The 122,981-nt window shown below is 44.8% G+C and overlaps 2 protein-coding genes across 7 annotated transcripts; both read left to right on the plus strand.

The window, feature by feature from the left end:
• The first annotated feature begins 2,454 nt into the window (after nucleotides 1-2,454).
• On the plus strand, nucleotides 2,455-93,584 carry DDC (dopa decarboxylase). 3 transcript variants are annotated; one of them, XM_084798335.1, is made up of 15 exons: nucleotides 2,455-2,600; nucleotides 21,378-21,586; nucleotides 26,336-26,449; nucleotides 29,945-30,064; nucleotides 37,981-38,115; nucleotides 39,320-39,463; nucleotides 58,965-59,031; nucleotides 67,580-67,674; nucleotides 71,945-72,012; nucleotides 78,134-78,210; nucleotides 82,774-82,793; nucleotides 85,872-85,970; nucleotides 88,930-89,031; nucleotides 92,241-92,458; nucleotides 93,165-93,584. In XM_084798335.1, the coding sequence occupies exons 2-14, from the start codon at nucleotides 21,386-21,388 to the stop codon at nucleotides 92,439-92,441; spliced, it is 1,443 nt and encodes a 480-aa protein (XP_084654461.1). In that variant the 5' UTR covers nucleotides 2,455-2,600; nucleotides 21,378-21,385; the 3' UTR covers nucleotides 92,442-92,458; nucleotides 93,165-93,584. The 3 variants fall into 3 exon arrangements, with proteins under 3 accessions (XP_084654461.1, XP_084654462.1, XP_084654463.1); XM_084798336.1 differs by having other exon boundaries at nucleotides 2,455-2,596; XM_084798337.1 differs by lacking the exon at nucleotides 2,455-2,600 and adding an exon at nucleotides 10,050-10,071.
• Nucleotides 93,585-99,601: 6,017 nt separating this feature from the next.
• Nucleotides 99,602-105,426, plus strand: FIGNL1 (fidgetin like 1). 4 transcript variants are annotated; one of them, XM_084799735.1, is made up of 2 exons: nucleotides 99,602-99,953; nucleotides 103,168-105,426. In XM_084799735.1, exon 2 carries the CDS (start codon nucleotides 103,177-103,179, stop codon nucleotides 105,190-105,192), a length of 2,016 nt encoding a protein of 671 aa, XP_084655861.1. In that variant the 5' UTR covers nucleotides 99,602-99,953; nucleotides 103,168-103,176; the 3' UTR covers nucleotides 105,193-105,426. The 4 variants fall into 4 exon arrangements, with proteins under 4 accessions (XP_084655861.1, XP_084655859.1, XP_084655860.1 ...); XM_084799733.1 differs by lacking the exon at nucleotides 99,602-99,953 and adding an exon at nucleotides 100,185-100,274; XM_084799734.1 differs by lacking the exon at nucleotides 99,602-99,953 and adding an exon at nucleotides 100,383-100,604.
• The last annotated feature ends 17,555 nt before the right edge of the window (nucleotides 105,427-122,981 follow it).

A 122,981-nucleotide genomic window follows, 5' to 3' on the forward strand; every position in this document is an offset into this window, starting at 1 on the left:
ATTGAGTCTACAGAAATTGGGTTCTGTTGTTCTTGGGAGCCTACCACAGATTCTGCTGGTCTATTGGCAACCAGAGATCCTGAGAGAGGAAAGCGCAGTGTCCAGGCCAGGCTCTGATGGTTTATTTCCAAATCCAGGGTCATACAAATGGCCCTGATCAAACCCATGGAACGCTAAACAAAACCAAAGTATCTAAACAGGGAGAGGAGATTCGTAGGGAGGCAAGAGGCTTGTGATAGTGGGAGAGAAATAAGAGAGCGTTAGCTAGGAGAGGAATCACAGTACACATAGGAAACCGGGAAGGGCACAGTAATAGGCACTAATCAAAAAGGAGTGTCCATCCTTACCAAAGTGCCACACAACCCACAACGTTGATGACAAAGGCAAAATATGTGGTAGGAGAGGGTGAAGTTTCTCTCTTCTTTAGCCTCTGCCCTCTGCCCTTGGACGTCAGAGCTTCCGGTTCTAGAACCTTCATTCATATTTAGGCTACCCCAGTGATCTCCTGTTTCCAGCTCCCTGAGAAATGGGGTTACAGGTATGTACAAGCACCCAGCTTGTTATGTGGGTGCTGAGAATATTATTTGCGGGGGGGGGGACCTTTTTTTAAAAAAAGATTTATTATTTGTATGGTGTTCTGCCCACCACAAGAAGGTATCAGATCTCATTACAGGTGTTTGTAAGCCACCCTGTGGTTGCTGGGAACTGAACTCAGGACCTTCGGAAGAGCAGAAGGTGCTCTTAAACCTTCAGCCCTTGGGGGGAAACTTTTTATGTGGTGTGTTCTTATTGCTCCAGCTCTTATTGCTAAAGCTGGGTGCCTCTTATTGCCTCCTGTCATATCTTTTTCCGCTCATAATTTTATTTCCTGTGCAGACACCTCTTCTGATTTGTAAGCTCATATACTGAAAGGCCTACCGGATATTTACTCACAGATAAGAAGAGGATATTGAAAAATTAATTCCCTAACTGAATGCTTAGTATTCTCTGTCTCTCCTGAGCCAAAACTGGTGTCTTCCACCGTTTTCTCTTAGTCTATAGCTACAATCTTCTGCCTTTGGCTTTCATGACCAAGAATTGCATCTCTGTGGTTCCTCCTCCTTCCCCAGAAGCTTCCTAATGTGTGCATATGTGCTCACATGTATACGTATGTGCATGTGTAGCTCAAACCTGTCTATCTTTCCTACCTCAACATTCTTTGCTCACCAGGTCATCCTATAAGTCCCTCCTGGGCTTCTGGGCTTCCCTTCCTTCAGGAAAGCAGAGAGAATTCCTCTCTACCCTCTCTTGCCTCTGGATTCCACACTGGAACTACCGTGAGGCTAAAACATAGGTAAGCAGAGGGGAGTGCCTTCTAGAATATTCCAGTGCTTTCCATCACTGTTGAGAGATGCACAGTAGGTAGGGTGGCTTGCAAGGCCCACAGTGTGTAGCCTTCAGGCTGGAAGGGGTTCAGGGCTCTCAAAGACACTGATTCCCACCAGCTGTTCTCCATTTGCTCTTCTCTGGTTGAGAACTATCATTTCTCAGGCCTCGGGGGAGACTTGAAATGTGGGGCACCCTACAACAGGTCACTGTGTAGCTGCCTTGGCACACTGCTTTTTCCTTTCTTTCCTTTAATAATTCTTGGAGGGACCTGGAGTCTCCTGTCATCCAGATTGTCTCTCAGGTCTCAGATCTGACAGTATGAATCCTTGAGTCCAAGCCCACTCACGCCACTTCTATCCCCACTGTGGAACAGAGACAGCTCCGTCCTCTAGCCTGTGACTACTACCTCTGGTGGCCGCCTTTTTGTCTTCTGGTGGCAGCCATTTTGTCTTCAGCTACCCAGACTGCCTTTTCCCAGTTGCCCATACACAATCTCACACCCGCTCTGTTCTTTGTCCCCAGTGGCCCAAACTGGCGCCCTGCCTTTAAGGCAAGGGCTTAGCTCACTGTGAGCTTTTCCCAGGCGCCTTCTCAGTGACTCTTCCTTGACTCTCCTTTATGCTCCAATGACAGTCAGTCAGCTTTGGATTTCCTGAAGTTAATCAACATCTCCTTCATCATAGTGTCTCCTGTATCACAAGGGGTTGGGAAGGAAGGCAAGCAGGAGGGTTCTGCCCAGTGTCTGGCTCTACAGAGCCCAGGGACACACTGGCAAGTTAAAGGCTCTGAGTAGCAGGAAGGGCCTTCCACAGGACAGCCTTTTCCTGACACAGGGCTTGGCGCTATAGAACCACCTAGTGGGGCTAACAATGTGAAATTGAGGCTGTGTGTGAAGGCATAGGTTATGCAGTAAGAAAGACCCATGCTGTCAGGTCTTGTTCTAAATCAGGCTCATAGGATGAGTACTCTTAGGAGCCCAAAGAAGAGTTACACCCCAACCCCCATGCACACGTGTGCTTTCTCTAGGCTTCCTTGACCTTTATACTAGCAGAAATTAATGTTTAACCAGAATACAGGGCTGAAATGCAAGGACAGAGAAATGCACCCATTCCAAGCTGCAACGAGGGTAGCCTAGCCAAGCACCACTGAGTTGCGTCTCCACCTTCTCAGCCCCCATTGCTGAGTGATCCCAACAGCAGAGTGGACCTGTGACGAATCCGAATCCCAGGCAAGTAAGTGTTATGTGTTGTCAGATTGTAGTTGCTGAAAAGGTACCATTTCTATCGTGATTCTTGGGCTCCATGTTACCGAACGTGTGCTGAAAGGAAGGCTCTCCTGAGATTGGGGGTTACTGATGACAAAACACTTCCTCTTTCGCCGAAGCCTTGGCAAACCCTTCAGTCTCTGCAATGGCATAGCTGGTTGCACACGTGTGCGTACATACATACATACAGGCACTGCTGGAACTCCTCGCATGCCGCGGTGACACGATGACTTGGGCTTGCAGCTCAGTAGCAGGTAAAGGAGAAAAGGCTTCTCCTTCACAAGACCATGTACAAGGGGGCACCGGGCACTTCTTTGCCCTAGGCTTCTTCATCTGGGAAATGGGGGTGTTAGTGAAACCTACTTTGCCAGGTTCCTATGAAGATTAAATTCTCTAATAAACAAGCCATCACATACACAGAAGATGATTCATCAGTATGAAACCTTCCTTACCTGAATAGTGTCTATGGCTCTGTAAAAGCTTCTCTCCTTTCAACTGCCTAAACAGTTTACAATACTGGTTACAGGTCTCAGTGAAAAGTATAATCAGCCACGGGGTGGGTTGTGGTGGAGGTGGTAGTGGTGGTGCAGGCCCTTAATCGCAGCCTGCTCTACAGAGTGATGCCAAGACAGGCCAGGGCTACACAGAGAAATCTTGTCTCAAAAATAAAAATCAATCAATCAATTAATAATTTAAAAAAGAAAAGTAGAAACCAATGGAAAAAAACCATTGGTCTGCATCTGTGTGAGTAAAAACAAGTTCTGCATATGTGGCTTGTACTGGTCTCTATCAAAAACAGGATTTATGGACCTGGAGAGATGACTCGGAGGTTAAGGGCACTTGGCTACTCTTCTGAAGGTCCTAAGTTCAATCCTAGCAACCACCTAGTGGGTCACAACCATCTATAATTAGATCTAGTGCCCTCTTCTGCCTTGCAGGCCGAACAGGATATACATAATAAATAAATTAAAAAATACAAGCGAACAAACAGGATTCATGTTAGGATCCGTTTCTCCAGTGCAAGGTCTAAAAAAGAAAGGTGAAAAAGCTAATGCAGCTGAGACCAGAACTGTAATTACTTTCCCTCCATAGGCCGGCGTGTTCCGTTCTGTCACTCCAGGAAAGACATACTTTGAATCACTTTCTGGGGCCCAGGCACTATACTGGATTCATATGAAAGTTTCTCAGAGTCCCTTAAATATTAAAGTTTTATTCCTTATGGGAAAATCAAAGATGAGAACTCATCAAGAATGTTCACTCTAAAGAGAGAGGACCAGCATTCGAAAGATTTCAACCCCCATCCGACGCCCCCCCCCCTTGGTAGTTCTTCTGTGATGAAATTTTGCTATCTTTGCTACAAAATTGGTGACCAACTGTACTTTGTATTTATACTCTATTAATTTTTTTCCGATACAAGTTCTTCTAGTTAATCACTATAATGTTACTATGTTTCTACTGCATAAAAGCTTTAGGGAAAAAAATGTCACAGAAGCATTAAGAAGGAAGAAATATGTGTTAAAAAAAAAAATCAAGCAGGGCCTGGTGGTGCACACCTTTAATCCCAGCACTTGGGAGGCAGAGGCAGGTGGATCGCTGTGAGTTCCAGGCCAGCCTGGTCTACAAAGTGAGTCTAGGACAGCCAAGGCTACACAGAGAAACCTTGTCTCGAAAAACAAAACAAAACAAAACAAAAGAAAACCAAAAAACAAACAAAAAAATCAAGCTGTCCAAAGCAGAGAGGTGGAACAGGAAAGGCAGACTGTGGGTAGTTGAATGAGATGGAAGTTGAAGGAGTAGAAAGTCCAGAAATGGAGCAAGGGCCCAGCTGAGTTGGAAGTCAAGGACCTGGTGTGAGGTGAATGCATGGGACTGATGCCATCAAGCCAAAGAGCACTAGCATCGTCCTTCAGGCCGGTCTCCCTCATGAGCCTCGGAGGGCTCCTGCTCCCAGACCGGAGACAATACCCTCACAGAACTCTGAGCTACATCAGAAGAGCACTACCGTGGGGGAGCTGGGGGCAGGAAGGAGATTTTCAAGTTTGATTAAAGTTATTTGAGTATTCAACAGTAATTTTAGTGTATTTTAAAATTAAATGACAAACACTCTCCTCCATCAAGGGCATAATACAAAAGAACCAGTCTAGACAGGAAGCTATTGAAGAGGGCCCTTAAAAACTGTGATAAAGATGCTGAAGTGTAGCTCTTCACAGTTGATGGCTTCTGGCAGGTGTGTGTGTGTGTGTGTGTGTGTGTGTGTGTGTGTGTGTGTGTGTATTCAGTTTTCTTTCTTTTTGATATGGAGAAGTTTATTATATGAGAGTGGGGTGAGGAGGAGGAGGGACACCAGAGAGAGAGGCAGAGATGGAGGAAGGGAGAAGAAAGAGGTAAAAGAGCAAAAGCAGACTCAGTTTCTTTGAGACTGGCCATTGTGAGTTTGACCATACTCCAGTGAGTACAAGCTGGGTTTTTATTAAGTTGTTCGTTTGTGTAGCTTGGGCTGTCCTGGACTCACTCTGTAGACTGTAGACCAGGCTGGCCTTGAATTTACAGAGATCTGCCTGCCTCTTCCTCCCTGAGTGCTGGGATTACAGGCATGCCCCACCACACCTGGTTTGCAGATATAATTTAAACAACCACAATAACAACAAAATATTTCTGACCTTTAGCTAGTCAAATCCACAGTTGAGGAACCTATTAGTTTACTGGATATATAAGAAACCTCGAATACAAAAAATAGAATATCCCTGAAATCTAATCCCTTTACTTCATGGCTAAATACAAATGAAAGCAAGCTGGGTGTGGTGGCGCACGCCTTTAATCCCAGCACTTGGGAGGCAGAGGCAGGAGGGTCGCTGTAAGTTCGAGGCCAGCCTGGTCTACAAAGCAAGTCCAGGACAGTCAAGATATCATAGAGAAACCCTGACTGAGAAAAACAAAAAACAAAACAAAACAAAAACAACAACAAACAAATGAAAGAAAGAGGAAGAGGCTGAGGGCTACGATATCCCCATCAAGGGCATGTTTTCAGTGGCCAAGTTTCAAGTAGACCCAACCCTTAAGCTTGTACTGCCTCAAATAACATCACTGATGGTACACATGGTCGGGGGAGGGGTGGCTGGGGCTCAGCCCCATGGCCTCTGGGGACACTCCAGATCCAAAGTACCTGTCATTTGTCACATCAGCAGTTTGGATAAAGAATGATGTAGCGCTTCCTCTCCCTATACAAAAACTGACTAACTTAAGAATTTATTATAAGAATAAGAATGGAAAAAAATTCAATACTGAATCCCCAGTTATAATTACTAGGAAAATGTTAGAGTGTTCCTTTAAAAGTCAATAGGACCAGGCTGCTTGCTAACTGCTTCTAATCAGTATTGCTCAGAAGTAAAGATTTTCAATACCGTTTAGGGGTAAGTGTTTTCAGGGCCAGGCACATACATAATCTATCTTTTATGGCTAGCTGAAAAAAAAAAATCATTTAAGAAATCCTTCTGCCCAGGCATTCTGGTGCCTGCCTTTAATCCCAGCACTTGGGAGGCAGAAGCAGGGGGATCACCAGCCTACAAAGCGAGTCCAGGACAGGCAAGGCTAACATAGAGAGACCCTGTCTCGGGTGAAAAAAAAGAAAAAAGAAGTCCTTCTGCTCCAACAGCATGAAAGACAAGCTCCTTGGTTTCTTTTAAAAGCTTGCCCCTACTGGTCAGGATGGAGTGAGGAAAGCATCTAGCTTCATGTCCTTCCAAGTGGAGCACAGTTGTTGCAGCGTCCAGCACCTCCCCCTTTCCATTTTGGTCTGCAATGTGCACCTGTCAATTTTCCACACTCAGAGCCTCCGCCCGCCCCCCCTCCTTCCCGCCCCCCCCCCACCTCTAGAATCTCTATTCTATTTAACTACCTAGGATTCTATTTGTACCCAGCAGACCTCATCTCATGGCACATAGCCCCATTTGTAACCTCAGAGGAAGCTTGCGGGTGTCCGTGCCCTCACCCCACCCCACCCCACCCCACCCCACCCCACCCCACCCCACCCCACCCCACTGCAATCCTGCTCTTCCTTCTCAGAACCCCACTTGGCCTTCCTTGGCCTTCTGCTTTTCCATTTCTGTTTCGGAGTCCGAGGCATGTGTTGGATTTTTATTACAAGTGGCACTGATCTGTTCACCTGTTACAGAAGGATTCAAGTATTTATAACCCTGGTTGTTTTTACTCAGCACTGGTTTGTTTTCCATTGAGTCTCATCTTCCCGTGTGGTGTGTGTCTCCCCCGTAACGCTGCAGAGCTTCTGCTGGCTTTGATAGAAGCACTTGGTTTGCTTCTGTTGTCTGAGTCACTATGGTGCAAAAAATCCACCCCTCCCAGGCGTTGAGAGCAGATCCCAGGGCAAGACCTGGGGCCTGCTGGCATCACCCCCTATACCTCAGCGGCTTCTCCTGCCGCCTCAGGTCTTTTCCTTTCTGCTCTTAAATAAATCTTACATCTATATTCTCTCTAAGTCTTGCCCATCCAACGTGCAATTTACTCCCTGAGAAATGCCGGCGTGAATTTCTACACAGGAGCCTGAGACATGCCCACCGTCTGTTTCAACGCTGGGAGGGCCCTCTTGCCCTCAGAGCACCAAGAGCCGCCCCTGTGTTGTCTGGGAGTTCCAGGCCTCTTCCCAGGCTATGCCATCACCTATCTTATTTTGTTGACTGATTTGTTCAGAATAGGAACACTTTACATAACGCTAGCATAACGTTTCCAAACATGGATGCATTGTGTAGTATTTAAATTAGGTTAAATTGTCTCCTCAAATGTCTATCTGCACCTGTGTGATTCTCAGTATGTACCTAGCTGTTTCCCCCATCTTTAAGTTAGTGCTGAGGAGAAAGAGGTTGTGAGACTCAGAGAACCTATGTAAAAGAGGCTGAAACAGAAGCTTTTAGATACACATTGCTCTTGGAGAAAATCTTCATTAAACAGAGGATTGTACTTGCTTTGCCCAAGAACCTCATCTCCAGAGGCTTGTGCCTGGGTGCCCTGGATCCTTTTTTCCCCCCAAGACAGGGTTTCTCTGTGTAGTCTTGGCTGTCCTGGACTCTCTCTGTAGACCAGGCTGGCCTAGAACTCACAGCAATCCCCCTGCCTCTGCCTCCTGAGTGCTGGGATTAAAGGCATGCGCCACCACCCCGAGCCCCCTGGATCCTTATATATAGCCAGTTTTCACCAGGGCCCTGCTCTGGGTAGAGCTGTGCACTCTTCCCGTGGGTCTGATCTTCCTAAAATCCAGGGTGTGTAGTCATCCTTCCTGTCCCCACGCTCCTGACTGGTCCTCCCTGACCAAGGACTGCTCTTCTTTATGAGAACATGGAAAACAGCAAGGCTGAGCCAGAGAGGCATCCGTCTGAGGATATCTGTCCAGTTTGGTGCCAGCCTTTCCCACCTCACTGTGGCTTTCTCCAGTAGTCTAGGTAACTTGGAGGTGGGTTATAGCGTCAGCCTTCAACCCATTCAGCTAGGCTTCCCTGGCGATAATGCGGGTACTGCAGAGCTCCATCTGTGCAGATGGACCTAATCTCCTTACGTCCTCCATTGTGCTCATGGCTTCTATCTGAACCGGTAGTGGAGCTGCCTGTGCTGAGGAACAGGGTCCCTCGTCCGTGGCCAGCAACCATGTGCCGGCTCCCTCTGCCACACCACCCTCACCTCCTGTACATTCCGCTGTCCTGGAAGTCACTGCTTCTGTCCCAAAGGTGCCTGTGAAGAGATCCTGCTGGGGCCATATCATAGACGGTCAGCTATCCCTGGAGAATCCCTGACTCTGGGCTGTACAAAGACTCTGAACATGGTGTGTGTGTGTGTGTGTGTGTGTGTGTGTGTGTGTGTGTGTGTTATATGCAACATGTATGTGTATATGTCCATGTATGCAAATGCCTACATACTGTACGTTTTATGAATGCATATGCCTGAGCACAGTGATTGTATTGTAACATACATTTGAATTGCTGTATGTACACAAATGCATGCACATTTGTGTATATTTGTGTGTATGTGCTCTCTGTGCATGTGTGTGCCTTTCTTCGTGTGTATGCCTCTCTATGTGTGTATGCTTTCTGTACAGAGTGTTCTCTGCTTGTATATGTGTGTCCTCTGTGCATGGGTTGGTACCTTCTATGCATGTGTGTGTGCTATCTATACATGTGTGCATTGTGTGTGCTATCTGTGCATGTAGATGTGTTCTCTGTTAATGTGTGTGTGCACTCTGCATGTGTGTGTCATCTCTTTGTGTGTGTGTGTGTCTAATATACCAGTGAGAACCCTCTATACATAGGTGTGTACTAGTTGTTTGTTCTCTGTGTGTGTGCCTGCTCTCTCTGCATGTGTGTATACTCTGTTAATGTTTGTGTGCACTTTGTGTATAAGTATGCCCTCTATAAACATGTGGGTACCATGTATGCATATGTGTGTATATTCTCTGTACATATGCTTGCTCTCTTTCTCTTTATTTACATATTCTGTATGTATGTGTGGTCTATCCACATATTCTGTATGTATGTGTGGTCTATCCACATGTGTTTCTATGCATGTGTGTGTTCTCTCTGTCCATGTGTGCATTCTCTGTCCATGGGTGCTCATTCTCTGCACATGTGTGCATTCTCTGTATGTGTGTGTTCTCTGTGCACATGTGTATTCTCTGTGCATGTGTGTGTGTTCTCTGTACACATGTGCCTGTGGTTCTGATAGAGGCTTCTGCATAGTGCTGCTGATGATAGGCCTTCTTCCACCTTTCCTTATCTGCATGGCCCAGGCCTCTGTTCTAGATTCACATGGTGATGTGAACCCTTTAAAAAGAAAACAAAATCAGACCTTTAAGCCACACCGATTAGCAAGATGTATGATCTGTCTCTTCTCATTCCTACCCAGCGGGCAGAAGCACACAGAGCCCGACATAGTTTGGATGGTGATTGGCCAAAGGAACCAGTACTGTACTTTGACACAATTGAGTGGGATTTAGGTTCGTCACTCCTAGTCCCTCGCCGCCCCTGAGTCAGGCAGCATTCCAGTGGTCCCCGTGGATGGAACAGGTCCTGAGCCAGGCTTCTCCCCTAGAATGGAGGTTAAGGGGTTGAGCTGCCAGAAGTCTCCAGGAACACTGGTTTCTAGGCTGGGTCCCACACAGTGACAGGGAGCCCAGGACCCACCTCTTCTGGGTCTCTCTCCAGGTCCCATTGTTCCCTCTCTGGCCTGCTGGGCTCCATCCTGTGATGCAGAGGGCACACAGGGAAGGGGAGCAGCAGAGGCTCTGGGTAAATAATGCAGAGAAAGCTGCTGATTGGCTTCGGGAGGCGGACACTTTGTCTACATAAATGGCAATCGCATCCTCTGTGCCTTTTAACTGTCACCAAGGAGAGAGAGAGAGAGCAAGAGAGCGAATAGAGAGGAGGCGACTCCAGCTGCCTGTGAGTACAGCTCTTTGTCTACATGGCTCAGGGTCAGACCCCAGTATCCACCCTGGGGCTGGAGTGGGTATCAGTGATTGATTTTGGTTATGATGTCTTTCTAGGGACAGAGCGACTGGTGGCTGAGAAGGCTGGTCATCTAGCGTGCACAGGTGGCAGGGCTGTTCACGAAAAATTAGGTACCAGCCTCTGCCTGCTTATTTTGAATAATTGCTATATAAGTCCAGCAGAGAATTTGGGACTCCTGGTGGCTTTTTAACCTTGTTATTTGAACGATTGCCACAACATAACAAAGTGAGTGGTCTGACTTTCAGGAGACTGTACCTGGGACAAAGAAAGTGAGGAGGCAGCTCTGGGGCCCACAGACCGACCTGGGTGTGCTTTGCAGGTGAAGGAAAACTAACAACATCATCTCACAAGTTTTAGCGATCTCTTTCCTGAAGGACCGGGTTCACAATGGATGCTCAGTATCTGGGAGCTCTGTTGTAAATGAACAAGGCAACCCCAAGTGGAAAGGTGCTCTCACTCTGCCCTCAGCATCCTCTTAGCTCCAGTTTCCAAGGCAACTTTAGTCAAGTGACCTAGGTTTTTCCTCTTGGTTGCCTGTTTTTCCTCAAAGGCTTCCAGTTCTGCTCCTCATACACAATTTCTTGTTTGGAAACACTGTTTCCCTCCAAAACAGGATCAAAGCAGAGGTGACAATCTCAGGAAAGCTGGCCCTCCATCAAGACTTTCAGGGATGCCAGAGAGAAAACAGACTTAGCCCAGAGTCACCCCAAGCTCAGCAAGAATGCAAAAATCCCGGATCAGAATATCCCAGGACAATGAAGGACTAGCAGGGATGGGATATCTGGATGTCTGCAAAGAGATAAGACCTTGTCATCTGTGACAGCATCCTATCCTCTTCCCTGGGCACATAGTATGTGGACCTCCACCCAGAGGTTGTGCTAGTAAGTTAAGAAAATGGCAGTCTCCTTTAAACCGTCACATATACAAAGAAATGTCCAGGGACCTAATTGCATTTGTTTTCTGCTTTTGGGGCTATTTGTTGCTTATCATGAAGAGTTTTTTTACCCGGAACTTTTGCAGAGTTAAGTTTGAGAAAGTCTCAAAGAAATGATGCTCACCCGTACTATAGAGCATTTACAAAGTTCTCTTCGCATTCATAGACATCTTGGCAAGGAAGACCCTCAAAGGGCACAGATATGCGTCGCAGGCAGGTAGAGCAGATTCACAGGGCAGGTTAAAATCCCACTGACTGAGTGACTTGAGGTGGGAAGGAACTGCGCTTGCCTTTTGGCTGGGATAGGCCCGGGTGTACATACCACTTTAGATTTATGTACGTATACAAAAACCGACTGCTGGCCCTGCTTTCTTCTCTTCTGAAGAGGAGATAATGTCACTGCTCTGCAGAACTGATGTGCAAATGGAGGGGACAGAGGACAGCAGAGCTAGCCCAGCCTGTTCCCATGGAGATGCACCCAGGAGGGTGGGCAGCATGGTGGTTCAGTTCTCTTGCTAAAGCTACTCTTCTGTTCTCCCATGTATGAGAAACAGCAGGACCCTGGTGGCATAGGCAGAACCTCTCTGCAGCCGCGCTTGGGGTTGCGGGTAGCATCGTCATCAGTCCTGGCAGAAGACCTTATTGAGGGCCCATCTGTGACTTGTAGGCTCCAGAGACAGGGTAGGATGCTCAGACCAATGGCTGATTGAGAAGAGGCTGGCTTCCAAAGGGGAGCGAGGACTATGGCCATCTACACACTTGCTGGCTGTGTGACTTTGGTATAGCAGTCATAATGGTCCTCACCTTACAGGGCTGTGGGGTGTTAAATAAGATCCCATGGATACCGTGTGCTTAGCAGAAGGTTAGGAAAGAACAGTCTGTTTGGTTTCTTGGACAATAGAATGTGACGACCAAATGTCAGAGTATTCTCAGAATTGAATGTGGAAGAGCCTGAAACACAGGGTTCTTAGCAACACTGTAACCGCCTGGAAACTGTGCAATAAAGGGATAACGAGGAATCGAGAAGTCACTGTTTACCACTGACCTTGTTCGTGAGAGAAAATTAAGAGTACCAGAAGTGGGTACCAAAGGGCACCAAATAAACTCACAATGCCAGGTGTCTGTGTTTGCAAAGACAATAAGCCAATATGAGACTATTACCAAGAGGCAGCCGCTGGAACACAGCCTGAGGAGCCTCCAGCCTATCGGAAAGGCAAGTGGCCCGCGAGCTTTTGTAAACTCTTGATGTGACTTCAAGAACAGAAGCAAAAAGGGAACAAATTGAGGGGGAAAGCATAGAATGAGGCAAGAGCATTTTTTTTCTGAAACAAACAAACAAACAAGCAACCCTTAGGGTGATATATAATAAAATATAGGAACAAAAGAGAATGTTTTAAGTTAAAATCACCTGATGTTTCTTTGCTAAACCTTCCAAAGTAGCCAATATGAATAAGAGATCTTAATGCTTTGAAATCTGTGGCACTACAGCTTTTCCAGAATAAATCGGGCATTATACAAAAGGAATAGTGCACCCCACACGCCTGTTCTGTGCCTTGGGGGAATTCACATCATTCAGGGTCAGCCTTGACAGTGTTAGCTGCCCTGGGATGCTGCAGCCATTCCATCTGACCCTTGGCAGTACCACTGGGTTTTGTTGTTATTGTTGTTTTGTTTTGCTTTGTTTCATTTTGTTTTTGTTTTTTGTTTTTTGTTTTTTTAAGTATCTAGTTATTTAATATGTATACAGTGCTCTGCCTGCATGGCAGAAGAGGGCATTAGATCACATTACAGATGGTTGTGAGCCACCATGTGGTTGCTGGGAATTGAACTCAGGACCTCTGGAAGAATAACCTCTGAGCCATCTCTCTAGCCCTCGTTTTGTTTTTTCTACACAGGGTTTCTCTGTGTAGCCTTGGCTGTCCTGGACTCACTTAGTAGACTAGGCTGGCTTTGAACTCACAATGATCTGCCTGCCTCTGCCTCCAAGCGCTGGGATTCAAGGCATGTACCATGCTGGGTGGCAGTACCATTTTTAAAAGCAGATGCTCACTGGCTAGTGGAGGATAAATGGGAGTACAGTAACTTAAGGTCCCAGTTTTGAGGAAGGTGAACTGGTTATGTCTTTTTTTTTTTTTTTTGCACATAGGCATATGGAGAAAGACAAATAAAATATAAAATAAAAAAGTGATGTCTTGATCCCAAATAGTCTCTTCTTTCTTTTAAAGTCACAAATGTTATGAGTGTTTCCAGTTTTCTATAACTTGGGTCACAGTATGGTGACAGAGGTGTGATTAGAAATAGCATTCCCCCCAGGAGAACAGGGCTGAAAATCATTACTTAAACTCCATGCATTGTCAGCCAAGAAAATACTTAGATGCAGCACAGTTATGAAACAGGAAATGAGCAAGAGACAGTGGTCCCCTTCTCGTCTGCAGACAAGCAAGGATAGGGGGATGATAGGCTGTGAGCATCTTGTGGCCTCATTATAGTTCTGGGTGGAGTTTGGGATGGTAGATATCTCACAGACTGGGAATAGACTTCAAAGGACTGTGGCTTCTATTCCTCTAAGTTCCTATGTTTGAGTTTTACCAGCGGACATGGTGGTATTAGAAAGTAAGGCCTTGTGAGGTGCTTTGGTCAAAAAAATACAGTCTGGAAGATGAGTAATGGCATCCTTGTAGGAATCCTAGGGAGAACCCTGTTTCTTCCATTAAGGACACTCCAAGAGAAATCAGCAGTGTGAGCCTGGGCTAGGCACCTCACCAGAAAACAAATGTGGTTTCAGAGTCCTAGCTTCTGCAATGGCACAAGTGGACTAAGCCTGAGGGCCTGGCTGTGGTCCTATCTCAACAGGTGCTATCCCAGCCCCACGACCTTCTTCTGTTCCGGCTTCCCTTTGTGGTGAGCACGGCCTCTCACCAACTAAGGTGCCTGGGAAGCTGCTATGCTGTGTGCCCTAGGAAGCATTTGGGAAGCATGGCTGTGCCTGAGGCTCGGCAAATGGTTGGGTTTCAAGTCCTGATGCTGCTTTAGGCTACTCTTCTGGAGGCTGTCAAGCAATGGGCGCTTGCAACATCTGTTAAGATGCTCAGAGTTAGTCCAGTGATAGATAGCAGGAGGCAGACTGCCTGAATTTGGCGGAAACGTGACCTTGCTAGCAGTCAGCCTTTCCGTGCTTCATCCTTCTTATTTGTTAAGAGTCCTGGCAGGTATGCTGGGGTTCAGCAAAGTGTCCGCCAAACATCCACGTATTACACTGCACCCCAGAGTGGTGCAATTGGCAGGTGACGAGACTCTAGTGGGAGGTCTTTAGGTCACTGAGATCATGCCCATGAAGCAGACTGTGGGACCCTGGTTTCTTACCTCTTTTCTTGCATCATCAGTGGCCAGAAACCCAAGCCACCCAAATCAGACACGAGCACAGACTTGAGCTCTAAGCTCTGGCTCCGTATCCCCTGGCTCTGACTTTTAGAAAATCTGTGGTGAGTGCAGCAGCCTGCTTCTCAAGACTGAAAAAGGAAATGGTGGCTGTAGAACGGCAGAGTTTCCCCTCTATAAAGGGAAGTTTGTGAGTCTTAGGGCAGAATCGCAAGTAAGAATGTGAAAGAGTGGCCTCTAAAGCCAAACAGTGAGGTGCTTTTGCTCAGGACATTTTCTGTTTACTTAAAACACTAGAATAATTTGCTTCCTGTGTATAATAGAATAGGATGTGGTCTGTAAGCTTGGGAAGCAGAAGCAGGAAGATTAGGAGCACAAGGCCATCCTGAGCTACATAGTGAGTCTCAGTCTAGCCTGGGGTGAAGAAGGGAAAGAGAAAAGAGGAGAGGAGAGGAAAGGAAAAGAGAAGAGGGGGAGGGGAGGAGAGGAGAAGAAGGGGGAGGGGAGGAAAGGAGAGGGGGAAGAGGGGAGAAGAGGAGAGGAAAAGAGAAGAGGAGGGGAGGAGAGGAGAGGGGAGGGCCCCACACTCCCACCTTCCCCTGCACAATACTTCCCTGATAACTAATAAAAGTTTTTACTGAGTGTGGACTCTGCTGCAGGCACTCAGCATGTAGCCTCTTTTCATCCTGCCGATGGCGCTCCTGGGGGTGCTTTCATGCCTGTTTGCCTTTGCAGAAGTTGACAGGAAACCTTAGAAAGGTTGAAGGTTGAAGGCTCCATGGTAACTAAAGAAGCACCCTTGACCTTGGGTCGCCTGACACTGGCACATACCAAGGCTGCTCTTGAGCCGACCCTAACTGTTCCTGTGGTTCACAGCCACCAGCAGAAAAATGCTCGCAGAAAGTTTATTTAAAAAACCTTCCAAGGCTACACAGAGAGACCCTGTCTTGAAAAAACAAAAACGACAAAACAAAACAAAAACAATAACAACAACAACAAAACACCTTTCGTTTAGCCAGCATCTTTCAAGTCTAAAAAGGCTCAGGGGACTCTGGAGTTTGTGTTGTTGTTGAGGTGAGGCATCAGATAGTCGTTGTTCAATTAGTAGAGATTTCTCATGGCTAGAAACTTTTTTTTTATGGTTTTGGATCGAAGCATGGAAAATGTGAACTGCTAGGCAGGACTATGAATGTGCGCTCAGAACTGTCCTTCCCTCAGCACACAGAAACTCACACCCTGGAACACACCACGGTGAGCTTCAGGTCTGCAAGCAAAATTCTTCACCAAGGTCCCATGGGAGTAGAGTTCTTAAAGCACCCCCTCCCCTACTGAACTAGTAAGAATATCAGAGGGGGCCTGGATGGGGCTCTGGAAAATGACTGTGGAGAAAGAGTGAAATCTCATAAAGTGGCCAGACGTGGTGGTGCACACCTTTAATCCCAGCACTCAAGAGGCAGAGGCAGGCGGATCTCTGTGAGTTTGAGGCCAGCCTGGTCTACAAAGTGAGTCCAGGACAGCCAAGGCGACACAGAGAAACCCTGTCTCAAAAATATAAAATAAAATAAAACAAAACAAAATCCACACACACCCCAAGACAAACAAAACAAAACAAAACAAAAAACCAAAGCAAAACAAAGGAAGGAAGGAAGGAGGAAATTGTAAGACATGACATGGCAGAGAGTAGATAGAAACTGTAGCCTGGGCATGGTGAAAAACATCCCGATCACAGAGCACATGAGGCTGTGGTTGTGGGCATCGCTACAGTAGCTATGACTCTACCAGAGATGTGATAACCTGGTGTCTGAGTTGTCATAAAAGCAGAATAAGATCCAACATAGACTAGAACAGAAATAAAATAGTTAGAAGGCCAAACTGATTTATTCATTTATTTATTCATTCCTTCTCAGTTACCAGAGGACCACAGTGGAAGAGTAAGTTACAAAAACACCAGTAACATCAGGGAGGAGGCTTGAGAGAGTTCAGGGGAGTTTGTATCTTCCTGAGGCCCCTGGGTATGGAGCCGTGTTGACTGTCGCTGACGATAATAAAACATCCAGGGAGGTGCCTGGCTTACAGCACATGCATCAACTATGACAGGGGCTGCATGCAGAAATCCATGTGGCGCAGCTGCTGCCGAGACATATCGGGTTGTGTCAACACAAACCCTTTCAGGGGTCTGGAGAAGTGTAGGGCCGTCGCCCTTATCACAGTCTACATCTTCCAGCTAATATTTGCCCAACGTGGAGCCATGAATATCAGACAGCTCCAGAGGAGCACAAGAGTCTCCTGAGGCTTTGCTCTAAGTACCTTCTGCAAAGGTTTCAGTGGGAAATAATCTTCAAATAAATGACAGGACGGTTTGAAAAGAATAACCAGGCATTAGATTACAGTTTGACTACGGCTATTTCCTTTCATAGCGAGTTGGCACATGCCTGTTTGTTTTTCTCCCTGGCACATCCTGCTTTGTCCATAAAACTATCTCATTCCCAGTTGAAAGACACCATTGGTGCTCTCGGAGGCTGCGGGTCTCTCTCTCAGTTTGGTAGAGCTTCTCTTTTAGAGACTTCAGCTTCCTACAACATGTGACCTTCCCTTGGAAGGACAAAAAGAGACTGAAAAAAAAAAGTTACTTTTACACATATATGACTTAAAGTTGTTTCACAAATGGCACTGGTCTCAAAAATATGGAGATGATAGAATGTTATAAATAAAAGGATGTTGTAGGATTAAAAAAAAGTTACTTCTGAAGGAATAGAAATCACATACAAGATCTAAATCATAAAGGAGAATTTGTGAGATTTTGCCGTATAAAAATCAAATCTCTTATAAGAGCTCTTTATTCTTACTCCTATAAGTCAGAATAAAATCATCCCAAATAAGATCAGGCAAAATGAGGGAAATGTCACAAAACACATCTTAGATTTGAAGGTAGAAGCTTTTATAAGTTAGAATCCTTGCAATGAAAATTTTTAATTGCTAATATCCAAGTGGAAAAATTTTGACAAATATGTAATTCATAAATGAAGAAATCCAAACGTCAAAGAAACACCAGACCAATATTTGATTTCAATAGTCAAAGTTAAAAGAGCCACTCATGCTTACGAGACGGGTAAAGTTTAAGATTAACCCAGTGACTGTACAGCACTCCTCATTAAAAGAGTAACCTGATAAAAATGTGTGCTCAGAGAAATTTGGCAGTCTAATTTAAAAACACTAGAGCCAAATATCTCTAGGAAAAAAAAATCCGTCCTAACGAAATGATACAAAAATTAAATGCTTTCCACTATTAGAATTTTTTTTAATGCAAAACAAAAACACGCAGAAAAGATAAGAGCTTTGCTTTAAGAATTATAATGAAAAGTTACTAAAGCAATCGTCTGTTATTCACGAGGTGATAACAGTTCAAGACCTACAGGGGCTACCTGAAAAAAAACAAAGGGCAGAAATGCATCCTGTGAAGACGAGTATTTAGTAAGTGAGACCCAGAAAGAAGTTAACCATAGCTAATAGGCCGCAGAGCAGGCACTGCATCAGTTCAAGGCTCACTTGGACAGAAGAACAGCTGTGCTGTGACTACTAACAGGCAGGTAGTACACACAGTGGGGAACCCCGGTACCCCGAGGGATGATTCATGTACTGAGTGACACGGAGCAGGAAGGCACAGACGTCATCGTGCCGCTCAAAATGGTACACAACTTAAAAAAAAAATTACAAGTCGTATATTTTTCCATTTAATGTTTCTGGGTTTTGCAGTTGACTGCAAGTAACTGAAACCTCAGAAGATTAAAATCTACACAACGGGAGCTACTATAAATGGCAGTTCCTGAGTGGCCAGTCCCACCGTTCAAACCTATTTGTACGCATTTATTTAATACTCACAATAAAAATCATTGTGCTAGTATTATCATTATCTTGATTTTTTTTTTTCAGTTAAGAAAAGACGAGGGTTTGTATGGTAGCAAATTCACGGAGCGTGTTGGTGTATGCGCCGTGTCAGGGTCTGTCAGTGTAGGTCATCTCTTGACCCTGAGTCCCAGCCTTGGGGATTTCACACACACACACACACACACACACACACACACACACACACACACACACACACACACACCTTCCCACTAATAGAGGGAGAAGTAGGTAATGACGGCGATATTCAGCAAATGAGGTACACTGTCTGCCTATAGCCAGCTCACAGTGTGTGGTAATGCCATCAGGAGAAGGCATGTGACAGAAACTCGTTTATCAGTATGGCTTCCCTTCTGTTGCTGGTTTAGCACTCACTGTTGCTATAATTCATATCTTATCTTATGCATCATCATTGTCTTCCAAGCACTCAGTGGCTGAAATATGCACCCGAATGCACTGAAATGGGGGCTGGGTCATCTATAAATCGTGCCTGGGTGAAAACACAGGAGGAAGGAAAAGTCCTGATCAGGCATGTTGTCCCTGAATACCAGCTACCTCCTAACCTAGCATTTGTCACCTTAAGCCTAGTTTGACAAAGAAGCCATGCAAAGCCTATTGGGCATTTATTGCTATTATTTAATTGTGTAGCATCTCAGCTCTTTTCCGCCCTTGGTATCTGATCCAGCATGCCAGCTCCCAACCCTGAGCCTAACTGCCGTGTCCTCAGTCATTTTTCTTACCCACTGGGTTTACCACCTCCAGTCATGGCCGTCCTCTGTTGTAATTTGGTTGGAATGAGAGACACCTAGGAAATCGATAAAGCACATTTCTTGGTGCTTCTGGGAATGCGTTACCAGTGAACTTAGAAGAAGATTAGCCTTGAATCTGAGCATCACCGGTAGGCTGGGTCAGATGAATCCAAAGGCGGAAGGAGAGAGCCCCATTGCTCTGCCCTTGGCAGGCACCCGGTTTTGCTGCTGCCTTGACCTGTGGACATTGGACTTCAGCTTCTTCAGCCTGTCTATAAATACCAGCACCCAGTGACTCCCCGAGCCACCTTCAGGGCCCGTGACTTCTGGCTCAGACTGCATCCTTGGGTCGTTCTTGTCCTGAGGCTTCCGGTATCTTGGGCATAAGTGGCAACTGGTTTCTAGTCCTCTAGCTTGTGGAAATGAACAGCCCCTGAGCATGTGAGTCAATCCAATCAACTGCCTTTTGTAGTTAGAAGTATATGTATAGGGTGGGCTTCACTCCTCTGAAGAGCTCTAGGTAATCCCCTTTGGCTACAATTCCCCATCTGTCCTTGGCATCTCAAAGTTGAGGTCAAACTCCTTCCCCTATGCAATACTCTTGAATAAAAAGTCCGTCTTCCCACTTTAAAAAAAAAGTGTGTGATGAATCATTTCTAATGCATTTAACATCACAAAAATCTGTCCAAGCCTCCCCCCCTCCCATCCCAGACAAAGGCGAGCATGGAGAAGTGCTGGGAACGCGACATGAAGGTCAGCCCCATTGCTAATCACAATGGATTTGCCTCATCCCCAGTACTTATTCTGATGGAAAATCCATCTTCAATTACAAAGCTCTGGACTAAGGGAGGGATTTAGAAATGTATCCTTTGTTTAAGCATTCAATTGTCTCTTGTGAATTTAGGAACACTTTAGGAAAGATACATGTTACAATTGGGGATGATAGGATTCTAGGGGGTTGTCCATCTTTCTTGTTTTGCAAATACAGCTGATTGTTGTTTATTTATTTATTTGTTTATTTATTTATTTATTTTTACTATACATAAGTTGCAGAAATTTAGATTCTCTGGCATGCTAACTTGTATCCGAATTCTCAATTAAGGCTCACTATGCCTTTGTGACCAAGTGCTCAGCCAGGAAACTCTGTGAATCATCAAACGCATACACACTCCTCTGAGGCTGAGCAAGGCACAGTACCCTGCCTGTGTTTCAGTTCTAGTGATGTAAATCAAGAGTCCTTTTTTTCCCCAATCTGTTTTGACCTCGTCCTTTATGTTGCTTTTTTGTTTGTTTTATTGGTTGGTTGGTTTTGGGTTTGGGTTTTTTTTGTTGTTGTTCTTTTGGCGATTTTTACTGTTTGAAATGACCCTTCAAATGCACCGCAAAAAGGTTGTCTCATGACCTTCATCCCAAGCATGCTGCGGTAAGCCCCGTGGGGAAAATAACTTTGTTGGCTTCACTCAGGTTGTTGCAGTGTTGAAGGAAAGTAACTAACATGAACTCTGAGAGCAGCTCCTGTGTGTGACGTGGGTACAGTAAAGAAAGCACCACCGTGACAAGCAGATTGTAGGGAAAGGAGCATGTGATCAGAAGATAGGATTCCAGGAAAAGCCATCTCTAGCTTTGGCCAGGGCTGTGCTGTCCTGGGCTCTGGGCTGAGCTCCCATAGATCATGGTTATGTTCTGACCTGTTCCTCAGGGGTTGGCACTACCATCTTTATCTCTCAGCTGAAAGATGGGGCCCAAAGTGCAAGGCTCTCTTTCAAATGGTTAACACAGGGTGCAGGCAGAATGTGGACCAGTGTTTGTCATTACAGCTGGAAGAATGTAAGAATGTGTATTTCTTGCATTTTACTGAAAATGCGTTTTTTAAAGAAATGAAGGTGCTGTGGCCGGGCGTGGTGGCGCACGCCTGTATTCCCAGCACTCGGGAGGCAGAGACGGGGCAGATCGCTCTGAGTTCGATCGAGGCCAGCCTGGTCTACAAAGCGAGTCCAGGAAAGCCAAGGCTACACAGAGAGACCAAACCAAAAAAAACAAACAAAAAAAAAAAGGTGCTGATGTACCTTCTGCTGAGTGTTCTATGGGGTGTGGGATGGGCATTGTGCTGCACTGTGTGGATCCAGTGGCATGTCTGTCTCATCCAGACAGGGAAGAAGGCAAAGGATGCTGAGTTGGAGATGAGGTGCTCTTGAAAATGTAGAGTCACTGCTCCCTGGACTTGCCCCAGAGGTGTAATGCTTTGTTGGGATTTCTATTTCCTCCATGGACAGTTCTCAACATGGATTCAAGTGAATTCCGGAGGAGAGGGAAGGAGATGGTGGATTATATAGCTGACTATCTGGAAGGCATTGAAAGACGTCCAGTGTACCCTGATGTGGAGCCTGGCTACCTTCGGTCCCTGATCCCCACCACTGCTCCCCAGGAACCAGAAGCATATGAGGACATAATCAGAGACATTGAGAAGATAATCATGCCAGGGGTGAGTATGTACTTGAGGTCAGATGACAGCAGGGCTTATGCTAATGTGTCACCTCCTGGAAATTACACTTCTGATGTCATGGGGTAACTGCCACAGGTAAGCAGAAGAGAAACTCCTATTGCAGTTTTGGTTCCAGCTTAGACGACTGAGGTTTGGAGAGTTTAGGTGCTTCACAAAGTTCTCATGGGGGTAGTAAATGATAAATCCAAACTACATGCCCTCCAAAGGCAGTGCAAGGGGTTTCTCCCAAAGTCTCCAAGACTCAGCACTCACTCCACCATCCTTAGTTCCTAGAGTGTTATCTTGTGATGGCAAAGGGAAAAAAAAAAAAAGCTCCTGATGGTTGATTGCAAATGATCAAATTAATTATCCTAAATAAAGGTACTTGTACCATTTTGCTCTCTGCCAAAGGGTAACTTTCATGTGCAGAGGGAATGTTTTCTTCATTTTGTTTGGGCATCAGCAGTGTGCACAGGCTCTGCCCAAAGGCACAGAATAGCTAAACTGTCCCTGATAGTCAGAGGGATTAAAGGGCTGCAGTGAACCTCAGTCCTACTTTATTCACCAAGCAGTTTACCTAAAAGCCTACCCCTTACCATGTCTCCAAACAAATGGGTCTGACTCTGATCCCCAAATCATGTGTAAAGCCTGGGTCTGGTGCTGGTAAAACTGGCAGATTGCCCACCTCACCACCAGCACTTAGGTACTTGTGGGTGTAAGGAGAATAAGAAACAAGCATGTGTTATGCAGAGCTGGGGGTGAGGGGGGGGTGGCAGTCCGAGATAGTGGGTACCCGCTTTTGTTTTCAGATAGAATACAGAGGCTCTGGGGGGAGGCGTGTAGTCAGCCAAAGTCGCAGGCTTCAGAGTAAGCTCCTCAGTTCCAGAACAGCTCTCACAGCCCTTGTCAAGTTTCATCTTCAGGAGATTTCCCCCTGGCATTTGTTCTTTGAGCAAAACTCAAAATTCTGGCTCTAGCCTGCCAGTTGAGCAAATAAACTAAGCCGGTCAGCATAAAGCCAGTGCAGGGAGGCACAGGCAAATGTCAGGCAGAGCAGGAGTACAGGGCCTGCAGTGCTGGAAATATGTAAACACTTCCTGCAGGAGTCTACACACTATAGGAGTATTTACTGTGCAGAGCAAAAGTGGGAGATGCAGAGGTTCTGGGAGTGAGCCCCCTGGGTGACAGATCCAGGCAGCCCTGCTAGCCCTGTGGTTGGGTAGAAGTTAGATCAAGAGCCTGGGCTGTGCAGAGCCAGTGTGGGACCATCCAGTCCACATGCCCTGTGACTATTCACAGAGAGTAAGGCAGAGGAGTGCCCTTTCCAGTCTAGAGTCACCCCGGCCTTTCCCAAGACTTGAGTAGTGAAGAGAGACAGAGCTGCAGACAGTGTGGAGCCTCCAGGTACCTGAAAGAAACTGAGGCCCTGGGCCCCAGCTGTGCCCTCTGGCCCTGTACATTTGTGCAGGCTTTGGCCTCTTCCTCTATGGGCCTTTGCAATTACACTTCATAAAGGCATTTCCGCAAAGACAAGCGCGTTACCGCTACAGATGTTTTGGTTTTTATCTGAACATTCTTTTTTTTTTTTTTTCTTTCTTTCTAAAGCCCCATGGGCCCCAGTCCTGCTCTGTTGAACACATCACTCAGCCTGTGAAGTTCTCCAGAGCCTCAGAGACCCACTGTCAGCCTCCCTCCCCCTCTCCCTCCCTTCCTCCCCCTTTCCTCCCCCCCCCCTTCCTGTTCTTGCTAACCCTGATTTTCTTTCACTCTCACTTTTTCCCTCTGGCTCTATCCCACTCCCAGGCCTGGAGACAGACAGACGTGCAACAAGCCTTGCTGGAATCTTCCAGTTTTTTAATGAGCCTTCCTAGTTGGCTATCTTCATAATCGGGGCTTGCTCCTGGCACATAAATGCCTAATATGTGGTTTTACTGAGAAAAAGACATGTTTATATCTTTGCAAAGGCTATGAAAGAAAAAAAAAACCAGCAACGTGCTAATCAGCTTTCTAACTCTGTAACAGATGGCTGGAGCAATAGACTTTACACAAGAATAAGGTTCACTTCACCTTAAAGTTTTGGAGGTTCAACTCCAGGACTCACTGATCTTACTGCTCTTAGCCTGGGGTGAGCCACTGCCCCATGGCAGAAGTGTAAGGCAAAGGAAAACCTACTCGCCTCGTGGCTGGAAAGCAATGCAGAGAAAGACAAAGGGGCCACCGTCGTTTCAGTCTTTTTTGAGGGCAAATCACCAAAGAAAGGCCTCTCACTGCCTCCTCACAGAGCTCTGGGGGAGTCTTAAGAGCCACACCACAGCAAGGTGTTATACCAAAGCACGCAGACCTGGTGGCTGCAGCGTTTGTCAAGTTTTTGGAGGTCGGGTTTGGATGAGGGCTTTCTAAGTTACAGAGAGCGGCTTTGTAGGCTGCAGTGCTTAGAGAGCTAGCTCTCTGCTCTCCCCCTCCTCCCCCACCACACTTAACCTCTTCCTGCTAATAGCTCCTTCTCTGCCTGACACCCAACGCCCCTCACATCCTGCAGACCCTTACTTTCATCTTCAGTTCAATGTTTACATGGAGTGATTTGAGCTCCCAGCTTCGATAACAACAGGATCTAGGCCCCTCTTGCTCGCAGGGATCGTCTTTCCTTATACACTGGTGAAGAATGAATGCTTGCTTTCTGTCTTTGCTGGCAGTTCACTTTGTGAAATCTCTTCCCCCGGACAGGCATATCGTTTTAAAAAATTAAACATATTCTTTTTTTTTTTTTTTAAAGATATCAACTTAAGGCTGTGCATAGTGGCCTCATCACAGAAAATTGTACTCTGTCCAGAGGGTAGTTTCCTTGCGAATATTCTTTACAGAGGAAGGAACATCCTGATTTCAGAGATCTTAAAACCCCACAGAGTTTTGTCTTATAATCTACGACAATGAAAAGTTTACTTGAGTAGAGTCTGGAGGAAGAAGTCTGAGATGGCCTAACCTGGCTAACAATACAGAAAGAAACCAAGCTCCTTGATTTAGGGAATCAGAAGTGGACCGTTTTCCCAGAATCTTTTGTTTTTGTTTTTCAAGGCAGGGTTTCTCTGTGTGGCCTTGGCTGTCCTACACTCGCTTTTGTAGACCAGGCTGGGCTCGAACTCACAGCGATCTGCCTGCCTCTGCCTCCTGAGTGCTGGGATTAATCTTTTGTTCAGAACCATGTAGTATTCTGAACTTTGGAGAAAGAAATATTTCCTTAGCCTGCTACAAATCACTACACAATAGATAGCTTTCAACATCTCAGAAGCAGAATTATTATTATTTTTTGTTGTTGTTTAATGAAATTCTGGGGGTGGGATGAGGTTGGTGTCCAAACTTGCCAAGTAGGTAGTGTCGGCGCCCTCCGTGCATTCTGGAATTGTTAGTCTCTGATCAGTCTGTTAGCTCCTTATACACACCCGGATCCCACCATGCAAGCCCCACTCTCATGATCTAAGCACTCGCCAGGGTCCTGCCTCCCAATACTGCCATTTGGGGCTAGTGTTTCAGCATGTGCAAGGAAAATATTCTGCCCATGAACCCATGGTCCACATGTCCTCACCACAGCCCTGGTTTCCATCGTCCCTGGAATTCCCTAAATCACTACCTCAGTGCGTTTCCTCCCCACCAACCTGAGCTTTTCCTCTGTACCTAACTCAGGGATGACACAGAGTAGGTGTTTGCTCCCTGTGCGCTGGAGGAGGCAGGGGGGACAGCAGCCATTATGGGAAACAGGGGTAACAGCTCTTTTTTCAATAATAATAATAATTTGAGCTGGGCATGGTGGTGCACGCCTTTAATCCCAGCACTCGGGAGGCAGAGGCAGGCGGATCTCTGTGAGTTCGAGGCCAGCCTGGTCTACAAAGCAAGTTCCGGACAGCCAAGGCTACACAGAGAAACTCTGTCTCAAAAAAGCCAAGCCAAAGCAAAACATTTATTTAATTTTATTTTATGTGCATTAGTGTCAGGGTAAGCGTGTCAGATCCCTTGGAACTGGAAATAGAGACAGTTGTGAGCTGCCGTGTGGGTGCTGGGAATTGAATCCGGGTGCTTTGGAAGCGCAGACAGTGTTCTTAACCACTGAGCCATCTTTCCAGCCCCATAACAGCTCTTCTTCTTCTTCTTCTTCTTCTTCTTCTTCTTCTTCTTCTTCTTCTTCTTCTTCTTCTTCTTCTTCTTCCTCCTCCTCCTCCTCCTCCTCCTCCTCCTCCTCCTCCTCGTCCTCCTCCTTCTTCTTCAGGGTGCTGGTTGTTGGAGGGAGCAGCCTGTACAAGCCAGTGGGAAGAGATCCTACTAAACAAATCTTTAAAAACAAGAAAAATTGGCCACTAAGAACAAAACACACTAAGGCAACTGAACTTACTAGGGTAGTTTTAGGAAAACCGAGCTTTTCACTCTAGGATCACAGTTGCCCGATGGAGCATCCAGAGCACCCAGCAAGAACCTGACGCAGCCTTGTTATGATCCCCACCTAGGGAGTTCATGTGTTATGACAGATTATAATAATTTCTCATATTACCTTATGAAGCCAGAATTTCTTGGCTAGCAAAGACATTCAAACATAGAACAGGACAGAACACTCTAGTGACAATGAGGTGAGAGTACAGTGATTGGATTTGAGAACCTCTGTCCCAGTTGCCTTCTGCACGCATCCTGGAGGAAGAACTCCCAGCCTCGTTCAGCGCAGTCTGACCCCCTTTTGCCCTGGAGTAACTGTCTACCTCCCCACAGGTGACACACTGGCACAGTCCCTATTTCTTTGCTTACTTCCCCACGGCTAGTTCCTACCCAGCCATGATCGCAGACATGTTGTGCGGGGCTATCGGCTGCATTGGCTTCTCCTGGGTGAGTATCTCCAAGAGGCTGTGGTGGGGTTGCATGGGGAGGGGATTCCTCTGCACACAGGTATTGTTTTTTAAAATTATCTGTATTGCCGGGCGTGGTGGTGCACGCCTTTAATCCCAGCACTCGGGAGGCAGAGGCAGGCGGATCGCTGCGAGTTCGAGGCCAGCCTGGTCTACAAAGTGAGTCCAGGACAGCCAAGGCTACACAGAGAGACTCTGTCTCGAAAAACCAAAAAAAAAAAAAAAAAAAAATCTGTATTACCTGTAGGCCCGGCTAGCAATCAATCAAGACACAGACATTTGTTATATTTTAAAATAGCCTTATTTTACCTGGGGCAGGGCAGATATCTTATCCTCTAAACTACCTCCCATAGTGTGGCAGGCATGGGATCCCTGCCTCAATCCCATGTCATCTGCTTCCAATAACTTCTATCAAGTTACCTCCCATCCATAATCCCAAATACTTGTTGGTGTTCTTCATCTGGATTCTCCATCCACGCCGCCAGCCCTGTGCTTCTCCTCCAACTAACCCACGGCGGCCTTCCTCTCTTCACTTTAGGTCTCTCCTTTCTCCTGGTGGCGATCCTTCTTCTTCCCAGAATTCCTCTCTCTCTCTCTCTCCTTGCCCCACGGATCTCCTGCCCTGCCCAGGTGGGATGTCACCTGTAGGTAGTAGGGCCCCCGCTTTGCAGAAATTCCGAATGGAAAGTAGGAGTGGGAGGAAGGAGAAAGATAGAGGAGAAGAGGAAGGAGGGAGGAAAAAGGAAAGAAAGGAAGTGGGGGGGAAAGAGAGGGGAGGGAAGAGAGGGAGAGAGGAGGGGAGGAGAAGGAAAGGAAGGGAAGGGAAGAGAAGAGAAGAGAAGAGAAGAGAAGAGAAGAGAAGAGAAGAGAAGAGAAGAGGATTCTGCACAGGGCTGTTTGGCTTTTTGTTTGTTTGTTTGTTTGTTTGTTTGAATAAGATTCAATTTGAATCAAAATCCCAGTTCAAGGCAGTGAAGCTTCTGCATCCCAAGGCTGGATTCTGCGTTCCCCGAAGACCAGAAGATTGCTGTGCACCCCGAAGTCTGAGAATGCTACCAGCCCTGTCTCATTCCATCTGCCCCGCCCCCCCCCTCCAACCAGGCTACTACTGCCCGGTCTGTCTGATGGGCAAATATACAGAGGAAAAGCACTGAAAATAGTCTTGTCCCTGCCTGCCTGCAGGTCATTCATCCCTCCCTGTGTGAGGTCTCTTTCTACATGGAGTAAAGAGTTAGACACGTCCCTCCTCTGAAAGCATCTGGCCTAGGTCTCCTTGTTCTCTGTGCCCCAACTGTGTGCTTCAGGAGAGATTTGATGCAGGTGCCATCGACTCTCAGGTTCTGGGCCTGCTCACACCATGAAGAGTTAACCAAATCTTAGAATTGTCTTTGACTCTCTAGATAGCGAGTGTATCTCCCTTGTCCGTGCGTTGGAGCCAAATGGTGTTGACTAGCGTTGAGTGAGGGTCTAGGATATAGAAGGGCAAACGGCTTCTGAATTCTAAGCAGCCAGCAGAGCTCAGCTGAGCTCTCTGCTTCACAACATGGCACCTGCTTTTCTTCAAGCTGGGATCCTCAGGAGCTGGGCAAGCAGGAGTGACAGCTCGTGGGAAGGCCTAACTGTTCTCATTGCTTTTCTGTCAGGCACTTGAGACTTCCTTCCTCTGGGAACAGATCTGGCCTAGGCTGAGTGACATTATAGTGGCAGGTTTCATTGGGGGTAGTTCTACTGTTCCTACATCTGGAGACCCAGCATCAACCTCTGCTTTTCTAGAATGATCTTGAGTGAGGAAATGCCTGCTTTCCTGACCCAAAGACTGTGTTGCTTGGTAGCTGTGGTTCATAACACAGAATGCTAGCTCCTGTGCCTGGGATTAGGATTAGCCTAGCTACAGTAGAACTCACCAGGATGGGGATGACCATCTGACCAGCAGGGAGAAGGTCTTTGTTCCTCTTGCTACCAGTACATCATGCCAGAATCTATAAAAGCACCCTCGTCACCATGTTGTGGCCTTTAGGTAGAGATCCAAATGAAAACGGAGGCTCAAGTCACCTTTGCCTGGACCCAAGAGAACCCAGCCACCTACTGTGTGCAAGGAAAAGAGAGAGGCCAGACACCAAGTTACCTGGGGAATGAAAAGACTACATAAGATGAGTGGCTTGTCTGGTGTTGCCTAGCAGAAGGAAAGAACGAATGCCCATGTCCTTGACGCCATCCTGCACTCTAAAATTCACCCATGGCCGTAGAGGAAGGTCTACCAGTGGGCCTTTCTATATTGTTCTGTTATATGTTGAAGCACATAGTGCACACGCAGGCAGGCATCTCGGACTAGGTTCCTAAGGGTGTCGTTCTCCGTACAGCAATCTGGATGAAAGAAGGTATATCTGAGGCCAAGTTTAAGCATTTGAGGCCAATCTGAGACTAAGAGATTTTAAGGGCTATTGCTTCAGGGTTAATGCCTAGAGAATTGTGTGTGTGTGTGTGTGTGTGTGTGTGTGTGTGTGTGTGTGTGTGTGTGCATGTGTGTGTGTGTGTGTGTGTGTGTGTGTGTGTGTGTGTTTTAGGGCTGGGGAGGTTGGTGTACCCAGGGACTGTTCTCAATTTACACCCAGTGATCTAGCATGGAGAGATGATGGAGTTGGTGAGGTTAGTTAAAAGGGGCCCATAGAGACCTACTAACCATGGATCCCTGGGTCATATCTGGAAAAAAAAAAAGCTGAGGAAGAGCAGAGAAATGTCCCTCTTGTAAAGCTCTGTCAATGCTGCCAAGCCCAGGCCTTGCTTCCAGGCTTCCTGGCAGCCCCAACCCCTGAAGTTTCTCGGGGTCTCTGAGGAATGAGAACACAGCATTGTCTCAATCCGTTTTCTGGGGGCGGGGGGGGAACAAAATATCGTACACTGAATCTGTTATGAACATTAGAAGTCAGCTTGAGGGTGTGAAGAGCGTGCTCCTGGCATCTGGCAGCAAAGCCTGCTGTGTGTGACTGCAGCAGGCAGCGGGCAGCGGGCATGCATGAAACGCACAAGAAGCTGGGGTGAACTTCCTTGTGTCTATCTAATCCACTCCCGAGGTGACCCACTTTGCATCGGTTCATGACCAAGGAACCACCCAGCCTGGTTGACTCAGCCTGTGTGGCTGGCTCCCCCACCTCCTAATACTCTCGTGGTGGGTTCAGGTTTCAACGCGAATGTGGGAAGGACACACTCCAATCACAGCAACCAAACGAGGGGCTGGTTCCCCACCAACGGTGGATCTGGGGAACAAAAAAAAATGTGAACTTTTTGTTAAGTTGATCAAATGAAAGTCACCAAAGAAACAACGCTTTTCCGTGTCTCCCCTTTCTGTGCAGAGGCCAGCTGCCCTGTGGCCCTGTGGCCCTGTGGCCCTGTGGCCCTGTGGCCCTGTGGCCCTGTGGCCCTGTGGCCCTGGGGCGTGCCTTAGCTCCTTCACTTTCTCCCCCAACCCCCATTGCAGGCTGCAAGCCCAGCCTGCACAGAGCTGGAGACAGTGATGATGGATTGGCTGGGGAAGATGCTGGAGCTGCCAGAGGCCTTTTTGGCTGGAAGAGCTGGCGAAGGGGGAGGAGTGATCCAGGTAAGGTGGGGGGAAAGCAGGGAAGGCAGTCTTTGGGTGGGGGGGGGGGGAGTGTGGGCTCTGCAAAGGACCACAGCTGCAAACAGAAAATGGTGCCCATGTCACTTCTTGCGGTGCCCTTAGGTTTCTTCCAGAGGACAGGAAAGCTGGGAAAGCCTGGTCTCGGGGTAGCTGGGATCTGGTCCTGTTTCCCATGAGCTCTAGGCAAGCACTCATTTCCAGGAGCCCTTCTGGTAGACAGAACACTCGCCATGGCACGGGCACATGCTGGGGTATCCAGTGCTGGCCACCATGCTTAAGCACTTTCCAGATGTTTACTTCTCACTGCACCGTGAATTAGGAGCTCTATGTGACAACCGGGCAAACTGAGGCACAAACAGCTGACAATGTAACCCTCAGCTTCTGGCTCGGAAGTTATCGACCTTGTGTCTTTGTATTCTAGAACCTAAGATCTTGCTGTCACCATAGGATCCTGTCTTTACCACAAGTGACAGCTGTGGCCATGCTTCACTGCCTGTATGTGCTACTTGGCTGTATGTGCTAGTTGTCTGTGAGCCAGCAGCTTACCTAAGGCTTTTACTATGTCTATGCATACATTTGATTCGTTCTCCGTGTTCATCGTGAACAACTGCAGAGCTTACATGAGGGCACACAACAGATGCAAATGACAGCCGTGGTGAGTTTCCCATCCCACCAGGATATTCAGCATGAATGATTGGAATTTACGCCTTTTTTTTTTTTTTAAAAGACAGGGTTTGACTATGTAGTCCTGGCCTGGAACTCACTATGTAGAGCAGGCTGGCCTTGAGCTCGGAGATCCATTCGCTCTGCCTTCCAAGTGCTGGGATTCAAAGAATGTCCCACTATGCCCCGGCAAATGTGAGCCTTTAAAAAACATTTTGTAACACAGCCGATCAACTACATTAACTACATCAACTCATCACCCCTCTTTATGTTATTCTTCTCATGTCAAGTTCATGGTTGTAACACTGAGAAAGTAGTACTAACTAGAATAAAGAATTTTTTTTAAATGTATATGTACTGTTTCCTCAGAAGCCCAGAGACTATGATAAATCAGTGATAGCTGCGCATATTTTATGGGTGAGAACATTGGGGCTGACATGAGAATGTCTTTGTGGAAGATCACATGCCTGGTGTGGCCAAACTAAACCAGGAAGCAAGGCCCTCAGTCTGTAGTCCTGAGACCTTTCAAAAAGACCCAGCATTTTAGCCTCCAGTGTATGGTCTTTTTTCTTAAGGGTGCTACAGGCAGTTTAGTGGCTTCAAATTCATTTCTTATCCTATGGTTCTGTAAGTTGGACCTAGGTTTTAATGAGCTAAAAATCAAGACTGTCATCTTAGAAGCCCAAGGGGAAAAATCCATTTTCCCCACCTCCTCAAGTTTTCTAAAGCCTTCTGGAATGCCTTGGCTTGCAACTCCCATCTTCACCTCCCAGAGCAGCTGTGTTCCATCTTGCTGACCTTTCTTTCACTGTCATGATCTGACTGCAGATGTGAAATCCGGTCTCCACTTTTAAGGACCCTGTGATAGGACTGGGTCCGCTCCGATAATCCAAGGCAATCTTTCCAAGTCAAGGTTCTTAATGTAATCACATTAACAAAGTCCCCCCCCCCCCTCCCCTGGAAGGTAAACAACCTCCGTCTGGGAAAGAGGCCTGGCATCTCGGCGGTGTGGGAGATAGGGTCTGTGTTGCACGTAGTCTGCAGAAGAGCTGGGAAAGGACCGCCTCTCACTGTGGGTTCCTAGCCACCCCCCTCCCTGCCTGCAGAAAGTCAAACTCAGCAGGGCTCCAGTGGGGCTTAGGGATGTAAATTCTTGTTCCTTCTAATGCAGAGATATGTAGGCGGGCCAGCAAGGGTCTTGGCTCAAACCAAATTCTTTACATTCTTGGACTGTGTCACTTTGTCACATCGAAGTCACTTTAAATTAGGGAGCTGATAAAAAAATGAACTATTAGAATTTGGGGGGCTGTAATAACAACACTCGAGGGGTGGGAGCAGGAAAATCAGACTTTCATGGTCATCTGCACTGAGTTCACACCAGCTGTGGCCACATTGAGTCTCTATTATGTATGTATGCGTGCATATGTGTGTGCATCCATATATTATCATATATATATAATATATATGATATATACCAAATATATTGGTATTTCCTATAATATGCTATTAAATATATGTAATAAGTAAATGTGCATATCTGTTGTACTGTGTAATTGAGACATGAATGGCTGTTGTGAACTGGACTTCTAAAAGAATGACGTAGGGAAGTCCCAATGTAATTTCACCGTTTCCTTCTTTTCAGAGGTTGTGTGACACAGCCAAACCTCCTCGGCTAATGTCACAAAAATGGTGCCATTTCCAGTTTGAGAAGGGGGCTGCCACACATGTCCCCAACATGCACAGTCAGAGCTGTCTCCTCTAGGTGAAGCCCTGGTGCCTTTCCAGGCTCCGATGCTGAAATCCTGATTTTCCTGGGCCACCCTTGCGGTCCTTGACAAGGACTATCAAGTCTGAGTGTGCGGAGAGACGGCAGCCAGTCAGGGTTGCAGAGGCCAGCCGAGCTGTCTTCAGAGGCATGGTCTGGAATGATGGTCTACTTATTTCTGGGCAAGTGTCTCACTCTTCACAGTAGGCCTGACCCTAGAGTAGAATTTTCACCATACCTTAGCATTTGGTAAGCCCTGTGGCCTCATGCTCTCTATCTCCCTTGGGACATTTCGTCGGTCCTGAGTTAGTGAGGATGCCATCTCAACATTTTTCAGGTGCTTGAGTTTCCATGGACTCATTACCTTATTCATAATTCCTCTCTCTCTCTCTCTCTCTCTCTCTCTCTCTCTGAATAGTTTCTCTTTTTCTTTTTTTTTTAAATTTATTTATTTTTATTTTATGTGCATGTATGTCCGTGGGTATCAGATTTTGGAGTTACAGACAGTTGCGAGCTGCCATGTGGGTGCTGGGAATTGAACCCAGGTCCTCTGGGAGAACAGTTAGTGCTCCCAACCCCTGAGCCATCTCTCCAGCCCACTTTCTTTCTTTCTTTTTGGTCATTTCCCCATCTATATTTTCAGTGAATTGCTCATGGTTTTCTGTGTATCGTTGTTATTTTCCACATTGGCAATTTACTATCATCCTCTATGTCAATTTTGACTATACTTTTAAAAATTGTTGTGCTCTCTGTGTTTACGGATAATGGGCACTCACTGTAAATTGGGAAAATGCAGTAGCAATTTTAGAACATAATTCTCTCTAGGTGTTGTTGTTGTTTTTGTTGTTGCTGTTGTTTTTGAGGCAGAGTTTCACTGTGTAGCCTTGGTTGTCCTGGGACTTGCTCTGTACACCAGGCTCCGTAGAGATCTGCCCGCCTCTGCCTGCCAAGTGCTGGGATTACAGGTGTGGCCATCAGGCCCAGTTTACTTAAATTAGTAAACAAAACAATGATCTTCATTATGGCACTTTCTTTTTCTGTTTTGTTGCTGCTATTGTTGTTTGTTTGTTTTTATCTGAGACAGGGTTTCTCTCTGTAGCCTTGGCTGTCCTGGACTCCCTTTGTAGACCAGGTTGCCCTCAAACTCACAGAGACCCACGTGCCTCTGCCTCCCAAGTGCTGGGATTACAGGCATGTGCAATTTCTTATGATGTGCCACAACTTATGTAAATAAGGCCTAAGATATCCACACTATGCTTGATTTTCAGTTTTGTGTGTAAGGACAAGGACACTAGCCTTCTAAGACCATCGGCTTCCTCCATGTGACACATCAACACTCCAACAAGCCTAGAACAGAGCCATGAACAGCAGCACTTCTGAGCCACTGGGCATACAATTTGAGTCTTTAGTATGGAGAGATGAATCTTCTAGTTTGTGCAATCAGTTTTCATCCTCAAAATACGTATAAAGATTTGTTGTATTGTCACTCATAGTTTTCAGGGCAAAGACATAGAGTCTCTGACAAGTCCAGTGGTAGAAACTAAAGGCAGCATCTAAAAACGGAGTTGCATATTATCAGCAGCTTGCCCAGGCTCTTTGCTTGGGAGAGTGTCGGGAGGTTTGAATGTTACCACAGGCTAAACCATCTTTTCAGTAAATGCAACCTCATTTTCAGAAGCCCCAGGCCCAGGTTAGGACTAATTCTGGCATCTCTCAGCCCAGGCTTCAACAAAGCCCTTGTGAGCTCAACCCACTTTGGGTTGGTGGAAAGCAGACTTCCTTGTGTTTGCTGCTTGGGAGCTGGCTGGCCCTTTTCAGCCCATGAGGCTGATGGTAATTTGTGAGGCCAGTGACAAGCCTGCAAGGCAGCCTGCCTTATCGATCCCCTCAGAGCTGTAATCACAGCTTAGCATCGGCTGCAGCTCAGCAGTGGGTGTCTGAGCCGAAAAGGCACACCATCATTGTGAGGCCGGACAAATGACACCTGCAAGATGGGTCTCTTAATTGGGTTTGGAAGCTCTTGTAAAAGAAAAGCTGCCAATTTCTTACCCTGTGTGAGGTGACATTTGTAAAACCTGGAAGATGAAAGGACCTCTCGGCCCTTGGGCATCAGCAGCCTTGAGCGTCGTCGACTCTCCTAAAAGGTCCCTCCCACCTCAGAGCACCATGGCAACCTTTGTCTGCCTGAAGCAAAGGCATCAGGGCGCCACACAAAGACGTGGGGGAAACCGGTTCCAGGTAAAGGAAGGTGCAAGTGTGTGGGCCTAGGGGGATGCAACTCAGGTCTGTTCAATCTCCCTGTTTCTCAGCCACGGAGCACAATGGTCGGCTTGGGCTCTGTCACTGCTCTCTCTCTCTTCTTCCCTCGGCAAAATACCACTTTCAGAAAGGAAAAGAAAACCCCTCACTGAGACGTTCAAATTTCCCCAAACCGGATCTTGCAATAGCATGTTGAGACCCAATGTTCTAAAGTGATTTTTTTTTTTACACTGAACTGTGTTACTATTTCTTAAATTATTTTTTGTTGACGAAAGAAAGAATGTTCTCTCAGAACATGGACAGTGCCTAAGAAGCTCATAGTGAGCTTGGCGTGGCATGGCCTCTCAGTAGCATTAATTCACAAAGCAGTCCAAGGCTCTGAAGAGAGGGTGGACTTTTTTTTTTCTATCTACTTTGTTCTCATTTTGTCTTTGAAACAGGGTCGCACTATGTAGCTCTAGCTGTCCTGGAATTCACTATGTAGACCAGGCTGGCCTCAAACACACAGATATCAGCCTGTCTCTGCCTCCCGAGTGCAGGGATTAAAGGTGTGTGACACTACAATCACTATCTACTTTTTAATAGATTGTGAAAAACAAACTGTGGCCAGGGAGGGGGGTGAAATAAGCCAAGAGGGAAAGTTAATGGGATGCACAGAAGTGGGAGATGCAGTGTCTGCCTTCAGAGACTTGAATTTTCCTGAAAAAAGCTGCCAGTCTTGTGGGCCAGGCTTCTTTGACGTGGTCTGAGACCAGGCAGAATGAGTGTGAAAGTACAGCCGGCATGAAACGTGTGACTCACTCAGATGCTCGGTGAAGACCGTGGTGTGTTTTTTTTTTGAACTCATGCATCACAGCTACGGAAATGGGAACATGTGTACCTAGTTTGAAAGCTCATCACATCCCTCAGGGAATAGGAGTTGATTGAAAAGAATAAATAGGTGCAGTGGATGGAAAAATCAAAGTGCAAGATCATGATTGATAAGGGAGGTAAAATATTAATAAGAAAAAAATTGCATATCTACACAACATACTGTATATTTATCTGAAAAAACTCCACGGTCTTCAAAGCTTTCAGGGTCAGCAAATGTTTGGTGGGTTTCTCCTGGGATTTGTCTACCAGGGGAGTTGAGCACAAAAACTAGAAAGTACCAAGAAAGACCAAATGGAGCTTTGCTTTTAACAATACCGCAAATCAGGGAGATGAAAAACTTTGAAACTAGGATTATTTTACAAATTAAATGGGATAAACTCAGTAGGCACTAAACCCTCTTCTCTCAGTCTCAAGTTCAACAGATGAACTGTGTACAATTCTTTTGTTTTTTTGTTTGTTTGTTTGTTTTTGTTTTTGTTTTTTTGAGACAGGGTTTCTCTTGTAGACCTGACTGTCCCGGACTCACTTTGTAGACCAGGCTGGCCTCAAACTCACAGAGATCCTCCTGCCTCTGCCTCCCAAGGGCTGAGATTAAAGGTGTGCCCCCTCACCCCTGGCTGGATTGTATACAATTCTTAAATGGTTGAGATTTCTTGTACTGGTTCACTAGGCCTGTACCAAGAAAGCACAGAGCAAAGATGGCTGACACAGCACATTCATTGCTCCTGAGTCCTGCAGGCTTGCAGGCTAAAGGGCAAGACCTAGGTGTCAGCAGGATTGCTTTTCCCAAGGATGACTCTTGAATTACTTATTACTGTCTTCTCACTCCTGTCTTCTCATTGTCTCTCTCCCCTATGTATCTCATGTCTGCCAGCTATTTTCTCTCTTCCTTCCTTTCTTTGTTTTCTAAATTTATTTTTGTTTGCTTGTTTTGTTGCTGTTGTTCGTTTGGTTGGTTGGTTTTTTATTTTTCGAGACAGGGTTTCTCTGTGTCACTCAGACTGTCCTGGACTTGCTTTGTAGACCAGGCTGGCCTCGAACTCACAGAGATCTGCCTGCCTCTGCCTCCTGAGTGCTGGGATTACAGGCGTGTGTCACCACGCCCGGCCCTTGTTTTTGCTTTTCAAGACAGGGCTTCTCTGCATAGTTCTGGCTGTCCTGGAACTCGATCTGTAGATCAGACTAGCCTTGGACTCATAGAGATCCCCCTGCCTCTGCTTCCCAAATTGTGGGATTAAAGGTGTGCACCACCATACAGGGCTGACAGCTAATTTCTTTCTTTCTGATTTTTTGGGGGGAGCAGTTGTTTGTTTGTTTTTTGTTTTTTGTTCTTAGAAACAGGGTTCCTCTGTGTAGCCTTGACTGTCTTGGACTAGGTTTATAAACCAGACTGGCCTCAAACTCACAGAGATCTGCCTGCCTCTGACGCCTGAGTGCTGAGATTAAAGGCGTGTGCCTACCACGACTGGCTGACTAATTTCTTATTCTCAGGATACAGGTCAGATTGGATTAGGGTCTATCCTAAAGATTTAATTTTTACTTAAAAGCCCCCTCTGTCTTTCCCTCTCTCCTTACTGCTAAATCCTTACTTTCTTCCTTCTTTTCTTATGGGTGTTTTGAGACTCTCTCATACTGTAGCCCTAGCTGGGTTGGTGCCGGTTATATACGCAGGTTGGCCTTGAACTCACAGTTATCCTCCGGCCTCAGCCTCCTTAGTGCTAAGACTGCAAGCACGTACATCATGTAGCATACACCAGGCTTGGCTTTAAAGGTCTTATTTCTCTAAATGTAGGACAGTCTGAGGTGCAGGGGTCTAGGGGTTCAGTGCGTGGATTGCAGGGAACGAGTGAGCACAATTCAGCCTGTTACATTAAGGAGTGGGAGAAACCTTCCAAGTTAACCTCTGTGTGTCAAGGAAAATGCATTCCTATGTTATAAGCAAATACAAATTGTTCTGTTCACATGCATAGGAACACAGAGCAGGGATTGGGCAGGTTGCCCTGGATCAGTCTCTTCCTCTGATGGAAGTGGAGACAGTATGTCCCAGACCAGGCCTAAGGAACCCATGAGAGAACACCTGCAGGGTCTTGTATATGCTACAGGATCAGAATGTCAGCTCACTGGGACATAATATGGATAAAGCAATGTCAAACTAATTACAAGAGCTAAACCAGCCTCTGCAGATGTTAGATGCAAAAAAATAAGTGAATTTTGCAATTTCTGGCTCAACTTTTAAAGGAAACTATGGACACAAATAATATGTCTTCCAACAGTTTAGACTGGGACTCCTTTGCAGCATCTCAGATTTCATTTGGCCTTTTTCTCTCGGATTCAGGGAAGTGCCAGCGAAGCCACCTTGGTGGCCCTACTGGCTGCCCGGACTAAAGTGATCCGCCAGCTGCAGGCAGCCTCCCCAGAGTTAACACAAGCTGCTATCATGGAAAAGCTGGTCGCTTACATGTCGGATCAGGTGAGCGTGTTGGGGTGGGCGTTGGCCCAACACCCACCCCGACCCCCATCCTCCTCCACCCTAGAGTTGAATCCAAGAACAGTTAGTTAGTATCACATCAAATCCAAAAGCTGTTCCCCAGGGATCTTGAGAGGAGAAACTTCGTATTCTATCATGGGAGCTTGATAGATCTAGTCAGAAATAAAATACACATGCTGGGAGCCCCCACAACTGGCTGGTTACCATTTTTTGTAGTGTGGAATTGCACCGTGCCCCTGTGGCCTGCCTTTAAAGCTCCACTGTGGAAAAATTGGAAGTGAGGCTCTAACCTGATGCCAAATCCCAGCTTTGTAAATCATGTACATTCTCAAAGCCTTTTTTTTTGTTGTTTTTTTATTACCAGAAGGGATAAAAGCACCAGGCTTGCTGTGACCACTCAGGCCTGCTTGTGGCTTGAGAGGCCTGGCTTGGAGTTCATTATGATGCTCATAAAATCCTACAGATAGAAGCAAACAGAAACTTGGTAGTTTTAGCTCACTTACTTTATTTACTTGACTTTTTGATCAACTGTTTTTGTTGTGCCTTTTTCTTCATTTTATCTTGTTAGTTGTATGTGTATATATAATATACATTATGCACACACTGTATACAATACAAAACCAAAAAATATTAAAAATATATCATATATACATTTTTTACAATGTGTCTATAATATATATTATATACACTTTTTATTGCTGTTGTTTTGAAACAGGATTTCTATGTGTAGTCCTGCTGTCCTGGAATTCTGTAGACCAAGCTGACCTCAAACTCAAAGATCTGCCTACCTCTGCTTCCCAAGTGCTGGGATTAAAGGTGTGCACCACCACCACCACCACCCCCCCCCCATAGTATTATTTTATTGTATAGCCCTGCTTGTCACCTTTGGTGTGAATATTGCTATATATTTAAATCTACCTGTATTTAAAATCACATAGATGATTAAAAAGTTAATCAGTGTAGAGCCAACACTTCACTCTGGTAGTCTTTGGTTCATTAGGCTGGAAAGCAATATTCCAGCATAGAACCATGCCCAAGAAAGAGATGCTTTCCTGGGAGAGAAGCAATCAACTCTGTCTCCTTTGCGGGACATCTAGAGGCTAGATCAAGTGCTCTGCAGAGCCAGTGCCTCAGCCGTCACGGGAGCACAGCCTCACAGACTCAGTCCTACCCATTCTCCTTGCAGGCACACTCCTCTGTAGAAAGAGCTGGATTAATTGGTGGAATAGAAGTAAAAGCAATCCCTTCGGATGACAACTTTTCCATGAGAGCTTCTGCCCTTCAGGAGGCCCTGGAGAAAGACAAGGCTGCTGGTCTGATTCCATTCTTTGTAAGTTCAAAGCTGGATGGAGATGGCACTGTCGGATCCTCTGAGCCTGGGGTAGAGTTTGAGGTGTGTGTGTGTGTGTGTGTGTGTGTGTGTGTGTGTGTGTGTGTGTGTGCGCGCGCGCGCGCGCCCGAGCGCGCGTTCTAGAGAAAGGTAGTTATTGTGTTCACTTGTTGGAGTGATTTGAATGAGAATGTCCTTCGTAGTGCTAGCCATTTGAACACTTTGTCCCCAGTAGGTGGCGCTATATGGGGGGGGCCTTACATGGTATAGACTTTCACTAGGAGTGAGCTTTGAGGGGGAAAAAAAGAGTCTTGCATCATTTTCAGCTCACTCCTGCCTCACACTTGAGGGTCAAGATATGAGTTCTTGGGCTGGAGAGATAGCTCAGAGTTTAAGAGCATTGTCTGTTCTTCCAAAGGTCCTGAGTTCAATTCCCAGCAAGCACATGGTGGTGGCTCACAACCATCTACAATGAGATCTGGTGCCCTCTTCTGGCATGCAGGCACACATGCAGGCAGAATACTACATAAATAATAAATTAAAAATTTTTTAAATAGATTTATTTATTTATTTAGTATCTATACAGAGTTCTGCCTGCATGTGCACCTGCAGGCCTAAGGAGGGCATCAGATCACATTATAGATGGTTATGAGCCACCATGTGGTTGCTGGGAATTGAACTCACGACTTCTGGAAGAGCAGTCAGTGCTCTTAACCGCTGAGCCATCTCTCCAGCCCAATAAATAAAAATTTAAAAAGAAAAGATGAGTTCTTATGTTGCTGCCCCTACCACCATGCTTATTCTGCTGTCATGCAGTCCCTGCAGTATGGACACTAACTTTCTCCAACTGGAAGCTCAGATAACACTCTACCTTCTTTGGCTTGGTCCTGGTGTTCTATCAAAGCAACAGAGAAGTAACTGAGTTACATGCATACCCACACGTGAGCTCATCGCATTCCAAAGGAAACAGCCCAGGTCAAAATCAGTGGAGTGCAAGAGAAAACAACCCAGCACGAATATAAGAAAGAGGCTTCCAAAGAGGAAGAGGGGATGTGTCAAGGGCAGTAAGGGAACAGGGTGTGAGAGTAACTAGATTGTGTTATATACATGTATAAAATTGCCAAAGAATAAAAGTATATTTGAAAAATAATAACTACAGGCTTTGCTGCCAAGGTTTGTTGCTCTCAGCAGATCCTAAAAAGATTCGTCTGTGGGAGGCTTGTGAGCAAGCAGTGAATTTCCCTCCAAGGTAAAATATCTTACCTAGCCAAATGGCACGCTGGCTCCTTTGTGCCTAGCAATGCGTTCTAGTGGGGGATGCACCTGGAGTCTGGGAATTGTCATGTTTCTGACATAGCCAGAGCAGTATGTTGTGCCTGGGACTAATATGTCATGTTTGAAGCAATCGGAGTGTCATGACTATGGCTCTGTGGGTATGTGTCTGGCTACGTTGTGTTACCAAGGGAGCTTTAGGAATGCTGACTCCAAGCCCTTTTCCTGAATAATTTTGGAAGCATGACTATGGGTGGAACCAGGCATATTTAACAGCAATATTCTATTGTGTGTGCATCTGGGTTTGAGAAAGAGTTTCAGAAGGATCTCTCTCTCTTTTTTTTTTTTTTTTTCTTCCCTTTTGTTCTTCAGTGCTGGGATAGAACCCAGGGCTTATAGGGGTAGCCTTAACCCCTTGTGTAAGTGTGCCTGCATCCAAACCCTTCTACTATTGTTATTTTTTAGTAAACATCTAGGACAATAGCTTTCCATATAGCTTTTAAAAACACCCCCAGGGCCAAGCTATCCCTCCCTCAGCCCCCACTTCATACTATATCCCCATCTCTCTCCCGATGTCATCTCTCCTGCCTCATCATTCTCCACCCACCTTCACACCACGTGGATTCTATGATCTTCTCACTCTTAAGATCTTTATTTCTGCCTCTCCCTCTCTTCAGTCCCTTTCTACTTTCCTGATTTCTGCTCCAAGGTAAGCACACAAATCTAAAGCCTGCTGCTAGGAGCCACATATGAGAGTTAAAATGTGGTGTTAGTCTTTCTAGGTCTGGGTTACCTGACTCCCTTGCCTGCAAATTTTGTTTTTCTTTAAGCAGGAATAAAACTCGACTGTGTGTATAAACCGCATATTCATTATCCATTTGTCAGCTGGTAGACGGCAGATTCTACTTCCCTGCTATTGTGAGTAGAGCAGCAATGAACATGGATGGGAAATTATCTCTGTAGTAGGATAAAGAGAGTCCTTTGGGTATATTCCCTGGAATAGTACAGCTAGGTCACACGGTAGCTCTACTTCTCTTTTTCTTAGGAAAGTTCACACTGATTTCCATGGTGGTTGTACCAGTTTGTACTTCAACCAACAGTGAACAGTGCCCCCACTTTCTCACATCCTCAAAGGCATTTCTTCTCATCTGTGTTCTTGGTCTTGGCCATTGTGACTGGGGTAAGGTGAAATACCAAAGCAGTTTTAATTTGCTTGTCCCTGATGGCTAGGCTACTCTTAGACATTTGTGTTTCTTCATTTGAGAACCCTCTGGTGTTTAGGCAGTTATTAACAGGTTTGTTTGTTTTCCTGATGTTTAGTTTTTAGTTTTTGTTTTTTAGTCCCTTGTATATTCTAGACACTGATCCTCTCTCAGATGCATAGCTGGAAAATATTTTTTTTTTCTCATTCTCTATGCTGCCCTTAAACTTCCACTGTAGCATAAGAATCTTTTTAATTTCATGCTATTCGGCTTATTGACTGTTGGCCTTGTCTCCTGTACAGCTGGGGTCCTAGAGAGAAGGTGGTATCTGAGTCTATGTCCTGAACTGTGCCTTTTGTTATCACATCTAGATGTTTTGGGTACAGCATTGAGGTATTTGATGCATTTAGAATCGATCTTTTTGCAGAGTTCAAAATAAGGATCAAATTTCTAGGTAAGATGACACCTCCAGCCACCTCATTTTTTTTTTTTTTTTTTTTTGGCAAAGATTATAAAGACAAAACCCACCCTAGAGAAAAAAACAACATCTTCAACAAATGGTGTTGGAAACCCTGGAGTTCTCACTTCTTGATGAAGGGCTGCTTGCTGCTAGGAAACGCTCTCTTCCTCCTTAGCAGTATGTGTTTACCTGGGAGCACCCCAAGTCAACAGCTCATGACTGTTGTTCCTTTTAAAGTGTGTTTTTAAACCAACCCACTGTAATAATTGATACACAATTTCTCCATGTAAACACAAACTAGCTACTGCTGATTTTAAATGTTATCTACCATTTTGGTATTTATTTTCTGTTTGGACTACTTTTTTTTTTCTATAGATTTGTGACTTTTTATTATTTATATATTCTCTCACTCTCTTCATTTTTATCTTGTTTTATATATATATATATATATATATATATATATATATATATATATATATCATATCTCCCCACCACCTTTTGTGTGATTATTACTATGTATATAAATCTACAGCCAGATGTGGTGGCGCATGCCTCTGATCCCAGCACTTGGGAAGCAGAGGCAGGTGGATCTCTGTGAGCTCCAGGCCAGCCTGCTCTACAAAAGTGAGTCCAGGACAGCCAGGGCTGCACAGAGAAATGCTATCTCGAAACAAACAAACAAACACTGAAAGGTTTTTGTTCTGAAACCATCTGTTTCCTGTGGTCCCTTCCTTTACTCTCACCTTCTTGTCTCCCATAAGCCTCACAATCTGCTTTGCGTTCTAAGTTTCAGTAATGTCGAGGATGTAAAAGAAATGTGATGATGTAATATGTGAAAAGCTGAGATCAGCATCTTTTCACTCGATTTCATGCCTTTGCGATGCATCCAGGTATCACTCGTTCCTTTTTGCTGCTCTACCACAGATTTGGTGCCCAACTGTGCAGCTCATAACTTGTTCATCCACCACCTACTGAAAAGCACTTGGGTTTCTCCCATTTTCCCTCGACTGCAAATAAAGCATCTGCGAACATTAATGCATAGATATTTGGGTAAAGAAATCGTTCCATTTCTTTGGAACACGTTTTGAAAGAAATTAACAAAATATTTTCTACACTGTCTTGTGAGTCCACTATTTAGCTTGAAATTTTCAGTGCTATGTGCCAGGCGTGGTAGGACATGCCTGTAATCCCAGCACTCAGGAGGCAGAGGCAGCGGATCTCTGTGAGTTCAAGGCCAGCCTGGTCTACAAAGTGAGTCCAGGGCAGCTAAGGCTACACAGAGAAATCCTGTATTGAAAAACAACAACAACAACAAAAAAAAAAAAAGAGAGAGAGAGAAAAGTTCAGAGTTTTGTTGTTGTTGTTGTTGTTGTTTGGGTTTCTTTGTTTCCTCATAAGCATTTGGTGTTGTCATTATTTTTATTTTCTTTCTATGGATAAGAGTGTAATGATTTCTCCTAGAGACATGATAATCAATTCTCTGGTGACTAACAATATTGAATGTCCTTTCATGTGGATATTCATCAGTCATAATTTTTTAGTAAAATAGGAATCATTTCTTTTCTCCATGTTCTAAGTGCTGGATTGATTTTTTAAAGATTTATTTTTTAAGAGAGTATGTATATGTGTCTGTATGGGTGCGTGTATATGTGTTCATGTGTGTACATGAGTGTATAGTGTATGTGTGTGCGTGCAAGCGTGCATGCATGTACACACGTGTGTATGTGTGTGTGTTCGTATGTGTGTGTATGTGTGTATGTGTGGGGTATGTGCAGGTGCCCTCAGAGTTCAGAAGAAGAGGCTGCATTCCTTTGGAGCTGCCGTTAGTCACAGGCAGCTGTGAGGGCTGGTGGTGGGGAGCCCATAATGGGTACTGGGAACTGAAATTGGATCGTCTGCAAAAACAGCGTGTGCTCTTAGCCACCAAGCTATCTTTCCAGCCCTTGAACTGATTTTTAACATTTTTTTTCCTTTTCAGTTATTTATTTATTTACTTCCTTTTTTGGTTTTTCAAGACAGGGTCTCTCTGTGTTAGGCTTGGCTGTCCTGAACTACACAGCGATCTGCCTGCCTCTGCCTCCCGAGTGCTGGGGATTAAAGGCAGAAGGGGACACCAGATCTCATTATAGATGATTGTGAGCCACCATGTGGTTGCTGGGAATTGAACTCAGGACCTCTGGAAGAGCAGACAGTGCTCTTAACCACTGAGCCATCTCTCCAGCCCAACTTTTTCCTTTTTAAATACAATGTTCTTATCAATTCCCTGAGCAATTTGTACTAATGCATTTTGATAATATTCACTTCCAATTTATCTCCCTAATTCATTTCAAATTTCCCCACACCTCCCTACCCACTCCCAAACCTATGCCTTTTTCCCGCCTTTTAAAATAACCCACTGAGTTTACTGTGTTGCCCAGATACTCATGGGTGTGAGAGGACCCACTGGAGCACAGCTGACATACCAGGGCCACACCCTTAAAGAAAACGCACTCTCCCTCCCCAGAAGCCGTCAGTAGAAAGCCTGGGTTGGTTTGTTTTGATTTTTTGTTTATTTGCTTGTTTGTTTTTTAAGTAACAGATTGATTCTGTTAGAGCAGTTTTAAGTTGCTGCTGTCATAGAATACCTAACAAAAATAATTCAAGAAGGAAGAAATTACTCTGGCTCCTGGCTTAAGGAACACAGCCTATCAGATGGCAGCAGGGGCTGCCTAGAGGGTAGTTGGAGTGTGAGGCAGCTGTTCAATCACATCAGCCGTCAAAAAGCAAAGAGCTCAGGCTCGAAGGGAGCTGGCCAAGAACCCATAAGGCCTGCCCCACAGTGCCCCACCTCCCCTAGCCGGGCCCCATGCCCCCAAATGTTCTACAACATTCTAAAGCTGCACCACCACCTGTGCAAGTGTTGAAATGCTTAAGCCTGTGAGGGACATTCCACATTCAAGCCGCAGCACAGGTTCACAGAGGAAAAATAGAACAGAAAGTTTCCATGTTGACCTACGCATTTCCCAAATGTCTCCTCACGGTCTGTGGCTTGTTATGTCCTCTGAACTTGGGCTTTTTTGTCTGTGGTGAGACAGATATCTGATTTCAGTGAAGTACAATTTATCCATTCCTTCCATGGACCAGACCTTTGGCATTATATATAAAAGTTTATTAGCCAGTCCAGTGGGAGGTACCTTTCCCTTCCTGGCATAGCGCGAAGTACTGTTAAAAACAAAGCAAGCAAACAAACAAAACCCAACAACATTAGTGCTAGTGACAAAGTCTTTACATACTGTTTGTGATGTTCATTTTCTGATATATAACCAAACACACAGAAAATGACATGGGTTGACTCCCTAATTCACAGCCTTTGGCTCTCCCTTCTTGACATAACAGAACTGTCAGCCAAGGAGTCAGCTCCCCTTATGCCAGCGCCAGCCATTGAGAATAGTTCACAGACACCCCGAGAAAGCTAAAGACAGGCAGAGTTGATTGCCCCAACTCCTAAAGGTATAGCTTTCAGCCAGAGCTGTTTGAAATCCTTCATGCCAGCCTTTTTGCTATCACAAGCTTCCACAAGAGCTACATAACCTTGCAACCATTCCCACATAAGCCACAAGGAAACCACGCCCATGTTGGCCTAGCAAAGACACTGCTGTGGCCGGTGGTAACTGATCCAAATAGAAGTCTGAATGGTGTGATTGGTGCTCAGAGGCAAGACTGTATTGGTCCAAAATAAATGGCAGTTTCTGCCTAAAAGCCTCTTTTCAGGCAGTACCCAGGGTTCCCAGGCTCACGGAGTGTATCCGCTTGGCTGTACTCTACTGTGCTGCCTTCCCTGGTGTTGCAACCCTGGGCCTAATAAAAGGATTTTCTTCAGTTGGTCTTTTCCTTTTTCCTGGTGAGGCTGAGCAAAAGAAAGAGCAGAGCAGCAGGGATGGGAAGGGCGCAGCGGACAGAATGGCAGCGGCGACAGCTGAGCGGTTGGCAGGCTGGGCTGTGAAAGAGGCAAGGCAGCTGCTGGACAGCTGAGGAAGAGTCACAGGAACGGCTTGAGAGCGGCAGCGAGAGAGGGTGGACAGCTGAGCCCGAAGAACGATAAAAAAGACCATAAGGTGTCAGAAAAAGAAAAACTGCAGGCCCTGGTTGCCAGAGGAATTCCAGAGAGCTGTCAGATCTTTAAGACCAAGGGTCTCAGACGCCCCAGGGCTAGCACGTTAACACTGGCCAGAGTTTGGGGTTCAGGAATTCCAACATCCTTGGCCTACACATGATCTGTGACACTGGTTGCTGTCAAGAGCTGAGAAATCCTTAGACTCCTGCTGCCCACAAACTTCAACCTTAATTACAACCACGGGCTGAAAAATTCCAGCTTTCTAGGCTTACACAAGAGCTATAGCACGTACAGGGCTTAGAGTCCCAATATTAAAGGCATGCATGAAGATTGTAACACGAGAAGGTACCACCTGCTGTTGCTCCCACCTGCTTACTGCCATCACTCACTGCTGCAAAACACCAAGGGAAACAAAAGCGCCCAGTACTTGAAGGTTGTCTCCTTGGCTACACATTATTTCTGTATAAACAGAACAAAAGGACTCCAGCCAACTGACTCAACACCATGACCAGATAGATTTTCTTCAGGGTTACATTCTGGGAGCTTTGTAGTTTTCTGCATTATACTTAAATCTATAATCTATTTTCAGCTGATTTTGTGAAAAGGACTGAAATGTGTTTAGGGCTCTCTCGGAGGGCGTGCGCATGCGTGTGTTGTGATGGGCCATTGTTCCAGAGTCGGCTGTGGAAAGACAACACTTCCTCCATTAAACAACCTCTCCTCCTTTGTCAAAGCTTGGCTTAGATGTGTAGACCTATTTCTAGTCCGCTGGTCTGGCTTTTTCTTTCTTTTTCTAAGACCGACCACACTGTCTTGGTTATTGCAGGTTTACAGTAAGTTGGCTAAGTTTAAAATCAGTTCTGTTTCCCTTTAGGTTTCTTGCCTCTTGATCATAAACTTTAATTGTTAATAAATATCTGCCATGAGACTCATGGCTATTATCAAGTGGAGGAAGTTTTACATAATCTGAATTTGCTAAAAGGTCATATATAATGATATGATTTTTTTTCTTTTTGTTTTGTTTTGTTTTGTTTTGTTTTTCAAGACAGAATTTCTCTGTGTAGCCTTGGCTGTCTTGGACTCACTTTTGTAGACCAGGCTGGCCTCGAACTTATAGTGATCCCCCTGCCTCTGCCTCTGGAGTGCTGGAATTAAAGGTGTGTGCCACTACCCCCGGCTGATTTCTTTTCTTTTTCCAGATGATATTTATTTATTTATTTATTTATGCAGTAAAGCACACTCGGTTGTGGTATATAATTAATTCTTTTTTTTTTCCTGTTGGATTCATTTTGCTAATATTTTACTAAAGATTCTTACATCTATATTTATAACAGATACTTGGCTACCATATCCTTTCCTGAAGTTCCTGTCTACTTTGGGTATTATGGTGACATTAGTATCATAGATGAGCTATGTATTTCTTGTTTCTTTCTGAAACGTTCAGTGGCATAACGGAGAACCCCAGTTGGGCATGGCGCTTACTGACCACTGACACAATTTCAATAGATGCACCTTTACTGAGATTACTTATTTATCTTTATGTGAGACTCTCTCAAAAAAAAAAATCTATGCATTCCATTTGGGTCTTTAAATTTGTAGACATTAAGCCCATGATATTTCTGATTATTCCTTTAATGTCAATGAGATCAGAATCCATAATATTTTGTGTTATCTTTTCAGTGCCTATGAGATCAACAGTGGTGGTTCCAGTATTGATTGTGATGTTAATAATTTGTGTCTTTGCTGTTTTGTCTTAGATAATCTGGATAGAGGTCTATCACATTTATTTATCTTTTCAAAGAATCAACTTTTTACAATTCTCCATTTCGTTGATTTATTGATATTTCTTTTTATTTTCTGCGGTTTTTTTTTTTTACTAGTTTTCTAAAGTGATCACTTAGGTTATAGATTAGACTTGCCTCCTACTCTAATTATGCATTCAATGCTATAAATCTCTTTCTAAGCACTTCTACTGTCCCGATAAATTATCTTGAGATGTAGTGTCATTTTCTATGATTTGAAGTACTTTTTAGTATTTCTTGGAAATTTCCCTTTGACATTTAGAAATGCATTTTATGATTATTCGGAGATTGGGGTATAATCTAGCTATCTTTTAGTTACTGATTTCTAGTTAAATTCCACTGTAATTTAAGAATTTATCTTGTATCGTGTCTATTCTTTCAAATTTATTGAGACTCATTTTATGGCCCTGAATATGGCTTGTGTTAGTCAGTGCTTCCTGTAAACATGCAAAGAAGATGCATTCTGTGATCGTTATGTGTAGGATTTTACAGATTTTATTAGACCCAATAATTAATGATACATCTCAATTCAAGAATGTCTTTGTCAAATTTCTGTCTCTTGGCCGTCTCCTTCCCTGGTAGAAGAGTGTTAAGAATCTTTAACTCTGAGAGTTAGTTCATCTCTTTCTACAGCTTTATCAGTCTTTAACTTGTATATTTTGATGAAGGATGCATGTCAGTAACGGCTGCTCTTTTCTTGCAGAACTGACCCCCTCAGTATTAGGAAAAGTTATTTTCTGTTGCTATGTTGTCCCTGCTGTTCTCTCTGTGAATTTTTAGCGTTGCTTCAATTTGGGTAAAACACACATAGTAGAAAGTACAGTACTCACTTTCAAATGTGTGGTTCAGTGCTTGTTTATTAGCTCATTAGACCTGACGTTTCTGTTGTGTGTCACTGCCACACCGTCACAAGTCTGAAACGTCTGAGGTTACACCACTGTATACCAGGGGCCATCTGGGTGTGTGTTATGAAATATGAGCTTTCAGAATAATCATTGCTATTGTTTTACTCTACAAGCTAAACTTACAATTTTTGTTTGCAATTCTGTGCATGTACTTACTAAACTAATGCATGTTCAAATGATTAGTTCATGTGGAATTATTACACTTGCCAATGCATAAAACTCCTCTTCTCTCACGAGATTGAAATGTTGTACCTATTAAATAGTAATTTTTCTTCGGTCAAGCCCCTGGAAATCTCTCTCACATTCTATGTGCCTGTGAACTCCACTGATTCAGGTACCACTTTTCATGAACGATACTTTTCACTTAGCATAAGATCTTCAGCACTTTTCCATGTTGTAACATATACCAAGAGTTTGGTTTTTTTTCTTTCTTTCTTTTTTGTCTGTGTGTGGTATACATGTGTACATGTGCATGCATGTATGTATTATATACATGCAGTAGTATGTGCACATATCCTTGTGTGCGTACATGCTCATAATAGCTGTCAATGTTGCCTATCTTCCTCAATTGCTCTCCATCTTTTTGAGATAGGATCTCTTGCTGATTGAAGCTAGGTTGCCTCACCAATGAGCTCCTGGGATCCCTCTGTTTTCACCTCCTCCCCAAGCACTGAGATTTCAGTCACATGCTGTCTCGCCCAGTTTTTTATTTGGATGCTGAGGATCAAACTCATGCTAGCATGGCAGATATTTTACCCACTGGGCAATTTCCTTGGCCCTTCTATTCTTCCTACAGCTGGTTGATATGAAGAACCTTGCTTCTTTACTTGCTAATTTCTTTCTGTATGATGTGTAATATGCCCAGACCTAGTGATCTTTCTGTTGCTGTGATAAGCACTGACCAAGTGCAACTAGCACAGGAAAGGGTTTATTTAACTTATACAACACAATCATAGTCCATCGGGAAAGGAAGTCAAGGGCGGGGCTGGAGAGATGACTCAGTGGTTATGAGCACAGGTTGCAGGGGCTGGTGGTGGTGCACGCCTTCAATCCTAACACCTGGGAGGCAGAGACAGGCGGAGCTCTATGAGTTGGAGGCCAGCCTGGTCTACAGCGTGAATTCCAGGATAGCCAGGGCTACACAGAGAAACCTTGTCTCAAAAAACGCTAAAAAAAAAAAAAGGGGGGGGGTTGGTGCTGGATAAATGGATCAGTGGTTAAGAACACTGACTGCTCTTCCAGAGGACGGGGGTTCAAGTCCCAGCACCCACATGGCAGCTCACAACGGCCTGTAACTTCAAGATCTGAAACTCTCACACACACATACATGAAGGCAAACCACAAGTGCACATTAAATAAAAATAAATTATAGCAGGGCATGGTGGCTCACGCCTTTAATCCCAGCACTCGGGAGGCAGAGGCAGGCGGATCGTTGTGAGTTCAAGGCCAGCCTGGTGTACAAAGGCAGTCCAGGACAGCCAAGGCTACACAAAGAAACTGTGCCTCAAAAAAATAAAATAAAATAAAACATATATATATATTATAAAACAAACAAACAGACAAAGAATACAGGTTTCTTTTCCTGAGGACGCAGTTCAATTCCTAGTACCCACTTCAGGCAGATCACAGGAAATCAGACACTTCTTATGATCTCTGATACACACATATCCGCATATCTATGTATAATTGAATATTAAAAGTCTTCAAATATGGCTCTGTGCCTATGAAGGAAAGTCAGGGTAGAAACTCAAGTCAGAAACCCGGAGGCAGGGACTGGAGCAGAGGTCACGGAATGATCCGCCTTACTGGCTTGCTCTCATGACTTGCTCGATTTTCTTATACAATCCAGACCATCTGCCCAGAGGTAAGATTTCCCACAGTGAGCTTGGCCCTCTCACATCACACATTAATCAAGAAAATGCCCCCACAGAATTGCTTACAGGCCAATTTGATGGAAGCATTTTCTCAATTGAGGTTCCCTATTCCCATAGGACTCTAGCTTGTGTCAAGTTGACAAAAAACTAACCAGCACACTCTCAAATTTCCTGCATTGCTGTGCTCAGTTTAATTTTTTTTGTAATGAAATGTTTACATTCAATATATACATTGGGCTTGTGGAAAATGTACAGAAATGAGAGGTTTATGCATATAGTTGTATCTCGCTATCCACAGGATATTGTTTCCAGGATGCCTGGGGATGCTCAAGTGCCTTATATGAAAGCCCACTGTATTTGCATATAACCTTGGTACCTTCCTACATATTTTAAGTGTTTCTGCTGTCTTGAGCAATGTCTACATATCATTTCATTTTATTAATGGATTCAGCACATGGTACTCCATGCCCAGCAGATTAAAGTATTTCTTTTGGAACCTTCTGAAATTTTTTCCTTATATTTAAATTTTTTTACTTCCGCTTCCCCCTCACTCATCTCCCAAATCCTCCCAGCTCCCCACCCTTCCAGTGCCACACATTCTTTTACTCTCTCTCTCTTAAGAAAACAAATAGGTAAATAAAAAAGACAAATAAGAATAAGATGAGCTGAACTGACAGACAAAAGAAGGAAAGAGGATCAAAGAAAGATCACAAGAAATGAGAAAGAGAGAGACTCAGACCACACACACACACACACTCACAGACACACACTCACACACACACACAGACACACACAGAGAGAGAGAGACAGAGACAGAGAGAGAGACAGAGAGAGAGAGAGAGACTCAGACCACACACACACACACTCACACACACACAGAGAGAGAAAGAGAGAGAGAGACTCAGACCACACACACACACTCACACACACACACAGACACACACAGACACACACAGAGAGACTCAGACCACACACACACCTTAAATACAGAAGCCATAATATGCAAGCAAAAGGCCAGTAAGGTTAAAAAAAAAAAAAAGCAATATGAGAAAAAAGAAGAAGAAGAAAAAAAAAACCCTAAAAATACTTTTGAGTTAATTTTGTGTTGACCATCTCCTGCCGGGCACGGGTATATACCCAGAGAGACTCCCTTGGACAAATTAGTTTTTCCTTTGCAAGCAGTTAGTAATTGCCCAGGGATGGGAGTTACTTCCCCACCTCAGTTCTGGGACCCTGTCTGGTTTGGACCTGTGCAGGCCCTGTGCAAGCTGCCAGGGTCTCCGTCAGTTCATATGTATATCAGTCCTGCTGTCCCTGTTGTTTTGGTATCATTCGTTTCCAACCCCCCACCCCACCCCACCCCATCCCCCACCCCCACCCCACCCCACACCTCACCCCACACCCCACCCCACCCCACCCTCACCCCACCCCAAGCCCACCCCCAGCCCACCCCCAGCCCCCGCTCTTACAGTCTTTTTGTCTTCCCTTCCATATTGCTCCCTGAGCCCTGAGGGGAGAGGTTTGATGAATAGCCCCCTTTTAGGACTGAGTGTTCCAAAGTCTCTCACTCTCTTCACACTGTCCAATTGTGGGCCCGGGCATTAGTTCCCATCCACTGCAGGAGGAAGCTTCTCTGACGATGGCTGAGCAAGACAGGGATCTATGAGTACAGCAGAATGTCATTAGGAGCCATTTTATTACTGTGTTTCTATAGCAGAACAGTAGTATTTGGTTTTCCCCTAGGTCCATGGCCTATTTAGTTTCAGATTCTTCGCCACCCACGCAGTCTGAAGCGTGGGTTCTGTCTTGTGGAGTGTGATTTTTTTTTCCCCCTAGTATTTTGATTTGAGGTTGTTGGAGCCCAACCTCAAATCAAACCTCACATACAGAGGGTCAACTGTATTCATGTGCTCAATTGAAGAAACCAGCTGAAGAGAAACACTGGGACTCGAGTGAACACTGCACAGTCCTTTGAAATAAAGTCGTGTTTTATTTTTCTTTCAGGCAGAGAGAGAGAGAGAGAGAGAGAGAGAGAGAGAGAGAGAGAGAGAGAGAGAAACACTATTGCATTTTTTTCAAATTGTGTTTTAAAGACACAAACCATAAAAAAAAAATATTAGAGAATATTGTTGCTGTTTTGCAGACCGAAGCCACAGACATCACCAGTCCTATGCATTGGCACAAAGGGAAGTGTCGCAGTTCATTCGTGCATTCATATTTTTAACAGCAGATGCCTGTATCTCAGTATACTTTGTACCAACTCTGAGGATATCTGACCAGCCTCAGTCTAATTCCTCTTGGAAAGGCTTCTTGTGGCAAAGATACAGATATGCCTAGTCTTTGCACCATTTCATGATAGCTACATATACAGACAAGAGTAGAAGATGCAATCAGCTTTGGAGAGGATCAATAATGCCTGTTGCTAAGCAACAGAATAGCAACTATATCCTAGAGGCTGGACAGGCAGGGACTTGTGGTGCATTGCATTTTTTTTTTTTTTTTTTTTGTTAAGGGAATGAGGGCTGATAACATCCATCAATGTGGGGGGGAAAAACACTGGTATTTGAGACAGTGCAAATGGTTTGTTATTTCAAAGTGCAGCTTGGGGCTATTCAACTGGGATACACCCTTCTGCCCCAGATGGGAAAGGGGTAGTAGCTGGTCTTAGTTCCCGAATGCTCCTTAGTGGTCATAAGTATTTGGATGTGTTCATATGGCCACATGCACCCGCCTGGAATGTGAAGGGGTGAAGCCTTCAGGATATGCTAAGAATTGCAGACCCCTCGAGCTGGAGAGCTATTACTGAGAATAAGAGGCGTACATCTCAGAGTTTGACCAAGAAAGCTGACTCTGTCTTGAGTCCAATAATAAAGTTTCTGTCTTTCTATTTTCTCCATGATAGTTTGCTTCTCCAATAAGCCAATTTAATAACATCGGCAAAGGGCAATGCCTGCCAGGCATGTACGTGAGGAGAAAGGGCTGGTGTGGTAGGGACAGCAGGGGAGGAGGTCACAGGCTCTGTCACTAGCAGGAAGGCCGCAGGCTCTCAAGATAGAGGCTTGCTCTGGCTCCTGCCCCCTCCTGCTGCACAAATGTGATTAGGGCTCTGCAGAGCACACTGAAATCAGGTTAGCTCACTGAGTGATGCTGAGCCGGGGTAATCAGAGCCTGGAGCAGAGCAGGTGCTAGCTTTAATATGGCTTCTGAGAATTAGGACAGGCTGGCTTGTAGCTCCGTGGCACGTGGAGCCATTAGAACACTGTCCATGCAGCCTGCCCCCTGTCCCCCCCCCCCCACTGCCCCTTGCTTCACCATCTGAGGTCCTACTGTCTCCCCACAACACCTCTGCAGCCAGAAAGGACTAGGGCCTATGGCAAGCACTCAGGACTGCTGTCCTCCAGAGGTGTAGCCATTGGTGTCTCGGTTCAGCTGTCCCTGCCCATGTGCTTTTGGATAATTACTTACTCTGCCACCTTTCTTAAGTCGAGTACGAAGCAGGGAGTGTGAGCCTCTCTAGCTAGGGTCATTGCGATGAGTTACCCAGGAAGCAGTTAGCAACCAGCCTTGCAACAACAAAGTGTTAAAGCCAGCCACTCATCTTTATTCTCTATCAAGGCTCCTTGCCGAACACAGCAGAATGTTACTGTTTGTGCACAGTTGTTTCAAGCTCATTATAAAGAAATCAATAATTGTCTGGAAATTTAAGAATGAACATTTATGTTCGGCCGCAAGCTCATCTCAGGCGATAAGCAGTAATCATATTTGACAGAAACCATTCTCCATAGTCCGTGGCACCCAGCGATAGATAAAAGCTGTTTTTAACAAGCAAATGTTTAACATGTATGAATTTAACAGCAGAAATTATTGTTCCTGGGCCAATTAGTGTTTAGATGAGAAAATGAGGAGACGCTGAAGCAATTGCTGCACTGCAGACATGTCATTTCTAAGAGACACAAAACTGAGAAAATCGTGCAGTATTAATGTCTCGAATCAATCTGTCTTTACTGAAATGGTGTAATTTTACCCCAAGTAACATAGACAAAGCATTTTAAGAGTCTTATGATGAAGCAGCCCGTTAGCCAGGTACCTAAAGCAAAGCATTTTTATATTCAGTTAAATGTCAAGATGAAATTACAGATATCAGAGAAAAAAATCACTGAGGCCCTGAGGCCCACTGCGTGACTCATCTTGTGCAAATGAGGCAAGTGTGGAGAATGTTGAATGCGTCAAGTAAAGAAACCGGGTTGAGATTCAGAGGAGTCTGAAGCTCCAGAAAAGCCTGGAAGCAGGGAACCTGGAACGACCACTAGTTCCTTTCGCACTGGGCAAGGCCTGTGTCTACTATGTTACCTTGTGAGTGAGAAAGATGGAGGCCAGCAAGCAACCCAGCAGTGTGTCTCCCAAGGTAGTGCAAGTGAGCTTCAGACCTAGGGATTTTATCCCACCTCACCCCACCACCACACACACAGTTGGTTTTTGTTTTTTTGAGACGGGCTCTTCTTTTTTGAGAATATATTGCGCCCTGGAAATCAAAGCCAGGCCATCAGGCTGATGGCAAGAAGCTTTACCTGCTGAGCCAACTTGCATGCCCTAAGATGATCTTTCTGCATAGTCCAAACTGACCTCAAATCTGAGGTCCTGCTGCCTCCACTGCTAAAAGCTAGAACAGCAGCCCTCCTGTAAACCCCCTGCCCTGCCACCAGTATTCCTGACCCTCAGTGTCTGCTTTTCTAATGCTCAGACATCCTTGAACAAAGATGTCCCAAGAAGGCCTACCGAATAAAAAGACAAATCCACCATTCTTCTGCCTCTGAGGATCTTGCTTCAGGGTGCTGTCTCCCTGTCATACTCGCCTTTGGAGCAACCAGGTACCAAATAATTATAGGCAGTCTGAGCATCTAAAATTAGTCAAAGGAGCCTGTTTGCCTGCCTTGCCTGTAATGTCCCATGAGCACCAAGAGAAAGGCTCCTGCTTACAGGCCTGTGCTCATATACAACAGTCCTAGAGCTTCTGCATATGGTGCCCCTCATGGTGTGTACCCCTTGGCATGACATGGTCCTCTTCTTGGGACCTATGAATAGGATCACAAGCTGTGTTCAGTGGGTACCTCCATGAGCTACTGAGTCACCACACCTGCATAATCACAAAGCCTGTATTTACATTTTGCCTCTGCTGGGCCTAAGGACAGTCCTGTGAGCAGAAGACCTTTGTGGATATAGGTGGTATTGCACAGAACTGTCAGAGCCCTGCCAGCACCTGCTTGGCCATCATCTCCTACAAATGGGTCCCTGGTAAAAAGCACTATGTATGACAAACAGTGCCAAGTACCTCCACCAACCCAGGCTTCTATGTGAGCAGCAGGGCCCAGGCAGCCAGGTGAGACACCCACAGATGCCAGGTTCTGGCAAGAGGGCTATAATCTCACTTCGGGGTGAGTTTGGCTTTCAGGGAAAATATAGGTGGTCATCTGTGAAATGGAGCCAGAATGGCCCTTGGGGACATGCCTGAGTTTCTGACCTGCCCAACCTAACACTTGGGACCTGTAGCGTAGTTAACATTCTTGGAGGAGGGCTGGGGAGGACTTGACACAAGGGTCAAGACATTGATCAAAGAATGTTGGGTGACACAATTTCTGGGGAGACTTGAACAATCATGCATCCTTTGACATTCGACATACGCTTGACACAAGAGTGTATGAAATTACATGTTTCTATCAAGCCCGAGGAGAAAGTTCATGACCTCAACTGCACGATCTCTGTGAATCAGACTGGTCCTGGGCTGTCATAAACAGGGTGTTTGTTTGTTTTTTCCTAATCACCTGGAGAGTATCAGTTCAGCAAATACATTGCAGCATCAATTCCACGTCCAGCAAAGTACAAATTCCCATCAATATAAAGACTTGATTTCTAGAACATTGTGGGTCTGGGGGAAGCAACTGTCATGTGAGTGGACAGCATGGGTAAGAGCATCGTAAGGCACCAAGGATTTCCCACCTCATGACCCACAATACTCTATGCTTTCAAAGCCTGCCTTTCAGTATCATTGCCAGCACCAGTGGAACTTTCTCATAGACCTTTTAAAGACTGAAGCAAAGCTTTGGTAGGAGTGTCATTCTGGATAATTAGATTCACAGAGTAAGGGCACTGAGGCATGCTCTTGAACAATGTCCTGGTGTGGCTTGACTGGCCCTAGCTATATCTCTACAAGAGCCACTCTACACACACACACACACACACACACACACACACACACACACACACACTCCATCAAACTTGGGGGAAAATGTCTAAATTCTTTATTCTATGGAAACTATGTTCTCTCTCCAACAGATGGACCTGATGAAGTAGCATTATAGGAATAATATTCATGAGACTAAATTCCGTTTTCTCTACCCAAGGCACAATTCTCTGAAAATCTTTTGTAGGTCAAATATGGGTGATCATTCATGAAAGCCAACACTTCCTAGTCTTACACTCAGAGTTCAGAGTTGTGTGTATTTGTAGTGTGTGTGTGTGTATGTGTGTGATGTGCTTGTGGTATATGTTCACATGTATATGTTTACATGTACATCCATATATATGTATGTAGAAGACAGGAAGACATGGTGTCTGTATTGTGATATTTACCATAGTTTAAAAAAGAAAATCTCTCTCTCTCTCTCTCTCTCTCTCTCTCTCTCTCTCTCTCTCTCTCTCTCTCTCTCTCTCTCTCTCTCACACACACACACACACACACACAGCCAGATGTGGTGGCACACACCTTTAATCCTAGGACTAAGGAGGCAGATGCAGGCAGATCTCTTTGAGTTCGAGGTGAGCCTAGTCTACAGAGTGAATCCAGGAGAGCCAAGGCTACACAGTGTCTTGTAAAACACAAAATCAAAACAAAAAACCAAAAAACCAAAACCCACACACATTATATATATATATATATATATATATATATATATATATATATATATATATCATATACTCTCTCTATATATGCTTTATATAGAGTAATATATGTGTGTGTGTATATATATATATATATATATATATATATATATAGAGAGAGAGAGAGAGAGAGAGAGAGAGGGAGAGAGAGAGAGGGAGAGAGCGCACGTGCACGCACGCATGCACACCATATGTATGCCTGGTGGCATGGAGGTTAGAAGGGATCACTGAATCCTCTGAAACTGGAGTTGTGTACAATTGTGAGCAACCATGAGGGTTCTGGAAACCAGATCTGTGGGTCTTTTATTAGAGCAGCAATTTCTCTTAACTGTTGAGCCATCTCTCCAGCCCCTGCATCACTCTCTTAGGCGGGGTCTCTCACTGAATCTGAAGTTCATTCTTTGGCTAAGCCAATTGACCAGGAAGTCCCCAGCACCCCCACTGCCTGCCCCTCCAATCCTGGGGTTACAAGCATGTGAAGCCATGCCTAGGCCTTATGTAGGAGCTGGGGATTTGAACTCAGGTTCTTTTGCTTTCACAGAAAGCATTTTTACTCCCTGAGCCATCTCCTCAGCCCACAGTTCAGACTTCCATTCATAGGTTTGTGCTCTTTATCTGCTATGATACTTTTGTTTGTTTTTTCAAGACAGCGTTTCTCTGTGTAGCCTTGACTGTCCTCGACTCGCTTTGTAGACCAGGCTGGGCTGGAACTAACAGCGATCTGCCTGCCTCTGCCTCCCGAGTGCTGGGATTACAGGCATGAGCCACCATGCCCGGCCCTCGGCTATGATACTTTAACCAAAAGATTAAACACCCATTCGTGGGTTTCTATCTCCTTGTAAATATTTACTGGCATTGTACCTGGGCTAGCCAGTGGCAACCACTTTTGAAGACAGGCTGGGTTACAACAATGGCAGCACAGGGGATAAAATGGTGTTTGTTTTTTTCCCCTTCTAGGTGGTTGTTACACTGGGAACCACATCTTGCTGCTCTTTTGACAATCTCCTAGAAGTGGGCCCCATTTGTAAGTATCTGGCTCAGTTTTCTTTTTGAACAGTATTCTTGCCAACCTTTCATTTTGAGTGGTGTTCATCATCATTAATTCTAATCGTTTGCAGCTGGGTGTAGCAGGGCATGCCTTTAATCTCAGCACTTGGGAGGCAGAGGCAGGCGGATTGCTGTGAATTTGAGGCCAGCCTGGTCTACAAAGTGAGTCCAGGACAGCCAAGGCTACACAGAGAAACCCTGTCTCGAAAAAACAAAAACAAACAAACAAACAAAATCTAATCATTTGCAAGCCTTCTCTCATGCTTACAATAATGTAAATTCATTGGCTTAAATTCCACAAACTTAGAGTATGATCTAATTAAACAATGGCTAAACTTAACAACACCAACATACTTTTTGAAAGGCAAAGTGTCCAAGCACTTCATGCTAATATAGTATTTAGGATACAGTGACAATATTAAGGAAACTAAGCTCTTCAACATTTGGAGCAATTAGCCCCACATGAAGGTCCTGTGTGTGCATGACATACACTCGGCATAGTTGGTACTTGAATCCAGTCTTTTGTCACCCTGTCTTTAAAGTATTTTTAAAGCCAGGTGGTGGAGGAGGGCAGAAGCAGGCAGATCTCTATGAGTTTGAGGCCAGCCTGGTCTAAAGAATGATACCAGGACAGCGAGGGCTATAAGGCTACACACAAAGAAACCCTGTCTTGAAAAACTAAAAACTTTTTTTAAAGAAAAAAAATTATTGTTAGCCAGAAAATATTGGCACATGCTTTATACCAGCACCTGGGAGGCAGAGGCAAGCCAATCTCTGAGTTTAAGGCTAGCCTGGTCTACAGAGTAAGTTCCAGGACAGACAGAGATACAGAGAAACCATGTCTCAAAAAAAAAAAAAAAAAGAAAGAAAGAAAGAAAAAAGAAAGGAAGGAAGGGAGGAAGGGAGGTAGGAAAGAAGGAAGGAAGGAAAAAATAGAGCCTGGTGTGGTGACGCACACCTGTGATCCCAGCACCTGAGAGGCAGAGGCAGGTGGATCTCTGTGAGTTTGAGGCTAACCTGGTCTACAAAGAGAGTCCTGGATAGCCACAGCAGGGCTATTACACAGAGAAATGCCATCTCGAAACCCCCCCCCCCAAAAAAAGAAAGGAAGAAGGAAGGAAGAAAGGAAGGAAGGAAGGAGGAATGAAAGAAAAAACAAAAGAAGTTTTGATTTGCTGTGTGACGTTTTCATTAAGGATTAAAAACTAGTTAGGATGGCATACACTAAATCCTAGGTGTGTCCAGGCATACTCCACAGTGCTTTCCTGATGACCACCTCATGGAAAGATGAATTTCTCAGACTTGCCCATTACTAAGCAGCACATAGCTGCTAGTATTGATTTAGCAAGTCAATACTTTTTTTTTTTTTTTTTTTTTTTGGTTTTTCGAGACAGTTTCTCTGTGTACCCTTGGCTGTCCTAGACTCCCTTTGTAGACCAGGCTGGCCTTGAACTCACATCAGTCTGCCTGTCTCTGCCTCCCCAGTGCTGGAATTAAAGGCGGGTGCTACCACGCCCAGCTGTAAATCAATACGTTCAAGCTAAATTTCTCCAAAGACTACTCCTTTCAGATCATTTCCTGGCCTTATGAGCACCTCTTTCCTCCTTTGATCAGAACATTTTGTCTTTCTCACTGAGACTAGAATTTTTGTGTTCGTTGCAAAATGAATTCATGCCTGCGTTTCTGAAGTTTCACCTTTAATGCGAGCTCTGGGAACTCAGCAGGCCTTGGAACTGTTTCTAAGGCACCACGGATATATCAGCCCATGAAACTCACTCACCCTTCTCTGTCCCTCAGGGATGCGAAGGCTCGGGTGGAGCTGCCCCTAGCAAACTTTCTGACCTCAGTCCTTTGACTTGTGCCAGACATCACGCCACCTGCGTGGCATTTGGCTTCATTGTCACTCTGCGTGGGCCAAGCGCGGTTTCCCACCTCTCCTAAACCCTGATTTGCTTGTGGTCTCTTCCCAGGAAGAGTTCTTCTCCCCTGGGTCATTGTTCCCTGGCTAGAGGGGGAAACAATGGTAAAGGCAGCGCTGCAGGCACGCTGGTGTGTGTGTAAGGGGTGGAGTGGAGTCGGGAGGGGGACTGGCCATGACCTTAAGCAGCAGAGAAGCTTATAGCTTACAGCTGTGTGTCTTAAATTCTGACCTTCATTTTCCCCTATCTGAAAATTGGAAAGAAAAACGGTTCTCATAATGGTAAAACAGTATTTCCTTCACAGTGCAGCTCAGGGGAGTTCACGCGGACAATGGGCTGTAGGAAAGGCATGTACTGCTTGTAGTACATGCTTGTCCTGCCAGGACCGTGAGGCTAATCAAGTGTGAGAAGTGGAGTGGACACAGCCTTGCCATTCACTCCGGATTTGGCCCCACCTGTTAGGAGCTATGGCACAGCTGTGATTATTACTGGCTGAATTCAGCCCCCCACACAGCAGGCTGAGAACACACTGAACTAGCTGGCCATCCCCAGCTATGGCTGTACTGTGGGCCTTGTTAGCTGCAGACCTTCATAAGCTCAGCCAAGCAAGACGAAGTCCTCTGACTCAGATGTCAGGCCAAGGACTGAATGTTCTGGCCAACAGCCGGCTGATGTCATTCCCCAGGGCTATCGGATTTAAAGCACTGAAGTCTTCTGCCAGATAGAGCCGACATGGCTGCTATCCCTGAACTCAATCTGGCTCCCCACAGGAGCAGGAAGATGACAACCAGCAGGTGGCCCCTGCCATTAATGCCCAGGGCGCTGGATGGTTAGAGCTTTGGCTGCCCTGCTGTCCTGGAGCTCCCTCTGTCAGGCAGTTCTGGTGCTGTGGGCAGAACCTGAACTGGGCTTTGCTGTTGGGGTTCAAGCCCAAAGATTGCTCTTGGGACAATGTTGGGTGGTACTGACAGGCCAACATCAACCCCTTTCACACAATGACCAGTGTTCATACTTGAAGGCATTATTATTAACCTGTGATAGTATCTTAGAGTTAAGCCTTTGTAACCCACTGTCTCTACACTGGTGGCTTCTATTTAGCTATTGTCAATTAGCACGCCTCATTGCTGAGTAATGTGCTCTGAGCTGGCCTTATCCTATTGATTAAAATGATCTCTTTTCTTTACTCACCATCACTCGTCTTCCAGGTCCTGCTTCAGGAAACTTGGGTTCCGTTTAGTGTCTTTGAAAATGGTGCAGCAGAGAGGATGGTGACATTAGTCCACCTGGACGGACCAGTTGCCATGTTGGCAGTTTTTTAAGGAGAGGATTAGTTATAGCCAATGGGTAGATGGCAGCCTTAGGTACCCACGTGGGGACATGGAGGAAGGGGTCTGGCTGAGCAAGGTAGGCTGTCACAGGGAGTAGGGAGGGGAGGAATGTAGCCTGCCTTAGCTTCATCCTGGGGCCCAGAGGGCCTGTAAGATGGTTGTGCTACCAAGGCCTGGCTTCTGGATGATGGGATGGCCACTCAGAAAATAGGTTGGAGGAGGAGGAGGAGGAGGAGGCCAATGGCAGCAGATGCGAATGGTGGTGTGTCCTCAGTGCTAGTATGCTTGGCTCTTGTGTGTTCATGCTGTAATCACATAATTCCTACATGTGTACATGTGCAAGAGAGCCTGTATGTTGGGGCTGGTGTTACCCAAGCATGTAAGATGCAGAGCACAGGGGAATTCTCAACACCATGTCCCACCCCCACAGGACCAAGAGAAGTTGATATGCTTCTAGGGCGCGTTTGTGAGTTATCTTTTGTTGGAGTTTGGGGCTAATCCAAGTTGAAGAGGATAGTGTCCATAAGGCAGTCCTTAGGCTATAGCTTCAGGACTCCTCAAACTCCTTTAGATCCTATAAGTGGCTAGAAGACTCAACACTTACTGAGAACTATCTCACAGAGGTGGTTGAAGACAGAAATTGAAATCAGCCGAGTAGAAACATGGGACAGTCTTGAAGTGTGAGCACATAGGGCTTCTAGGAGACTCGGAGGAGTCATGACGGTATGAACTGAGCACTCTAGTTATAATGTGTAGCCATGTGCACTGAGTAATGACATTTCCCTAGCAGGAAAGCTTTCCTACCCTCTTCTCCCACCCACCCCCTCCTCCATCTCCGCTCAAGACAGGTTTCTCTGTGGTGGCTATCCTGGAACTTGATCTGTAGACCAGGCTGACCTTGAACTCAAAGAGATCTGCCTGCCTCTGCCTCCCAAGTGTAGGGTTAAAAGGTGTTCACTACCACTGCCCAGGTTTCTCCTAACCCTTTACTGGTTTTGTGTGGATCTGGTTCTACTCAAACCCTCCTGGAAGCCCAGCTTGCACCTTTAGAGATCAACTCCTCCAGAAGTCAAAACTGTTAATGGTGCCAGGTGTGGTGGCACACGCCTGTAATCCCAACGCTTGGGAGGCAGATGCAGGTGAATTGATGTTAGATCGAGGCCAGCTTGGTCTACAAAGTATGTCCAGGACAGCCAAGGCTACACAGAGAAACCTTGTCTCGAAAAACAACAACAACAAAACCAAACAAACCAAAAAACTATTAATGCCATCACCCAGTGTCCCCATCACAAATCATAGAATCAGACTGTCTGGGCCAAAACTCCAGGCAAAAAAAAAAAAAAAAAAAAAAAAAAAAAAGAGGTCTGTAGGGTCATCTCTCAGAAAACAGAGTAGATGCTAGATTTTTTTGCAGGTAAAGTTGATTCTTCAGTAGAGACTATTGGGTGCTCCCTAGGTCTTTTCATACATACTGAACCAGGCTTATAGGTGAAGGGGCCTGAAGCATTCTAGAGTGGCCTTAGCGTTCCCCATTTAGCTGCTGAGACTCACTGAAACATCTTTTCATGTGGGTGCTATGACGCAAGCTCTGAGACACTTAAGGGTGAAGCTGAGCGGCCTGCTCTCTTTTCAAGGTTTCTCTGACTTATCCAGCATGCCTTTCTCACAAGAGTGGAGGACATAGGAGGAGCGACAGAGGTGTGTGAGAGAAAGAGACGCCTAAATGCCTTTCTAGACCCTTCCCTCCCCCATGCCATGGTATGAGTGTTTCTTCCTGTCGGCCCATCAGACTCTCCGTCTTGCCTTATCTCACTCCTTCATGCAACATCCTGAACTGAACATAAACAGTGGGGCATCTATGGGACTTTGTTCGTGGACCTCAGCCAAAAAAGCAAATTCTATAGGCAGAGGTCTATGTGGGACCCAAGAAGCACCCACAGAAAACACAGAATCATCTTGTTTTAGTCTGTTTGGGGTGCTCCACAAAACACCACAGACCTCAGGGATTGTAAAACCACAGGAATTACATTGCTTGTGTGTGGAAATCTAGGATCAAGGCACCAGTCAATTTAATGCCTGGAGAGAGCTCATGTACTGGCTAATAAGCGGCACATTCTGTGAGTGCTCACACGGTAGATGATACAGGCAGTCTCTCTGGTGTCTCTTTTATACGGGTGTTAATGGAACTCCACCATGATGATCTGGTCACTTCCCAAAGGTAATGCCCTTACCCTGGAGGCTAGGATTTAACAGATATTCAAATTACAGCATGTCTTGTTTTACAAAGGAGTGTAGAGTTCACCAGGCCTCGGAGCTAATCTGAATGATGGCTGTGGACTCCATCCATCATGATCCTGTTGCTCCTCAGGGAGAAGTCTTGTGTTATCCTAAGGCTTTGTCTCTTGCTGCACCCAACTGGGGTCATGTGAGCACCTGGTGAGACTGATACCTTTGCCCTTGCTTCAGATGACTTGGGTTTCTTCTTGTGCCTTAGTTTCTGACAGTGTCCTGACATAGTGGTATCCACTAATTCATAATTCATCCGGCCTTGATTTGCTGTGAGTCTTAGTTTTGGAATGGCTTTTACATCTTTTGTCAGCAGAGTTCAGAATGACTCATTCTTCCTCACAGCGCGCGCACACGCACACACACACATGCACACACACACATCAATGACCATCATGTATGAAAAAAATCAGTGGTGGATCCACCATTATGTATAAATTCAGCTCACCAGGATCTTCCCCTGTGCGGGGATAGCTGCTAGCTATCCTCTTCATAGCCTTGTGGCTATATTTGGTGTTTGGGCTATTTCTCGTGGTGTATTTTTACTAGATAGACCTACGAAAAAAGCATTACTCACCTCAGACAAGAAACCAAATTAAAGACCAAATTAACAATTCCACAAAAGTCCAACTTAGTGAAACATTGACTTTATTGGGGTTATTTATAGGAGTTTGGGTGAGAGGTTGCCCAAAGGAACATGGATAATTCAAAGGTAGTTACATCACTGAAAAGCCAAGCCCAGCCTGGCTGACCTCACAGAAGCTGCACCTGGAGCTCTCAGCTTAACCTGAAGGCAGTTCTGCTGACCGGTCTCCTTTCCTTTTCTTTTCTTTTTCTTTTTTGTTGTTGTTGTTGTTCTTGTTCTTGTTTATTTTTTTTGAGACAGGGTTTCCCTGTGTGGCCTTAACTGTCCTGGACTCGCTTTGTAGACCAGGCTGGCCTCGAACTCACAGCGATCTGCCTGCCTCTGCCTTCCGAGTGCTGGGATTAAAGGCGTGCGCCACCACCACCCAGCTCGGTCTCCTTTTCTTAGCAGCTCTTACTGTTTATATAGCTTCAGCCTGGTAGGAGGAGGCATCTTAGAAATTCCAGGAACTTCCTGAGATATATGAGTTTGTTTACTTCCTGAGTCTTAAGAGGCCCCCCTCTGGCATGGAATGTTTCAATTTGTACATTACTACACAACACATGAAAAAAAAAATTTTTTTTTGAGACAGGGTTTTATTGTGTGACAGCATTGGCTATAGACCAGGCTGGTCTCAAACTCAGAGATTTGCTTGCCTCTGCCTCCTGAGTGCTTGGATTGAAGGAATGTGCCACTATGTCCTGCTAGAAAATTAATGATTTTTTTCACTGACTCCTAAGTGATAGGATAGGCAACTCATAATTATTATCTAATGTATACTCAAAGATTTTTGTACCATCCTCTCCTTCGTTTGCCTATGAGAGAATAAAGCTTAGGCTAGGTGGCTAAGGGACGTTATCAGCAGAGCAGTGAGCTCAGAGATGCACATAATGAGGGTGTATGCGTGCAGAGGAGGCTTTCTCATCCCCAAACAAAGCAAAATGAGAACTCTCTCATTAAGGCTGTTATGTGTGGTGGGAGTGGAAGCTAGTGTTGATTGTCACCTTGATAGGGTCTGGAATCCTGAAGAAGATAAGCTTCCAGGCACACCAGTCCCCTCATTTAGATTAGGTTAGCCTCTGGCCAGACCTTGGGAAGATTATGTGGATTAAGTTAATTGAGGTGAAAATACCCACCCTAAAAGTAGTAACCCAGTTCTCTGGGATAGAGTCCTGTGCTGCATCAAAAGTAGAAAGCTGGCTGAGGCTGACAAGAAGTCATCCTTTTCTGCTGCTTGGTCATAGATTGAGCAGGATGACCCACTTTAGGCTCCCGCTGTCAGGTCTACTCTACCTTGAACTGTGAGCCAAGTGAACCCGCTCACCCTTAAGTTACCTTTCTTAGGGTATTTTATCAAAGCAACAGGAAAAGTGACTAGGTCAATTAGGGAACACAAATCATTTATGGCAGGAGCCAAGGGTAGTTTAAGATAAATTACCTAAGTTTGTGATGGACATGGGGGAGGCAGAGCAACATTAGTGTAGGTATTTGCAAGGTTCTCTAGAGGAACGGAAGCAACAGAAATGTATACGTGCATATCCTATACACACACATCTAGAGATCCATATGTTATACAAATGGGATGCATTAGATTGTCTGCAATATCTGCCTTTAGGTAGAGACACGGGGAGCTCAGTCACTGCTCAGCCTAGGAAGGCCCAGTCTAGTGCTGAAGGCTTCGAGATACCTGCAAAGTTTCTGGTACTGAGTCCATCGTGGAAGGCTGAGAAAGCCGGAGTGCAACATTAGCCGGGAACAGCGTTAACAATAAATGCAGTTGACCAGGAGACAGTATCTGAGGCCGGAAGGTGACAGTGCTATTTCTGGGACCTCTTTATATGTGACCTACACATTGGAAGGCGCCGCCTGCTTTCAGTGTGGCCTTCCCTCCTCAGCTAATGCTTCCTAGAAATGTCCTCCCGTACATGGCAAGAGCTTTGTCTTTCTGGGTGATTCCAAATCTGGCCAAATTGACAACCAAGATCTTCAGTGTATGGATTATGCCCTACTTTCCGTAAAGGATGTTTCTCAAAGGGAGATTTGAGCGGGGGGGTTAGCAAACCCAATGAGGGAGTACACTCAAGGCGGGTGGAGTGACGGGCATGGAAAACAGAAGAGAATTAGGTAAACACAGTAGGGGTGGCATGTGCTGGCCTCAGCACTATGCTGACTGGTTGCTTGTTTTTCCTCCACTTTCTAAGCACGCTCTGGGCAGCTGACATATTGGAAAGCCAGCAGCTGGTATCTCTGCCCTCAGTTTTAAAGCCTCCTAATGGGAGGCCTTTTGGAGATCCAGCTGTTTGCTCCACAAATACAACTGATAGAGGGGTATTCAGGCGAGAACTCACCATTTGCTTCTGTTGGTAGGCAACCAGGAGGGCGTGTGGTTGCACATTGATGCTGCGTATGCGGGCAGTGCCTTTATCTGTCCTGAGTTCCGGCATCTCCTGAACGGTGTGGAGGTAAGCAAGCTGTTCAAGAAGGTCTTTGTTTTGTTTTTTTTTTTACCTTTTGCCCTGAGAATCAAGCCCACAGGCCTCCTGTGTACATGGCAAATAGTTTCCACTGAGCAGCACTGCTACCCCAAGGTCATTTAAAAAGCAAAAACAAGGTTGCTAGAGAGATGGTTCAGTGGTTAAGAGCGCCATCTGCTCTTCACAGAGATCCTGAGTTCAATTCCTAGCAACCACCTGGTGGCTCACAACCATCTATAATGGGATCTGATGCCCTCTTCCGTAAATAAAGCACTCATACAATAAATAAAATAAATAAATCTTAAAAAAAAACTTTTAATAAGAAAGCAAAAACAAAAGCAAACCCAATGTGTTATCAGTGAATTCTCCTTTTGTAAGGCTTCGACGCCCCACACTGGGCAGCGGTGGCTCACACCTTTAACTCCAAGCAGAGGCCAGCCTGGTCTACGGAGTGAGTTCCGGACAGCCAAGACTACAGAGAGAAACCCTATCTCAAAAACAAAACAATAAACAACGCAAACAAATAAAACTGGACACCCCAACTTATAGTGCTTTGGTTTGTTCCAGCAAACTACTTTCTAGCCAGTTGCAGTGGTTACTAGGAGTTACACCTCCTCCGGGAGCTGGAGAACGGAGCAGCAAATAAATGTGCATGCCGTTCTCACAGAGGACCTGGGTTTGAGTTCCAAAATCTACTCCCATAACGGCAACTCCAGGAGATCAGATGCCTCTGGTCTGTGCACACCTGCACTCCGCACATGTACATAGACACCAAGTGCCCCCGCCCCCACACACATAATTTTTAAAAATGAAAGCTAACTTAATAAAAGAAATTACAGTTCCTCAGGACAGGGGCCGAGGGCATTCCAGTCATGCAGTCTGTCTTCTGAAGCACTCCCGAGGCTGACAGCTATTTTCCAGTTGCTACAAATCCTGGGCAGAGCTGTGCATCCTAGGTTTAGACTCTACGTATAAATCTATGGAGAGAAAAAAAAAAATTTACGAGTAAAATAAAGTTTCTACGCATTCCAGTCAGACAATAATTTAAAATGTCAACCTGCGATTCCCTACAATCTGGCTCAATGTGTTGTTCACAGTGTTCCTATGCACCTGAGTGAGATTGGCCAATATTCCATAGAAAGTCACCAATGCATTTTTAAGTGTCCCACGAACTCTTCCAAGAACTGAAAAATGTATCCTGCTCTACCAAATGAAACTTTCTTTTTTCTTTTTTTATTTCGTTTTTATTTTATTTTAATTTATTTATTTATTTATTTGAAACACTTCCTTGAGAAGTTAACAATCAAAACAGTTAGCCAGGACTTTACTCTCTGCAGAGCAAAGAACACAAACCAGTACGGACTCAACCCGGAATCCTCCGGAAGATGTCCTGCCCATCGGTCCAGACTCAGGCAGAATTCCACTGTTGGGCTGTCTATAGGATAGGTAGGTTTTTCCAGCGGACGACGAGCAGACTCATGTGCTCAAGGGCCCCAAGAGGCCTCCTATAGAAGTCTGTCCAAGGAAAGGAGACGCTAAATGAGGGGAGTCCATCTTCAGCCAAGAAAGGATTGCTTTCTTGGAAGAGGGTTCTTGAGCTTTCACCTTGGAAGGGAAGCAGGATCGGCTTGCAGGCTTCGCCATTCCAGATTGGAATCACCATGCACCATTGGGCAGGTCAGGTACTGTCTAGTCGCATCATAAAATGGATTTTCCCAGCGATGAATCCTTTGCGCGGTTAGCTGAAGGGATGGCTGCGTTAATCATCCGTGGGTTTAAGAAGAGTGTGGTACATAGGGAGACTGAGCGCGCATTAGATGCTTTCATTATTTTTCACCGGGGCTTAAAGAAGCTCCTTCTAAACCTCTTTCTGCTTGCATGTGAGGCTTGCCAATCGATTTTCTAATTACTATTTTGAATTCTCATACGAGCGGAATAGCAGAGAGGCGAATGTCAAAGGTGTGGCATACAAACAGTCTCATCTTTGATGAGAACAGTCCCCCTCCGTGCTGATGAGCAAATGCCATGGTGGCACCTGTCTCCGCAAGCATCACTTTTTCTCTTAGGCAGTCTGTGTTTGCTTACTGAGTGTTTCATAGAGGCTAGACTTGCATCCATCCTAGGAGGTAGAAAGAGGTCAAAATCACTAAGTACTGGGGCTGTGTGAACATCTGGAAAATTCTGATTCTGATGATGCCAAACCCCTTTACTAGTTTTGTGGGTGTTTGCGTCTAAGAAATGAACACTGAGCTTGATGGTATGCGGACATTTCTAATTCAAACCCTAACGTCCAAAACGCTCCAGAATCGGAAGCTTTCCAATCCCTGATATATGCTAAAGTGGTAAATTTCCATATCATGAAGCTCTGTCTCACACGTAGAAAATTTAAAAACACTGAGTAAAATGACCTTCAAGCTGTATCTTGGAATACTTACACTTCATGTTTAGGTTTGGGTCCTATGGCTAATCTATTTCACCCTGTATATGTAAACACTTTTAAGTATAAGGAAGCATTTCAGATAAGAGACACTCAACCCATTTTCCTTTAAGGGAAGAAGGGCCACGCGTCTCCTGTGCCTCTTCCCCCCCCCGCCCCCCCCGCCGCCCCCCCCAGAGTCGGGCCTAGGCTAGAGGCTGCTGAGTTCAGGTATCCGGTTTAAGAATTTCCTGATGAACCAATGCTCTTCTTTGGCCTGAACTGACAACTCAAAAGTTTCACCTTTCACAGAGGGGTGCCGGACAGTGAGACCACCACAGCGATGGGCACCGCGGCTAGATCCTATCAACAGCAGACAGCATTCACAGCGCTCATAGGGACCTGGAATCACTGCAATTTTTCCTCCATTAGCGGTACCGCTCTCTCCTTGCCTGGCTGAGGGCTTGGCCGCTCCGTGGTCAGATAAGCGGCCGCAATATCCTGCTGTGGCCCGACCCTTGCAGATAAGGGCCGTCCTCTCTGTCAGCGGGAGGAAGATATCACTGTACCGTAATGAAAGAAGTTTAAACAGATCAGCCCCAGCGGAGGGAACTAATAAAATCCCTAGCAAACAATGCTCCTCTTTAACCTTTTGTTTCCTTTTATCAACAAATGAAACTTGCTGTAATTTCCTGTCTCCTTCTCAAAATTACTTTTTCTGAAACCTGGGAGGAAATGAGTCCGCACCTCCAGCTTGGGTCCATATGGAAGCGTGCTCTGCCTGGCCCCCATGGCTATCGCTGACACCAGTCAGGCCCCTTAGAGCTTTGCTACCTCCTTAGCGAGGGTCCCTGGAATTAAACAAAGAGGAGCAACCGCAAAGCCTTGGGAAGTTTGAAAACTGTCCCGTTAGGAGATCGGGCTAGACTGAGCTTCGCCTCTCTCTAAATTGAGCTCTGAGGCCAAATCCCCGCCGTTCAAATGGACGCGTTGCCACTCATCAGTCACGTGGGAAGCTGGGGCCGGCGTTTGGAAAATGGCAGAAAGCAGCCTTTGTGAGACTCTGGCTTTCTGAGAGCCTTCTAGCAGCTGTTGGGAGGAACCTATTTTTCTCCTTGAAAACAGGGTCTGCCAAGCTGCAGTTGTTACCTGTGACCCTCCAGGCAAAAAACCCGTAACTGTCAGGAACGGACTGAACTTAGACTTCATCTTTAAAACGGAGGGAGGAAAACCCTTAGGTACAGGGAAAGCGTTCTCATTTTGTGCTATGCTGGCCAAAGAACCTTCAGTTAAATTTTAAAAAGGAATTTCTAATCACTGTAGATTAATTATGAGATTTTTTTTCTCTTTCCTGTCATCAAATTTCTCATATTCTAAGAAATTTGCCTCCTTAGGAAGTTTGAAGGAATGGTGTTCATAAAGTATTTGCAGGCCCGATCTGCCTAATTCTGGACACAGTACTTATCAGTTGAATATTCTAGATTTCTAGGGCTCGCAGCACTCGCTTGGGGACTCTCGTGTGATGTTACCACGTAGGATGTGAACTCTTAGAATACACAAGGTCAGGGGCAGGAGGTCCCCCTCAGTCACAGTCATAGGGAAGGGGAATGGGGGAAAGTGGAGGGAGGGAGGAATGGGAGGATGCATGGGATGGGATAGCAAATGAGATGTAATATGAATTATTTTATTTTTCAATAAAAATGTGTTAAAAAACAAACAAAAAAGAATAAAGATCAGGTCATGCTGCCAAAAAATAATAATAATAATACACAAGGTCTTGCTTTCTCCCTAAAGAGCTGTGGCTGCACTGCTTTCATTTTTATTGTTCTTATTCCCTTATAGTTTGCAGATTCCTTCAACTTTAATCCCCACAAGTGGCTTCTGGTGAATTTTGACTGCTCTGCCATGTGGTAAGTTTCTTTGTTGCTCAGATCCTGGTAGCCTGTGGTGACCCCTTGTCTCTGCAGAGACAGAGGCCTACCTGCCAGGACACATCCAGGGCCCTCATGAGAGCAGAGGCAGCACAGCTAATTTACACTTAGCTCACCACTCGCTTCCCTTTCAAAGCCACTGCTGGGATGCTTGCTCAATCTCACTCTGGTTGTAAACTTTTATCTAGACTGTTATTGTTGCAACCGATTAGCTTGAGGGGAGAGAACCTGGAGACAGGAGACCTGTCACTTGACTTATCTGTAGTGAGCAGACTCCAAATCCCAGGAAACTTCACTACTTACATTTAATTGTTGCTTCTGTGTATTTATTCTCAGATTTATCATCAAGCCTCTCAGACTAACTCTGACTTTAAACAATCCAAATGCTTTAAAGTACTTGCTGAGAATAAATAAAAGTATGATGTCTTTAAATTTTTTTTTTCTGGAAATTCTTAGTAACAATGTAGTAAATCACTTTGGCTATAAGTTTAAAAATTGAGTAATGGTGTACCACATCAAGATGTTTTAGGAAATAATGCCTGGGAGCAGTGCAGAAACAATAGAAATTTGTTTCTTTAGAATACAAAACAAAACAAAAAACAAATCAAAATCAGCAGGAGGCGTAGTGGCACCCACCTTGAATCCAAGCACTCAGGAGGCCAGAGGCAGGCAGATAGCTGTGAGTTCGAGGCCAGCCTGGCCTACAAAGTGAGTCTAGGACAGCCAAGGCTACACAGAGAAATCCTGTCTTGAAAAACCAAAAACAAACAAACAAACAAACAAACAAAATCAAAGTGGGAAACTGATTAATCAGGAGAAAGGTTCGGTTTGAACGTTGTACAGTATGTAAGCTTAGTGGTCTCAATATGCTTACTTGGCAAAATCACTCAGTGTATAATGTAATGAAACAGATGATACTTCACCTTAAAACAGAAACATCGCCCTCCATCAATTTAGGTAAGGTCAAATCCCCAGTTTACCAAATAATCAGTGTGTTGTTTTAGTAGCTTATCTGCAATCCTTTAGTTGGTTGTAAAATCAAATTCTTCTTCTTTTTTTTTTTGTCACAATATTTTAAATAACATTTTACAATTTTTATGTATTTGTATAGGGGTGTGTGTGTGTGTGTGTGTGTGTGTGTGTGTGTGTGTGTGTGTAGAGGCATGCACAAAGCCTTGGAATGTGTGTTGAAGTCAGAGGGCAACACTCAGGAGTTGGCCATTTCCTGCCAGCTTGTGTGAGCCCAGGACTGAACTTAAGCTGCCAGGCCTGTGTGCAGGACACTCTACCCTCTGAGCTTTCTGCCTTCTGTTACTATAACAAAACTGAAAAGAACCAAGAGGTTGGGGTCCGAGTAGACTTGGTACATCACCTTAGGGTTCACTTCCTCATAGACAATTCCTTCTTACGGTGTCCACACCTAGTGGAAGGGGGGAGGGACCTCTCTAGGGTCTTTTATGAGAGCCCTTCGGTAAGTCTCTTAACTAAGATTGCACCCACCGTGACCTCAAAACCTAGGAGACCCCAACACCTAGTCACTTCAGGATTTGGGTTCAATGTTCAGATAGCAGATAAAAAGAAACTTCAGAGCTCATTTGAGTCTGAGCGTTATGAAATTAAGACAAGAACCGAGCCGGGCGTGGTGGCGCACGCCTTTAATCCCAGCACTCAGGAGGCAGAGGCAGGCGGATCGCTGTGAGTTCGAGGCCAGCCTGGTCTACAAAGTGAGTCCAGGACAGCCAAGGGTTACACAGAGAGACTCTGTCTTGAAAAAAAAAAAAAAAAAAAAAAGACAAGAACCAACTTATTTTATATTCTAGTGGTCTTAGGCATGGAGTGCCAGGGAATAAGATAAAAACCAAGGTAAGCTAAGAAACTAGATAAAATAGTGGGTGGTAGTCCACGAAGAGTAGGTGATGGCGGCTTCAGTGTCTGTGATGAGGAGGCTTGGGGAAGAGATGAGCAGAGAGATTTGGGCGAGGGATGAACAGAGGGCCTGGGAGCTGAGGCGAGGAGGAAAAAGTGGTCAGGACACCATGAATTGGTTCTTTCATTCACTGACAGGTTATTTATGATAGGGAGGTCAGGAGAAGGCCCTTTGGGGAAGTGACATTTGACCAGACATCTGAATAGGGAGAGAGAAACAGGCAAGGAGTGAGAAAGTGTGTGCAAAGGCCCTGAGGTCGAATGGACACAATGCCCAGCTCTGATTTGGTTTGAAAGAGTTGCAGATTTTTCTGTTGGAAGATGGGCTCTGAATTGGTTTTCAAATAAGCTACTGCATTTAAAAATTGGTGGTTTTATATAACATGTGCTTCTTTTCAAAAATGTTATTCTCATAGTCAGAACGGGTTAGAGCTGAGTAGCCCTGGGCTGGGCCCGTGCTTTCCAGTTCAACATAGCGACGAGGCAGCTACCCAGTCAAGGCTCACAGAAAACACAAGCTTCACAGTTGTTCACAGCATACCTTTTTTTTTTTTTTTTTTTTGAAGAAGGGCTGTGTCAGGTTAGATGACAACAGACTTTTTTTTGCCAAGAAGCAGCACACAAACTAAGTTCTCAGGCTGTGTGGACAGAGTTTGTGTACTTTTCCCTGGTCCTTACTAGAAGTGACAACAGACTTGACATAAACATCCTTATGTCAGACATTTACTGCAGTTCTGGAGCTCTTCATAAAAATTTCACCTTCTAAGCGAATGCCTGCCACTTCTGCAGCACTTCACAGTTTATCTCACCCTCAATAGCTCTGCAGGGTCAGGAATTGCTTGCCTGTTTTACGGGCAAGGAAGCCAGAGCTTAAGGCTTAATCCAGCACTACGTGGAGGCTTGCACCTATGGCCTCTGCTACTCAGGAAGTTGAGATAAGAGGTTTACTTCAGGCCAGGAGTTTGAGACCAGCTTGTGCAACAAACAAAATTCCTTCAGAAAGAGAGATAGAGAGATAGGTCGAGAGAGCTGGGGGCAGAGCAGGGAGGGATTTTTCTCTTGTGAGAAAGGGTACACAGAGATCCTTATCAGGGCGGGTGGACTGTTGTCTTAAAGCGCAGGCCTGATTAAAGAGTAAGACAGACTCCTGCACTTTGTCATACCGACTAAGAGCAGATACAGGATGCGGCACGTATCTGACACACCCATGCACAGTTGTGCTCAGGGAAGCCAGTGGGATCATTCATCACAGGCACAGACGCTGTGCTGAAGCAGGGGCTGTGTTTTGGTGAAGAGGGGCCGACATTAGGCAGCCATTCTGTTTCAACTTTCACTCAAACAGTTATTGACTGTGTTTTCTCTCTGAACACTACAAAAGGCCCTGAATTTTAGCCCAGAAAGTACAGCCTAAAGGCAAAAGGTCACTAGTTAGACACAACATCCCCATCCGGTCTTTCCCTGCCCAGCTGCCTTCACGGAGGGGTTCTGAGGAGCATGCTGGGGGCGGGGGCGAGGGGGGGCGGGGCGGGGAGGGGGAGGGTAGAGGGGTCCGTCTGAGTGTTTGCAGAGAGCTTTAAGGGAAGATGGCGCCTTGTAAGGTGTTGTTGACCCGGAGTCAGTCAAAGTATGAAATCCGAGGACTTTTTCTATGGTCTTTTGCGCTGTCCTGAACATCTACCCGCTAAACAAGAAGAAATCTTTTGTTAGCCCTGATATCATGGCAGTAGTGTGATCTGCTCTGTCAAAATAGAGCACAGGCTGTAAACACGATCTGTAAACAGATCTGTAAACACGAGAGGTCCGAGGTGGCTAAGCCTCAGACCCTGCAAAATGTGGCCCAAACCCACAGTCCCAGGTTAATAATTTTTTACAGATATGTTTTAAGATCTCACTAAAAAAACAAAACAAAACAAAACATATATTTTTAAAATTTGTTTGGTTTGGGAGTGCTTTCGTTTGTTTTGCTTTGCTTTGTGCTTTGTTTTGTAACCTTTAAAATAGAAGTGCCTCTCATTTGTTTAATGAAATTTCGCCAACAGTTTGCCCATAATATTACATAAACACTCTGGTTGGCTTCTTATTAATTAATTAATTAATTTATTTTTACTGGTTGACTTCTTTAAATATTGAAATGGACATGATAATGCAAGTTTCTGAAACTGGCAGTCACTGTAAGCATAGTAAATAGTTTCTTCATGAATTCATTATTTTGTTCATAAGCCTTTTACTGTTCGTTTGGTACTTTGACTCCTTCGTATGGAAGTGAGTATGAAATGGTCCGTTCAGAGCTTAACATCTCTTTACTGTTAGAGCGGCAGAGAAGACCGACAAAGCCAGACACTAGTCACTGTTCTGTCTGGTTAGATAAATGATGTCAGGAAAGATGGAAGAAACAAAACAAAAGAAGGGCTGGGATGTAGCTCAGCGTTAGCTTCTCCCATGGCACATTCAAGGTCCTGGAGTCATTTCTCAGCACCACAAATAAGGAAGTAAGTAATAAGCGCACACTGATCAGTCCTGGATGACAGTAAAAGGCTATGGCTGCAGACACACTGGGGCTGGGAAAAACAGTGAGAGGAGTAGGAGCAAGAATGCCCACAACTCGGCATGCAAAAACTGACTTAAGAATAAACAGAAAACCCCAGAACTCATACCCCTCTGCCTGTAAAATATTCAAAATCAGCCCTTCTGCTGTCAGTCGTGGGAGGTGTCAATCCAGCACAAATGTAGTTCACATGGAAGAGCCAGTGTTGTTTATGTCACGTTAATTTCAGCTTCATCCCCAAAACCAGATGAGAAATCCACAAAATTAAAAATTTGAAGCCGGGCATGGTGGCGCACGCCTTTAATCCCAGCACTCGGGAGGCAGAGGCAGGCGGATCGCTGTGAGTTCGAGGCCAGCCTGGTCTACAAAGTGAGTCCAGGGCAGCCAAGGCTACACAGAGAAACCCTGTCTCAAAAAACTTAAATAAATAAATAAATAAATAAAAATAAAAATTTGAATTATAAGTCAATACATCTCTTGTGTGATTCCTTGGCCCCAATCTGCTAAGGTACTCACTCTCCCTCTGCAAAAACATTTTCAGTAAAACCCAGTGATGTTTAGCAAAATAGTATAATGGTCCAGAATGTGTGTATTCCAGATATGTGTGTTAGAATGCTAAGAAAAAAAAAGTAATTTGCCATGTTAAAGAAAAAGGAGAAACGATTATCACATCTGGTTCAGAAAAGGCATTAGGGTAAAAGAATCCTTCCTGCTGGACAAAACCAAAGGCATGTTCCACTGCGCCTGGCCCTAAGTTTATATATATGTATATATATATATATTTTTTTTAAAAGACTTATTTTCTTACTTAATGTGTGTGTGTGTGTGTGTGTGTGTGTGTGTGTGTGTGTGTGTGTGTGTGTTTATGCCTGTGTACCACTTGCATGTAGTGTCCAACACAAGGCCTCTGGGTAAAAAGTATCCATCAATGATCAGAAATGCAAATGAAGATCACAGTGGTAGGCTGGTAGTGTAGCTTGCTTAGCATGAACGACGTCCTGGGTTTGATTGTCAGTAGCAGAAAAACAACAACAACAACAACAAATTGTGAAACCACAAAAGCCCAGTATAGTGCTGTCCGGTCAGCAAGATGTTTTCTGTTCTTAGAGTCAGAGCTTGGACCTGGGCAGCCCTAACAAGCCGGGCTTGCTCCCCTACCCTCAATAGCTGATGAGGAGGCATAATAATGATTAAAAAAAAAAAATCAACAACAGAACGATTTCTCCCGTGGGCCACAAGTAAAGAGGCCCAGTGACACTTCCACCCACATTTTCTGGGTTAAGGACATGGAAATCGGGTTTAAATAAAGACCCAGGGCTATGCATAACTAAGCGTTCCTGGTCAGTGTGTGGTCTAGCCCTTCACTGCCCTGCTTCCACTGTCTCAAAAAAAAAAAAAATGGTCTGACAAGTCTTCAGAACTGCATGAAGCCCGTTTCTGGGAGACAAGTTATCCTCTGGCTGGCCCTAGCTTCTAGCTTTTTCCTTTTCCCAGCATGAGAGATTCCAGGGGAAATTCCAATCCGAGTTCTTAAACGCCTGATAGCCAAAGGGAGGGGTCCGAATGTCTTTAGGATATCTTTATTCCTGCTGGAATTTACAAGCCCTATCTTTTGTTCTCTCAAATCAGGGTGAAACAGAGAAACGACTTAACTGGCGCCTTTAAAATGGACCCTGTTTATCTGAAGCACAGTCATCAAGACTCTGGTGAGCTTAAGCAGGCTGCTCAGGGATCATTTTCTTCAGTGCTGTGCTGGCAATGCTAAAGAAGTTCATAGCAGCTTTCTTGGGACTGGAGGGGTTCTCTTGCTCCCCTGGCTTACTCTCAGAACTCCTCCTATGCTGTGCTGAGTTGGGGGTGGGGGTGGGGGCAGTGGTTGAATTCCTCCAGCAGAGGCTCTGGCTTACCCCCCTCCCCCCCGGAAGCTTCAAGGGCCTGAGTTACACGGGACAGGAGGAGTGCAGCCATCAGCCTCAGTGCAAGTACAGGCATGTCTCCCAAGAAAGAAAACACTTAAAGTAGTGACTGTGCTGATGTCTTTCCTAAAAAGGAATGCCACAACATCCATCAATACCATGAAGAAAGGGGGAAGAAAAAAAAAAAGAGCAAGCTGGGCAGAGAAAAGAAATGAAGAGAAAAATGTGTGTCAAGAAAACTTACGTAGGGCTGGTGCCCCAGTGCACACTTCTGCATTTGGGGGGTGGGGGCGGGGGCGGGGGATCTGTGTCCTGTGCCCGAAGCGGTACCTTAAAAGAATTAGGGAGGCTCGGTGTCTGCAGAGACTGCCGAGGAAGAGAACGAGGCAGTGAACAGTACTGTGAGGACACACAGACTTCTCTCAGAAGCCATAGCAGGAAGCCCACAGTAACAGGGGTGGCCTCTAATTTCACTATGTGCTTCCCAGAGACCATGGCGGAAAGCAGACACAAAGAGGTGTTTGAGCCATGGTGACTGTAAGTCAGCCTCTTGACAACAGTGAGATGCCTGAGGCAATTAACTCATGTTTCTAGAGGCTCAAGTCAAAGATGGGGCAGCCCCATAGATTCGAGCCTTTGTTGAGGGAAGCACGTCACGGTGGGAGCATGTAGTAAAACAAGTGCTCACATTGTGGCGTATTTATTTCGTAAGTCAGAGGAGGGTAGGAAAAGGGGAGAGAAAAACTGATGGGCTGTCATAATTCGTTTTGAATGCACATCTCCTGGGACCTAAGAGCATCCCAATGGGCCCCACTTCTTAAGGGTCCAAAACTCCTCCTCCTCGTACTCCTTTTTTCTTTTGTGGGGGTTTTCAAGTAGAGTTCAGGGTTTCTCTGTAGCTGTCCTGGAGTTTGCCTTGTAGATCAGGCTGGCCTTGAACTCACAGAGATCCGACAGCCTCTGCTTCCTGAGTGCTGGGATTAAAACAAACAAACAAACAAACAAACAAATGTCTATTACCGCCACCTGGCTGCTGAGAACATCTTTACAGCCACTGTCTACAGAAATTATAGCAGTGGCTTTCCCAGGTACAGAGAGATACACGGGAAATTCTGCCAGTGTCTCCTCATCGAATCCTGGTGTACAACGCAGCTGACTTCTTCTTACAAAACATAAAACGCCCCATCCTGTGTGTCTGTTATCCTTCTTTTTTTGTAGGCCACAGCTCCCAGTACAAAATCCCGAGTCAGTGTAGACTGGAGACTGAGGGCACCAAGAGAGCAGAAATCCCTGACAAGTATTTCTACTCAACTACGTAGCCAAGGATTGGTGACGTCATGCTTCTGGTCCTCTTGCCTTTACCCCTTAGGGCTGGAGTTACAGAAATGAATCACCACGCCTACTTTATGATTCTGGGTATCAAATCCAGGCTTTTGTGCACGCTAGGCAAGCACTCCACCAACTGAGCCTGTATCCCCAGCCTGAGTTTTTTTTTTTTTTAAACATAACAAAAAATGCTGGCTTCTGCTGATGAACGGGGGAAATGATTGCTCTCATTAAGTAGGCTTTTCAGACCTAATCTGTGTTAATAAAGATCTGTCTTGCAAAGTAGAAAAGAGTCAGTGCTAAACCAGATTTCCTAATTCAACGTTCCAAATGCAAATATTTCTGTATTAATTACTTTGCTGTTGCTATGATAAAAATACCATGAACAAAAGCAACTTAGAAAAGTGCTTATTTGGGTCTGGAGAGATGGCTCAGGGGTTAAGAGTACTGACTGCTCTTCCAAAGGACCTGGGCTAAATTCCTAGCACCCACATGGCAGCCCACAACTGTCTATAACTCCAAGATTGGACACTTTCACACATACATGCAGGCAAAACACCAATGTATATAAAATAAAAAAAATATTAAAAAAAAATCCAAAAGTGCTTATTCCCAGCTGGGTGTGGTGGCGCATACCTTTAATCCCAGAGCTCAGGAGGCAGAGACAGGCAAATCTCTGTGAGTTTGAGGCCAGCTTAGTCTATCAAGAGAGTACAGGACAGCCACCACTCTGTGTAACAGAGGCACCCTATCTCAAAAACAAAACAAAACAAAGCAAAGCAAAGCAAAACAAAACAAAACAAAAATGCTTATTTGGCTTACAGTTCTAGGGGGATAGAGTCTACTATGGTGGAAATGGCAGGACCACATACTGAGCTAGACAGGAACGGGAAACTAGCTGGTCACATATTCATCAACACACGGGAAGCAGAGGGAGTGAGAGCAGGAAGTGGGGTAAGGCTATAAAAAGCCCACCCCCCCCCCCACCCCACCCCCGCCCAGTGACAAAATTCCTCCAGCCAGGCTCTGTGTCCCAAAGTCTCCAGAACCAATTAGGGACTGAATGTCCAAAAATATATGAGCCAGTGGGAGACATTTGTTAAATTATTAAACCACAATCATCAATATATTGTATTTCTCACAGTTTTAAATATTGTCTGATTTTATTGCTTTAATGTTCCATTTGCTAGTTACCGCCACCAAAATAAATTCTGAAGGTTTATAGATGTAGTAGGCTTTAAGGCATAATAAGTAGTCCACGGTGTGTAAACAGCTGTAATCATAGGACCTTGCTGGTTTTGCTTCTGCCGGCACTAAGTGATGGTACAAGGAGCTTGGGTGTTGAGGCCCAGTCTTCACTCACCCCTACGCAACAGACTCACCAAGAAGCAGATTTTCACTCACGCTACCCTCTAGCTCTAGAACTGGCTGTGTCTAAGTACTTTTCTTTAAAGGGTCCAGCTGTACCCTTCCACCGTGTCTCCTGCACTGAGGAAATGTTTTAATTCTGTGCTGTCCACATGGCCGCCACTAACCCACAGAAGGTAGATGACACTTAAAAGATGGCTCATCTGGCAGAACTGCGTTTTCAATTTCCTTTAGTTTTCACACAACGGTTTTGATTAAAGCAGCTGAACGTGGCTAGAGGTACTGTATCAGATGGCCCGGGCACAGACACTCGAAGGGGGAGATGTCATCCATTCATTTTCACTTATGAGTCATGTAGTTATTACCAGCTACCTTGGGCCTTTGTGAGTCACTGCCAGGCTATTTTTGTCCCTGTGCCACTGCCATCGGGTTTGTTTAAGGGCTCCATTGCTGACGAGAGTCTCCAAAGAAAAGCTCATAGTGTGGGATGGGAACTGAGGACCCTGTATAACTGTATGCTCTGTCTCAGAGTTTCTCAAAAGGTTGAGATTGATAGCTACGTGTGTCCCCACCATTGCTACTCTTATTGAGAAGAGACCTAGGCCAAGTGTGGTGGCTCTTGTCTTTAATCCCAGCGCTCTGGAGGCAGAGGCAGGTGGATCTCTGTGAGTTAAAAGCCAGCCTGGTCTACAAAGCGAGTCCAAGATAGCCTTGGCTGTTGCACAGAGAAACCCTGTCTCAAAAAGGAGAAAAAAAAAAAAAAAAGAGAAACAGACAGAAAAAGACAAACGAACAAATGAACAAATGAAAGAAAGAAGGAAAAAGAAAAGACTTAGATTTTCCTGAGGCCCAATAGAAGTCAAGTAATGACGTCAGATGTCCTGATAATAGAATCTGAACTCTGCTGTGCAGTGCATGCTGGGTATTTTAGGCTGTCCCAGCTGAAACGACCATGCTCCAATAGCTATTGCCTAGAATGTAGGGACCCATACAAGCTGCAACATGCTTTGTGTGGCCTGTGCTTATGGAAGAGCGTTCCAAGGTGCCTGACTCCTTACTGTGCCCAGTTGCACAGCAGGGTTGGAGCCAACCTCAGTGCTCTCCCGTAGTCTCTCCAGGGCATTCTACAAACTGTTCTGCAGCTCTTCACCTGGCTTTCTTCCTCATGCTGCCCTGGGATCTAGGGCTCTAGGCACCAGAGGACACCAGAGTGCAAAACAGCCTTTTCAAAACCAATGTAAGGGGCACTGGGTCCAGGATGAGGAATTTGACTCAGGGTTATTCATAGAGCAGCTGCTTGGTGTCAGATGCCAGCCAACGTCCTTGAACACAGAGATGAAAACTACACACACACACACACACACACACACACACACACACACACACACAAACACACACCCCGCTTATTATTTGAATCATTCTTTGTATCACCCACTCCATTAATAATTCCGCCTTCCAGATGTGTCCTGAGCACCCTGCTTTCAGGGACTCCCTTGAATCTTGTTACCTTGAATGAGCCACATGGAACACATAACCTCAGTCAGGCCTTGGGTACTTTCATGTCTGCCCCAGAAATCATCATTTCTAACGTACGCCCGAAGGAAGGAAAGATTCCTCTTGCTAACGGCCTCTCTGTCTTTGTCTTTGTCTTTTCCCCAGGACTCATCACTGACTACAGGGTAAGTGAGTGGTTTTTTTTGTCCACTGAAGTGCCAAGGGCTCCCTACTGTGCTGCTGCCGCCCCCCGCACTCCCCACTCCTGAGCAGGAGTCCACAAGAGTCCACCTTGTAAATGTGCTCGAATGGACATATTTAGGTGGCTTTGCGGTAAACAGCTCTGCCAAATCCCTCGGAGGTCTCAGTTTGGTAGGCACAGGCCTTCTAAGACAAGTGGAAGATTTAACTTCAGCTCCTGCACGGATCAGGCTCCACAGCCCACATGGCCCTCTTTCTGCCTTCTGCTGTGTGCTTGGGGCAGCGTCCTGGGGAGTGCAAGAACAGAGTCAGGGAAGAGCCAGCTTCGTGGACAGGAGACTGACTGTCTTGGCAGACATTGCTCGACTCGCTTTACTTCTCCCCCCCCCCTTTTTTTTTTAACTCGCCACAAATGTTTTCTGGATTTTGAAAACACCAGGTTGTCCCAGCTTTACTCTGGAAAGGAATTTGGAACCGCAAGTAATGCTGGGAGGCTTCTTCCAAGAATAGAAGCCAAGCCGGCCGGGAACATGAAGGGGCCCACTGCATCTGCTGTTTCTCGGCCTCAAGAAATGATCTGGCTGATTTGCTGGGTGGGGAGGCGGGTGTGCATGGCGAGCACAGGACACTATCAAAGCCTCTTGTCCAAAGTAGTGTGTCTAAATTCTTGGGGCAGTATGTCAGCCGCTGATAATAGTACCCTTCCCTCCTCTGGTGACAGCTGTAGTCTGGCAGGTGCAGGTTATCAGGAAATCGTCCTTATAGCTCCTCCAGGACAGAATTTCAGTGAAGTTTGTACCATAGGGAAAAGCCAGGACATGTGCAGATATGGGAACGGCCAGGAGAACAAGCCGTTATCTCATCCAGTTTTGTACGCACAAACCCTACTGAGGTTCCAAGTCACTTTTTAGAAAACATTACTTAAGGGATAATATGAGAATAATATTAAAAGTAGTTTGAGAATAAGATCACTTACAATCTTGTCATCCTGATATTGCTGTGGTCTTTGGCTCCATACTGCTTTTGGTGGGGGGTACCCTGCTGTACTTTTGAGAAGGAGTTTTTTTGTTCACGGGACCTTGGCAAATGTGTAAGCAACTGCCAACAGAACTTTGATTATTTTAAGTTAACTTGGCGTGGGGTCGGCTCTTCCCTTCCTTTCCCACCAATGGTATGTAAGCTGTGCAGAAGCAAAATTTAAAGAATAAACCCCACAAACCAGGCATGGTGGCGCACGCCTTTAATCCCAGCACTCGGGAGGCAGAGGCAGGCGGATCGCTGTGAGTTCAAGGCCAGCCTGGTCTACAAAGTGAGTCCAGGATAGCTAAGGTTACACAGAGAACCCCTGTCTCAAAAAAAAAAAAAAAAAGAAAGAAAGAAAGAAAACAACAACAACAACAGCAACAACAACAAAAAAACACACACAAAAAATCCCAAAAAACAAAACAAAGCAACAACAACAACAACAACAACAAAAAAACCACACACAAAACAAAACACAAAAACCCTGTCTCAAAAACAAAACAAAACAAAACAAAACAAAAAAACCCGTCTCAAAAAAACAAAAAACAAAAAAGAGAAAACAAAACAAAACAAAAACCCTGTCTCAAAAAACCAAAAAAAACCCCCAAAAACAAAAACAAAAAAAACCAAACCAAACCAAACAAACAAACAAAAAACACAAAACAAAAAAAACCCTGTCCCAAAAAATTAACAAAAAAAATTTTTTTAAATAAAAAAAGAAAAGAAAAAAGAATAAGCCCCACAAACTTTGCACAACCTATGGCCTCCTTGTCCCGTTTTGATTTTATACACTTGGCCGACTGCATAATAACTCAGGAAAACCAGGACTCTTCATAAAGAAATAGTTCAGCAGTCGGCAGTTAAACTAGGGAGTAAAGTCAGATACGATGGTGCACACCTTTAATCCCAGCACTCAGAGTCTGAGGCCAGTCTAGCCTACCAAGTGAATCCACGCCAGCCAGAGCTACATAAGGAGACTCTGTCTCCAACAAGAAGGAGTCATACCATGGGCATATATGAAGAAAAACAGCATATAAGTTTACTGTCGTCCCAACTTGGGAGAGATTTTTGTAACTTGCCTCCCGATTCAGGGAGGAACAACTGTATTTAAAAATAATCTTTATTTTCCAAGAACCAGCACTGAGCTCAGGCTAATTCTTACTTGTGTGTCTGGTGGCAGACAAGAGTGGAATTTGGGGTGCTCTTTCTAACTGCAGAACACTGGTCTCACAGCCAGCAGGGAGCCGCGTGTGCCTCTCTCTCTCTCTCCACAGGAATGGAGCCCAGGGTCTAGCAAAGAAGTAACGAGCTCCCCTCCCCCAGCATGCCCTTTATAAGCTCAAGTCAAGAATTTCAAAGAAAGCCAGGAAGTACTGCTAGGCCGGTCTCCCGACAGGCCTGTGTCTCATCCGTGTCCTTTCCTGCGTGCTTTTATTGCATTTCCAACCATCATCCATCACCATCAAGAAGAATGTGAGGAGCCAGTGTGAACAGCCTGTCAGCTGACCGTCTGGGAAAGTTAGGAGAAGCAGAAGGAGGCTCCTTTGGTAAAAAGGGTATTAGGGGTCACTCGCCAGAGGTCAGTGAAACAAAGGCACTGATACTGTTTCAGAGTGCAGTTTCAGTGCATCCAGGCAGAGAAAGGCCGACACATAAGGGGTTCAGCACCCCCCCTCTCTCTGCCTGCATGACCTCCTGCCCCCACGGAAGCTGCCTGGGGCAGGACCACATCTTTCCTATTTCTTCCCGGCGTACCTCCTCTGGTGTGTACTCAGCAGACATCTGTCTAGTGAAAATAGTAAACTTCAGTGCCTCTCAATCAGTGTTTCTTCTGTCTTCATGCCCAAGAGATGTGAAGACAGCGTCTCACTTTCCTCTCCCTCAACTCACACACCAAGTTCTTTGCCATCCCGGCAGGGAAATGGGTACTCTCTAGGAAACTGGCTGCTTCCAGAAGAAACCGTCCAACTGAGAAGTTGAAAAGGAGCCTGGCTGCTAACATGCGCCTCACTGACATTTTTCTTTATATTTTGTTTCAGCACTGGCAGATCCCACTGGGGCGGAGATTTCGATCTTTGAAAATGTGGTTTGTTTTTAGAATGTACGGAGTCAAGGGGCTGCAGGCTTACATTCGCAAGGTGACTGCCTTCTTTCTTTATCCGAGTCATATTCTAATGGTGTTCGGAAAAATCAGAAATGAGTTCGGGTGTAAGCACGTTGCCCAACAGTGGGGACGAGTTCTGAAAACATCACGAGGCACTGCCATAAACATCCGAATTTTCATATACAAGCTGAGAAAGACAGAAAGTCCGAGAAGGGACAGCAGAATATTTATTCTACTATTGTTTGAAATAGCATTTTAAGCGTAATGTTCGAGTCAGGCTGTGGTTTGTGTCTTTACGATTAGGGCACCGATAAACTGGTCTGATGTGTCTTCTAAGACACTTTCATTAGAATAGAGGTTATCCGAAAAACAAAACAAAACAACCCCCCCCCAAATAACACAGAGAGACCCTGTCTCAAACAAAACAAAACAAAACAAAACAAAGAATATAGGTTATCCGCCAGGCACGGTGGTGCATGCCTGTAACGCAGCACTTGGGGAGACAGAGGCAGCCGGATCTCTGGGATCTCTGCAAGTTCAGCCTGTTCTACAAAGCATGTCCAGGACAGCTACACAGAGAAGCCCTGTCTCAAAAAAAAAAAAAGAAAAGAAAAAAAGAAAAACAAAAAGACTATAGGTTGTCAGCTACAGGAAGTAGGTTAAAGCCTCGTGTAAATTTCTTTGTTTCCTTATATCCACTCAACAGCAAATTTGACTGAGCCATACTAATAGTAAGATATAATGCCCCCAACACACACACACACACACACACACACACACACACACACACACACACACACATTGCCAAACTAAGAGAACCTTTGAGTTGGTTGGAATAGATACTGTCTAGTCCCATGCGTCTCAAGGAGGCTTCCAGGGCACTGTGTAACTTCTGTTTCAATAAGCCATGCAGGCTGTGTGGTGGTGGCCTTTAATTCCAACACTCTGGAGGCAGAGGCAAGCTGATCTGCGAGTTTCAGGACAGCCAAGACTACACAGAGAAACCCTGTCTTGGAGGAGGGAGGGTGGAGGGGGGGAAGGAAAAAGAAAAAGCTATGTAGATCACTAGGATGTGCTTTGCATTCAGTACTTTGAGGAGCCACTGATCGGTTCCAAGCCCTACTACCCTACTTTTTTGTTGTTGTTTTTTTTTTCAACAGCTGGGGAAGCTGAGTCCTGAGTATGAGCCAGGGCTTGTCTACTCATTTAGTCAGATGCAGAGCTGAGTCCTTTCTAAGCCACAGCATCATCCTGATGAGGCAAGCATGCCTGCGGTTTCCAGCCTGTGGTGGTGACAGCTTTCCCCTTAAGTCCTGGTACCCACTGCATCACCAGATGTGCAGCCAAAGGCGGGGCTGAAAGTCTCGGCCCGTCTTGTCTTCTATGACAAAGATGCAGAGCGTGACATTTTGTTTGTAGAGTACTTGTCACATGCTACAAATTGGCATCTGTCCAGATCACAAACCTGTTGTAAGGAAATGTACGTAAACATCAAGCCTAGTGAGACAGCTACACAGGGGAAAGAACTAGAAACTGAGAGTGTGTAGATTTCTAAGATAGTCCCTGATCCAACTGCAAAACGGATAAGGAGGGTGAGTCAACTCGGTGTAATAAGAAGGAAATCCTGCAGTGGTTTACTAGTCGGAGGGGTTGGAGACTTTCAGTTCAGGACAGCTTGCTGTGATTAGGGTATGCTAGGCTAAAGATATACCAGGGGTCTTTCTGGAAAGGCCCCAATCCTGCCTTAACGGGAGACTGTTGGAGTGGTCAAAACGGCTGTTCCTAGGTTTCAGCTAATTGCAGATCACTTTAGTCCTGAGTCTTTAGTGCCCCCTGGTGGGGTGACTAGGAACAGTTGCTTCAGTGGCATTTCAGTCTCAAAAAGCTTTGTGCTTTCAGCTCCTCTTAAGCATGGAGCCTGGGGCAGCTAGTGCTGGGTGCCAGGAGGTTCCAATTAGCTAAGTGTGCACTTGGACAGTGATCGAGTGTGTTCTCCGCAGATCATATGTGCTTTTAATCAGCTTTTGAGTTCTATCAGCATCTAGAGATTAAATAATGTGTTCAATGTAATCACATAGCTTTTTTTTTTTTTAATTATTTTATTATTTTGGAGACAGGGTCTCACTATGTCGTCTTGGTTAGCCTGGGGCTCAGTACATAAGATCGGGTTGGCCTCGGACACATGGAGGTCTGCCTGCCTCAGGCTCTCTGGTGCTGGGATTAAAGGCATGCACCACCATGACAGAGGTTCACACAGCCATATGTGTGCTGTAGCAGGTAAAGGTGATTCCACTCTATTGCTGGGAGTAGGGCTGGGACCACTGCCCCACCTACTACAGAAGCGCCACTCCAGTGTTTGCCAGCCTATGTGAATCCCAGCCGAGCCAAGGCCTGAACACAAGGCCTTGGGAATGACACTTGTTTTCACCGGGCCTCAGTTTTCCTAGCTGCAAACGAGTCAAGCTGTATCACAATATTTTAGGCTATCATGAAGAGGTCAGGGTAGCTTTTCTTTCCTCTAGAATCTTCCACTACTTCTTTACAATGCTTATTAGAGAATTATAATAAGAGAAAGGAGGGATAAATCATAGACCTATGAGCTGGGTGTGGTGGCATGTACTTTTAACCCCCAGCACCCAGGGAGGCAGAGGCAGGCAGTTCTCTGAGTTTGACGCCAGCCTGGTCTACAAAGTCCAGGACAGCCAAGGCTACTCAGAGAAACCCTGTCTTGAAAAACAAAACCAAAACAAACAATAGATTCATGGACAGAAAAAAAAATGAGTGCTTTTTTTTTTAAAAGTAAACTGTAATCTAGGTAGTATGTGGCCGTTAAGTATCCTCTTAACCTGTGTGGGAAATGCTGGTGAGGGGGAACAGGCCTAGCTCAGGGCATGTGAGTGGGTAGTAAATGCAGTCTTATAGGGTGCTGGGTGGCCAGGGTTAGGCTTCAGTTGTGACGAGAAAGACAGCAAGTTTCCCTTCTCTTTTTCCAGCATGTGAAGCTGTCCCATGAGTTTGAGTCTCTGGTACGCCAGGACCCTCGCTTTGAGATCTGCGCGGAAGTCATTCTTGGCTTGGTCTGCTTCCGGCTAAAGGTACGTTATGTCAGTTTCAGCCATCTTTGGTTTTCGTTGAGTGAGATAAAGTAATTCTTCATGCCATCCACACGCAAAGTTGTGTGCCAGTTGCCAAGGGCTACAGAACATGACCTGTGGTGCTCAGCAGGCGGTGCTGGCTGGCTGACTGGCCCAGTAGACTCTCCTCTGTGGACTTGTTGCCCAGTTCCCTCCGATGTGATTGGATGCTTTTCCTCTTGACTCAACGCCAAGGGTCCATCCAATACCCTCTGGAACTGTCATTCTGCTGAGCTGTCTGTGGCCTCAGTAACCAGGTCACCTGTGGACACACAGCATCAGCACATCTGGGGACTGGTTAGATAAACACACCCCACTGTCCCAATCATCTGGCTATATATGCTTCGGCAAGATTCCTGCACAGAGGGGGCACCTGGGCTCTGTGTTCACTTCGTGAGGGAAGCCTGCCCAGATCGGCAAGGGAGTAAGCTATCTTTGCAGAGACTTACACAACCATGTTACTCAAAAGGCCCCCTGCTCATCACTGCCTTATAAATGAAACCAGATGCTCTGGCCATTACGAAGATGGCTTTTAATAGGCCAAGAGTTTTATGTTTTGTTTTCTTCCTCCTTGCCTTCTTCTTCTCCTTTTTACAGTACTGGGATGGAACCCAGAGCTTCACACATGCTGGACAAGTCAGCGCTATGCTACATCCGCAACTCTGCCTCCTTTTTTTGTATCCCCTCTTTTTAAAAAAGGAAAAATATTAAGAGACGGGGACCTCAAGATGTTACCCAGGCTGACCTGAAACTTGTGATCTTCCCAAGTAGCTGGGCGTGCAGATGCATGCCACTACACTTGACTGGAAGTTTCTGAATCAGTTCTGAAGGCCTCTGCCAGGAGGCCTCTTTGCCCAAGCCTAGACAGCAGCCCTAAGAAGGAGTAATCTGGTGAACATCATTTTCACGGTGCTGTACTTCTGTGTACCATGTCCTTCCCTCATCTTCATTCTCAGAGCTTTGAGATGAGATCCAAGCCTGGGACATTCTAGAAGCAGCAAGCACTAGTGTTGTGACTTGAGATTGAGAGAGGAGCCCCAAGCTTTCTGCCAGCATAAAATGTAATGTCTAGGAGAGATGTGTAGAACAAGCAAGAGAGCGGGCCACATGTACCCCGCGTGGGATGTCTCAGGGATACATATTGCTGGGGCTTGGTGTGTGGCAGGTCTACCAACATTGGTGTTGGCGTTGTGTTGACTTTTCTGTCCCCCAAGTATTTGTTTTCATTGTTGTAGGGTGGGGCTGTAAGAATAGTTTAACTTTTTGTAGGGTGCTTATATTTTAATTTTGATAGTTTTACTAAAATGTAATTCACTTTGGCCTTTAGCTTGTCCATGTTAGTGGTTGTTGGTGTCGCTATAGAGTGGTGAGGCAGTCACCATAATATAATCTGAGGACACATTTGCCTTCCCTAAAGACCTCTGTATACTATTGCCTTTTGTGATTGTCTGTTCTACTCTTGACATGATGCTGTCAAAGCTAACACTATCAGTGGATTTGTATAACTTAAAATTATGCCACACACACTTTGCCTCAGTTTTGTCCCTTCTCACATGCCTGGTAGTATGCACAGGCTCACACGCAGAATCCGCCATACTCTTTGGCTAAGAGGCCTTTTCTTCTGGGAACCGGAAGCACATCAGCCAAACACTATTCCTTAAGTTTTTTGTTTGTAACTACACAATGTGATTCCTCCCCTTGACCTCCTTTTCTCCAGTCTAATTTTTCAATTTTCTTTATCCTTGATGGCTTCCACAGCACATATTGTGGCTGATTACTTATTGAGACGGGATCTCATGTAGCCCAGGCTACACTTAAACTACCTATATCACCCCAGACTATCTTGAAAGGATTTCTTCATCTTCCTTTCTCAAGAGGTGAGGTTGCAGATGTGCACCACTCTGCTAGCTTAAAGTAGCACTACACAAAATTTGTTTTTGTGGCACTGGGGACCAAAACCAGGGTCTCACAGGAGCCAGGCAACTGCTCTACTGTTAAGCACTATTTCTGGCCCTGTGGACCTTTATTGGACATAAAATATGTGGCATTACAATGGCATAGTTGCTTCTTTTTCCCTCTCCCTGGCCAGATTCCTTTAATCTTTTGTCTTTTTCTTTTCTTTTCTTTCCTTCTTACTTTCTTTTCTTTTCTTCCTTCCTTTCTTTCTTTTTGGTTTTTCGAGACAATGTTTCTCTGTGTATCCTTGGCTGTCTGGATTCACTTTGTAGACCAGGCTGGCCTCAAACTCACAGAGGTTCGCCTGTAGTTCTTTCATTGTGCACTTAAGACTTTCTTAGGTGTCACACTTGGACCCAAAGCTAGAGGCATGTGAATCTGTCCGAGGCTAGGAGCATTTTTCAGTCCCCAGCAGGTGTTCAGCTACCATGGTCCAGGCAGTAGGGATAGTGCCCCTCCTGTGAATCCTTCTACCTCTTGACTCTTAAAGTCCAGAACAAATGGTACTGCCCTGCAACAGTCTTATTGCTAGAGTGATGCCCCAAACCAGCCCCCTTCTGTCTTTTGCTAGACTGACAGGCTTAGCAGATGGGCAGCGACTTCATGACAGTTCATACAGAAGCATGAAGGGATAGACAGGGAACACCTACTAGCCTCTCTCCTTGGGGCCCAGCTGGAAAGTGAAGGTTTCTGTATGGTGTTTGATAAGGCCCTCTTATCACTGGCCAGTCCCTGGGAGTGGAGGGCACAGGCCTCTCTGTCCCCAGCTATCTGACAATTCTCTTTTTAGAGAGGCTGTATAGAGCTCATCCATGTTCCTGCACTTACAAATGTCCTTTCCAGGGTCTTACGACAGCTTTGACTGTGGTGTTCCAATATCTCTGTTGTCATGACATCCTGTGGGCTCCAAACGTATCTAAAGCTGCTGCTCTGGTGGACCAGAGACATTGTTTATACTCATCTATTTGTTGACAGTGCCTCCAGGGACCTTCATCTTTCACAAACAAACTCAGAGGATAAGAAGGCCAACTTCTGATAATACCGATCATGGAGAAATGCTACCATAGGGAGAAGTGATCTTATAAGTTCTTTTAGCCTTGTTAGTTATTTCATCCAACTTTTTGGCATCGTACATATAAATGGAAAGTAAAGATAGTTTCTTTGCTGGCTACCATCTCTGCGTGTTACCAGACTTTGTGTTATAATTCCCCCAGGGCTCCAACCAGCTGAATGAAACTCTCTTACAAAGAATAAACAGTGCCAAAGTAATCCACTTGGTTCCGTGTCGTCTCCGAGACAAGTTTGTACTTCGCTTTGCTGTGTGCTCTCGCACTGTGGAGTCTGCCCACGTGCAGCTGGCCTGGGAGCACATCAGAGAGCTGGCAAGCAGTGTGCTGAGAGCAGCGAAGGAGTGAAAGCAGAGCTGCCTCAGGTAAGCCGTGCCAGGAACATCCTGTCTTCCCCCGCATGTCAGGATTCCAGCTCAGTCCCGGCGTAGCCACTCAGTGCAATGTGGCTGGGCTCCACTGTAAAGCGGAGGGGAGAACTGTAACTTATTCACTCAGGAGAAGCAGAAGGAATGCCACGTGTAAGGATTCTACAGACGAACTTGTGTTCGTTTCTGTGGGAATATACATTCATAATGTATGCATCTCGCTCTATACTTTCCCTTCAGATTTCCCCCCAACAGAACTGACCAAAGCAAAATATCAGAATATACTTTAGATGCCTAAAGACAACAAATGAGACTTTCATGTGACTGTCAGGCGAGAACAGAACTGTAAGGGTAAAGGAAGGGCAGGCTTCCAGGTTGCTTACACAGAGGAGAACTTTACAGACAGCACAGCAAACGATCATAAAATTTGTCGTTAGAGATGTCAGATTTGCAACATAAACTCTTGAGTTAAAACTATTGTATTGTTTCACTGCAGAAATAGCATAGTCCTTCTCTGTAGTCAATTTAGAAGTACACAAACTTCTTGTGTTTTTTTATTTTATTTTCATTTCTGTGGTGCTGGGAATTGAACAAGGATCTTGGGCCTTCTAGGCATGTGTACCATCACTGAACTACATTATCAACCCTCTTTATTATTTTTTTTGTTAGCCCCCAAGTTTATGATATTTTCTTTTCTATGTAGAGATCAAAAGTTGAAAAGAAGCATACCTGAAAACCGGAGTGAGAGAAAAATAACCATCACCCTGTCTTCGTGGAATCACAGTTATATGTGGCGTCATGTGTGTCTCCAAAATTAACCAGAAACTTGAGATTTACTTTTTGGTGACTTATCAATGAAGTAGTTTCTGTATTATCCATGGAAAAATATTTTCCGTGTGGAAAGCTAATGTCAATGGCTCCAGCTTTTGTTTTTTATGTGGCTATGATTTTTGCTGATAATAAGATGTCTCTGTTACACAGAGAAACCCTGTCCCAAAAAACAAAAACAAAACAATTTTTTTTTCCAGCCCAGTGTTTGGTCTTACCTTCGATTGTAACTATGGCTGTTAACTTGTCCTCTGTGTGGCTAAATGCTTAATAAACAATCAGTGTGCAACACTAACTGTATTGAGTAAGCATCTTGTTTTACAATGTATCACACTCATTCTTGTGAACTTAACTAACATCTTCAAACATTTAGTGTCCTGTGTATAGCAAAGGCCTGATGTATGTCTCTCAATGTTCAGTCATTAACAACATTCAAGTTCTGCTTAGATCTCAGGAGTTCAATTTCTAGGTATTTACTCAAATAATCTCTGATCTTTATATGGAAGCATTCTGATTTTTTAAAAATGTAGGGTTTTTTTTGGTAAATTTATTTGTGTGTGTATGTGTGTGTGTGTTTAGTGCTCAAGAAGGCCAGAGGAGGCCATAAAATCCCCTAGAGCTAGAGCTACAGGTAAGGCTCCAAGATGACTCACTATTGCTAATGACAGGATCCCCGTCTTTTTCTGCAGAAAGAGTTGCTTCGTTCAGCATGGTCTTTAAAATAACTGGCAAGATGGATAAGACCTGAGAATGAGGCAAGTGGTTGGGTGGCATGTAGCATGTGGCATGTAGCATGTGGCATGTGGCACAGGACACATTGTATGAATGGGAGGCAGGGATTATCTGAAAAAAACTGGGGTATTTCTAAAACTGTCTGACTTTTTAGGGAACAGAGTCTAAGACCTCAGCTTCTGGTCAGACCCATGAAGGATACAGTCCTGTCTAACTGTGGTTCATTTTTAGCTTATCCACTGTCTTATTAATGTTTCTACTGCTGTGATAAAATACCACAAACGAAAGCAACTTGAGGAAGAAGGGGTTGACTTGGCTCACACTTCTACACCACATCCCATCAGCGAAAGAAGCCAACAAAGTAACTCAAGGCAGGAACTGATGAAGAGGGCGTGGAGTCATGTTGCTTACTGCTTTGCTGTTTGCTCTCCTATCGTAGTGAGGCCCACCAGCCCAGGCCTGACACTGCCTGCAGTGAGCGCTATCTTCACATATCAATGTTCAGTCAAGAAAATGTCCCACAGGGCCATCTGGCGAGAGCATCTTCTCAATTGAGGTTTCCTCTTCCCAAATGACTCTAGCTTGTATCAAGTTGATACCAGCACATTCATCTACTGGCCTTTATTCAACATGGTGCTCAGACACCAAAACACTCAGCCCTAGAAACAGGAAGAAGCGATTCCTCCCAGTTAACCAAGTCATACAGGAGCATTTACTCCATGCCAGGTACTGTTGCACATATTTAAAAACATCAACTCAGTACTCATCTTACAATTCCATGAGGTAAGCTGTACTACTGCCCCTCCCCTTTATAGATGAGAAACTGAGGCACTGGGAGGTTTAATGTCACGTTTCAATGTCCCAGAGATAACTGCACCTGAGCTAGGGATGGTATCCAGACAGTTGGGCTCTAAAATACACCTTTTCTCCAAGTAAACTGTGTGGCCTCCTGTGCCATGACTCCCCAGGACTAACTGTAGAGGAATGTTAATTCAGAACACGGCTGTTCTGGCAAGAGATCACATCCAAAGACCTTCTAGGTCTGTCTGATCTGGCTGGAATAGGAATACAACCTTTAATCCAGGAGACAGAGGTAAACAGATCTGAGTTCAAGGCCAAGCTGGTATAGAGCAAGTGTCAGGTAACGAAAAGCTTAGATCCAGGTGTGGTGGTACATGCCTTTAATCCCAAAAGAAGAAAAATCAGTTTGCAGAAGCAAGCACCCATGTTTGAAAGTGATGTCTAATTGAGTGGCCAATCAGAAGATTTGGCAGAATAGGATAAATCCAACTCTCAGGAGAAAAGAGAGAAAAGGGAAGCTATGTAAGGGGCAATACAAAGAGGAGAGGAGGCAACTTTACCAGGACAGTAATGAAGAGATGGGTGGCAGTGAGAGATAACTCAGTTGGAGATGGAATGAGCCAGAAAATGAGAAGAAGTCAGAAGATTAGAGCAGATCGCTGAGTTAGTTTGAGGCCAAGCAGGCAATTCCAGGCTGAGAGAGAAGCCAGATTAAATAAGTCAGCTGAGAGGTGAGTTTAAACCAGAACCAGCCAGCCCAGAGTTCAGAAAGAACAAGTAAGGGTGAGCTTTTTAAGCTGTAAGTCTCTGAGGCTGCAAAATTCTAGGCCTAGAGTAGATTGTACAGAGGTTAGAAGCTTCCAGTAGTAGGCCTAGGTTAGCAGAAGGAGCCAGTAAACTTCCGAGACAACAAATGAAACAGGGAATAAAAGTTAACTTTCACACAAAAGTTTACAACTAACCTTGTGCTGCTTAGGTTTTTGTGTTGGTTTTTGTTTGTTTTGTTTGTTTGTTTTGCTTGTTTGTCAAGTTGACACAAAACTATAGTTATCCGGGAGGAGGAGACCTCAGTTGAGAAATTCCTCCTTCAGATTGCCTGTGTACAAGCGTGTGCTGCATATCCCTGATTAATGATGGATGTGGGAAGGCCCAGGCAGCCCTGTGTATGTGTGGGGGAGGGGTGCACGGTTGCACAAGTGATCTTAGTTGTATAAAAAAAAAAAACCCAACCTGATGCTGGGCATGGTAGCACACCCCTTTAATCCCAGCACTCCGAGGCCGAGGCAGGTGGCAGGTTTATCTCCTTGAGTTCTAGGCCAGCCTGGTCTACAAAGCAAGTTCAGGACAGCTGGTGCTACACAGAGAAACCCTGTCTCGAAGAAACCAACAAAACAAAACAAAAAGCCTGAGTAAGACATGAAAGTAAGTCAGTGAGCAGTGTTTCTTCATTCCTCTGTTTTAGTTCCTGCCTCCATATTCTTGCTTGGAGTTCCTGACTAGACTTTCCTTGATGATGAACCATATATTGTAAGATGAAATAAAGTCTTCCCTCCCCAAGTTTTCTGATCATGGTAATTATCACAACAGAAAGTAAATTTTTTTCTGAAGATAAGTGTCAGTGGGGACATTTGGTGCTTATGGGACAAGCTCCATTTTTATCTGTCTGGGTAAATCTTGCCTCTGATCTCAACTATATGCTATCCACATAGAATTCAGCATGCCAAAGCCAGGCACAGAGGAGTCACACGCCTTTAATCCTAGCACTTGGGAGGCAGAGGCTGGCAGATCCCAGGCTTCACGGCCACCCTATTCTACAAAGCAAGTTCCAGAGAGTCAGGCTACACAGAGAAACCCTGTCTTAAAAAACAAAAAAACAAAGGAAAAAAAAAATAATTCAGATCGAGACTATTCCATGGTCAACGTGTAGCACTTTTATTTAAATCTATGTCCACTGCAGAGCACACTGCCCTCTGGTGGCACTAGGAGAAGATGTTGCATGTATGGCCTACAGTTTTTGCTGGTTACAGGCACTTTGTCTTGGTGTTGAGAAAGCTGTCAACTTATCTGGACACAGCAGAAAGGCGACAAAAGACTTATCCTGGAACACCTCTTGTCTAGAATGTAGCAAAGAGCAGCCTTCCAGGAACCGGAGATCCAAGTCAGGCTGACCACACCATGCAGAAAAGCCTGAGAGAGAAGGATAGGGAGACCTCACCAGGTGGCAGCTCGTCATCTTGAGGGTAACGTGGGAAAGGGATCTAGGACAAGACCCCAAGGTTAGGCAGGACTGAACTTCAATTAGGGAATCCGATAGATGGTATAAACTGGAGAATGGTCTTACTGATAACCCTACTCAGAAAGTCTACATTTGAAGAAACATGGTCCTTACCTCAAAGCATTTTGGCCTAACGATTACTTCATTATTTATTTTTTACGAATAATATAAATTCCCAAATATTAATAGTTTTCCTTATCTTGATATCAAAATTGGCTTCCTGAACACCTCTCTATGTGTGCCATAACATGCCCTGGTAAAAAGTAATGGGAAAAATAATAGAGTAAGTTGCTTACATAAAATGGTAATTTTTGGAAAGGCCATTTTAAAGATACTTGTGTGGTTCTCAAAAGCAGACGTACAATAAAGTCACAGGAAGAATGATGGTATGGCCCCTTTAGTCAGCTCAGATTGGAAGCAGAAGGATCCACAAATGACCAATTTTTCCTAAACACAGGAAATTCACAGCAGCCAGAGTCCAAACTATCTCAGCTTGATTAAGCCCCTCTGTTCTAGCCTCCTCACAAGACAAATGACCTGAAGTAAGCTGATAGCAACTTGTCAGCTCTTTCCAACGGTCTTGTTTCCCTGCTTTACAAAACGAGGCATCCTTCTGCTTCTGTGCAGTACAAGCTCTCATCCTGTTTTGTGGGAGTGGAGGTTGCCCCATCCATGAATAGAAGGCTAATTAGAACTTTATCAGACTTGTTAAGATTCTGCCTCTGGTTGTAGAGGAGAGCCTCACGTAATGAAAATGTTTCATTAGAGCTGTGCATTCCGTTCGTGTTAGGCTGCCACAGACTGTGTATCCAAGGAATGGCTGGATACATCTCCAGCCCTCATTGGGCCTCTTTCATCAAGGCACCTTTCAGTTGGAGGTGGAGGGACGCTGCAATCAGCAGATATCCAACCTGCTCACAGTTTCTCAGAGAAAGAGCCATGTTTAATTTCCCCTCATCTTCTTTCCTATCTCTATAACAATCTACTTTCACACTGCCTGCTTCACACATACCCCACACACACCCCCGCCCTCCCCCGGCTCCCTGCACTCCCCTACCCCTAGATGGAGTTTCTCTAGGTAGCCTTGGCTGTCCTGGACTCACTTGGTAGACCAGGTTGGCCTCAAACTCTCTGCCTCCCCAAGTGCTGGGATTTCAGGCATGTTCCACCATGCCTGATTATAAACTTATTTTTATTTGCTTGTTTGTTTTTCTTTGTTTTCGAGACAGAGTCTCTCTGTGTTAGCCTTGGCTGTCCTGGACTCACTTTGTAGACCAGGCTGGCCTTGAAGTCACAGCGATCCGCCTGCCTCTGCCTCCTGAGTGCTGGGACTAAAGGCATGCGCCACCACGCCCATCTCATACTTATTTTTTAAAATGTTCATTAGTGTGTGTATGTGTGTGTGTGTGATGGCTAGAAAAGGCACACGCACCAAGAGGTCCAAGGAAAACTGTGTGGAGTCAGTTTTCTTCTTTCACTTTTTCCTGCGTTCTGGAAATCAAACTAAGGCCACTTAGTGCACAGTAAGCACCTTTACTTGAGACATCTTGCTTAGCCACCAAATACCTTTTTCCTAGGAAAGGATGCATATTATTTGGGACCATTTTATTTTTCTGCTCAAAACAAATTAGCTAACTGAACTGTATTTAGGCATTTGTCTACCAAGCAATTTGTTTTCTCAGTCAGCAAGATTACTACTTGCATAGTTTGAGCCTTTAATTCGTCCACACTACCTACATATTGGGTTGTTGTGATTCTAACAAAGCCAACTTTTAAGAGACAGACACCAGGGAATCATGTTGCCTTTTGCAGGGCTCCTGGTTTTGAAGATAAAAGAATTAAAAACAAACAAACAAACAAAACAGACTCAGTGGGAAACTGAAAGACAATTTTGAGTTTAGGGGAAAAAATAAGACAAGCAACATCTCAGCAGCCGCTGGGAGGAGGGGGGCATGGATGAGAGGGAAAGCGAAGGCCATGCTTTTGGAGTTAAAGGTCAGAAAAGCAAGCAGGCTCAACAAAGCATGCCTGTGCATGGCTGCATGTGGTAAGGGTCTTCGGACTGAGTGAAAATGCCCAGAACCTTAGGGCAAGCGGGGTTAGGGTTTCTGGTCAGTATCTGAAGGAGACATAATGAAGGAAAGAAAAGGTAAAAATTTCCAGTGAAACCAGGCAGGCTTAGCAATGAGAGTTTTAGACAAAGAAACCAGGAGAGAGGAGGGGAAAAAGCACACTTCCCCCTCCCCCTACTCTCTGACAACCAGCTCCCGACTCCTTGGAGCCTGACCAAGTGGCTTGTTATGCCCTATACAAACAATTAAGAGCCTAACCCTTAGTGACCTCTCCCTAAATTGCAAGATGTCTTAGCTGGTAATAGGGAGATGGGAGGTGGGGGCCAAAGCTGTAATTTATGACGGGGTGGGGGGAAAGGTCCATCAGTGACTTCCAAGCTTGTCAGTATGTGTTTAGCTATGTACGATTAGTAACAAAAAAAGCTATTTAGTTCTTATTGGACCCTCGCCAGCTACAGCTTTAGTAATCTCGGTTTTACGTCTATCTAATGCTGGCTGTGGCCCTTACCAAATCTTCCCTGAACTTCGAGACTTATTCTTATTTGATGTCTGGTGACGAACTGGTTAGGGCTCAAGGAGTGGCGACCAAAAGGCGCCTCCTCTCCGCCCGTCCCGGGTCGTTTCCGCCCTCCCAGGGGAGTCCTGCTCTCAGCAATCCCGCGCCTTTTCTTTTTTCTCTTTTCTCTCTCTCTCTCTCACTGCCTCTGTCTATTCCTATTTTGCCTAGCTCGGCAAAAAGAACAAATTAAGCCTGAAGCGGACCAGAAGCCACTGGAGTGCTTAGGTAAAACCGTCGCCACAGCGCGGGATGGGCCTCCCTCACACTACGCGGGCGGGAAGCCCGAATTCCCGCGTCGGGGCCTAGGCGGCGACCCCCAAACCTTCCGAGCCCCCGCCCTCCTCCATCCCCCCCTCCTCCATCCCCCCCCCTCCGACCCCGCCCCCCGCCATGCTGCCTGCCGCGCGCGCTCCTCGGGCCACCCCCCCTCACCCATACACGCATGCGCGGCGCGGGCCGAGTACGTCATGCCGCGCACGTCACGCCGCGCAGGCGCACTCCGAAGGGCGCGCTTTTCGGTGGCTGCAGGCCCGACAGGGAGCGCAGGTGGGCGCCGGCAGGGCGGCTGGTCTCCGCTAGGGCTGCGGGCTGAGGCTGCGGTCGCCACGCTGGCTTTGTTTTGTTTTGTATTTTTGGGGGGGTTGATTTTCAACTCGGGTTGTCGGACAGGGTGGTCCTGGGAAGCCCGGGGCGAGGCAGTCGCTCTGTGCGGCGGCGGCGGCGGCTGAGAGACGCGGGCCGTTGGGCGTGACGGTTTGGGGTCAGCTCGGTCGCCTCTACCTCACGCTAGGACCCTAGGGAAGACTGGAGCTGGTGTGCCACCTAAATGTAGTCATTCTGAGCACCGTGCTTTCGGCCACGGCAGTGCTAACACAGGTGGAATTCTCTAATCTGAAAATCCGAAATGCCCCAACATGTGAGGTCCAACAGAAATCACAAGGGGAGATTTCCTCATCATGAACCTTTATAAAAAAAATTTTTTTTTCATTCCTGTTCAGAAAATATAAAGTTAACCTTCTGGTTATGTGTCTAAGATATATATATATATATATATATATAGATATAGATATATAGATAGATATATAGATAGATATATATATATATAGCATATGTGAGTCGTGTTTGGAATGGAGACCTCTCCCTGATACGTGTTAATAAGCAGGAAATCGGACACACTTGTGACCCCAAGCATTTGGGATAGGATACTTTTCACTTGTGATTAAGTAGCTGGTTCTGGGCCATGCACAGTCATTATTGGCCTGAGGGAACCTTCTGAAGGGAAGAAATAATACCTTTTCTGATGCTTTCAATTATTACAAAAACCTGTCAGCTAAATAATGTTACGCGCGCGTGTGTGCGCACGCAGCTGAAAACTGACATAGCATAAGAGATATACTCAAAGTTACTGCTCAGAGAGTATATCATTCACCCGGAATTCGTGGCCTGGCAAATGGCTTAGTGGGCAAAAGCTGTTGGGCCTGAAGACCGGTGGTCTAGGATTCCTGGGAACTGGTGTGGTGAAAAGAGAAAATCCAGTTCCTGCAAATTGCCCTTAGACCTAAACCCACAACCCTCCCAGTGGATGCATTGATTAAAACAAAACTTTTATATCCAGTATCTGAAGGAGGAGGGCCTTACGGCTTCAGACCCTGTGCTCTTACATGCCTATGCTACTTTGCCACTAGTAAATTCCTGTCCTATAAAGGTCGAAAGTGATGTCTGATATGTAGTAGGCACTCCACTTTTAATCATTATTTTAATGGATACCATAGTCCAGGTATTGAAGAAAATCTAAATGCAATGAAAAGTAGTTTTTGCTTGCAGAAAGCCAACTGTCTAGTTTGGATGACAAGTAACATTATTAATCAGAAGATTAACAAAGAAGATTGAAATGTAACTGATGCCTGTACTCATTAACCATAATATAGATTCTTATCAAGACCACAAAGGTTGAAATGACTTGGCAGACAAGTCAGTACCTGTATCATTGAACAGTGGTGACAAAGTTTTTGGTTGTCTGTATTTGTAGCTGTAGGATATGACTGAGTAGAAAGGAAGTAAAACTTGGGAGATGAATAAAAAGCTGGTGGTGAAAGGGGACAAATTTTTTGAGCATGACTAGAATTGGTGACTTTAGTCGATAGACTGAAATGAAGCTGTAAAGATACTGTGAACGTTTGTGGTTGATATTTTTCAAGTCACTTTCGGTTTTTTATTTCTGGTGTTGTACAATGGAGACTAAAATAGGGTTAAAGCAGATGAAAGCAGAGCTACTTGTCTCAGAACTGTTGATCTAGTTTCAATTTAAGTTACAGTTTCAGTAGATGTTAGGTTTCCTATTATTAGAAGAAGCAAAGGCTTTTGAACACCCTACCTGTAATGTGGTAAGTTCTTTGCACAGCATTGTCGGAGATAAAAAGTTAGTTTAAGCCTGGTGGTGGTGGTTATATCCCTTTAGTTCCAGCACTCTGGAGGCAGAGACAGGTGACTCTGGTTTACAGATTGAGTTCAGGATAGCCAGGGCTTGAGGATGTAAACGGGCTTATGAGACTATCTTGAGAAAAATCTGAAGTAAAAGTCTTTTACTAGTAGACTACTTGTAAATGAAGGACCCATCTTTCATAGGATTTCATTGGCTGCTGAGATTTTTTTTCCCCTGTTGGAAGCAGCAGCCTATAAATATCTGTTGAGTCCATTTCGTCTCTGGTGTAGGTTAAGTCTGAAGTTTCTTTGTTGATTTTGTTTGGATGACCTATCTCATAAAAGTGGGGTATTGAACCACTGGTTATTTTTAAATTTGTGCATATTCTTGTATGTGTGCACATGAGTGTTATAGAGGCCACTTGTTGATATTGAATGTCTTCTGTCACTCATCACAAATCCTGTCTTTAAGTTGATTACAAAAGCTTTTGGGAGAGTCTCATGTATCCCAGATTGGCTTTAAACTTAACATATAGTTGAGAGTGATGTCCTTGGACTTCTCCTGCTGGATCCACCGCCCAAGTGCTAGGATTATAGGCATGCATAGTTAGACCTAGTGTGTGTGCTGGGGATCAAACACAAGGAATCAGGCATGGTAAGAAGCACTCCACCAACTACGTCATATTTCCCAAGCCCTTTCCTTGTTACTGTTAAATCCTTTGTTTAACCCCATGCGTAGTTCCTCTGTAGGAAAATTACCTTATAGCTAAAACATTTTACCATCAAAGAAATCATTATTTGGTGGTCCTTAAGCTTGAGAACTGCATCAGTATATCTTTGTGTCATGAGTACTTGAAATATATGATAAATTGGATGTTTCTTTTATAAATCTGGTTTTACAAACGAACTGTATAAATCTAATATATATATATATATAATATATAAATTTTTTTAAGTAGAGAGTTTTATACTTTTGTTTTCTTCATACTGATTTGTCTTTATTTTTGTCATGTTCTAGAACTTTGACATGGAGTCTTCCAGCTCTAGGTCTGTGCATGTGGATGAATGGCAGAAGAATTACTTTATAGTTACATCTAGCACATGTACACCAATACAGAAGGCAGATGCATACCGTGCACTAATACTCCGTATTCAACATGCACATGCCAACTCTGAGATCTCTCAGGTCTGTGCTACCAAGCTGTTCAAAAGGTATACAGAAAAATATTCTGCAATTATTGATTCTGACAATGTTGAAACTGGTTTGAATAACTATGCAGCAAGCATTCTTGCTTTGGCAGGATCCCAGCAGGCTGACAGTGATAAGTGGCAATCTGGATTGTCAATAAATAATGTTTTCAAAATGAGTAATGTGCAGAAGATGATGCAAGCTGGCAAGAAACTGAAAGAATCTCTGTTGGAACCTGCTGATGCATCAGTAGTCTTTGGTAAAGAACACACTATCTTTGAGCTTAGTGCTTGTAGAGATTCTAGAGCACGTGACCAGTCCAGTTCAGTTTGTGACACAGACAAGCCCCAAGCCATCCCAGGGAGCAGTCGGGGACATTCCTTGTTTCAAAGTGCTCTGGTACGCACTACCGCTAAGACTTGCCCCACCTCCTCAACACCTTTAGGTGAGTCACCCAATGCAACATTTCACACTACACCGTTATTTGGAAATACCAAAAGGGAAAGTCACAGCTCTCCTAAAACCAACTCAGGACTAAATATGTTCCAATCTAATCTGTCTTGTTTTCCTTCTGGCTGTGAAAATCCACGAGAAAAGAAAGCTTTTTATGACCCTGGCACCATTGACATGCTGTCCAATCTAACACCAAATAAGATTTTTAGTAAAACAGAAGGCAGTGGCCAAAGGGAAGATGATAGCCTGCCTACCTTTAAAACTGCAAAAGAACACTTATGGGCAGAGCAAAAAAAAAAGTGCCACCGATCCCAGCATACATCCAGATCTTCTTCTGGTGTTGTGAAAAAGTCTCTGGGAGCTGGGAGATCGAGGGGGATATTTGGAAAGTTTGTTCCTCCTGTATCTAATAAGCAAGATGAAAATGAGCAGAGTAGAAAGATGAAGCACAAGTCTTCTAGGGCAGAGTCTCCAGAGCCAGAACAGCCCATTGATGACCGTCTGAAGAACGTGGAGCCAAGGATGGTCGAACTTATTATGAATGAAATTATGGACCATGGGCCGCCAGTAAGTTGGGAAGATATTGCTGGAGTAGAATTTGCCAAAACCACAATAAAGGAAATTGTTGTGTGGCCCATGCTGAGGCCAGATATCTTTACTGGATTACGAGGGCCCCCTAAAGGGATTCTGCTCTTTGGGCCTCCAGGGACTGGTAAGACTCTGATTGGCAAGTGCATTGCTAGTCAGTCTAGAGCAACATTCTTCAGCATCTCTGCTTCGTCTTTGACTTCTAAGTGGGTAGGTGAGGGGGAGAAAATGGTCCGTGCATTGTTTGCTGTTGCAAGGTGTCATCAGCCAGCTGTGATATTTATTGATGAAATTGATTCTTTATTGTCTCAACGAGGAGATAATGAACATGAATCTTCAAGAAGGATAAAAACGGAATTTTTAGTTCAGTTAGACGGAGCAACCACATCTTCTGAAGATCGTATTCTCATGGTGGGAGCCACAAATCGGCCCCAAGAGATTGATGAGGCTGCCCGGAGAAGATTGGTGAAAAGGCTTTATATTCCCCTTCCAGAAGCTTCAGCCAGGAAACAGATAGTAGTTAATCTCATGTCTAAGGAGGAGTGCTGCCTCAGTGATGAAGAAATTGAACTGGTGGTGCAGCAGTCTGATGGGTTTTCTGGAGCAGATATGACACAGCTTTGCAGAGAGGCCTCTCTTGGTCCTATCCGCAGTTTGCACACTGCTGACATTGCTACCATAAGCCCAGATCAGGTTCGACCAATAGCTTATATCGATTTTGAAAACGCTTTTAGAACTGTGCGACCCAGTGTGTCTCAGAAAGATTTAGAGCTTTATGAAAACTGGAATGAAACATTTGGTTGTGGAAAGTGAACACAGCAATTGAGGAGCTGTCATCTAGTAGCCTTTTGCATAGGAAGCTTGAGGTGTGCTCTGAACTCTGTGCCTCTCATAAGAATGATAACAGCTAGACTACTTATTTGATATATTAGTATGTTGTGTTTGCCTTGAAGTTATTGTGTGATGTATAAGCTCACTTCATTTAAACAGAATGGCATTTTGTTTCTAAGTGAATTGATATTAGAATGTTAGTGCGGTAATAGTAAACATCGCTGTAGTATGGCTTACATTTGAAACAGCTTTCTTGGCTTAGAATGAGTTAAGATTTTACCAAAGGCTAGACTGAATGCAACAGGAACTAAACCACATTAACCTGTGCTGGCTTGTAACTTGTGGGTTTTTTTTCCTATTCACGTTAATTGATAAAAACATGTTTAGAAGTAGCAAGGTGGCAGGGCGTGGTGGCGCACCCCTTTAATCCCAGCACTTGGGAGGCAGAGGCAGGAGGATCTCTATGAGTTTGAGGCCAGCGTGGTCTTCAAAGCGAGTTCAGGACAGTCCAGGCTACACAGAGAAACCCTGTCTACAAAAAACAAAAAAAGAAATAGCAAGGTGTAATCTGGTATCAGGAATGTAGCCTGCCCCAACAAAAGATGCTAAGTGTGGTTTGTCTCAAAGGATCTGCAATGTTTTCCATTAATATTTTATCTGATAATACTCCAAAGCCTATTATTTCACCCTCTTTCAAAATTTCAAAGTTTTTAAATTGTATAATTTTGTTTTGTGAAACATGTTCACTGTAGAAACTTAAGACAGAAGCAAAGAGAATAAAAATGATTGTTAGTTTATTACATTGATGGGGATACTTTATTTTGCTATAATTATTTTGTTTTATACAGTGCTGTGTTTTTACTGTTTATTTCCTTTTGTAGTCTGCTTTGTTTTTCCCTTCCAACTGGTACGCAGCCATGTTGGCATGAAACAATCTCTCTGTCTCAGTCTCCCAACTATAGCAATTACAGGCCTGTGCCACCATGCCCCGTTAGCCAGTTCCTTTTCTTAAAGTATATCATGATTTTGCATGCTATCATAAATCAGTAATCTTCCTTTACACACTGGTGTTTGGGAATCCATGGAATAGGTGGGCTATAATTAATTAACAAAAGAGTTGATATTTTCTTTTGTGAACACAGCAACTTGGAATTTGAAACTTGATTTCAGCAGGTACCAAGCACACAATATGGTACACATGTATACATGCAGGCAAAAAAAAAAAAAAAAATCAGTAAATTTTATTTATACATAAAATCCAAAGTTTTTTTTAAAGTTTGTGCTTTGATATAGAATATATTGTTAATTTTCATCTACCTTTTACTTATACATTATTGCTTTAAAAACTTTTGAATTTTTAATTTTCCCCTGCTACTGTTTTCTTTTTTCTTTCTTTCTTTCTTCTTTTTTTTGTTTGTTTGCTTGTTTGTTTTTCAAGACAAGGTTTCTCTGTGTAGTCTTGGCTGTCCTGGACTCACTTTGTGGATCAGGCTGGCCTTGAACTCACAGAGATCCACCTGCCTCTGCCTCCCGAGTGCTGGGATTACAGGCAGGCATGCGCCAACACCGCCCGGCTGTACTTAAGCTACTGTTTTCACTTCTTCCTCTTCTTCCTCCTCCTCCTTCTCTTCTTGCTCATCCTCTTTCTTCTTTTTTTGCTTTTTCGAGACAGGGTTTCTCTGTGTACCCTGACTATCCTGGAATTCACCCTGTAGATCAGGCTGGTCTTGAACTGAGACATCTGCCTGTCTCTGTCACCAAGTGCTAGGACTAAAAGCATGTGCCACCACCACCTGTCTGATACCATTTAACTTTGTAACTTAGTCTTAATTTTATCATTATTTTTTAATTTCCTCCTTCCCCATCAACAACACCTCTCAGTATTGACAAGGATTTTTTGTTTTTATATTTATTTATTTAATGATATGAATGCTTTATCTGCATGTATACATGCATGCTGGAAGAGGGTATCTGATCACATTATAGATGGTTGTGAGCCACCATGTGGCTGCTGAGAATTGAACTCAAAACCTCTCGAAGAGCACGTAGTGTTCTTAATCGCTGAGCCATCTCTTTAGCTCCGCAATACTAATTTTTAACTCCCTTTAGTCACCAACTGGAAGGCATTTCCCTCTGTGGAGCTTAGTTTAGTTTGTGTCTGTGAGAGATATTCAAAGATGACAAAGTATCTTCAACAACTGGTATGAGGAAAACTGATATGTACATATAGAGAATGCATTTCTCTCTGCACAAAACTCTAAATTGATCAAGGATAATGTCAGATGTGATATCCCAAAAGTACTATAAAAAAATAGGCATATACTTCAAATTATAAGCATGGGCAAGGACTTTCTGAATGAGAGTTCCAGTAGCACAGGAAATAAGACTAACAATTGATTCATGGGATTGAATAAAACAAAAGGCTCTATACAGGAGAGAAAATTGTGGATTGGCAGCCCACAAAATGGAAAGATGACTAAATCCATTGTAGTACTGGAAAAGGGAAGAAAGATTAGTCGTTCCAAATAGCACATCTTAGGTGTTTCTGTATTGGATTGTTGGTGTTCCCAGGCTATGCTTGTAGCTGCCCATGGAAAGGCCATTGAAATTGGTCTTCGCAGGGCCCAATCCTCAACGTTTGCTCAGGCAGCAGAACAAGCTGTGGGCCAGCAGCAGTCTTTCCTGAAGGAATTGCAGAGACTGGTCCTGCAGAGTTTTATGTTCCACTAGGACCCACTAGGAGCTCCCCACATCAGAGTGATTTAGAGCAGTCTGGCTTTTGTGAGCCTTGTGAGCTGAAAAGTGAGTTATTTGATGAAGCAGTGAGTTTCAGGGTACTTACGAGTTCTGTTTTACCTTGTAACGTGTCTATTCAATTTGCAAAGCCATACTCTGTACAGTCTATGAAGGAAATTCTTTTCTCCACATCCCTCTCACTAGTATACATGGGCAAGCATTTGTGTCCACAGAGGAGATCGTGTTCACCCTACAGTTAACATCCCTTCACTCCACTGAGCAAATGAAAGACACTGTAAGGAGGCTTTCACTACTTCATTTTAAAATATAGATTGGTTTATGTTCCCTATAAGAAAACCCTTCAATTGTTTCCTGTTGAAATGAAAATAAACCTCCAGTTCCTTCCTAGTAGGGAACATTTTATTCTTTCCTATTCTGCTCCATCCCTTTAGCCAGATGTGAGGTCACAGGCCTTTCATCCTCACATTACCTGGAGGCAAAGGTAAGCAGATCTCTATGCTACCCTGATATACATAGAGAGTTCCTGGCCGGCCAGAGTTAAATAGAGTGTCTCAAAAAAGTAAAGATTCCAATGTAGGAAGAACAGTGGACAGAATTCTGAAAATGTACCAAGATCCTGACCCCTAATCCAACACTGATCTAGGTGCTGCTGGAAAGGGGCTTTGTAGATACAGTTAGAAAAATCCTGAAGTAAGTAGTTATATAAACCAAGTCTAATTGCGTGGATTCTTAAAGCAGATGATGTTTCCCAGGTTGTGAAAAAAGGTGGTCAGACTCTAAGCTCATGCTCACCCCATGGTATAAAGCCGAATTTGAGAGAGGCTTCTCAGAGCCCACCGCAGCTCCTACACTCAAAGAAAAAAGAAAGAGCTCAGGTCCATAATATGATGCATAGGGCAGTTCTTCCAGCAACTTAAAGGAGCCTGCAAGCTAGCCACCCCAGTGACTAGACTGGTTTACAACAGAGAAAGCAAAGGGCTAGCTACCAGACTTATGCTTTACCAAATTGAGATAACATTGTATCATCCAGTATACTAAACTTGAAGTAGTTTGTTAGAGCACTATAGTGGTTTGAATGAAAATGCCCTCATAGGGTAAGATGTTCAAACTTGTGGTCCCTGGTTGGTACAGTTTGGGGAGGCTGAGGAGCTACTGCCTTGTTGCAGGTATGTCGTCAATGAACATGGGGTTTTATATTGTATCCGTTTCTCTGGTTTGTGCGCGCAATTTTTAGATGTGAACTCTCAGCTTACTACATTATAATCTTCCTTGCTTCCACTCTGTCAACATGAACTCTTATTCCTTTGGAACCATAACCCAAAATAATCTTTCTTTAAAAAAATGTTATTATGTGAACATTGATGTTTTGACTTTATATGTGTCTGTATGAGGGTGTCAGATCCCCTGGAACAGGAGCTACAGACAGTTGTGAGCTGCCACGTGGGTGCTGGGACTTGAGCCTGGGTCTTCTGGAAGAGCAGTCAGTGCTTTTAACCACTGAGCCATTTCTCCAGCCCCCAATAAATTCTTTAGTTGCCTTAGTTATCCTTTTTTATCACAGAAACAAAACCTAATTCTTGCAACTGGAAAAATTACAGCAAACACCAACTCTGAGGACAGTAGAATCAGTGGAGGGACAGATAATGTTTATAAAATTTTTTGTTTGTGCCTGTTGTGAATGACTGCTTTGAGTCCTGCCAAAAATGATCATTCTTCCCACGAACTCTGTTAGATCATGGAAACTGCCTTTGTAGTTACCACTTTACCAACCTTTCATTTCGTGAGTGATTTAGGGCCATTGAGTAGACGTATGTCTAACATACACAGTAAGAAATACATATGTAATTAAAAACTTTCTAGGAGCCACATGAAAAAGTAAAAAGGTAAAGTTAATATGTCAAGAATTTCAACAGGTAGTGAATATAAAAACTATGTATGTGATACTAGATCTTCTAATACTGAGTTTTAAAAGCACAATGTATGTTTACATCTCCAGAACATCCTTGTCCTAAATTAGCCTGTTTCAAGCATCCTTTTGTCTTCATATTGGCCAGGGCTGGCCAAAAACTTAACAACAGGAGCTGGAGAGGTGGCTCAGTGGGTAAAGGCACTGTTTGGTACTTCAGAGGGTTCAGATCCCTAGCACCTCCATGGCAGCTACTAACCATCTGTAATCTCCAATTTCAGGGAATCCCTGGCCTCTGACGGTATTAGGCAAGCAAGTGGTGCACAGGCATGCATGAAGGCAAAAACACCCATAGACATCAAAAACAAAAAAAAGCGGTATGTGTAATGATGTAAGGTGGTTTCTTTTTGGTTCATTTACATGAGGCAGACTTTTTTAGGAAGAGTTAGAAGGACATAGGTCAACAAAGAAAGTGAGATAGATGGTCACTGCTTATTCCCAGAGGGCATTGTGAGGAAAAATGGTTAGAAGGCATTAGCTGGTGGCAGGGATCAAAAAATAGGAGCAGCAGGGGGAAAAGGAGAATCCAGAGGTTCTATAAACATATCCAACCCAGCTGGGTGTGGTGCACAGCAGGCAGGTAGACATCTCAGTGAGTTTGAGGCCAGCACTCTTTACTTTTTAATTTTTTAAAAATGTAGCCCTCTTTTTTCTTTCTTACTTTTTTTTTTTTTTTTAAGATTTATTATGTACACAATGTTTTGTCTTCATGTACATCTGCATGCCAGAAGAGGGCACCAGATCTCACCGTTGTAGATACTTGTGAGCCACCATGTAGTTGCTGGAAATTGAACTCAGGACCTTTGGAAGATCAATCAGTACTCTTAACCTCTGAGCCATCTTTCCAGCCCCTAAGGTGGGGCTCTTAACACAAGGGAAACCCTGTCTCAAAACAAAACAAAAAACCAAACAAAATAAAAACTAAACCAACCAATCAAAAACCCCCAACCCATCCAACCCAGAGTCAGTTTACTGAACTTACAGTCTTACAGCCCCACTCTTCTAGAAGGGAAAAGCTTTGGCTTTCTCCGTCCAGTGTTCAGTCTCCTGTTTGTACCAGACATTCATTTATTCAGTTGTTTGTTCATTCCAGAATGTGAGCTTGGGAATTCCTAGGGGATCTCTGTCACCCTACCACTTACATTCAACCAGAAAATAATTCGTAGACCTTTGAACTGCAAGTTCGGATATTGCTGTCTAGAACTGAGCTTCATGGGAACAGGCTGGCTTCTGCTGAGCAGCCTCAGGTAAGAAGGCTCCTCCTCCTGGCATTTCTATAGAGTTGGGCACTGACATTTAAAACTCAGCCACCAATATTAAGCACTGTGCTGCAGCCTGGGTGCATTTTATTCTAGACTAAGATCATGAGGCAGCAGTGAGGGTCCCTCTTAGAAAACATGTCACATTACATATAGAAAGGGCTGAAAACACTGACCAAAATAGATATGAGTCTTTAAAAAAAAAAACAGGTAAAAAGTCTTCATGTTTTGCACACATATAATATTGTATTTCACAGTAAACCTCAGAATCAGAATCCATAGCAGAAAGTCATTCATCTAACTCCAAATTGAGCAAAGCAATCACAACCGCTTTAAAAAGTAGCTGTGAGGCAAATATGGATTTCATCTGCATTTAAAGAAATTGGATGTTTAGAAATTCATTTTACAAAGGAATCTTTGAGCAAGTAACATATATGCATAACATTACATCTGTGACTACAGAAGTGGATAAATTCTATTTCAGCCAAGCTTAGGTACAGATCTCTGTGAGCTCCCATGCCTGTAAGAAATGTCTTGGCTGTATGCATTCTTCTGACCCAGAGCAACAACACAACCCCCAGCGCATGATAAGTATCTGCTGACATAATTTCACAGACTATCAAAAATTGCTGTAAAACGAGGGCATTATTACAATTTAAGTGAAATGATGCAGATAAATCCATTTTAATGGATAAGCTCAGTAGATGCGAAATGAGTATGTCAGTGTTTCGTTATTTATTCCTCTCCACTTGCCAAAGTTAGAGTGGAGAAATGCACACTCTCTACCCTAACACTGTATACAAAGAAGGGAAAAAAAATTGTTTTCCAAGCCATGCTTGTACCTTGGAAAAGCTTAATCCGAGTGTATAACTGATTTCAAAGGCTCTATTGTATTCGTTCAGTTGCGCCACGTAATCTCATCTGCCCTATTCTTGTCAGGGGTTGCCTAGGCAATCCAGTACTCACCACCGGGTGGAGTTCTCAGTTCCTTTTCAGTGAATGAGTCTCCTTCTATAGTAGAGTCAGTCGTTTCATTTAAATATTATGTTAGACTAAACAGATACATCTGATATTGCTGCACAGTCAAAAGAGCAATGGTGATGAGCCAACCCAGATTCCCTTACAAGGTCACGATACTTGGCAAGTTGAAGATTTGTGTGGTTTGTTGAGTGGTAATATTAAGTTATATTTGTACTTTGTTATTGTTGTTTTGTTTTTGAGACGGGGTTTCTGTGTCTTGGTTGTCCTGGCTTGCTTTGTAGAAATCGTCTCACATCCAAAGAATAAAAAGGTATAGTTTATTCTAGAGGCAAATATGAATGACTGAGAACATGGATTTAAATCCCTCCAAAATACCATGAAACTTTTAACAATAGTTGAACAAAGAAAGCCACACAGCAAAACACTTTTCAATACATTAATAGGCACATCAGGTAGGGGCTTATAGCAAGGCAAGGAGAATGCTGCTATAGGCCATGCTGACAATACTCTTAACCCCTAGAGTGCTAGAAAGCAATGGTTTTGTTAATACATTTCAAAACTTTTTTTTTTTTAATTCTGTCAGGATATGACGTCCAACACAAGGAGGGGTGGGGTAGGGTGGAGTGGGGTGGGGTGGGTGGGGTAAAGATCATCCAGGAATAATTATCACCTGCACCTATATTATAGCAACAGTCCAGCTTCCTCACAGCATTTACATTTTAACCAGTCAATCGGCCTTTGCAGACACTGGATTTTCCCCTAGGAATTCTCATTCACACATAAAACAGACTTTCTGTCACTGTGACCAGATACCTGAGCAGGAAAGATTTGTTTTCATACTGGTTTCAGAGGTCTCAGTCCATTGTGGCAGTAAGGACATGGTGAACGGCAAGTCCTCTCATGGTGGCTAGGAAGCAGAGAGAAAGAATGTGTGCAAAGTTGCAGACTTCCTCCTTCCCCCCTTTATCCCATCCTGGTCCCCAGCCTATCCAACTACTATTAAGGGAAGGGTGACCCTTCTTTGTATATATCTCCGGCATGCTTTCACAGATGCACCAGGAGGTGTTCATCGTTAATCTCCTAAATGATTCTAAATCTAGTCAAGCTAACAATTACATCACCACAGTATGTGTCTTAACCACGAATGTGCCTTTGTGTTCTTCTGTAATTCTTTCTACCGGTTGCTCTTGACCACCAAGCAACACCAGGTAACTACTGAACTGCTTTCTAACATAAATATTCCTTTTGCATTTGCTAGAATTTTCATAATAGGATTGCAATCTGTCCTCTATTATTTGACTTCATCAAGGGGATGTAATTACTTGTTGGTGCAAGTATAGTAATTTGTTCATGTTTTTAGTATCCATGACATGGCTATATAGCAGGGTTTTTTTTTATTTGTTTTGTTTTTCAATCCATCTACATTGATGGATTCCTGGGGTTTTCTAGCTTACAAACATAACTGGTAAGAACAAAGCTGAATGATTAGCGTTAATATAGTTGCCTATTCAAAAATGCATAAAAGCCACCCTGGGGTCAAACTTGGCTTCACAGAGTTTTACATGAAAATTCATACAGCAGATGGGCTGGTACCACATACATACTCCAAGTGGATGCTCCTCTTCCTTGTGACTATCTGCGTCTGTCTCTCGGTGAAGTTAATTTTGATAACTAGATGGCAGACTAAACAGTGCTGAATGTGTGTGTATGTGAGGGGCCGGGGGAGATGGGATTTGCAGGACTTCTGGAAGGGAGCACCGCACTGTGATTTCCAACGCTATTGCATTTCATCTTCCCTTAAGGCCACCCAGAGGCAGGAGATGCTATTCTACTGTGGTCACAGAGGAGTAATGAAGCCCACTGACAACTCACCTAGGCAAAGATTTGTTCGCTTGGAATTTGAGCCCATATATGTTAACATCTTCTCGTTTTCTGTCATTCTCACTCGTGGCTTGTTCTGTGCCACTGGCCCTAGTGTGGTGAGCAGTCAGCTCTGAGCAGAACTGCATTCTGATCTAAGTTCTTGCGGTAGGCGGGCTCCACCTACTCTGACTGGCAGAGGTCAAGGGTGCCCATGGGTAAGAATTGGGGCAGCTAGAGGCCTCTGGGCTTCAGAGTGAGGGTGTCCTCATAGTCCTTCGGGCCTGACATTAACAGTATATACAAGACTTGGTTTCAGTAGGCACAGTTTGTTGGGTTCTTAAGGTCAGTTTCAAAATCAAGGTCTTAATTTCAAAATCAACCCACAAGTAAAAGACAGTGAGAAAGCACATTTATCTAGGTGATAACCCTGTGCTAGCCCTTTACTGGGTGTTGGACGCTGCATATTACAAGTTGCGCTGCTTTCCCAACCTGTCTTTAATTAAGATCTTTGGGGAAACCAGTGAAATCGGCTTCCTGGTCTTGCCTTCCGTTGCCGCTAGGGGGCGAGCGCCTCTCAGATTTTCTCCAGGCCTCAGCCAAGGCTCTGGAGTGGTTCTAGCCACCCTTCTGAGGAAAAGTTGAGTTTTGGTACCTTTGCAAGGAGTTCCAACTCAGATGTTAGAAAATTTCAGCTTATTGATTTGATAAAAAAGCTCAGATTTTGGGGTTTCTTTATATTTTTATAGTGAATTTAGTTGCTTTGAAGTTATCATAACTGAACTTTAGAAAATGATAATTTTGTCCTTTCAAATTTTTATACGTTTAAATAACGCATTTTAATCACATCTATCCACTGTCACTTCCCTCCAGCTCTCTAGTGGCCTTTGTCCCATTATCCTCTCAACTTTATATACTCCTTTTTATATTCTTGTTGTTATTGACAGCCCCTGAATCCACTTCAAGCTGTCCAAGTGCAAGTGGGCGTGGGTCATTTCTGTAGATGGTTCCGACCTCAGCAGCCACCAACTGCTGATAGCTTCCCCGATAATGTGGGGCTCTCTGCCTCATTCATGGTGGAATTTTTGCTGGCTAGCTCTTGGGCAGGTAACCACAGGTAACCACAGCTCTTTGGCACCCGTGGTGTGTCCAGAAGCCAGCATTTCACGGTTCTCCTCATCCGCCAGCTCTTACATTCTTTCTGCCAATCTTCTGTGCTGGTCTCTGAGCCTCGGATGGAGGAGAAGGCTAACATCGATGATTCCTTCACAGCTGAGCCTACGTGTTGCTTACCCTTGGCACGAGACATGAGAGCCTGCAGTAACCACGACTCACTGAGCAGTGCAAGTCCACGGGCTCAGAATTAGTGTGTCCTCTTGGCTGCGTTTTCCTCTAATGGGTGTGGAGTGGCCCTTCTTACCTCGTCTGACTAGATTCAGTTTGATGTACTTTGTCAAAGAGGAGAATAGCTGCACCCGAGGGTTTCTTAGTTGAATTTGCTTAGAATTCCCTTTTCCATTCCTTTATCCTAAGGTCCTGTCCTGTCTCCAACCCCCACCCTCACTGAGACAGTCTCTCTGTGTAGTCCTGACTGTCCTGAAACTCTTTGTAGACCAGGCTGGCAATTTTTTTTTTTTTTACTTGATGGTGAGGTTTATTGGGCTAAATTATTTCTTTCATTATCCTCTGCAGAGATGGCTTGGTGGTTATAAATTTATTTAATATGCTCTTAATCATGGAAATTGAATTTTTTTAGTTTGTATTTTGAGACAGGGTTTCTCTGTGCAGACCTGGCTGTCCTGGAACTTTCTCTGTACAACCCAGGCTGGCCTTGAACTCAGAGATCTGCCTGCCTCTGCCTCATGAGTGCTGGGATTAAAGGCGTGTGCTACCATGCCCGGCTCAAAAGTATTTTATATTCTTTAATTAGCTTACAAACTAGTGCACTTCCATAAAGCTTCCTCATACACCCTTCCGCCCTCTCCTCTGCTCTCTCCATTGTCCTATCCCCGTCCCTACTTAAAACTTTAACCTGGAGTACCCCTCCATTCCTTTATGTTACCTTTGCTCTATTATCCTTTCTGAATATAGTTTGTTTGTTCTTTTTGAAACAGGGTCCCACTATGGAGACATAGCTGGCCTGGAACTAGTTATATAGACCAGGCTGGCAAAAAACTCACAGAGATCTCCTCGTCTCTGTCTCGCAAGGGCTGGGCTAAAGGTGACCACCACCCCACAGGGCCTAATAGTATGTTTTTACTTGGCCCAAAGGACTGCAGGTTTTCATGATAGCTTTTACATTCATCCTTCATTTTGATGAACTTTGAAGTGTCCGGTGGCATAGGCCTGTAATTGCAGTTGCTTGGTAGGCTGAGGCAGGGAGACTGCTTCAGTTACGGTGATGCAACTCAGGTAAGAAGATGCTCAAAGCCTACGTGCCATTCCTAACACCACATGCCTCATATTTACTGTGGGCAGGATTTCCAGCAGATGTGTTTTTCCCGGAGGTTGTTTCTATAACTGAAAAGTGCTTCGAATCCAGCCTGAGTGAACTGTTTCTTCTGGGTCAAGGGGGTACGATGGGATTGTGGAGATGTGGGAGGGAGGGAGTGGCCTGCTAATTCAGCAAACACAAGTTTAAGGGTTCTCTGGTGGCGCAGGCCTCAGCACACAGATAAACTTTACTCATGGTGACGCTGGACAGGACTGCATTATCCTTGCTGTACTTCCTTTGCAACAATGTGGTTTTTGTTTTGTTTTGTTTTGTTTTTCCAGACAGGGTTTCTCTGTGTAGCCTTGGCTGTCCTAGACTCACTTTGTAGACCAGGCTGGCCTGGAACTCACAGCGATCCGCCTGCCTCTGCCTCCCAAGTGCTGGGATTAAAGGTGTGTGCCACCACGCCTGGCTCAACAATGTGTTTTTAACCATGAAAGAAGCTAGGGTCTTACTAGCTACGTGGGTACTCCCTGTAGTCCACAAACTATCCAGGCCCAGACTTGGCGTTAGGAAGCGGACTTAACTGAGGTGTTCTGAGTATGAAAGTGGCTTCGACTTTCTCCAATCCCTTTGCTGCAGGACCCTGAGAAACCCAAGGGATTGCAGGATGTCACACCCATGGCCATACTAGGAGGACTTGGTTCTTAGGAAGAGAGATTCCAGAGCTCCCTCCTGCCCACCTCTCAGTCCAGTGCAGCCAGAATGCCCTGTGCAAGAACCTGCTGACTGCAGTGACTTGCTCTTGGTTTTTGTGTTCAAGCAGAGCTGCTGGGGGGTGGGGGTGGGGGGCGGGTGGCAGCTTCTGAAGCTTCTGGAACAGAGGGAGACTGGAAATGCAAATGCCTCCGGGAGGCCCGTGGAGTCCACAGAGTTTGAATGTGTGGAAATAGTGGCTTTCACAAGGAACATTTCTCTATCTGCAGAGGAAATTAGGCAAGCAGTTTCTTTAGGAGAAGCAGAAGCAAGTGGAAAGTGATTTGCCTTCCTTTCCTCTTTCTCTCCCGGGAGGAGGATGATCCTGCAAGAACTGGCCTGGAGGGCGTAGCTCGTCCTTCCCTATTTCTGGAGAACCCACCCTCTGCTTGCTGCCCATCAGAGTTTCTGTTTAGCGGTTGCTGGCTGGTGGGAGGGACTGGAGGTCAGGGGCCCACCAGGGCTCAGACTTACAGTTTGGTGCAGCACTCTGAGCTACGCCAGGGTCACCTCCATCACCAGCACTTTGAGTGGGATCTATGTGAACACTCTGGCAGAAGCAGAGGACCTTAAGCAAATGCCATTTTGCTCCCAGGCAGAGTGAAGGCTCTGTTTGTAAACAGAAGTGAAAGTTGCTGCAGTCTTTGAGCAGTGCAGGTAATTCATCAAAATGTAGTAGGCCAGGATGGCTTGCTGGGAATCTCACTGAGAGGCCTGGAATAAGTTTACCTCTGGAGGTAACTCAGGCATGACAGGTCCCCACCTCCTATACCATGCACCTCCCCATACCAGACACTGGGGAGTCCATGGAGCAAAGCAAACAGCTACCCATCAGTTCTACCTCGCAGAGCTTGATACATGCATGGGAGTGCGCCTTGTTTGTGTGATCCAATGTGGATGGCAGCTACAGCCAGAGCCAAATCCACATTATGGAAAAACCCAGAATGTTTGCAACCAGGAGGCTGAAATCGCCATTCTAATTATTATTATTCCAATTATTGTTATTAATTATTCAAGATGAAGTTTCTCTGTGTAGCCCTAGCTGTCCTGGGCTGTACACCAGGCTGGCCTCAAACTCAGAGATCCACCTGCCTCTACCCCCTGAGTGCTGGGAGTACAGACATGATCCACCATAGGCCGGCTGTTCTAATTAATTTCAACTAAGTATAAGTAGCCACACACCATTCATGCCTGTGTCACAGCATTGTTATAGCAGAAGCTCCATGTGTTCTTCTGGCATCCCGTGTTAATAATGGTTGGATGGAGAGCATCGCCATTTCCCAGCATGAAGTCAAGAAATTAGGATTTCTGTTTGCTTCTGTCAGGCATGACTGTCCAGGTTCACTGTACTTTATCTTCCCGTGGCCTCAGAACATCCCCAAAGGGCATGTGTGTACCTTGCATGCACTAGTGACTTATTGTTAGGGGGAAATTTTTTTCTTCTCCCCAACCCCTTTTTAATGCTTAATAATAATCCTGCTGACATTACTATGTTTCAGCCTGCCCACTGGGTCCTTGGGGTGGTGGAAGGTGTAGCTTCTGCTTAATGGGGGTGCTCAGGTGTGGTCCTCTTCCCTCTTAGAACAAGGGTTAAAAACTCCCTTGTCACACATTACTGTCATCATTTCCACAAAAGTATTACATCTTTTTTTCCCCCGTACTTGTCCCATACAAGTGCTCCTCCTATGACTGTACATCAGTGTTCACAGGGAAGTGTTCTGACCCTTCAGATGATAAGAGAGCTGGTTGATCCCTGGGTGAGGTCCTGTAAGGAAGGCAGGGCAGTGAGAAAGCTGTGTGATCTGTACTGACAGAGGTCAGGCAGGTAGCTTTCTCCTGTGGTGGATAGTAGGGCAAAATCCGTCTAGTACTCAGTGTATTTTTGCTCGCAGCCACACTCCCCCTGCCCCCCAGACAGAGTCTCTCCGTGTATCCTTGACTGTCCAGGCCTCAAACTCACAGTGATCCACCTGCCTCTGCCTCCTGAGTGCTGGGATTAAAGGTGTGTGCCACCATCGCCCGGCTGCAGCCACACTTTTTATTACACAATATTGAGACTAACAGAAAAACTGACTCTAGGATATGACTTAGAAAACACTAATAGCAAATTTATTCTGTGTGAAGCTGAAGTCAGGTGTAACACCCACCTTAACAGGGTACAGGGCAGACTCTGGAGGGCTTTGTACTCATATGTGACTTTGAAAATGCAAGTTTTTTTTTTTAATTTTAATTTAAAATTTAAATTCCCCTCTTCTCCACCAGACCTCTGACAGCAGGGGACCTCCTTCCCTACCATATGACAACAATATAACTGAAGTATGTGTTGGCGTGATTGACAATGACACATACCTGTGGATGGGGGCACAGTGTGACATTCTAGTGCACGTATAACATGTAAAAGGATCAGATTGCACATCAGACATTTGTCACAGCTGTGCTGGGACCATTCAAACTGCTCTTTACTGGCTATTTTGAAATGGTCACACTTAGTTGCATGAATTCTCCAGTGTGGGTGTTGTCACGAGCAGGAGACAACTAATTTTATCCTAAGGTTAGGTAAAGGTTTTGGGTAATCTAATGCAGGTCTGTCAAAAAAAATTCTTTTTAAATTTCTGAACCTCACTTCAACTGGGAAGAGGAATTTTTTTTAAAAAAAGACGTATTATTTATACAGTATTTTGTCTGCATGCCAGAAGAGGGCACTAGATCTCATTATAGGTGGTTGTGAGCCACCAAGTGGTTGCTGGGAATTGAACTCCAGACCTTTGGAAGAGCAGCCAGTGCTCTTAACCTCTGAGCCATCTCTCCAGCCCCCAGAAGATGAATTCTTGACCTCTTGTGCTGTGGATCATTTGACACTTGGCTGAGACTTCAAAAATAGTCACTTTAGTCTAACAACAGTACTGCTGAAGTTTTTTCTGAATTGTTTTTCTACCCAAAATATTGCTCTTACTACATCTGATATTCCATCTCGGTATCAGTGTCAGTTTGCTTTCTGTCTCTATGGCAAACATCGTGACTAAAAATCAACCTGAGGGAGGAAAGATTTTCTGTGGCTTACACATGCTCATTGCAGGCAATTATTCAGGGAAGTAAGAGCAAGAACTCAAGGCACCAATCTGGGGGCAAAGACTGAAGTAGTGGCCCTGGAGGAACACTGCTGCCTGCCTTGCTGTCTGTGGCTCACCCAGTTTCCTTTTTCTGGTAACCTGGGACCTCTTGCCCAGGGTTGGCACCATCCGCAGTAGGCTGGGCCTTCTCAGATCAATCATTAATCAAGAAAATGCCCCCACAGACTTGCTCACAGCCAATCTGATGGTGGCATTGTCTTTGTTGCGCTCCCCTCTTGACAGATGACTCCAGTCTGTTACAAGATGGTGGAAGAACTAACCAGAACTCCTGCCTTTGCTTCTCAGCACTTTTCCTTCCATCATTTGTCAGAAGTCAGACATATACCACGTAAGCACATTCCTCAACGCGTTCACATGCCACAGATACTCTGGGACATTTCCTCCCATGTAGAAATAAAGCCAAAGCCTTTACCTCATATCTGGTTCCCCAGACCATTTTGTTCTCACCTGCTGCAACTTCCTCACACACAGTATTGTAAGCAGGCTTGCTTGGCATCATGCAAGTGAAACCGTTTTTGAGTACTCCTCTTTGTGATTTGAAATCATTAACTCTACACTGTAGAGTATGCATTCTGTCACAACTAAGCCCAAATGCCAACTAGAGACATCAAGTTATAAGGAATGTAACTTGGAAAACAGGAAAGTGTCAGAAAACTAACAGTGTTACTCCTAGTTAAAAATAACATTAGAGGGCTGGAGAGATGGCTCAGCAGTTAAGAGCACTAACTGCTTTTCCAGAGGTCATGAGTTCAATTCCCAGCAACCACATGGTGGCTCACAACCATCTATAATGTGATCTGATGCCCTCCTCTGGCCTGCAGGTGTACATGCAGGCAAAACATTATATACATAATAATAAATAAATAAATCTTAAAAAATAGCATTAGAGATACTATTAATATCTTATTCCATCTCAGCGCTGGTATACTGTTTTTTTGTTTTTTGTTTGTTTGTTTGTTTGTTTTTTGTTTTTTGTTATTGTAAAGGGTATCATCCTGACTATCAGGGATGTCTGTTTTTGGGAAATGGCTTGTCATTTCGGAGCCTTAGCAGTTCACATTTGTAAGTGGGTACAATAAATCATTATGGGTAGGTGCATCTCAACAAATGCTAATGTCTCTCTCCCTTTTTAGCCTAATCTCTATGCATGCCTAAGGAGATGCCTCTCGAAATGTAGACTAGAAAACTGTATGGAAAAATGATGTTGGTGCTTCTTGTGGCTAGCTCAGATACTTAGAACTTAGACCTGTTTTGAGCTCCTCACTCCCTTGGTCAGATCTTCAGTTTCAATGCCAAGGCCTGATATAGGCAGAGGCCAGAGGTTCACTCCACCTCTTATTCCGTGACATAAGGAGAATAAACCTTAGGAGCCTCCCAAGTGGGTATAATCTCAGCTTTGAACTATCCCAGCTTTCTCACTATGGGATGAGATAAAGGGGCCCCAGAAGGAAGGAGACAGTTTTGTCTTGAACCTCTAGAGAACAGAGATGCCAAGTGGCCCACAGATACAGTAAGTTAAGGATCACCCGGCCTTACCTCAGCATTGGCCCAGCCATTCTGTGACCAGATACTGTTTCTACTGATGATTCAGAGCCTGGCTCTCCAGAAAGGGAGCAGCAGTGCTGGGGACCTTCCTGTCCTGAGGGCGGTAGTGTATTCCTAAGCCAGGCTTGGGGGAGCTAGGGTCAGGCTGCCATTGGCTTGTCATGGCTTAGGGCTCTTCATCTGTAGTCCCACTTATCTAAATTGTTCCCTGCCTAGAGGGACGTGCATGCTGAAAACAATTTAAAAACTGGCTTAGGGACTTTTCAGGTTAAAAACCGTTTGTGGAAGGCTGCGTTAAATAACGTATATACAGTCTGTTCTCCTCAGGCTTTCACTGGGATGTTGTGGACCGCTATGAGGGGACAAGAGTGCATGGCTTTTCCTGAGACTTTGGGCTTCATTCCTCTTTTTTTGTATTGTGCATAATGAGCTTTAGGAAATGTGGCTTGAGGGTGACTCTCTGTGACCTTGACCAAGGCTGTGTTCTTCCCTGGCCTTAGTTTCACTACCTGAAATCAGAGATCACACCCATTTACACCCTTACTCCGGGGGCTGTGCCACCCACAGCAGGACAAAAACTGCACAACAGGCCCGGGGCCCGTCTTTGGCCAGGATGCTGAGAGGCGCATCTACAGTTTAGTGGTGGCCACCTCTTCTGGTCTTGCTCAGTACCACTGAGGTCAGAAGGCCTGGGAAGTGTGCTGATTCCAGCTTTCTTCAGAACAGTAGTCCAGGTGTAAGCCATGAAGTCCAGGTTCTTGCTGACCCCTCTGCCTAAAGATTCCTCACCATCTTTCTTCACCTATTTTTGTTTGTTTGTTTGTTTTTGGTTTTTGGAGACAGGATTTTTCTGTGTAGCCTTGACTGTCCTGGACTTTCTTTGTTAACCAGGCTGGCCTCAAACTCACAGAGATCCACCTGCATCTGCCTCCCAAGTGCTAAGATTACAGGCATGTGCCCCCACACCTGGCACCCAAGTCATTCTTATTTTTCAGGTTAAGTACACCCTTGGTTGCTTCTGGCTTCTGAATTTGTTACTTCTTTTCAAGAAAAAGATTTGAGGGCTGGAGAGATGGCTCAGA

This window comes from Acomys minous (genome assembly GCF_964271855.1).
Source record: "Acomys minous genome assembly, chromosome: 10".
Lineage (NCBI taxonomy): Eukaryota > Metazoa > Chordata > Mammalia > Rodentia > Muridae > Acomys > Acomys minous.

Bases quoted from the DNA above. Each gene is read 5' to 3' on its own strand.
- FIGNL1 (XM_084799732.1), top strand. From the start codon at position 102,053: ATGTTAGGTTTCCTATTATTAGAAGAAGCAAAGGCTTTTGAACACCCT. The intron at 102,113-103,167 runs GTAAGTTCTTTG...GTCATGTTCTAG, and splicing joins AACACCCTACCTGTAATGTG to AACTTTGACATGGAGTCTTC.
- DDC (XM_084798335.1), top strand. From the start codon at position 21,386: ATGGATTCAAGTGAATTCCGGAGGAGAGGGAAGGAGATGGTGGATTAT. The intron at 39,464-58,964 runs GTAAGTTCAAAG...TTCCCCTTCTAG, and splicing joins CTGGTCTGATTCCATTCTTT to GTGGTTGTTACACTGGGAAC. The intron at 67,675-71,944 runs GTAAGCAAGCTG...ATTCCCTTATAG, and splicing joins ATCTCCTGAACGGTGTGGAG to TTTGCAGATTCCTTCAACTT.